This window comes from Ranitomeya imitator, chromosome 9, assembly GCF_032444005.1.
Source record: "Ranitomeya imitator isolate aRanImi1 chromosome 9, aRanImi1.pri, whole genome shotgun sequence".
Lineage (NCBI taxonomy): Eukaryota > Metazoa > Chordata > Amphibia > Anura > Dendrobatidae > Ranitomeya > Ranitomeya imitator.
In genome coordinates this window covers 133,926,068-134,070,246 of record NC_091290.1, presented here as the reverse complement: position 1 = coordinate 134,070,246, position 144,179 = coordinate 133,926,068, and the positions used below count along the sequence as shown (strand labels likewise).

Below are 144,179 nucleotides of genomic sequence, written 5' to 3'. Positions count from 1 at the left end.
TTGCAGTGATGTATTTATTTTATTTTTTGAGTATACTGTTTTAAATGGGGGGGCGGTCCTGTTACTGTGTAGAGTGATACTATGTTGCCTTCTTCATGTGGTGTAATGTAGAAGTTGGGAAAATTAAGTAATGTGTTCTACAAGCGGAACTCGAGATAACTGTTATATTTCCTGCAGAGACGAGTCCTGGCTGGATAAAGTGATGGCGGTCTGTGCTGGATGAAAGATGAAGGACTTCACCTAGAGACGTCACTGGTGAGTCAGTGTTACCTATACACTTACACTATACACTGTATACTATATACAGAGGTCCTGTGTACAATGTCACCAGTGATCACTGTATTATCTATACATTATATACAGAGCTCCTGTGTGTAATGTCACCAGTGATCACTGTATTACCTGTACACAGACACTGCTTACTAATTACAGATCTCCTGTGCATAATGGCACTGATGGTGATAGTATTGTGGGTTTTTTTTGTATTACTGATCAGTATTGTAGTATTCAGTCATTGTTGGTAATATGTGGTCTGGTCATGGTGTAGCGGTATTTGTTCCTTGTATTTTATATTATTCGATCACTGTGGTGGTAATATGTCATCTGGTCATAGTGTTGTGGTATTTCTTCCTTGTATGTAGTATTATAGGTCATTTTAAAAATTGAAAAATAAATAAAAATATACCTAAATTGTATTGCATATTTTAACAAATATTTAGTAGGTTACAGTAGAGTAGGGCCCGGCCAAAAGTGTCTACCTTGTTGTGGTGGCGGCTTAAAAAATCTTTTGGCAAAAACAAAAGCTGCCGGCTATATGTGTGATCTGGTGATGGGAACTGTCAATGTGTGATAGGTGAGAAGTGGAGATTTTCCAAGAGAGAGTGGTGGGACTGTGGACAGTTCGTGGGGTGGAGCCTGGAGGCGGGGCTGGGGTGGAGCCTGGAGGTGGGGCTGGGGTGGAGCCTGGGCGGAGTTTCAAGGGGGCCCCGAAAATTTTGCCAGTATGGGGCCCTGAAATTTCTAGTGGCAGCCCTGCAGACGCCTCTCATCTTTTTAAGTGGTGGAACTTGCACTATTGCTGACTGACTAAATACTTTTTTGCCCCACTGTATATATATATATATATATATATATATATATATATATATGTATATATACTGTATATATATACCGTATACAGTGGGGCAAAAAAGTATTTAGTCAGTCAGCAATAGTGCAAATTCCACCACTTAAAAAGATGAAAGGCGTCTGTAATTTACATCATAGGTAGACCTCAACTATGGGAGACAAACTGAGAAAAAAAAATCCAGAAAATCACATTGTCTGTTTTTTTATCATTTTTTTTGCATATTATGGTGGAAAATAAGTATTTGGTCAGAAACAAACAATCAAGATTTCTGGCTCTCACAGACCTGCAACTTCTTCTTTAAGAGTCTCCTCTTTCCTCCACTCATTACCTGTAGTAATGGCACCTGTTTAAACTTGTTATCAGTATAAAAAGACACCTGTGCACACCCTCAAACAGTCTGACTCCAAACTCCACTATGGTGAAGACCAAAGAGCTGTCAAAGGACACCAGAAACAAAATTGTAGCCCTGCACCAGGCTGGGAAGACTGAATCTGCAATAGACAACCAGCTTGGAGTGAATAAATCAACAGTGGGAGCAATAATTAGAAAATGGAAGACATACAAGACCACTGATAATCTCCCTCGATCTGGGGCTCCACGCAAAATCCCACCCCGTGGGGTCAGAATGATCACAAGAACGGTGAGCAAAAATCCCAGAACCATGCGGGGGGACCTAGTGAATGAACTGCAGAGAGCTGGGACCAATGTAACAAGGCCTACCATAAGTAACACACTACGCCACCATGGACTCAGATCCTGCAGTGCCAGACGTGTCCCACTGCTTAAGCCAGTACATGTCCGGGCCCGTCTGAAGTTTGCTAGAGAGCATTTGGATGATCCAGAGGAGTTTTGGGAGAATGTCCTATGGTCTGATGAAACCAAACTGGAACTGTTTGATAGAAACACAACTTGTCGTGTTTGGAGGAAAAAGAATACTGAGTTGCATCCATCAAACACCATACCTACTGTAAAGCATGGTGGTGGCAACATCATGCTTTGGGGCTGTTTCTCTGCAAAGGGGCCAGGACGACTGATCCGGGTACATGAAAGAATGAATGGGGCCATGTATCGTGAGATTTTGAATGCAAACCTCCTTCCATCAGCAAGGGCATTGAAGATGAAACGTGGCTGGGTCTTTCAACATGACAATGATCCAAAGCACACCGCCAGGGCAACGAAGGAGTGGCTTCGTAAGAATCATTTCAAGGTCCTGGAGTGGCCTAGCCAGTCTCCAGATCTCAACCCTATGGAAAACCTTTGGAGGGAGTTGAAAGTCCGTGTTGCCAAGCGAAAAGCCAAAAACATCACTGCTCTAGAGGAGATCTGCATGGAGGAATGGGCAAACATACCAACAACAGTGTGTGGCAACCTTGTGAAGACTTACAGAAAACGTTTGACCTCTGTCATTGGAAACAAAGGATATATTACAAAGTATTGAGATGAAATTTTGTTTCTGACCAAATACTTATTTTCCACCATAATATGCAAAAAAAATGATAAAAAAACAGACAGTGTGATTTTCTGGATTTTTTTTTCTCAGTTTGTCTCCCATAGTTGAGGTCTACCTATGATGTAAATTACAGACGCCTCTCATCTTTTTAAGTGGTGGAACTTGCACTATTGCTGACTGACTAAATACTTTTTTGCCCCACTGTATATATATATATATATGTATATATACTGTATATATATACCGTATATATATTTTTACGATTATTTGAGCCCATGGATCCATTGTATGTCCGTTTTGCAAGCCTGCGAGAAAATCTCGCAGTACGGATGCCATACGGATTACATACGGAGAATGCCATGCACAAAATACGCTGACACACCCTGCCTACGGAGGAGCTACGGACCACTATTTTAGGGACTTTTCTGCATATTACGGCCGTAAATAACGGACCGTATTTCCCTACGCCGAGTGTGAGGCCGGCCTTATTTACAAAGGAAATATATATATATAAATCCCAAGTGACATGTTTGGTTCGCAGAAAAAAAAAACCCAGAAACCTATCATGTGATTTTATACGTGCTTCTCCCCCATTGCCTAATATTGTGTGAGAATATTTATAAGAAAATAAACCTGATGCATGAATTAGACTTGGCTCATGCAGACGGACGTATTTCAGATCCCATTGGATCCCATTCAGACCAATGTTGATCTATGCTGCCGTGCACACGTCTGATTTTTTTTTTCCTCGGATCTAGCTGTTCCCATTAAAAGAAACACAGCATGCCCGATTTAGATCCGATCAGCCACTCAACTCAGTTAGTCCATGGAACTCATCGGACTGCACTCGGATGACATCTGAGTGAAGACCAATTTCCTATGCGTGACAGAATGGAGAAGATGGAGAAATTTTTTTCTCCTTTTCTTAGAGTATCGGATCGCAATCTGATCAGAGAGTGATTAGGATAATTGTCCCGATTCTCTCGGATGAGAGAATACACGCTAGTGTGACCCCAGCTGTCTTTCATGGATAGAGAATGTCCATATTATAGTCCCTGGGGCTATTCACATGTGACAATCATAGACAGATAAGGGGGCTTGCTCAGTTCAGCAGCTAAGTCAGACCCTTTTTATTGCACCTCACATACAGAGAAGGGGGCTTGCTCAGTTATTAGCTAAGCCAGACCCTTTTTCTATTGCAGTTCATATACAGAGAAGGGGGCTGGCTCAGTTCACTAGCTAAGCCAGACCCTTTTTTTTTTAATTGCAGCTCATATACAGAGATGGGGGCTTGCTAAGTCAGATCCTTTTTATTGCACCTCACATACAGAGAAGGGGGCTTGCTCAGTTATTAGCTAAGCCAGACCCTTTTTCTATTGCAGTTCATATACAGAGAAGGGGGCTGGCTCAGTTCACTAGCTAAGCCAGACCCTTTTTTTTAAATTGCAGCTCATATACAGAGATGGGGGCTTGCTAAGTCAGATCCTTTTTATTGCAGCTCACATACAGAGAAGGGGGCTTGCTCAGTTATTAGCTAAGCCAGACCCTTTTTTATTGCAGCTGATATGCAGAGAAGGGGGCTTGCTCAGTTCATTGGCTAAGCCAGACCCTTTTTTATTGCAGCTGATATACAGAGAAGGGGGCTTGCTCAGTTCATTGGCTAAGCCAGACCCTTTTTTATTGCAGCTGATATACAGAGAAGGGGGCTTGCTCAGTTCATTGGCTAAGCCAGACCCTTTTTTATTGCAGCTGATATAGAGAGAAGGGGGTGGCTCAGTTAACTAGCTCACCTAGATCCTTTTTAATGCAGCAGATAGATACAGAGAAGGGGTCTGGCTCAGTTCATTATCTAAGCCAGACCCTTTTTTATTGCAGCTGATATACAGAAAAGGGGGCTGGCTCATTTCATTAGTTAAGCCAGATGCTTTTTTTTTTAATTGCAGGTGATACGAAGACAGAGAAGGGGGCTGCCTGCCTGGCTCGGTTCATTACCTAAGCCAGTTCCTTCTCCGTCCTAGCTTATACAGAGATAGAGAAGGGGGCTGGCTTTCATGTTCAATTCAATAGCTAAACCAGATGCTTTTTGTATATTGCAGCAGAGACAGAGAAGGGAACTGACAATCTGGATTAGTTAATTCGCTAAGCCAGCACCTTTTTATTACATCCGATGTAGAGATCGGGAAGGGGGCTGGCTTATAGTATCTGAACCAGCCGACATGTAGAGGGGAGTAAACTTCCTGTCACTGTAGTTTACCATCGCAACTGACAACAGAAGCCCCACTTCTGGGATCACATGAGGGGGGAAATGAAATTGGGCAATCTACAAAGTTTTTAAGACTTCAGTACTTTAGCAAGTTTCATTAATTTTGTTAAAAACCGACTAACAAACTTTGTCTATTGATGGAAAACCCCTTTAATCTTATTGTATAAAGTGTAAAGTGATAGAAAGTTTTTGGAAAACCTACTATATTTGTTATTTGCCCTTGTCAGGCCGGGGTCACACTAGAGAGTTTTACGGACGTATGAGAGGCGCAAAAACTACGCTGTGCACACGGACCAATGATTCTCTATGGGGCAGCTCCTATCTGCCGTATATTTCGCAGCCGTATTTTACGGGCGTAGAAAATCGCGTCAGCATATTGCACAAAAAAATCAGCCAATGAAAGTCTTTGGGGGCGAGACACACTCATATCTGTTTGATCATTTATGATATGATCTAAAGGGTGGTTCATTATTTGTTATTTGCCCTTGTCACGGTGACCGCTCCTCCGGCACGACAAGTCAGTCCACCTACTCTATAAAATCACCGGATTCTCCCAATGATCTGCAGTTCTAAAGCGCACGTCAATAAGGCGATATCAACTGAGCAAAGGTGAATCCTTCTCTTCTGGTTCAGACGAGGACAGTAAAAGGACGCCATGTCAGGTGAGGCTCCGCTGTGTCCCCCAGGAGGGTGCACCTTGCTCATTTTGGTCCTTTAATAGCTGATCTGCCCAGTTTTGCCAGTTTCCGAAAGAATTTCTGATTGCCCAGGGGCCTTACATCTCGAGGGATCTGAAGAGATCCTTCAAGTACTACAGATATTTGCGTTCGCTGTCTTGGTGTCTCCGCTTGCATTTATACATTGCAGATCATGTAAAAGGGCAGAGCTGCAGTGTAAAGCATGGAAAAGTGATAGCTACAGCCTGTCACATAAAAATAATAAAACATATGGCAGGTAGAATATTTTATGGGTTCCTCCCATTTGGAAGAAATTAGAATGTCATGATTATAGTCATTGAAGATAAAATATAATTCCTGCACTTCGTTCAAGTGATTTTTTTTGTTCGACCCTCCCAGGGAAAAATGCTTTACTATTGTCAGCCTTCAAGGCGAATGACATTGACATCCAAGGGCAGCAACAATGGTTGCATAATATCCATAGACATCGCGTTTCAGGCGCCGCTTATCACACAAGGCCAATAAGATCGGATGTTTTGGGGTAAAACCAGTCCGAATGGCCAATACTGTCTGCAATTCCTATTGGTATGATTTAATGTGTAAGTCTATGGTTAGTAATTATGCATACTAAATGTATCCAGGATGTTATCGCGGGGTTAAACAGCTATACATTCTGCACTTAGTTATTTTTATTTTTTTTAATAACGTCCACCTTGAGATCATTTTATGTTATGAATAAGAGAATTGCTCAAACTGCAATTCCCTAACATGTTGTTACTATGCAATTGGCAACATATTAGTGATTCCAAACATGTGACCAAATGAGTGGCTTGGAAGGGGAGTCAAAACTTACAAAATGACTTATTTATGTGTTCTGCTATTTACAGGAAAAACCGCACTGATTGTCTTAGCTCACCAGGAACGGACATCTTTTAACTATGCCATGAAAGAAGCAACTAAGGCGGCTCTAGAGAAGAATGGATGGACGGTCCTTGTGTCTGATCTTTATGAGATGAAGTTTCACTCTGTCCTGTCACGAGACGATATCACAGGTAAAACTTATAATCAGTTCTTAAAGGGGGTCTGTCACTTGCTATAAATATGTAATTTTCTTACATTGTCTAAATTATACAGTTCTCCTGAATCCGGCGTTGTTTTCCTTTTCTTCATACGACCCTCCGTTCCTGAGATATGGCCCCTTCTTCCCTGAAGATAAATCAAGTCCTTTTATCAAAGTGGGCGTGGTCACTAATTCTTCCTTGTGGGTGTGTTGTTCAGAACCACGCCCACTTAGCTAACAAGCGTAGATTTATATACAGAGAAGAAGGGGCCATATCTCAGGAACGGAGAGTCGCAGGAACAACAGAAAAACAGCGCCAGATTCAGGAGAACAGCGGCATATACACTAGGTAAAAAAATTACACATTTATGGCAGGTGGTCGCTCCTCTTTAACCCCTCTGTGACCTTAGACGTACTATCCCGTCGAGGTGCCCTGGGCTTATCTGACCCTGGACGGGATAGTACGTCATAGCCGATCGGCCGCGCTCACGGGGGGAGCGCGGCCGATCGCGGCCGGGTGTCAGCTGCTTATCGCAGCTGACATCCGGCACTATGTGCCAGGAGCGGTCACGGACCGCCCCCGGCACATTAACCCCTGGCACACCGCGATCAAAGATGATCGCGATGTGCCAGCGGTGCAGGGAAGCACCGCGCAGGGAGGGGGCTCCCTGCGGGCTTCCCTGAGCCCCCCGCAGCAACGCGATGTGATCGCGTTGCTGCGAGGGTCTCCTCACCTCCCTCCCTGCTCGAGCCCCGGATCCAAGATGGCCGCGGATCCGGGTCCTGCAGGGAGGGAGGTGGCTTCACAGAGCCTGCTTAGAGCAGGCACTGTGAAGGCTGCAGCGCTGCATGTCAGATCAGTGATCTGACAGAGTGCTGTGCAAACTGTCAGATCACTGATCTGTGATGTCCCCCCCTGGGACAAAGTAAAAAAGTAAAAAAAAAAATTTCCAAATGTGTAAAAAAAATTAAAAAAAAATATTCCAAAATAATGAAAAAAAAAAAAAAATATTATTCCCATAAATACATTTCTTCATCTAAATAAAAAAAAAAAACCAATAAAAGTACACATATTTAGTATCGCCGCGTCCGTAACGACCCGACCTATAAAACTGTCCCACTAGTTAACCCCTTCAGTAAACACCGTAAGAAAAAAAAAAAAAAAACGAGGCAAAAAACAACGCTTTATTATCATACCGCCGAACAAAAAGTGGAATAACACGCGATCAAAAGGACAGATATAAATAACCATGGTACCGCTGAAAGCGTCATATTGTCCCGCAAAAAAGAGCCGCCATACAGCATCATCAGCAAAAAAATAAAAAAGTTATAGTCCTGAGAATAAAGCGATGCAAAAATAATTATTTTTTCTGTAAAATAGTTTTTATCGTATAAAAGCACCAAACCATAAAAAAATGATATAAATGAGGTATCGCTGTAATCGTTCTGACCCGAAGAATAAAACTGATTTATCAATTTTACCAAACGCGGAACGGTATAAACGCCTCCCCCAATAGAAATTCATGAATAGCTGGCTTTTGGTCATTCTTCCTCACAAAAATCGGAATAAAAAGCGATAAAAAAATGTCACGTGCCCAAAAATGTTTTCAATAAAAACGTCAACTCGTCCCGCAAAAAACAAGACCTCACATGACTCTGTGGACCAAAATATGGAAAAATTATAGCTCTCAAAATGTGGTATTGCAAAAAATATTTTTTGCAATAAAAAGGGTCTTTCAGTGTGTGACAGCTGCCAATCATAAAAATCCGCTAAAAAACTCGCTATAAAAGTAAATCAAACCCCCCTTCATCACCCCCTTAGTTAGGGAAAAATAAAAAAAAATGTATTTATTTCCATTTTCCCATTAGGGCTAGGGTTAGGGCTAGGGTTAGGGCTAGGGCTAGGGTTAGGGCTAGGGTAAGGGCTAGGGTTAGGGCTAGGGCTAGGGTTAGGGCTAGGGTTAGGGCTAGGGTTAGGGTTAGGGCTAGGGTTAGGGCTAGGGTTAGGGCTAGGGTTAGGGTTAGGGTTAGGGCTAGGGTTAGGGCTAGGGTTAGGGTTAGGGCTAGGGTTAGGGCTAGGGTTAGGGCTAGGGCTAGGATTAGGGTTAGGGTTAGGGCTAGGGTTAGGGCTAGGGTTAGGGTTAGGGTTAGGGTTGGGGCTACAGTTAGGGTTGGGGCTAAAGTTAGGGTTAGGGTTTAGATTACATTTACAGTTGGGAATAGGGTTGGGATTAGGGTTAGGGGTGTGTCAGGGTTAGAGGTGTGGTTAGGGTTACCGTTGGAATTAGGGTTAGGGGTGTGTTTAGATTAGGGTTTCAGTTATAATTGGGGGGTTTCCACTGTTTCGGCACATCAGGGGCTCTCCAAACACGACATGGCGTCCGATCTCAATTCCAGCCAATTCTGCGTTGAAAAAGTAAAACAGTGCTCCTTCCCTTCCGAGCTCTCCTGTGTGCCCAAACAGGGGTTTACCCCAACATATGGGGTATCAGCGTACTCAGGACAAATTGGACAACAACTTTTGTGGACCAATTTCTCCTGTTACCCTTGGGAAAATACAAAACTGGGGGCTAAAAAATAATTTTTGTGGGAAAACAAAAAGATTTTTTATTTTCACGGCTCTGCGTTATAAACTGTAGTGAAACACTTGGGGGTTCAAAGTTCTCACAACACATCTAGATAAGTTCATTGAGGGGTCTAGTTTCCAATATGGGGTCACTTGTGGGGGGTTTCTACTGTTTAGGTACATTAGGGGCTCTGCAAACGTAATGTGACGCCTGCAGACCAATCCATCTAAGTCTGCATTCCAAATGATGCTCCTTCCCTTCCGAGCCCTCCCATGCGCCCAAACGGTGGTTCCCCCCCACATATCGGGTATCAGCGTACTCAGGACAAATTGGACAACAACATTTAGGGTCCAATTTCTCCTGATAACCTTGGAAAAATACAAAACTGGGGGCTAAAATATAATTTTTGTGGAAAAAAAAATATTTTTTATTTGCATGGCTCTGCGTTATAAACTGTAGTGAAATACTTGGGGGTTCAAAGCTCTTACAACACATCAAGATGAGTTCCTTAGGGGGTCTACTTTCCAAAATGGTGTCACTTGTGGGGGGTTTCTACTGTTTAGGTACATTAGGGGCTCTGCAAACGCAATGTGACGCCTGCAGACCATTCCATCTAAGTCTGCATTCCAAATGGCGCTCCTTCCCTTCCGAACCCTCCCATGCGCCCAAACGGTGGTTCCCCCCCACATATGGGGTATCAGCGTACTCAGGACAAATTGGACAACAACTTTTGGGGTCCAATTTCTCCTGTTACCCTAGGGAAAATACAAAACTGGGGGCTAAAAAATAATTTTTGTGGGAAAAAAATTTTGTTTTATTTTTATGGCTCTGCATTATAAACTTCTGTGAAGCCCTTGGTGGGTCAAAGTGCTCACCACACATCCAGATAAGTTCCTTAGGGGGTCTACTTTCCAAAATGGTGTCACTTGTGGGGGGTTTCAATGTTTAGGCACATCAGTGGCTCTCCAAACGCAACATGGCGTCCCATCTCAATTCCTGTCAATTTTGCATTGAAAAGTCAAACGGCGCTCCTTCCCTTCCGAGCTCTCCCATGCGCCCAAACAGGGGTTTACTGCCACATATGGGGTATCAGCGTACTCGGGACAAATTGGACAACAACTTTTGAGATCCAATTTCTTCTCTTACCCTTGGAAAAATAAAAAATTGGGGGCAAAAATATAATTTTTGTGAAAAAATATGATTTTTTATTTTTACGGTTCTGCATTATAAACTTCTGTGAAGCACTTGGTGGGTCAAAGTGCTCACCACACCTCTAGATAAGTTCCTTAGGGGGTCTACTTTCCAAAATGGTGTCACTTGTGGGGGGTTTCAATGTTTAGGCACATCAGTGGCTCTCCAAACGCAACATGGCGTCCCATCTCAATTCCTGTCAATTTTGCATTGAAAAGTCAAATAGCGCTCCTTCCCTTCCGAGCTCTCCCATGCGCCCAAACAGTGGTTTACTGCCACATATGGGGTATCAGCGTACTCAGGACAAATTGGACAACAACTTTTTGGGTCCAATTTCTCCTGTTACCCTTAGTAAAATAAAACAAATTGGAGCTGAAGTAAATTTTTTGTGTAAAAAAGTTAAATGTTCATTTTTATTTAAACATTCCAAAAATTCCTATTAAACACCTGAAGGGTTAATAAACTTCTTGAATGTGGTTTTGAGCACCTTGAGGGGTGCAGTTTTTAGAATGGTGTCACACTTGGGCATTTTCTATCATATAGACCCCTCAAAATGACTTCAAATGAGACGTGGTCCCTAAAAAAAAATGGTGTTGTAAAAATGAGAAATTGCTGGTCAACTTTTAACCCTTATAACTCCCTAACAAAAAAAAAAATTGGTTCCAAAATTATGCTGCTGTAAAGGAGACATGTGGGAAATGTTACTTATTAAGTATTTTGTGTGACATATCTCTGTGATTTAATTGCATAAAAATTCAAAGTTTGAAAATTGCGAAATTTTCAAAATTTTCGCCAAATTTCCGTTTTTTTCACAAATAAACGCAGGTACTATCAAAGAAATTTTACCACTATCATGAAGTACAATATGTCACGAGAAAACAATGTCAGAATCACCAGGATCCGTTGAAGCGTTTCGGAGTTATAACCTCATAAAGGGACAGTGGTCAGAATTGTAAAAATTGGCCTGGTCATTAACGTGCAAACCACCCTTGGGGGTAAAGGGGTTAAAGGGATTATCCAGTATAAGAAAAAGTAATCTGTGTTCCAGAAACATTGCCACTGGTGTACATAGGTAATCTTGGGAATTGAAGCTAATTCCCAGATCCCAAGACTGGGCTTTATAGAAAACTAGAGACTCTCCGGCTGGCATGCTGGGAATTGTAGTTCTACAATAGCTAGAGAGACACAGATTGGCGGCTACTCTTACTAACCATACATTTCTGCAGTAATGTGATATAGGCCATTTATAACAAATCCTGCTACAATACAGGTAGCCCCAATGAGCCGAATAATTTCAAATATGGCGCAGAGATGCTGATAGCGTGGCAGGAGGGACGCCTCGCCAGTGACATAAAGGAAGAGCAGAAGAAGGTGGAGAAAGCTGATCTTGTGATCTTTCAGGTAAGTGTTAAGAAATAATTAGGTAAACCCAAAATTTGAGTACGGAGGCTGCAATCTGTGTTACCATATGTCACCCAGAGGGTCCTAGTACAAACAAAAAATAGCAAACAAAAAAATCTATATTGCACAAATCACCTTTAAATCCATGTGTTATGTCTATCATATGATCTAAAGGGTGGTACATGACATTAGTATTCTTTTTTTGGTATGTTGGAGTCTACTCAGGGGTGTCAAACTGCATTCCTCGAGGGCTGCAAACAGGTCATGTTTTCAGGATTTCCTTGTACTGCACAGGTGATAATTTAATCACCAACTCATTATTTGTATAGGTGATTAAATTATCACCTGTGCAGTACAAGGAAATCCTGAAAACATGACCTGTTTGCAGCCCTCGAGGAATGCAGTTTGACACCCCTGGTCTACATTGTAGCTGTTGCAGAGACAGAAGGAGGCTGGCTTTGCCTTAAATTTAAAGTGTCTTTATATTTTTTCCTCCCCAGTTCCCCTTGTACTGGTTCAGCATGCCCGCCCTAATGAAGGGTTGGGTGGAGCGAGTCCTCTCTATGGGATTTGCCTACAGCTATCAGACAATGTATTCTGGAGGAATATTAAAGGTAAACCAACCTCATTGACTTTTATATCTGAGCCGTGATACACAAGAGTTGCACATATACAAAATACATCTGCTACCGTATATACTGTGAAAGTCTGTGTCCCCTCAAAGGGAATGTGTCAGCACAAAATGACTGTGCAAACCAAGCTCAAAACCTTATTAGGCATAGTCCTAATTTAAAAAAAAAGTACTTTTAGGTCCCAATTTACCATTTGCATTTTTTTTCTAACATAACTTTTCTTTTCTTTTTTTGTTTAGCATTGTTCGTAGTTTTTTTTTTTGTGTGTGTGCCAAGTTCTTCACAACGGCGAAAGTGAGTTGAGGAATCAAAGATGCTCTTTATTTTATCTTTTATGGGGTTTTTTGCAGCTTTTTTTTCTGTTAGGAAACCCATGGCCAAATTGTCGGAAAAAAACCCAGAGACAAAACCAAGTGGTTAACTTAACAAAAAAAAAAAAAATAAAGCGAAATTTAACAAAAAAAAAAGAAAGCGAAAATTAATGTATTAAGCTCAATCATAAGTTACTGTAAAAATGGTTCTAAGACATTGATGAATCCAAATTCATCCAGTCTCGTCTTGGTGTCCAAATTCGTCCCCACATTTGCCAGAAATTGTTCTATAATCATGTATGCTAATTAGCTGTTCCGTGCACCCTGGGCGTGGCCGAGCAGTTCACCTTCCCACCTACTTATGTTCCACTTACCTCCGACCTCCTGTGGCTTCTGTGAGGCCGGAGCAGTCAATCAAAGAAGATTTCCACATTTTGGCCCCAACTCATCATTGTTGTTTCTCCACTTTTCTGGAGTAATTTTTTTTGGGGGGATGGTCTTTATTATTTACGCATGATTCTCTTTACGTTTTGCACCACTTATATAAATCTACTATATAATTTTCTTAGGGTCACTTCCGTCTTTCTGTCTGTCTGTCTGTCACGTATATTCATTGGTCGCAGCCTCTGTCTGTCATGGAAATCCAAGTCGCTGATTGGGCGTGGCAAAACGCCCACGACCATTGCCACGACCAATCAGCGACGGCCATAGTCTGGCAGCGAAATGGCCGCTGCTTTACTGCCCTGCAGTCAGCGCTGAACGCCCACACAGGGTTAATGCCAGCGTTAATGGACCGCGGTGTAACGCACTCCGTTAACGCAGCTATTAACCCTGTGTGACCAACTTTTTACTATTGATGCTGCGTATGCAGCATCAATAGTAAAAAGATCTAATGTTACAAATAATAATAATAATAATAAAAAGGTTATTCTCATCCTCCGACGTCGCACGCTGTACTCGGCAGTGCAAGCGGCAGGTTCCGGGGCCAAGGATGCTATGCGAGAAGGACCTTCCATGACATCACGGTCATGTGACATCATCACAGGTCCTGCGCTCATACCAACCCTTGGACCGGAAGCTGCTGCATGCACCGCACACAGGCGCCAGGACTTCAGGGGGCCTTCGGAAGGTGAGTATATGTTTATTTTTTATTTTAACTCTTTTTTATTAACCACGCATATAGTGCCCACATTGCTATATGCTACGTGGGCTGTGTTACATACTACATCTCTGTGCTATATACTATGTAGCTGGGCAATATACTACCTTGCTGTGCAATATACTACGTGGCTGACCAACATACTACATACCTGTGCAATACACTACGTGGCTATGTAATACACTACGTAGCTCTGCTATATACTACGTACGCTGTGTTATATGCTACGTAGCTCTGCTATATACTATGTACGCTGTGTTATATAGTACGTAGCCTGTGCTGTATACTACCTACATATTCTAGAATACCCTATACGTTAGAATCGGGCCACCATCTAGTGTGTATATATATATATGTTTCCTTGACAACTTTGCTTAGATCTTATGTCTTTTTTTTTTTTTTCATTTGATCCTTTTTCTTTTAGACGAAAATACTACTTTTTTAAAGGATTTGTAACTTTTGGTGCTAAAAAAAAATTGCTAAAAAATGATTACAAAAAATAATTTTGCACGAAATTCATGTACTGCATGAGCATTTTATAAGGAATTTGGTGCAAAATTAAAGTCAGCGAGTTTGACAAGATAGAAAAAAAGAAAAGTGACTTTGATGGATTGGGCCTCATGTTGAATATTGGTTATTCTGGATTATCAGACTCCAGATTTCATGCATTTGCATACTGTGATCTCTTCTTACAGCTGTAATATCAGATTCTGGGGGGGGGGGAACATTAATTTATTTGTGATTTAACTTTACTTATTTGTATTTTTTTTAAGAATAAGAGAGCCCTGTTATCCTTCACCACTGGGGGCACTGGGGAAATGTCGTCACCCCGCGGCATTAATGGAGACATCAATATTTTCCTGTGGCCTTTGCAGGTATGTTATCCGTGATATTTGCCCTTTTCATGTGCGGCGGTCACAAGGACGGTGCAGCCTACAAATACAAGACCCACTATGGGTTACAATAGGAATGGAGAGCAGAAGAATAATCAACTCCAGGAGGGATCACCAACCACTTGTGGTTCCCAGGCACCATTAATGCAGCTCTCCATATGGATGACATGTAGGAAGGAGGAATATTCTAGGATTACTCTTCTTCCTGTGTGAACTGCACCAAGATACATGCAAACAATGAATACATGGAATATAAGCAGCCAATAGTGTAACTAGAGTCCGATGGGACCTGGTGCAAAATTTGGACCTGGGCCCCACCTACATGTTGGTCAGATTAGTCCCTTGTAGCATTCTGGAATCTATAAAAACATGCGTACTGGCCTCCTTTGTAATAATAATTATGTCCCCTTCCTGTAAAAATGCCCTCCTCCACATACTATAACAATGTCCACCATCCTGGGCCCCTTTAGGGTATAATGTCCTCCAACCTTGGCTCCTTTCAGTAATAATGTTCCCCTCCATCCTGAGCCTCTTCCAGTAATAATGTTCCCCTCCATCCTTGGCCCCTTCAGGTAATAATGTTCCCCTCCAACCTGGGCCCCTTCTGGTAATAATGTTCCCCTCCAACCTGGGCCCCTTCCAGTAATAATGTTCCCCTCCATCCTTGACCGTTTCCAGTAATAATGTTCCCCTCCATCCTTGGTTCCTTCAGGTAATAATGTTCCCCTCCATCCTGGGCCCCTTCCAGTAATAATGTTCCCCTCCATCCTGGACCCCTTCCGGTAATAATGTTCCCCTCCATCCTTGGCTCCTTCCGGTAATAATGTCCCCCTCCATCCTGGGCCCCTTCTGGTAATAATGTTCCCCTCCAACCTGGGCCCCTTCTGGTAATAATGTTCCCCTCCATCCTGGGCCCCTTCCGTTAATAATGTTCCCCTCCATCCTGGGCCCCTTCTGGTAATAATGTTCCCCTCCAACCTGGGCCCCTTCCAGTAATAATGTTCCCCTCCATCCTGGGCCCCTTCCGGTAATAATGTTCCCTTCCATCCTGGGCCCCTTCCAGTAATAATGTTTCCCTCCATCCTGGGCTCCTTCCAGTAATAATGTTCCCCTCCATCCTTGGCTCCTTCCAGTAATAATGTTCCCCTCCATCCTGGGCCCCTTCCGGTAATGTTCCCTTCCATCCTGGGCCCCTTCCAGTAATAATGTTTCCCTCCATCCTGGGCCCCTTCCAGTTATAATGTTCCCCTCCATCCTTGGCTCCTTCCAGTAATAATGTCCCCCTCCATCCTGGGCCCCTTCCGGTAATGTTCCCTTCCATCCTGGGCCCCTTCCAGTAATAATGTTTCCCTCCATCCTGGGCCCCTTCCAGTAATAATGTTCCCCTCCATCCTTGGCTCCTTCCAGTAATAATGTTCCCCTCCATCCTTTGCTCCTTCCAGTATTAATGTTCCTTTCCATCCTGGGCCCATTCAAGTAATAATGTCGCTCATTCTTCTGCAGCACATTTGAAAAAGAAATAAACATTTCCCTGCTCCCTCGACGTGTGTTGTCCTCTTCTTTAGCCGGCAGCTGAATTTAGCATGTCGGCACGAGCAGCACATGACGTATGATGTTACTGCCATGTGCTGCACATGATGGTCAGCTGACGACCTTGGGTTGGCCCGCAGAGTGGATTGCAATGAAGGCATCCAAAAAGTGAATGGAGTTGTGACTAAAGCCCCCTATGGTCCTGCATCTGCGACCAGCAAGTTGTAGGCAAACATCAGATTGGGCCCCAGCCTATAGTTGGTCAAAAAAAAAAAAAAACTTGCACTTTTTAGGTGCAGAATGCAAGAATAACTGCTTCAAATAGGCACAAAAATGCACACAAAGAGGCAAAAAAAAAAAAAAAAGTGCATCAAGAACCCAATAATCAATGCACACTACTGTTGGATGTTTTGGTGTAGGACACCTGCAAAAAAATGAAACCCCTCCCACCCCCCATAAAAACAAGTGTTTCTGCAGTGGGCAACATTGATTATGAAGATGTTCCCACTAGCAGAAGTGCAGCATTTTTTTTTATCTGCTGCATTTTATCCACATGTGTCTGCACTAAAATACGTATTTGCCGTGTGCTCAAATCATCAGGGTCATCTTTAGTTTTTTTATGCATTTTTAGTGTAGATTTGTTGGAGGTTTTATTATTATTTTACATTTCTAAGTGCAGAAATGCTTGGATTAAGCAGTTTAAAAAAATGCAATTTCAATTTCATGTGTGTTTTTTTTTTTTTTCGGAAAAAAAGTTCAGTTTTGTTTTTTTTGCATTTGCAGAATGGAATTTTGAATTTCTTAGGATTTAAAGTCCTGGAACCTCAGATCTCATTTGCCGTGGCACACATAACTCAGGAGGCTCGCGTGGAGATACTTAAGAACTGGGAGAAGCGACTGGAGACAATTTGGGATGAAAAGCCCATCAGGTACCTTCCCGTTCAGGACTTTGAGGATTTGGCTGGTGGATTCGTCCTGAAGAAGGAAGTGGAGGAGGCCAGAGCGGCTGAGAAGTATAGCCCAACCGTGGGGCAACACCTGGGCAAACCTCTGCCACCTGACAGCCAGGTGAAGGTTGACTGTGTCAGGTTATGAAAGACTGCTTGTAAAGTGTAATGCTGAGGCTTCTTCATCCATGCCAGGATCTTATCTGGTCACTATGACGTGGTGCAAAGTATCATCCAAGGGTCAATTTGGTAATATACATATATATGACCAAAGTTATTCAATCTGGCTGTTTGGATGACTGTTGTTTCTTTTCACATGGACCAAATGCAAGCATGAAATAAAAATAAAAAATGATATCAGCGTGCACTTGTATCTTCTGGATTTTGGATGAGACTCGATTATTAAAGTCTATGGTGCGCCAAAAATTAAATTGGATTCCATATGGATCAACCGTATATTATCCAATTTTTTTTGTTTACGGATACATAACATTTCTTAAGATCGGGAAACTGCTGATGTATAAAAACAGATAGACAATACAGGTTGGTAATTATCTGTTTTATTTCTGGACTTGAACTTTTCACATGGTGGTTGTGGGGCGGTAGACTGACGCAAGGCCAACGTCCGCATAACAAAACCAACAGTGATTTGACGGATGTCTGAGCAAAGCACATCAAAATCATGTTTGGACCGGGCCCCAGCCCCCACCCCATCCTGATATATATCAGGACTAAGGAAGTGGACCTTCTGGGTCACGGCTTCAGAGCCCCCGAGGACGAGTGAACCATTTGATGCCACCCCCTGTACAGGGAGTGTTAGGGACAGGCCCAAGGAGGGTGAAGCCGCAACTGCTGGAGCCAAAGGGACGACTGAAGTTAGAACACAGAGAACGGCAGACGGAGGGAAGACGGAACTAGTGAAGTGACTAGAATGGCGGAGGCACTGGACAGATGGAGGCAGCAAAGACTAGGTACTGACCGGTAAGATGCTAGCACACGACAGATGGAGACAATGGAGACTCAGGACTGGCAGGGTATGGCAGGAACACAGGACTAGCAAGGTATGGCAGGAACGCAGAGCTGGCAGGAGACGGCTGGACCACAGGATTGGCAGGACACGGTAGGAACACAGGGGATACAAGAAGGCAGGAATACAGGACTGGCAGGAATGGCAGAAATACAGGACAGGCAAGACATGACAGGAACACAGGACTGGAAGGATACGGCAGGAACACAGGACTGGCAGGATACGGCAGGAACACAGGACTGGCAGGAGACGGCAGGAACACAGGACTAGCAGGAGACGGCAGGAACACAGGACTAGCAGGGATGGCAAACAAAGACAGTCAGAGTCACAGCAGAGATTCAGGGATCTGAGCCTAGGAACCTAAGAGGATGCTGACGGTAAGCCAGCGAACGCAATAGATGCAAAGGCGTCTGAGCAGGGTAGGCGCTGGGAAGAAGTACCCGACGGACGCCGCCATATTGGAGGTGGAGCCGCCGGGTCACGACCTCCCAGAAGCCCCAGCGACGAAAGGAGTGCGTCTGCGCATGCGCGGAGCGCAGAATGGACGAGTGCCGGAGACGCTGGAAGACGGAGAGCAGGAGGGAGCATCGGGAGAGCGCCGGCTGGACAGGTGAGTATGAGGAAGCAGCGTAACAGTACCCCCTCTCTTACCCCCCCTCTCTTTAAAACTGGAAAGGAATTTTTTCAAGAGCGTTGATGTTCTCCAGGGGTTCCCAGGATCTCTCTTCGGGACCAAAGCCTTTCCAATCAATTAAGTAGAAAGTCTTACCCTTAACAATTTTCCTAGCAAGAATATCCTTAACTTCAAAAGAAGCATCGGAAGAAATAGGTAAGTGAGAATGCGACGGAGCAGAATGAAAATGATTAAAAATTGCGGGTTTGAGGAGTGAAACATGAAAAGAGTTAGGAATACGTAACGAGGTGGGCAAATTCAACTTGTAAGCTACATCATTAATTTGGCTAGAAATTTCAAAGGGACCCATGTAACGTGGACCTAATTTTTGAGAGGGAATCTTGAGTCTAATGTAGCGAGAGGATAACCAGACCTTGTCACCCGGACGATACGGAGGAACATCTAAACGCTTTTTGTCAGCATACTTTTTCATTCTGTAACTCGCCCTCTGAAGCGCCTCCTTAGCCTCCTTCCAAATTTTGGAGAATTCCACAGACAAGGAATCCGCCGCGGGTACACCTGAGGTGGGGGAAACAGGGAGAGGAATGCTGGGATGTTGCCCAAAAACAATAAAAAAGGAGATTTAGACGAAGATTCACTAGTATGGTTATTATAAGCGAATTCAGCCCAAGGAAGAAGAGACACCCAGTCATCATGATGAGCATTAGTAAAATGGCGAAGATAAGATGTGAGAATTTGATTCAGTCCGTTAGACTGAGGATGGTATGCAGAAGAAAAATTTAACGATACCTTCATAAGTCCACAAAGAGCTCTCCAGAAATAAGAGGTAAACTGAACTCCACGGTCGGACACGATATGCTGAGGGAATCCATGAAGCCGAAATACTTGATGAAGAAAGACCTTTGCTAGCTCAGGAGCTGAAGGTAAACCAGGTAGAGAGATGAAATGAGCCATTTTGGAAAATCTACCACCACCAAAATTACAGTGCAATTAGAAGATTTCGGTAAATCGGTGATGAAATCCATTGCAATATGTATATGACTCCAGGGAACCGAGGGCACAGGAAGTGGATGCAGTGGTCCAGAAGGAAGCTGTCGAGGAACTTTGTTTCTAGCACATGAAGAACAAGAGGCAACGAAATCCAGGACATCTTGGCGAAGCGAAGGCCACCAGTAATGGCGAGAAATCAGGGTGAGGGTTTTCTTGCCCCCAACATGACCAGCGAACTGGGAAGAATGACCCCAACGTAAAACTTTCAATTTGTCACGATTAGATACAAAGGTTTTTCCTGGGGGTGTAGTGATCACTTTCAGAGGAGCCAACGAAACAATCTTAGCAGGATCAAAAATATGCGCTGGTCTCTCCTCTTCATCCTGAGGTTGAAAAGATCTTGACAGAGCGTCAGCTTTAATGTTCTTATTCCAGCGTCGGAAATGTAACTCAAAGTCGAAACATCCAAAAAATAAAGACCATCTGGCTTGTCGAGGGTTTAGCCCCTGGGCGGACTGGACATAAGACAGATTCTTGTGATCTGTAAAAATAACGAAAGGATGTACAGCCCCTTCTAGGAGGTTCCGCCACTCCTCCAGGGCCAATTTTATGGCCAGTAATTCCTTGTCACCTATGGAATAGTTTTGCTCTGGAGGAGAGAAAGCCTTAGAGAAAAACCCACAGATGACTAATCGACCCGAGTTAGACCTCTGGAGTAGGACCGCTCCAGCTGCAATAGAGGATGCATCAACTTTAAGGATATACGGTTTGTTGGAATCAGGTCGATGGAGTACTGGTGCTGAAGCAAACTCTTGCTTAAGAGTTTGGAAAGCAGCTTCGGCCTCTGAAGGCCAGAGATTAGAGTTTGCCCCCTTGCGGATCAGAGCAGAGATTGGTTTGGTCAAAGAAGAGAAATGAGGGATAAACTGTCTATAATAGTTGGTGAAGCCAAGGAATCGCTGAATAGCCTTCTCTCCCGAAGGACGTGGCCAATTTAGAATGGCCGACACTTTCTCAGGATCCATCTTCAGACCATCCTCAGAGACAATATAACCCAGGAAGAGTACCGAGGACTGTTCGAAGACACATTTCTCAATCTTCGCGAAGAGATGATTCTGTCTTAAACGTAGTAAGACTTGATGAACATCACGTCGATGAGTGGATAAATCTGGAGAAAAGACGAGGATGTCATCCAAGTAGACCACTGGTAAAGAGGCAATCTTGAAAAATATCGTTGACGAACTCTTGGAACACCGCAGGAGCATTACAAAGTCCAAAAGGCATTACCAAATACTCGTAGTGACCGTCCCGAGTGTTGAATGCGGTTTTCCACTCGTCCCCGCACAGATACGGATCAAGTTGTAGGCTCCCTGGAGGTCTAGCTTGGTGAAAATTTGTGCACCCCTCAGGCGGTCAAAGAGTTCTGAAATAAGAGGCAATGGGTATTCTTCACAGTGATGTTATTTAACCCTCTGTAGTCAATACAAGGACGAAGGGTACCATTTTTCTTTTTCACAAAAAAGAAACGTGCCCCAGCTGGAGACGGAGATTTTCGAATTAAACCTTTGGTAAGGTTCTCTTGAATATAGTCTGACATAGCTTGAGTTTCTGCCGACGAGAGAGGATAAATTCTTCCTCTAGGAGGAGTGGTACCAGGTACAAGGGACAATCGTAGGGACGATGTGGTGGAAGAGTATCTGCCTCCTGTTTGTCAAAAACATCCGCAAAAGAGGCATAAACAGAGAGCAACCCGGAAGGAATGGGGAAGGGACAGGGAACACCAACAGGATACACCGGCAGCAGACGAGTCTGACAGGAATCTCCCCAGGGAAGAATGTTGCCCCTATGCCAATCTAAGAAGGGTTCGTGGACCCGTAACCACGGAAGACCGAGAAGAATGGGATGAGTGATGTTGGCTAAAACAAAAAATGAAATTCTCTCCCTATGAAGAGCCCCCACTTGAAGCTCAACTACCTGAGTAACTTGAGTGACAGTTTCTTGCAGAGGTCTTCCGTCTATGGAAGCGAGGAAAAGAGGATTCTCTAAAGACCTAACAGGGACAGAAAACTTAATAATCTCCTCCAACCTAATAAAATTTCCCGCTGCTCCGGAGTCCACATAGGCCTCAAGAGAAATACGCTTATCATGAGTGTGCAACAAAATTGGTAGAGTGAGGGGTAGAGAGGTTTCACATGCACCTAGAGAGGCCTCTCCTACCTGACCTAGGTGGAGGAGCTTTCCGGACATTCTGGGCAGGCTCGGAGAAGATGAGAGGAGCTTCCACAGTAAAAACAGAGACCCTGGGCGCGTCTCTCCTTCCAACTTTGTTCGGAGAGTTTAATGCGATCCACTTGCATCGGTTCTGGGGCAGGAACCGAAGCAGAGACTTTGGGCCATGGACTGTCTATGAGAAGGCATAGAAGAACGAGGAAATCTTTTCTCCCGAGCTCGCTCCTGAAAGCGAAGGTCTATGCGAGTAGCCAAGGCAATTAAATCCTCCAAATTAGTTGGATTATCTCGACCTGCCAATTCATCTTTAATACGGCTAGAAAGCCCCCGCCAGAACGCCCCTACTAACGCCTCATTATTCCAACCCAAGTCAGAAGATAAAGTCCGAAACTGGATAGCGTATTGCCCAACCGTTAAAGAGCCCTGCAGTAAATTAAACAAAGCCTCAGTAGTTGAGGCCAAGCGACCCAGTTCATCAAATACCCGACGAAAGGTCTCTAAAAATGGAGTGAGCTGAAGAACCACTGGATCATCCTGCTCCCAAAGAGGATTAACCCATGCTAAAGCATCTCCCTCCAAATGAGAAACAATGAAACCACCTTGGCCCGATCCGTAGGATACTGCATGGGAAGGAGCTCAAAATGAAGACATCACTGATTGAGAAATCCCCGACATTGTTTGGGATCTCCATTAAAGCGAGGGGGTTTGGCCAAACGGGGAGTGGGATGAGGAGCTAGAGCTGGTGAAGGAACGGATGCAGCAGACTGGAGAGATAGAAGATGACTATCAACTGAAGCCATATACCCCAGAATTTGGGACTGAGCGTCGCGCTGCTGTGCCAGTTCTTGTTGCAAACTGGCCAGCTGAGAGGCATTCCCCGAGTCAGAGGACTGGAGAGCAGAGAGACGGGAGTCCATAGACTTCATAAAGGACATCATGCGAGACTGGTTCTCCCGCAGAAAAAGAAGCTCTTTCTTAGCGGCTGCGGCTCCAGCGGGATCCATGGCCTTTGCGTACTATAAGGACTAAGGAAGTGGACCCTCTGGGTCACGACTTCAGAGCCCCCGAGGATGAGTGAACCAGATGATACCACCCCCTGTACAGGGAGAGTTAGGGACAGGCCCAAGGAGGGTGAAGCCGCAACTACCGGAACCAAAGGGACGACGGAAGTTACAACACAGAGAGAACGACAGACGGAGGGAAGACGGAACTAGTGAAGTGACTAGAATGGCGGAAGCACTGGACAGATGGAAGCAGCACAGACTAGGTACTGACCGGTAAGATGCTAGCACATGACAGATGGAGACTCAGGACTGGCAGGGTACGGCAGGAACACAGGACTGGCAAGGTATGGCAGGAACGCAGAGCTGGCAAGAGACAGCTGGACCACAGGATTGGCAGGAACACAGGGAAGACAGGAAGGCAGGAATACAGGACTGGCAGGAACGGCAGGAATACAGGACTGGCAAGACACGGCAGGAACACAGGAACTGGTAGGATACGGCAGGAACACAGGACTGGCAGGACACGGCAGGAACACAGGACTGGCAGGACAAGGCAGGAACACAGGACTGGCAGGACACGGCAGGAACACAGGACTGGCAGGACACGGCAGGAACACAGGACTGGCAGGAGACGGCAGGAACACAGGACTAGCAAACAAAGACAGTCAGAGTCACAGCAGAGATTCAGGGATCTGAGCCTAGGAACCTAAGAGGATGCTGATGGTAAGCCAGCGAACGCAATAGACGCAAAGGCGTCTGAGCAGGGTAGGCGCTGGGAAGAAATACCCGACGGGCGCCGCCATATTGGAGGTGGAGCCGCCGGGTCACGACCTCCCAGAAGCCCCAGCGACGAAAGGAGCGCGTCTGCGCATGCGCGGAGCGCAGAATGGACGAGCGCCGGAGAAGCTGGAAGACGGAGGGAGCATCGGGAGCGCGCCGGCTGGACAGGTGAGTATGAGGAAGCTGCATAACAATATACACTGCTCAAAAAATAAAGGGAACACTAAAATACCACATCCTAGATATCGCTGAATGAAAAATTCCAGTTGCAAATCTTTATTCATTACATAGTGGAATGTGTTGAGAACAATAAAACATAAACAGATCAATGTAAATCAAAATTAATATTGTGGCATGATACTCAAAATCAAATTACAGGCTGATCCAACTTCAGTGGAAATGTCTCAAGACAACAAAATGATGCTCAGTAGTGTGTGTGGCCTCCACGTGCCTGTATGACCTCCCTACAATGCCTGGGCATGCTCCTGATAAGGCGGTGGATGGTCTCCTGAGGGATCTCCTTCCAGACCTGAATTAAATTATCAGTCAACTCCTGGACAGTCTGTGGTGCAATGTAGTGTTGGTGGATGGAACTAGACATGTGTCCCAGATGTGTTCAATCGGATACAGATCTTGGGAACGGGCGGGCCAGCCCTTAGCTTCAATACCTTCATAATGCAGGAACTGCTGACACACTGCAGCCACATGAGGTCTGGCATTGTCATGAATCAAAAGGAACCCAGGGCCAACCGCACCAGCATATGGTCTCACAAGGGGTCTGAGGATCTCACCTTGGTACCTAATGGCAGTCAGGCTACCTCTGGCAAGCACATGGAGGGCTGTGCGGTCTCCAAATAAATGTCTACTTACACCATTACTGACCCACTGCCAAACCGTTCATGCTGGAGGATGTTGCAGGCAGCAGATCGCTCTCCACGACGTCTCCAGACTGTCACATGTGCTCAGTGTGAACCTGCTCTAATCTGTGAAGAGCACTGGATGCCGATGTCGAATCTGCTAATCTTGGTGTTTTCTGGTAAATGACAATCGTCCTCCACGGTGTTGGGGCTGTGAGTACAATACCCAATTGTGGATGTCGGGCCCTTATACCACACTCATGGAGTCTTTTTACAGTTTGAGCAGACACATGGATATTAGTGGCCTGCTGGAGGTTATTTTGCAGGGTTTTGGTAGTGCTCCTCCTGTTCCTTGCACAAAGGAGGAGGTTGGTGGTCCTGCTGCTGAGTTGTTGCCCTCCTACGGCCACTACATATATCTCCTGGTGTACTGTCCAGTCTCCTGATATCTGCTCCATACTCTGGAAAATGTGCTGATAGACACAGCTTCCCTTCTTGCCACAGCTTGTATTGATGTGCCATCTTGGCTAAGCTGCTCTACCTGAGCAACTTCTGTGGGTTGTTGACACTACCTCTTTCTACTGTCCAGAACATCTAGGGGTGAGAGCAATGACAAAATGCAAAAGTGACCAAAACAACAGTCAAAAAGGATTAGAACAGAGAAATGGTCTGTGGTCACCCCCTGCAGAACCACTCCTTTATAGGGGCTGTCTTGCTAATTTGCCTGTTCCATTGCACAACAGCAGGAGAAATTGATTCACAATCATTGTTGCTTCATAACTGGACAAACTGATTTCACAGAAGTGTAATTAACTTGGAGTTACACTGTTTTGTTTAAGTGTTCACTTTATTTTTTTGAGCAGTGAATGTATACACTGTGTGTCCTTCATCTTGGTATATATGTCCCTCATCCTGGGCAAAGCCTGGTATATATATATATATATATATATACCGTATATATATATATATAAAAATATATATATATATATATATATATATATATAGATATACCGTATATCTATATATATATCTATATATATATATATATATATATATATATACGACCCTCATCCTGATATATACTGTATGTACCTCATACTAGGCCCCATCCTGATAATATATAATATAATCTATCCCCATTCTGTTATATGCCCCTTATCCTGGGCCTTGTCCTGGTATATATTCGCCCATTCTGCCACTGTTCTTTAATGTATAGAAAAAAAGATAAAGCATTATGCTCACGTTCCTTCCGCTCCCCCGCCACATGGCGTCTTCATCTTCTGAAGTCGCCAGCTGACTTCAGTGTGCAAGAATCGGGAGCGCATGACGTCACCTCAATCCACTCCCAGTCACGTGCACACCGATGTAAGCTGCAGGCCTCTGACTGGCCGTCACCGTGTATTGCTGTGCACGGACTCCGCGGATCTCTGTGCCGCACTTCAGCTGAATGTACGTCTCCAATAGATAGTAGCCCCCATACTTACCTCTGCACATCCCCACATATTTTCCCCATTTACCTGTATATAACTCTTATGTCATTAATCCCTATATAGGCCTCTACATAGGTAATTATTATTATTTTGTTATAAACTATATGCCTTTGTCTGATAATCCTATATTCCATCTTCTTATATATTTGTAGCTGACTATACATTGGGTAATGGCTCTGCTCATGTAGCACAGATTCTTCATGGGCTATTCTCCGTGTGTCTAATATGCAATAACTCTATATGCTCATGAGATTGCTTTCTATGTATTTGGCTTAGCTGGCAGCACATCATCAAGCGAGTTGTTTCTTACTTGTTTTTCGATGTTCATTCTTAGCATTTATTTGCGTTAGTTCTAGGCTTTTGTTCTGATCACCTTCACACTGTAAACCGTCACTTCCCGGAATCCATGTTGATGCTTTCCCTTTGCTTATGTCATTGGGGAAGACCACATTTGGCCAGGTTCTCGTCAGTCTTTTTTTATATGTTTTAAATTTTCCATGGCTTTTCTGTTTGTGGCTTTTTTTGGTTCGATTTCAATAAACTATTCGTTTAGGTGATCCATAGCTCCCAGCACTCCTGGATATAGTGGGACAGTCCTGCTTTTGAGACTCTGCCACGGCGAGGATCTACTTGTCCCGCTCTGTAGTGAAGTAGCCACCACGACGCCCTCTGTTTACAAGCCACACCCATCTAGCTTCTGGCTATGCCCCTCTGAATACAGGCCACACCCCCATATAGCTTCTGACCACACCTATCTGGCTCCAGGCCACATCCCATCCAGCTTCTGACCACGCCCCCTCTATTTCCCCTTCCTACCTATGAACCTCACATGTGAGCACTCAAGCACCTGCGGATCACCCGCGGACATTGACATGAGGCGCGTCTTTAAAGGGACACTGTCACCTGAATTTGGAGGGAACAATCTTCAGCCATGGAGGCGGGGTTTTTGGGTGTTTGATTCACCCTTTCCTTACCCGCTGGCTGCATGCTGGCTGCAATATTGGATTGAAGTTCATTCTCTGTCCTCCGTAGTACATGCCTGCACAAGGTGCAATTTTGCCTTGCGCAGGCGTGTACTATGGAGGACAGAGAATGAACTTCAATCCAATATTGCAGCCAGCATGCCGCCAACGGGTAAGGAAAGGGTGAATCAAAAACCCCAAAACCCCGCCTCCATGGCTGAAGATTGTTCCCTCCAAATTCAGGTGACAGTGTCCCTTTAAAGACAGCAGCATGTCAATTCTTCTTGCGGAATTGCTAGTCTCCGCAAGAAAAATTAGACCACTATAATCTGTATTGAACGCGGTAAATCTGCACAGTTCAGTAAACACATGCGGCTTTACCTGCGTTCAATACAAGGCAAATAATATTCTGCTACATCCAGATGGTGGGCACATACCCTTACTGCAGCTTCTAGGGAGACTCAGGTACAGTAGGGTGCAGGGAAAAATGTGGAGAGCAACTAAAAGATCTTATCAGCTTTCAGGTAGTTGACAAATCCTGTAAATAATCCGTGTATTTGTGTGTATAAGTATTGTCTTTTTCATAATTTTAGATCAGTTTATTAAAGGGGTTCTCCATTATTGACTTAAATCTGCAGCCAAGGGATGCCGGGACGGGGGATTATACAGTGGGGCAAAAAAGTATTTAGTCAGCCAGCAATAGTGCAAGTTCCACCACTTAAAAAGATGAGAGGCGTCTGTAATTTACATCATAGGTAGACCTCAACTATGGGAGACAAACTGAGAAAAAAAAATCCAGAAAATCACATTGTCTGTTTTTTTAACATTTTATTTGCATATTATGGTGGAAAATAAGTATTTGGTCAGAAACAAAATTTCATCTCAATACTTTGTAATATATCCTTTGTTGGCAATGACAGAGGTCAAACGTTTTCTGTAAGTCTTCACAAGGTTGCCACACACTGTTGTTGGTATGTTGGCCCATTCCTCCATGCAGATCTCCTCTAGAGCAGTGATGTTTTTGGCTTTTCGCTTGGCAACACGGACTTTCAACTCCCTCCAAAGGTTTTCTATAGGGTTGAGATCTGGAGACTGGCTAGGCCACTCCAGGACCTTGAAATGCTTCTTACGAAGCCACTCCTTCGTTGCCCTGGCGGTGTGCTTTGGATCATTGTCATGTTGAAAGACCCAGCCACGTTTCATCTTCAATGCCCTTGCTGATGGAAGGAGGTTTGCACTCAAAATCTCACGATACATGGCCCCATTCATTCTTTCATGTACCCGGATCAGTCGTCCTGGCCCCTTTGCAGAGAAACAGCCCCAAAGCATGATGTTTCCACCACCATGCTTTACAGTAGGTATGGTGTTTGATGGATGCAACTCAGTATTCTTTTTCCTCCAAACACGACAAGTTGTGTTTCTACCAAACAGTTCCAGTTTGGTTTCATCAGATCATAGGACATTCTCCCAAAACTCCTCTGGATCATCCAAATGCTCTCTAGCAAACTTCAGACGGGCCCGGACATGTACTGGCTTAAACAGTGGGACACGTCTGGCACTGCAAGATCTGAGTCCATGGTGGCGTAGTGTGTTAGTTATGGTAGGCCTTGTTACATTGGTCCCAGCTCTCTGCAGTTCATTCACTAGGTCCCCCCGCGTGGTTCTGGGATTTTTGCTCACCGTTCTTGTGATCATTCTGACCCCACGGGGTGGGATTTTGCGTGGAGCCCCAGATCGAGGGAGATTATCAGTGGTCTTGTATGTCTTCCATTTTCTAATTATTGCTCCCACTGTTGATTTCTTCACTCCAAGCTGGTTGGCTATTGCAGATTCAGTCTTCCCAGCCTGGTGCAGGGCTACAATTTTGTTTCTGGTGTCCTTTGACAGCTCTTTGGTCTTCACCATAGTGGAGTTTGGAGTCAGACTGTTTGAGGGTGTGCACAGGTGTCTTTTTATACTGATAACAAGTTTAAACAGGTGCCATTACTACAGGTAATCAGTGGAGGAAAGAGGAGACTCTTAAAGAAGAAGTTACAGGTCTGTGAGAGCCAGAAAACTTGATTGTTTGTTTCTGACCAAATACTTATTTTCCACCATAATATGCAAATAAAATGTTAAAAAAACAGACAATGTGATTTTCTGGATTTTTTTTTCTCAGTTTGTCTCCCATAGTTGAGGTCTACCTATGATGTAAATTACAGACGCCTCTCATCTTTTTAAGTGGTGGAACTTGCACTATTGCTGACTGACTAAATACTTTTTTGCCCCACTGTATATACCGGGAATGGAAGATTATATATACCGGGGATCTGGAATTACTGTATCTATACCAGAGATTATATATACTGAGGATGGGGCATTATATATACGGTGGACAGGGCATTATATGTCCCAGGAATGGGGGATTATATACCGTGAATGGAAGATTATATATATACCGGGAATGGGATATTATATATACTGGGGACCAGGAATTATATATATACCATACCGGGGATTATATATACCGTGAATGGAAGATTATATATACCACAAATGGGGTATTATATATACCGGGGATGGAAGATTATATATACCAGGAATGGGGGATTATATATACCGGGGATGAGGGATTATATATACTGGGGATGAAGGATTATATATACTGGGGATGAGGGATTATATATACTGGGGATGAGGGATTATATATACCAGGAATTGTGGATTATATATACTGGGGATGGGGGATTATATGTGCAGCGCCCCAGAGACCTGGTCGTTGCAGTACGGCCCCAAGGCGAGTAGCGGTACGTCCGATGGCACTAAAGAGTTCTCATGACCAGGTATCACCAGAACACATTACACTTCACACTCCGGCCACTAGGGGGAGAAAAAGGCTTTATTTATTGGGCCACTCCTCACACTGGTAAAACTAGGGGCTGGGGAGGAAGTTAGTCAGAAGCTGACTGGGATGGAACCAGGCAACATCCCGTGGCAGGGGGTGTTGCAGGGAAAAGGCACAGGGGGTCCCTGTCAGGCGTGGGAACCTGGCAGGTGCCTAGCGAACAGAAGATAACGTTACGGAACCGCGCCTGCACACCTTGCGGTGGTATCCTAAGAGAGAGACACGAAGGGAAGAATATTGTGGAACAGTGTAAACGAGATCAGCACAAAGGAGAGCCAGTAAGAGTCGTGCCGAGAGAGGAAGGCAACATCTTACTGAGGCGCGTAGTCGGTGGCCGGATCACCGTAGGAGTAACTGACTTCAGGCCTTACTTCAAATTCCGCTGGACAGTTAATCATAGGTTGGCTGTCTACCTTCTACACCTACGAAGACATAGGGGGCAACATTGGGAGAGGGGCGTCTCTAGGGTCCCGGAAGACCTCCAAGCCTTCCCGTCAAACGGGTGGCGTCCTAGCCATAACATATCTGGGGGACGTTAGAAACTAGCAACATCTGGAAACAAAGAACGAGAGAGAGAGAGAGAGAAAGCTGTAGAGAACGAACGAACGAGAACAGCAGTTGTGAGGACTATTCCGAATGCTCAGCAGGGTAGGACTACAACACACAGGCCCTATTGGTAGGCAACGATTTCCATCTGCGAGGGAAACTCTGGATGTGTCCATCGGACCGGCCGGTCTCTGATAGCTCGGTTGAACGTGCTCTGGACTGAGTGTACTGAAGCCTTCAGTAAAAGGTAAAGAGACTGCAACCTTGTGTCCTCGTTATTGCCTGCACCTCACACCATCTCCATCCACACTACTGGGAAGCCCTGGGGATTTACTTCACCTGTGGGAAGGTATACCATCCGGCTGCTATTCCATCACCCCAGTGGACCCCACAGCAGCGTCGGTCACCCTGACCGAACACCACAGGTGGCGTCACGAACTACTGACAGACTGTACTACCATTTTCATTGGACGCCCCTTAGCAGGGTCACGACCGGGTCCAGCCACCGTGACAACCGCAGAACCGAAGGAGAAGGGACCGGTACCGAGTGACTTGTGGCCCTGTGTCTGGGGGCGCTCCATATATACTGGGGATGAGGGATTATATATACCAGGGATGGGGGATTATATATACTGGGGATGAGGGATTATATATACCAGGAATGGGGGATTATATATACCGGGGATGAGGGATTATATATACCAGGAATGGGGGATTATATATACCAGGGATGAGGGATTAAATATACCAGGAATGGGGGATTATATATACTGGGGATGAGGGATTATATATACCAGGAATGGGGGATTATATATACTGGGGATGAGGGATTATACAGTGGGGCAAAAAAGTATTTAGTCAGTCAGCAATAGTGCAAGTTCCACCACTTAAAAAGATGAGAGGCGTCTGTAATTTACATCATAGGTAGACCTCAACTATGGGAGACGAACTGAGAAAAAAAAATCCAGAAAATCACATTGTCTGTTTTTTTAATATTTTATTTGCATATTATGGTGGAAAATAAGTATTTGGTCAGAAACAAAATTTCATCTCAATACTTTGTAATATATCCTTTGTTGGCAATGACAGAGGTCAAACGTTTTCTGTAAGTCTTCACAAGGTTGCCACACACTGTTGTTGGTATGTTGGCCTATTCTTCCATGCAGATCTCCTCTAGAGCAGTGATGTTTTTGGCTTTTCGCTTGGCAACACGGACTTTCAACTCCCTCCAATGGTTTTCTATAGGGTTGAGATCTGGAGACTGGCTAGGCCACTCCAGGACCTTGAAATGCTTCTTACGAAGCCACTCCTTCGTTGCCCTGGCGGTGTGCTTTGGATCATTGTCATGTTGAAAGACCGAGCCACGTTTCATCTTCAATGCCCTTGCTGATGGAAGGAGGTTTGCACTCAAAATCTCACGATACATGGCCCCATTCATTCTTTCATGTACCCGGATCAGTCGTCCTGGCCCCTTTGCAGAGAAACAGCCCCAAAGCATGATGTTTCCACCACCATGCTTTACAGTAGGTATGGTGTTTGATGGATGCAACTCAGTATTCTTTTTCCTCCAAACACGACAAGTTGTGTTTCTACCAAACAGTTCCAGTTTGGTTTCATCAGACCATAGGACATTCTCCCAAAACTCCTCTGGATCATCCAAATGCTCTCTAGCAAACTTCAGACGGGCCCGGACATGTACTGGCTTAAGCAGTGGGACACGTCTGGCACTGCAGGATCTGAGTCCATGGTGGCGTAGTGTGTTACTTATGGTAGGCCTTGTTTCATTGGTCCCAGCTCTCTGCAGTTCATTCACTAGGTCCCCCCACGTGGTTCTGGGATTTTTGCTCACCGTTCTTGTGATCATTCTGACCCCACGGGGTGGGATTTTGCGTGGAGCCCCAGATCGAGGGAGATTATCAGTGGTCTTGTATGTCTTCCATTTTCTAATTATTGCTCCCACTGTTGATTTCTTCACTCCAAGCTGGTTGGCTATTGCAGATTCAGTCTTCCCAGCCTGGTGCAGGGCTACAATTTTGTTTCTGGTGTCCTTTGACAGCTCTTTGGTCTTCACCATAGTGGAGTTTGGAGTCAGACTGTTTGAGGGTGTGCACAGGTGTCTTTTTATACTGATAACAAGTTTAAACAGGTGCCATTACTACAGGTAATGAGTGGAGGAAAGAGGAGACTCTTAAAGAAGAAGTTACAGGTCTGTGAGAGCCAGAAATCTTGATTGTTTGTTTCTGACCAAATACTTATTTTCCACCATAATATGCAAAAAAAATGATAAAAAAACAGACAATGTGATTTTCTGGATTTTTTTTTCTCAGTTTATCTCCCATAGTTGAGGTCTACCTATGATGTAAATTACAGACGCCTCTCATCTTTTTAAGTGGTGGAACTTGCACTATTGCTGACTGACTAAATACTTTTTTGCCCCACTGTATATACCAGGAATGGGGGATTATATATACTGGGGATGAGGGATTATATATACCAGGAATGGGGGATTATATATACCGGGGATGGGGGATTATATATACCGGGGATGAGGGATTATATATACCAGGAATGGGGGATTATATATACTGGGGATGAAGGATTATATATACCGGGGATGGGGGATTATATATACCGGGGATGAGGGATTATATATACCAGGAATGGGGGATTATATATACTGGGGATGAGGGATTATATATACTGGGGATGAGGGATTATATATACCGGGGATGAGGGATTATATATACCAGGAATGGGGGATTATATATACCAGGAATGGGGGATTATATATACTGGGGATGAAGGATTATATATACCGGGGATGGGGGATTATATATACCGGGGATGAGGGATTATATATACCAGGAATGGGGGATTATATATACTGGGGATGAGGGATTATATATACTGGGGATGAGGGATTATATATACCGGGGATGAGGGATTATATATACCAGGAATGGGGGATTATATATACTGGGGATGAGGGATTATATATACTGGGGATGGGGGATTATATATACCGGGGATGAGGGATTATATATACCAGGAATGGGGGATTATATATACCAGGAATGGGGGATTATATATACCGGTATAAGGGATGATGCATACAAAGATGAGGCCCCAGTATAAGGGCTTGTTTCCACTTGCGAGATAAACGTCCGTGTCTCGCATGTGAAAACCAAGCTCTGGCGCCGGCACTTGGGAGCGGAGCGTGCGTCTCCATGTGTTGCTATGCGGCCGCACACTCCTGGTTTTGGCTTACAAATACTGATGTAAAATACTGACCGAATACTGACAGTGTGTCGGCAGCCTTATGGTGATATATGATGTGATACTGGAAATTTGATACAGTAATGTGAAATATGTGACAAGTTTACAACTGGTGGTGACCACTCAGTACTCCTGCTGCCTGTGGTCTCCATGGTTTGCACAGTTGCCTCCTCCCAGGGCCCGGCCTCCTCTCCCAGATCCTCCTCTCCTGAGACTGTAACAGTATCTGTGTTCTTCTGAGCAAAAACACAAAGCTGTGCAGCAGAGAGGTGGTGTCACTCAACATGGCAGGTAAGCTGCATTGTGCTGGCCTTACAGGGACCCCACTATATAGCCACTGCTGACCTCCAATATCTCCCCAAGGTGAGTGCTGGCCCTTTAAGAGCTGGTGGGAAGGTGAGGATCTGCTCCTTCTGCAGAGATTTCTGGTTTGTGACATTTTCATCCATGGTTTGGTTTTTATTTTCATGCTTTTATTTTTCCCTTATTCCACATGATACTGACCCCTCTGATGGGTCCTTATAGGATTATTCCCTGGGCACGTACTTGGTGACATTTTTTGCATGCCTCCAGGATTATCTAATGGGAAAACTAGGAAGAAAGATGTGAATTGTCTAAATTCAGATCTGTGTGATCAAGGTCTGAGTTTATCGGAGGAGCTCACATGAAAATTGCTGGGAACACTCGTCCTATTCATTTGTTGTAAAACCTCTTGGCTGTTCATATGTTAAGTCTTTTCTTTCTTTTTTTTCGCCACCGTTCAAGGTTTTGAAAGTTTGGGGAAATACAAACAAACAAAAAATAAAAATAATAATAATAAAAATAATGCACATCACTGATGTCCAATCAAAGTTTGCAGAAAAAAAAAACTACAACTCGCTTTGTAATGAAAATAATGAAATCTGCAGCAGGTGAGCCCCATTATAATTTGTAAAGCGCTGCGAAATATGTTGGCGCTATATAAATAAAATTATTATTATTGTAAATAAAATTAGTATTATCTGCACCGACCTGACGTCACCGACGTATTGTTTTCTAACCAAGAGCAACATCGATTAACAAAAAAAAATAAAAAATTCACATGAAGCCTCGATGGAGTCCTGACCCCTCGAGAACCGTGTAATTGCTTCCATAGAGACGTCTTATTTACAAAGGAGATATGAAAAAAATATTCGGTTCGCAGAAAAAAACAACCCAGAAACCTATTGAGATTTTATACGTTCTTCTCCCCCATTGCCTAATATTGTGTGAGAATATTTATAAGAAAATAAACCTGATGCATGAATTATTAGACTTGGCTCATGCAGACGGACGTATTTCAGATCCCATCGGATCCCATTCAGACCAATCTATGCTGCTGTTTCCTCCTCGGATCTAGCTGTTCCCAGTAAAAGAATCGCAGCATGCCCGATTTAGGTCCGATCAGCCATTCAACTCAGTGGAAATCATCGGACTGCACTCGGATGACATCTGAGTGCAGACCAATTTCCTACGCGTGACAGAATGGAGAAGATGGAGACATTTTTTTTTTTCTCCTCTTCCTAGAGTATTGGATCAGGGAGTGATTAGGATAATCGTTCCGATTCTCTTGGATGAGAGAAGTGTGACCCGAGCCGTAAAGCCCCATTCAGACATCTGTACTTCATGTAGGTGTTCTGTGTCTTTCATGGATAGAGAATGTCCCTATTATAGTCCTTGGGGTTATTCACATGTGACAATCATAGACAGCAGACATTGTCAGGGTGGAATCCGTGTGCCGTCCATTTTTTTTTATAATTATTATTATTGCAATGTATAGAGAAGCTTTGCAATTGATGATTTATTTTTTTTTTTAATGCAAGAAAAATCTCTGATAAAAACACTGACGGTAAAACCTGACACCGACCAAACTGATGAAGATAAAAAAAAAATCGCCTCCATATACAGTTCCTTTATATTACTGAAAAAAATAATAATTATATACCGTATGTGCAATGCTGCAGTTTTTGTAGGTGGAGTATTTGACATGATCCAAGTGTAAAAACTGCGTCCGCATTGAAACACCTCCGGCAGGTTTTACCGGATCTCAAGTGAAATCGTGCCCCCCCCGCCCGCGTATATCCTGAGGGTCCTTTCTGCTACCGTAAAAGCTGAAATCCACAGTAACAATCAGCGCCCATAAAATGCAGAAGATTTTATAGTCTTCAAAATCTGGAAGATTCACTGACTGGTATGTTCACACCCCGGCTCCAGGCGCCAGCAAGAGAATGTTTTATTATTATCATTATTTATTATTATAGCGCCATTTATTCCATGGCTCTTTACATGTGAGTCTGGGTTATTCCAGATTCATTAACTGCGGCTTTTATTTTTTTTATTATAATTAATCTTCATGTTTAAAAATCCAAACTTAGTATTCTTCCGGCAACACGAGGGCCTGTTTTCTGCATTGTCGGCAGCATCTATGGTGTAAGTTCCAATGTCAGCTGTTACAGAGGGAGGTGACGGCTGTATAATACCGCTTGCCATCATTGTGCCGTAACCATACAGCACCATAGGTTTACCATCTTTCTGCTGCGACATCATGGTACATCGCGAGGTGAGAAGGGGTTAAATGAGTCGTACAGAATTAGAAATACATGGCTGGTTCCTTCTAAAAACATTGGAACTGATCTGCAATACCAGACACGGCCCACAGAGAGGTGTGGCGCTATTTTTGAATGGAAGCAGCCTGGGATTTCTGAGGGTATAAGCACACATATAGTGCCGCCCACTATGGTCCCATATAGGCAACGTGCCGCCCACTATGGTCCCATATAGGCAACGTGCCGCCCACTATGGTCCCATATAGGCAACGTGCCGCCCACTATGGTCCCATATAGGCAACGTGCTGCCCACTATGGTCCCATATAGGCAACGTGCTGCCCACTATGGTCCCATATAGGCAACGTGCTGCCCACTATGGTCCCATATAGGCAACGTGCTGCCCACTATGGTCCCATATAGGCAACGTGCTGCCCACTATGGTCCCATATAGGCAACGTGCTGCCCACTATGGTCCCATATAGGCAACGTGCTGCCCACTATGGTCCCATATAGGCAACGTGCTGCCCACTATGGTCCCATATAGGCAACGTGCTGCCCACTATGGTCCCATATAGGCAACGTGCTGCCCACTATGGTCCCATATAGGCAACGTGCTGCCCACTATGGTCCCATATAGGCAACGTGCTGCCCACTATGGTCCCATATAGGCAACGTGCTGCCCACTATGGTCCCATACAGGCAACGTGCTGCCCACTATGGTCCCATATAGGCAACGTGTTGCCCACTATGGTCCAGTATAAGCAACGTGCTGCCCACTATGATCCCATATAAGCAACGTGCTGCCCACTATGATCCCATATAAGCAACGTGCCGCCCGTTATGGTCCCATATAAGCAACGTGCCGCCCACTATGGTCCCATATAGGCAACGTGCTGCCCACTATGGTCCCATATAGGCAACGTGCTGCCCACTATGGTCCCATACAGGCAACGTGCTGCCCACTATGGTCCCATATAGGCAACGTGTTGCCCACTATGGTCCAGTATAAGCAACGTGCTGCCCACTATGATCCCATATAAGCAACGTGCTGCCCACTATGATCCCATATAAGCAACGTGCCGCCCACTATGATCCCATATAAGCAACGTGCCGCCCGCTATGGTCCCATATAAGCAACGTGCCGCCCGCTATGGTCCCATTTAAGCAACGTGCCGCCCACTATGGTCCCCAATAACTGAACTGTGGCCCCCACAATTCTTGTCACTGTCATGGCGGCTACCTGCAGCCACCGCTAGCATGAGATCCCTTCATACGGGTCTATGTACAGTAGCTCGTATTGAGATTAATAACATAATCCATATGGCACTGGTCCATGACATTAAATCATTCTTCTACCGGCTCATTGTGCACCCACAGGTACAGTAAATCCATATAAGCAGACTGCAGGGTGATTCATTGTATTCTGTAGTCACACCCCTACAGCGACTTTATCGAAAGACCTAAACGGTTCCAACTCCTTTCCCTTATACTCAGGCCCATGAACACCCTCCTATTCTGCTGAATTCTTGCCAGGTGACCAGGGTTGCCACACACGCCCTGCACTATTATAATGGCACAGAGCCTCTGCTTCTTGGGTGCACTACGCCTCTAGGCCCCAACCAGTGTCACCTCTGATCCTCCCATGTATCCCTACCATGGGGACATTGTGGAAGATCCAATGGCAAAATTATTATGGGCGAGTCACCCAGTCCCACGAGTCCTTAATATTCCGATTATAAAGGTTGTATCCAGACCCAAGCGCCCCAATGGCCAATCCCAGATATGGACAATAGTACTGAAAACAACAACAACAATAATAAATAAATATAAAATAACAAAAGGAAAACGGCGCTAGATTCAGGAGAACAGCGGCATTTACACCAAGTAATACAATTACCGTACATATTTATGGCAAGTGACCGGCCTACCTTTACATTATGTGTATTGCATGTACCAGTTCCAGTGTAATCTGTGGTTCACACCTGAGAGATTAACAAGAAAATGGCCATTGATGTGTCATATAAATATAGGAAATATATAAAAGAGCGGATAACATGTATCTCAGTCTCCACTTACATGTCTATTGTACAGTAATAAATGTCTCCACCCTAGAAATACTTCAAACACCAAGTGCTCTAACGACTTGCTGCTCCCCATGAATAGTCACTGACAGCCATCCTGAAAATAACCCGGGGGAGAGGTCACAGCCTACCACATCTCAACTCTCTGAGCGCAGCAATGCAATTTCCTTAATAATTGCAACAAATGCAGTCACTGTGTACATACATTACATTACTGATCCTGAGTTACATCCTGTATTATACTCCAGAGCTGCGCTCACTATTCTGCTGGTGCAGTCACTGTGTACATACATTACATTACTGATCCTGAGTTACATCCTGTATTATACTCCAGAGCTGCGCTCACTATTCTGCTGGTGCAGTCACTGTGTACATACATTACATTACTGATCCTCAGTTACATCCTGTATTATACTCCAGAGCTGCGCTCACTATTCTGCTGGTGCAGTCACTGTGTACATACATTACATTACTGATCCTGAGTTACATCCTGTATTATACTACAGAGCTGCACTCACTATTCTGCTGGTGCAGTCACTGTGTACATACATTACATTACTGATCCTGAGTTACATCCTGTATTATACCCCAGAGCTGCACTCACTATTCTGCTGGTGCAGTCACTGTGTACATACATTACATTACTGATCCCGAGTTACATCCTGTATTATACCCCAGAGCTGCACTCACTATTCTGCTGGTGCAGTCACTGTGTACATACATTACATTACTGATCCTGAGTTACATCCTGTATTATACTCCAGAGCTGCACTCACTATTCTGCTGGTGCAGTCACTGTGTACATACATTACTGATCCTGAGTTACATCCTGTATTATCCTCCAGAGCTGCACTCACTATTCTGCTGGTGCAGTCACTGTGCACATACATTACATTACTGATTCTGAGTTACCTCCTGTATTATACTACAGAGCTGCACTCACTATTCTGCTGGTGCAGTCACTGTGTACATACATTACATTACTGATCCTGAGTTACATCCTGTATTATACCCCAGAGCTGCACTCACTATTCTGCTGGTGCAGGCACTGTGTACATACATTACATTACTGATTCTGAGTTACCTCCTGTATTATACCCCAGAGCTGCACTCAGTATTCTGCTGGTGCAGGCACTGTGTACATACATTACTGATCCTGAGTTACATCCTGTATTATACTCCAGAGCTGCGCTCACTATTCTGCAGGTGCAGTCACTGTGTACATACATTACTGATCCTGAGTTACATCCTGTATTATACCCCAGAGCTGCGCTCACTATTCTGCTGGTGCAGACACTGTGTACATACATTACTGATCCTGAGTTACATCCTGTATTATACTCCAGAGCTGCGCTCACTATTCTGCAGGTGCAGACACTGTGTACATACATTACTGATCCTGAGTTACATCCTGTATTATACCCCAGAGCTGCACTCACTATTCTGCTGGTGCAGTCACTGTGCACATACAGTACATACATTACATTACTGATCCTGAGTTACCTCCTGTATTATCCTCCAGAGCTGCACTCACTATTCTGCTGGTGCAGTCACTGTGCACATACATTACATTACTGATTCTGAGTTACATCCTGTATTATACCCCAGAGCTGCACTCACTATTCTGCTGGTGCAGTCACTGTGTACATACATTACATTACTGATCCTGAGTTACATCCTGTATTATACCCCAGAGCTGCACTCACTATTCTGCTGGTGCAGGCACTGTGTACATACATTACATTACTGATTCTGAGTTACCTCCTGTATTATACCCCAGAGCTGCACTCAGTATTCTGCTGGTGCAGGCACTGTGTACATACATTACATTACTGATTCTGAGTTACATCCTGTATTATACCCCAGAGCTGCACTCACTATTCTGCTGGTGCAGTCTGTTATGACCTGGTGGTTAGGACAAAAATGGACCTAGTGGTTAAGAGCACACGGAATTACCTGATAGTTACTAATAATATAGGACGAGCTCTGAGACGTGGGAACTCTGCTGACCGCAATCCCTAATCCTATCACACACACTAGAAATAGCCGTGGATTGCTCCTAACACTCCCTATGCAACTCGACACAGCCTAAGAAACTAGCTAGCCCTAGAGATAGAGAATTAAAGCCTACCTTGCCTCAGAGAAATTCCCCAAAGGAAAAGGCAGCCCCCCACACATAATGACTGTGAGTAAAGATGAAAATTACAAACACAGAGATTAAATAGATTTAGCAAAGTGAGGCCCGACTTACTGAACAGACAGAGGATAGGAAAGGTAACTTTGCGGTCAGCACAAAAAACTACAAAAAGACCATGCAGAGGGCGCAAAAAGACCCTCCGCATCGACTCACGGTGCGGAGGCGCTCTCTCTGCGTCCCAGAGCTTCCAGCAAGCAAGACAAAATCAAAACAGCAAGCTGGACAGAAAAATAGAAAACCAGAGAAAAGCAAACAGGAACTTAGCTTCAGCTGGGAAGACAGGTCACAAGAACGATCCAGGAGAGAACAAGACCAATACTGGAACATTGACAGGTGGCATAGAGCAATGATCTAAGTGGAGTTAAATAGAGCAGCCAGCTAACGAATTAACCTCGTCACCTGAGGAAGGAAACTCAGAAGCAGCAGCTCCACTCACAACCACCAGAGGAAGCCCATGGACAGAACCAGCCGAAGTACCATTCATGACCACAGGAGGGAGCTTGACAACAGAATTCACAACAGCAGTCACTGTGCACATACATTACTGATCCTGAGTTACATCCTGTATTATACCCCAGAGCTGCACTCACTATTCTGCTGGTGCAGTCACTGTGTACATACATTACATTACTGATCCTGAGTTACATCCTGTATTATACTCCAGAGCTGCACTCACTATTCTGCTGGTTCAGTCACTGTGTAAATACATTACTGATTCTGAGTTACATCCTGTATTATACCCCAGAGCTGCACTCACTATTCTGCTGGTGCAGTCTGTTATGACCTGGTGGTTAGGACAAAAATGGACCTAGTGGTTAAGAGCACACAGAATGACCTGATAGTTACTAATAATATAGGACGAGCTCTGAGACGTGGGAACTCTGCTGACCGCAATCCCTAATCCTATCACACACACTAGAAATAGCCGTGGATTGCTCCTAACGCTCCCTATGCAACTCGACACAGCCTAAGAAACTAGCTAGCCCTAGAGATAGAGAAATAAAGCCTACCTTGCCTCAGAGAAATTCCCCAAAGGAAAAGGCAGCCCCCCACACATAATGACTGTGAGTAAAGATGAAAATTACAAACACAGAGATTAAATAGATTTAGCAAAGTGAGGCCCGACTTACTGAACAGACAGAGGATAGGAAAGGTAACTTTGCGGTCAGCACAAAAAACTACAAAAAGACCACGCAGAGTGCGCAAAAAGACCCTCCGCATCGACTCACGGTGCGGAGGCGCTCTCTCTGCGTCCCAGAGCTTCCAGCAAGCAAGACAAAATCAAAACAGCAAGCTGGACAGAAAAATAGAAAACCAGAGAAAAGCAAACAGGAACTTAGCTTCAGCTGGGAAGACAGGTCACAAGAACGATCCAGGAGAGAACAAGACCAATACTGGAACATTGACAGGTGGCATAGAGCAATGATCTAAGTAGAGTTAAATAGAGCAGCCAGCTAACGAATTAACCTCGTCACCTGAGGAAGGTAACTCAGAAGCAGCAGCTCCACTCACAACCACCAGAGGAAGCCCATGGACAGAACCAGCCGAAGTACCATTCATGACCACAGGAGGGAGCTTGACAACAGAATTCACAACAGCAGTCACTGTGCACATACATTACATTACTGATCCTGAGTTACATCCTGTATTATACCCCAGAGCTGCACTCACTATTCTGCTGGTGCAGTCACTGTGTACATACATTACATTACTGATTCTGAATTACATCCTGTATTATACCCCAGAGCTGCACTCACTATTCTGCTGGTGCAGTCACTGTGTACATACATTACATTACTGATCCTGAGTTACATCCTGTATTATACTCCAGAGCTGCACTCACTATTCTGCTGGTGCAGTCACTGTGTACATACAGTACATTACTGATCCTGAGTTACATCCTGTATTATACCCCAGAGCTGCACTCACTATTCTGCTGGTGCAGTCACTGTGTACATACATTACATTACTGATCTTGAGTTACCTCCTGTATTATACTCCAGAGCTGCACTCACTATTCTGCTGGTGCAGTCACTGTGTACATACATTACATTACTGATCCTGCGTTACATCCTGTATTATACCACAGAGCTGCACTCACTATTCTGCTGGTGCAGTCACTGTGCACATACATTACATTACTGATCCTGAGTTACCTCCTGTATTATACCCCAGAGCTGCACTCACTATTCTGCTGGTGCAGTCACTGTGTACATACATTACATTACTGATCCTGAGTTACATCCTGTATTATACCCCAGATGCACTCACTATTCTGCTGGTGTAGTCACTGTGTACATACATTACTAATCCTGAGTTACATCCTGTATTATACTCCAGAGCTGCACTCACTATTCTGCTGGTGCAGTCACTGTGTACATACATTACTGATCCTGAGTTACATCCTCTATTATACCCCAGAGCTGCACTCACTATTCTGCTGGTGCAGTCACTGTGTACATACATTACATTACTGATCCTGAGTTACATCCTGTATTATACCCCAGAGCTGCACTCACTATTCTGCTGATGCAGTCACTGTGTACATACATTACTAATCCTGAGTTACATCCTGTATTATACCCCAGAGCTGCACTCACTATTCTGCTGGTGCAGTCACTGTGCACATACAGTACATACATTACATTACTGATCCTGAGTTACCTCCTGTATTATCCTCCAGAGCTGCACTCACTATTCTGCTGGTGCAGTCACTGTGTACATACATTACATTACTGATACTGAGTTACATCCTGTATTATACCCCAGAGCTGCACTCACTATTCTGCTGGTGCAGTCACTGTGTACATACATTACATTACTGATATTGAGTTACACCCTGTATTATTCCCCAGAGCTGCGCTCACTATTCTGCTGGTGCAGTCACTGTGTAGGTACATAGCCATAGTTATGTCACTAACGCATGTAATGTAGGAATGTTAGTTGTATCAGGGCATTGTATATGCCGCGCGGATGGTTATGGATAATATTTTGCGGTTGCATTACATAATGTATATATTTTATTTGCATATTCTACAATCTCTTAGTAAATGTTCTATTCTCGTTCAGGAAAGCGCGCTCTTGTGGTTCTGGGTCATCCGGAGCGGACATCCTTTAATTATGCAATGAAGGAGGCCGCTGTGCAAGCTCTGGAGCGGAAGGGATGGGAGGTCACCGTGTCTGATCTATACGCCATGAAGTTCAACCCCCTAGTGTCCAGAGATGATATTACAGGTACAGACCCCTATAAGTAACAAGTGGGGAAATATTTTGGAGCACATTTATTACGGCTAATGCTCTAGAATTTTATAATATGTGCATTGTGCCATATTTGTTATGTGTTACACACTTTTTTTTGTCTCACTAGACACTTTCTAAAATATTTATCAAGATGCACCAAATCTGTTACATAGCATGTGCAACATTAATAAATTTGGCAAATATTCTGTTTGCATCCTCTAGGTTTATGCGTTTTTTTTTTTTAAATAACTTGGCAGGGTCTTTTGCTCTCCCTACCCTTCCAGTGTAGTACGGGGTCTGTCGCTCTCTCCCTGCCCTCTATTGTAGTGTGGGGTCTGTCGCTCTCTCCCTGCCCTCTATTGTAGTGCAGGGTCTGTCGCTCTCTCCCAGCCCTCTATTGTAGTGCGGGGTCTGTTGCTCTCTCCCTGCCCTCTATTGTAGTGCGGGGTCTGTCTCTCTCTCCCAGCCCTCTATTGTAGTGCGGGGTCTGTCTCTCTCTCCCTGCCCTCTATTGTAGTGCGGGGTCTGTCGCTCTCTCTCTGCCCTCTATTGTAGTGCTGGGTCTGTCGCTCTCTCCCTGCCCTCTATTGTAGTGCGGGGTCTGTCGCTCTCTCCCTGCCCTCTATTGTAGTGCTGGGTCTGTCGCCCTCTCCCTGCCCTCTATTGTAGTGCGGGGTCTGTCGCCCTCTCCCTGCCCTCTATTGTAGTGCGGGGTCTGTCGCTCTCTCCCTGCCCTCTATTGTAGTGCGGGGTCTGTCGCTCTCTCCCTGCCCTCTATTGTAGTGCGGGGTCTGTCGCTCTCTCCCTGCCCTCTATTGTAGTGCGGGGTCTGTCGCTCTCTCCCTGCCCTCTATTGTAGTGCGGGGTCTGTCGCTCTCTCCCTGCCCTCTATTGTAGTGCGGGGTCTGTCGCTCTCTCCCTGCCCTCTATTGTAGTGCGGGGTCTGTCGCTCTCTCCCTGCCCTCTATTGTAGTGTAGGGTCTGTCGCTCTCTCCCTGCCCTCTATTCTAGTGTGGGGTCTGTCACTCTCTCCCTGCCCTCTATATTGTTGTGCAGGGTCTGTCGCTCTCTCCCTGCCCTCTATATTGTTGTGCAGGGTCTGTCGCTCTCTCCCTGCCCTCTATATTGTTGTGCGGGGTCTGTCGCTCTCTCCCTGCCCTCTATTGTAGTGCGGGGTCTGTCGCTCTCTCCCTGCCCTCTATTCTAGTGTGGGGTCTGTCACTCTCTCCCTGCCCTCTATATTGTTGTGCAGGGTCTGTCGCTCTCTCCCTGCCCTCTATATTGTTGTGCAGGGTCTGTCGCTCTCTCCCTGCCCTCTATATTGTTGTGCAGGGTCTGTCGCTCTCTCCCTGCCCTCTATTGTAGTGCGGGGTCTGTCGCTCTCTCCCTGCCCTCTATTCTAGTGTGGGGTCTGTCGCTCTCTCCCTGCCCTCTATTCTAGTGTGGGGTCTGTCGCTCTCTCCCTGCCCTCTATTGTAGTGCGGGGTCTGTCGCTCTCTCCCTGCCCTCTATTCTAGTGTGGGGTCTGTCACTCTCTCCCTGCCCTCTATATTGTTGTGCGGTCTGTCGCTCTCTCCCTGCCCTCTATATTGTTGTGCAGGGTCTGTCGCTCTCTCCCTGCCCTCTATTGTAGTGCTGGGTCTGTCGCTCTCTCCCTGCCCTCTATTGTAGTGCAGGGTCTGTCTCTCTCTCCCTGTCCTCTATTGTAGTGCGGGGTCTGTCGCTCTCTCCCTGCCCTCTATATTGTAGTGCGGGGGTCTGTCTCTCCCTGTCCTCTATTGTAGTGCGGGGTCTGTCGCTCTCTCCCTGCCCTCTATATTGTAGTGCGGGGTCTGTCGCTCTCTCCCTGCCCTCTATATTGTAGTGCGGGGTCTGTCGCTCTCTCCCTGCCCTCTATATTGTAGTGCGGGGTCTGTCGCTCTCTCCCTGCCCTCTATATTGTAGTGCGGGGTCTGTCGCTCTCTCCCTGCCCTCTATATTGTAGTGCGGGGTCTGTCGCTCTCTCCCTGCCCTCTATATTGTAGTGCGGGGTCTGTCGCTCTCTCCCTGCCCTCTATATTGTAGTGCGGGGTCTGTCGCTCTCTCCCTGTCCTCTATATTGTAGTGCGGGGTCTGTCGCTCTCTCCCTGTCCTCTATATTGTAGTGCGGGGGTCTGTCTCTCCCTGTCCTCTATTGTAGTGCGGGGTCTGTCGCTCTCTCCCTGCCCTCTATATTGTAGTGCGGGGTCTGTCGCTCTCTCCCTGTCCTCTATATTGTAGTGCGGGGGTCTGTCTCTCCCTGTCCTCTATTGTAGTGCGGGGTCTGTCGCTCTCTCCCTGCCCTCTATATTGTAGTGCGGGGTCTGTCGCTCTCTCCCTGACCTCTATATTGTTGTGCGGGGTCTGTCATGCTCTCCCTGCCCTCCATGTGTAGCACTGAATCTTTAACACTATCCCTTTTTTATACATATTTTTTTTACTATGAGTCTTGCGCCCTCTTCCCCAAAATCAGGGTAGTAGAAATATATCACAGGATGACTGGGTGAAGCAGGCTGAAAACGGGTGCATTATATTTATAAAAAAAAAAAATACTAGCAAAAAGGAAGAAATGCTTACCTGCCCAGGACCTCCAAACAAATGCATTATCAGGATGCAGTGGACCCATGTGGTTAAGATGGCTGCAACACAGGTGCAGAAATAACGATGAGGCAGCCACTTACAACCTACCAATCCCAATGGAGGGGGTGAATGCTTGGCATATTACTGCACATAAGACTTGTATCCAAATGCATCCCATCCTCTTTTGTGCTATATTTGTCCCCATAAGCGTGGGGACGAGCTTGCGAATTTTGGCCAAAATATTAACTAATATCTCACATTTTTTTATATGTTTTTTGCACTTTTTTCAGGGTACAGTTGGGCCCAGTTGGTCTTGTAACCTGTGTTGTCTGTTCACATGGGGTGCATTTGGATAGTGCTGGGCAGCCCACCTGATCTAATAGAAGGGCGTCACTAATAGGCTGTTAACCTGGATGCTGTGCATCTCCATTGTGTGAACAGCGCCACATACAAGTCTTTTATGTGCAGTAATATACCATCAGCCACCCCCTCCATTGGGATTGGTAGGTTGTGAGCGGTTGCCTCATCTGTATTTCTGCACCTGTGTTGCCGCCATCTTAACTATATGGGTCCACTGCATTTGTTTGGAAGCCTGGGCAGGTAAGCATGTCTGCCTTTTTGCTAGTATTTTTTGAATTTTTGGAGGATCTCTAAATCCTCTTTTTGCGCTATATTTGTTGAGTTGCAGACTTCTATTTGGGTCTTATAGAGGGGGATTTCGGTTCGGTATACTAGATATCATGCAGTGCCTTGGGTACTGTGGGCACTAACCAGATACCTAGCACTATGGATGCCCTAGTCTGTCCCTGTCCCTCGGATTCCTCCTGAAGGTGGAGACGCCAGGTTCACATGCCTTACTATGCTCCTATATCTACACATATCTGTCCCCTCCCCAACTCTATAAGGTGGGAAGCCATAGTGTATAGAATAACACTAAAGAAACAAGGGAAGACAAATAGGGATAAATAAAAAAAACAAACGATCAAACAAAATTCACAAACCAGAGTGAAACGCAGGGGGTTTAAAGGAAGGAGAAACCAAATAGGAGAGAATGAGGATGTGCACTGTTGTGAATTCTGTGGCAGAGCTCCCTCCTGTGGTCACAAGTGGTACTTCGGCTGATTCTCTCTGTGAGCTTCAGTTGGTGGAGGAGAGTGGTACTGCGGCTTCTGAGTTTCCTTCCTCAGGTGATGTGGTGAAGTCGTTAGGTGCTGCTCTATTTAACTCCACCTAGTGCTTTGATCCTGGCCTCCAGTCAATGTTCTAGTATTGGATCTGTTTCCTCCTGGATCGTTCCTGTGGCCTGCTGCTCTGCATAGCTAAGTTCCGCTTTTGTTATTATGTTTGCTGCTTTTTTCTGTCCAGCTTGCTTATTTGTTTTTTTCTTGCTTGCTGGAAGCTCTGGGACGCAGAGGGTGTACCTCCGTGCCGTTAGTTCGGTACGGAGGGTCTTTTTGCCCCCTTTGCGTGGTTGTTTGTAGGGTTTTGTGTTGACCGCAAAGTTACCTTTCCTATCCTCGCTCTGTTTAGAAAGTCGGGCCTCACTTTGCTAAATCTATTTCATCTCTACGTTTGTCTTTTTATCTTAACTCACAGTCATTATATGTGGGGGCTGCCTTTTCCTTTGGGGTATTTCTCTGAGGCAAGGTAGGCTTATTTTCTATCTTCAGGCTAGCTAGTTTCTAAGGCTGTGCCGAGTTGCATAGGGAGCGTTAGGCGCAATCCACGGCTACCTCTAGTGTGGTTGGAGAGGATTAGGGATTGCGGTCAGCAGAGTTCCCACGTCTCAGAGCTCGTTCTATGTTTTTGAGTTATTGTCAGGTCACTGTATGTGCTCTGACTTCTATGTCCAGTGTGGTACTGAATTACCAAATCATAACAGTGCACACAGACAAAACAGCAAGCAACAATCTCCTGAACAAATCTCCAAATGCCAACTCCAACCACAAACTACACCTCCAACTCCTTACCAGGCAGTATGAACTAACACTGGCAAATCCTAAGTGCGAGAAGTTAACATATATAGCAACGGGGAGTGGCCAACACTGAACAGCTACAGCAATCCAGGTAGGAAAGCTCCACGCGCTTCAACTGAACAAATTGACCCTTGCACTGCCAGCAGGGAAAAAATCTGCACTGTTTAATATGATGATGAAGTATTTCTAATGTGCAGGAGTTCGTGAAAACAGACACCGCTGTATTCCCGTGACACCAGACTTGCTCTTTGTTACCGGCTACTGTGGACTACTTCTGTCTATTTATAATGTAGTTATTTGTTTGCTTACACTGCAGCAGCCATTCACCTTTTACTAATGTAATGAGTGGAGAGCTATATATAATATCTACACCTTGTGTAGGAGAAGCCCAGAATCCTGATAACTTCAAGTACGGCTCAGAATCCGCGACTGCCTGGAAGGAGGGACGGCTCAGCAACGACATTGTAACGGAGCAGAAGAAGCTGGAAGCTGCGGACCTTGTGATATTTCAGGTACAAACCTGCATACATAAAACTGTACTTAAAAAAAAACTTTATATAACAAGTTTGTCCATATATCAGTAATGCCCATAAAGAATGGGCTGCGCTTTCTTAATATGATAATGAACACAGAGTTTTTTCCAAAGATTGCGGAGCAAATCAAATGAACTGACTACACTATAGATTTAAAAATTATATTTATGTAATAATTAGAAAAGAGCCCGGCATTGCCTGGGCATAGTAACTAACTGTGGATAGTTAAAACAAATAATGATTTTATTGCACATAAAAACATTTCACATCATATATTCAACACTGCAGATTTACAACACAAATTAACTAAATGATTACCCAAGTATTGATAGTGAGCACCCCACTCAACCCATTTTCCACCTCACTTCTCTCATTTTCCACCTCACACGTGCCCAGCAATTTCCTGTTATGAGCACAGCGGTGTAATCCATGAGGCTCTTCCCTTGGACCTATACATTACTAATCCTATAGTTGTATTGTAAATAAACACACAGCAAGTATAAATTCTTTTATTTGAAAAAACCCAACAACTTGTCCTTTTTTATTTAAAAATAACAAACAGTTACACTGATCTAATGCCCATTCCATCGAAGCCCTCGTCTCCTGTAATAAAACAAAAAAAAAACACAACCATATCCCTGACCTCTCCGTCGTTCTGTCCCCCCGCCGTAATCCATGTTTGAGGATAAAGTTTTCAACTTGCCAAGATGTGACTGTCAAGGCTGAGAACCACTAATGAATGAGCTGCTGCGAGTGAGGACCTCATTAAGGTAACTGCGGGTCACTGAGCCGGGCTGAACTGCGGTGACCTCAGCGTGAGAAAAAGTCAGTGAATTCACCTCAGTACAACTCAGTGAGTTCACTGCAGATCACCATGAAAAATTTATCACGCAGTATGAGCAGGGAAGAACGATGAAAGCGGTCTTCAGCACCCGGCGCCGGGGAACAGTGCGAACAGTACCGCTGATTCCTAGTTGCTGGTATGGGTCACACTGATAACACATATACCGATATATATCATCCGTGTGTAATCAGTGTGCACGTGTGCAAGACAATTTGCAAACCGCGCTGCTTTTAAAAAGCGGACATGTCAGAGTGTTTTGCCCACGAATAAACGGTCCATAGAAACACACTGACGTGCACAGACCCATTCACTTGAATGGGTCTACATGTGCAAATGTCTCTGGTATGTGTGAAAACGGTCACCCCATGTACCAGAGACATGGACGTCTGAAAGCGTTCTAACAGATATTACCTAATATATTGGATTATATTTTCTCATATAGGATTATACTGCCTGATATATGGGGACTTTATTACCTCATGCAACAGATATTGCCTCATATTGGATATTTCATCATATCAGATTATATTGCCTCATATCGCATATTGCCGCATAAATGGGATTTTAACCACCTCATATCGGATTATATTACATCACTTATTGGATTATATCACATATATGGGTATCACTCTATATATTGTATTATATTATTTAACATAGGATTATTTCACCTCAAATCAGATATTACTTTATATATGTTTATATTACCTCATATCGCAATTATATTACCTCATATATTGGATAGTTCCTCACATATCTGATTATACTACCTCATATGGGATATCAAATCATATACTGGATATTACCTCATATATGGGATAATATTACCTCATATATTGGATACTACCTTGTAGATCTGATTATATTGCATCATTTGGGATTATGTTACTTCATATAACAGATATTACGGTACCTAATATATTGGATTATATTATATCATATAAAATTATATTGCCTCATGTATGGAGGTTATATTACTAAGTGCAACAGATATTACCTCCCATTGGATATTACCTCATATATCGCCTCATAAATGGGATTATATTATCTCAGATATCACATCATATCAGATTATATTACCTCTAAGGGCTCATACTCACTTGCGTGAAATACGGCCGAGTCTCGCATGTTAAAACCCGGCTCTGCCACCGGCACTCCAGAGCGGAGCGTGCGGCCGCATAGCAATACATGGAGCTGCACACTCCGCTCCCAAGTGCCGGCGGCAGAGCCGGGTGTTACCATGCGAGACTCGGCCGTATTTCACGCAAGTATGAGCCCTTAAACTGAATATTTCCTAATATATGGGATTATATTACCTCATATATCGGATTTCACATCATATATCAGATTATTACCTCATATTTGGGATTATATTACCTCCTATATCAATCTCGCCTCATATATCAGATTATATTACCTCATATATTGGATCTCACCTGATACATCAGATTATATTACCTCATATATTGGGTATTTCCTCATCATCATGCCTCACAGGAGCAACTCCATTCTAGACACGGTGGAGCTAGATGTTGCCTGTGCCTGCCGCGCACTGATACTCTGAAGGCGGCGGCCATGATTGTAGCTCGCAGCCGGTGAGTTTTGCAAGATGGTTTTCGAGGTGAATAGGTCTCCGCCAGTGTGAGCTAACAACGTGGGCCGTGTGGAGCGAGTGTGGCTATGCGTAGTGGACGGGGCTCGATACCTACACACACACACACATATATATATATATACACATACTTTAAAATTTTCAGTAAAATGAGGGTACTGGAATATAGAGGCTTTACTATAGTCCTTAAATAAACATAGCAGCAGGTATAAAATTACAATATCTCAATACGATTGACACTTGGACCCTATAAAGTGCAAAAATTAAATAGGTATAACGTTACCAACTGTTGAAGTATAAATATATTAATTATTAAATATATCTTTTTAAATCTATAGTGTAGTCACTTCGGTTGTTTTGTTCCAAATCTTGGGAACAAACTCTGTGTTCATCACTTTAAAAAAAAAAAACTGATGCAAATAGGAACAGTGAGGCTTCTGGTTTTATTTTTTGGATTTTTTTTTTACTCTTGTTTTGATGAATGTGTTTATTTTCCATTTGTCAGTTTCCAGTGTTCTGGTTCGGACTCCCCGCCATCGTCAAGGGCTGGTTTGATAGGGTTCTGACACAAGGATTTGCTTATAGTCTGTCATCTATGTACGATAATGGACATTTTAAGGTAAGGTGATCAATAAGTGACATTACAAAAAATGCCAATTACGAGGAAGGCATCTTAAAATTGCTCAGATAAATTCTGTGGAAATCGTGTTTCTCTGTAGGCAATCATATTTAATGATCACCCAGGTTTCCCATTTTCTTTAGGAGGTTTCATCTAGCTTTCCCAGTTTCTTCATGTGTTTCACCTTGCGTCCCCAGTTTCTGCAAGGGTGTCACCCAGCTTTTCCAGTTTCAGTAGCATTCCCACTTTCTGGAAAGGTTATTTATCAGTTTCTCAGGGGGTTTCTTCTAGCTTTCCCTGTTTCTGCTGGAGATATCACCTAGCATTCCCAGTTTCAGCAGGGGATTTCCACTAGCTTTTCTGTTTTTTTTTTGTAGGAGTTTCACTTGCTTTCCCAGTTTCAGCAGGGGGTTTCCACTAGCTTTTCTGTTTTTTTGTAGGAGTTTCACTTGCTTTCCCAGTTTCAGCAGGGGGTTTCCACTAGCTTTTCTGTTTTTTGTAGGAGTTTCACTTGCTTTCCCAGTTTCAGCAGGGGGTTTCCACTAGCTTTTCTGTTTTTTTTTTGTAGGAGTTTCACTTGCTTTCCCAGTTTCAGCAGGGGGTTTCCACTAGCTTTTCTGTTTTTTGTAGGAGTTTCACTTGCTTTCCCAGTTTCAGCAGGGGGTTTCCACTAGCTTTTCTGGTTTTTGTAGGAGTTTCACTTGCTTTCCCAGTTTCAGCAGGGGGTTTCCACTAGCTTTTCTGTTTTTTTGTAGGAGTTTCACTTGCTTTCCCAGTTTCAGCAGGGGGTTTCCACTAGCTTTTCTGGTTTTTGTAGGAGTTTCACTTGCTTTCCCAGTTTCAGCAGGGGGTTTCCACTAGCTTTTCTGGTTTTTGTAGGAGTTTCACTTGCTGTCCTAGTTTCTGCAGGGGTTTCACCTTGCTTTCTCAGCTTTTAAATCATCCTATCAAAACTGGAGAACTTGAAAGAGTTAATTTAAAGTGCAAGCAGTGCATTGTAAAGATATTTTTAAGTAAACATACCACAAATCCAGTACCGATGGACGTTTGGAAAAGGGGGTTTCCATACGTGGTCCAACGGTACTGAATCTGTGGTATGTTTACTTAAAAACATCTTTACAATGCACTGCTTGCACATTAAATTAACTCTTTCTATGATGCACCTTATTGTTACCTAATTATGGCTATGTGGATATACTAAATAGTGCTTGGTATTCCCTTCAACACACACACGAGGAACTTCTGTGGGAATTTTAAAGTGAGAATTGCTCTAAATATTAGTACTAATAGGATACAATTTCCCTTTCATATAATAAATGCTTTGACATTTTCTTTCTTTCCACAGAATAAAAAAGCGGTTCTGTCCTTCACGACTGGGGGGCTGGAATCCATGTACACCCCAATTGGGATCAATGGAGACATCAATATTCTTCTGTGGCCAGTACAGGTAATATGGCTGATGGTTGTGTATGTATATATTAAAGGGTAGTGTGTGTACCAATGTCAACAAAGACCCCCCCCCCCCAAAAAAAAAAAAAAAACGTAACTCAACCACCTATACAGTTATTTGATGTAACCCCGTCTCATGTACAGCACCATGGAATTAATGGTGCTATATAAATAATAATACAGGTATAGAAGGGACTTGGGGCCAGTAAAAGTAATTCCTGTAGCATAGCTCGTAGAAATTTACATAAAACATTTTATTTGGTATGCAAATTAGGGGTTTTTGGGTACACTGAGCCCTTTGGCTATGACGTGCCCACTGACTTTGCATTGTGAGCACTTGATATCTTGATTAACAGGTCATACAGTGTCCATGCGCAGATGCAGAGCCCTTGAATGAGTTCTGCCCCAATCAAGAAGCTTCCTGCACATTTAGACATTAAAACCTTTAAAAAAAAAAAAAAAAAAAAAAAAGGCAGCGCTGCATTACCAGACACAGCCTATGCTACAGGGTGGCGCTGTTTCAGTACAACTCCTTCAGCTTCTTTGTGTTCTTTCCACAGAGAGGGATTTTGCACTTTTGTGGTTTCCAAGTGCTGGAGCCTCAGATCAATTACAGCATTATGCACACTCCTCCCGAAAAACGCTCCCTCATCCTCGATGCATGGCAAGCTCGCCTGGACAACATCTGGGAAGAAAAACCCATTAACTTTGCAGCCAATGAGGATTTCGACCTTTCATTCGCAGGGGGCTTCGTACTGAAAAAAGAAGTGTTAGAGAAGAACACAAAGAGCAAATATGGGCTGACTGTGGGTCAGCACGGGGGTAAGGCCTTCCCCCCTGACAATCAAGTAAAAGCAGGCTGCACCAAGCTCTGAGCGCGGCCCCATCATGTCCAATAAAGCTATGTTCTATTTCCCTGTACTTCGTCTTACTTTTCGTATGATCAATCAGGACTTATAGGATGTTCATAAAACCCTAGCATTCTACTGAAAAGGACATCTGAACAGATCGTTGGCCAAAACGTATCTCCATACAATCAGCATGTTTATAGTCGATACCTCTGCCAAATGTCCTTTTTAGCAGAATGCTAGGCAAATACACACACAAATCCAATAACCGGGCAGCGTAAACAGGCTACCAATTACCCACCGAAAAGCACAAACTCCTCAATTGTCGGGTTTAATGATTTTTAAGCTTGCTTAAAATTCATTGTTCTCAGCAGCATTGGAATGCTATACATACACAAAAATATATAAAACAAGTTACCGATAGTTCTGTGACATGGGAAGCGCCATCGGCTTGACTTAAGCTATTAAATGATCGCTAAATGGAAAAAAATAGATATTTTTTTATATATACCTCCATGCTATTTGCAGCCATTTAACATTGACCATTGTTAAACCCACCACTACTGTACAAGCATGCCTCAAAATAAAAATGTCTCCACCTAGTGGAGGTTTCTGCATACTGCAACATGTTGTAAAATTTTACATAAAAGTTCTTTTCCATCCAGTTATTATAACTAGAAATGAATGACTTTCTGCAACGGTGACAACCAATATATTGGTCAATATACCACTTAAAGGGAATGTCATAAAAACTTGATTTAAACAGGATGTATTTTAAACGTATAAATACATAAAAGTTTGATGGTCTAATATTAATATTAGGCCTAATATTAGGTTCTTATTACCTGTTAATCACAGACTTTAGCAGCTATAGACTGAATGGTCTTTGTACAGAAAGGGGGAGAAGGTGAGCTGTGACATCACCCATTGTGAATGGTGGATCTTGTGTTATCTACTGTATATAGAGGTGTTATCAGTCATTGTACAGGAGGAGGTGAGCTGTGACATCACCTATTGTGAATGGTGGATCCTGTGTCATCTGCTGTATATAGGGGAGTTGTAACAACCCTGCTGGCATCACTGCATGGCCTACCATCCCCCACCTGCATTACACTCAAACTCACTTACTTCTCTGGGCCTTGTGGTGACTTCTCTCTGCTGCCAGCTCCATGCTGTGTGCCTCATGTCTGCTGTTTGCTCTGTGCATGCTCTGTCTGTGTGCATAAGGGGGCAGCGCCGGCAACTCCTGTTTCTTATAGAGACTGTGTGCACCTTGCTAAGGTGTCCCTGGCCAATCGCCATGAGGCTTCCTGTATTTAAGACATTCCCACCCATTGGTGGGGGCCTGTGCAACTTACTCCCTCCCTGTTAGTGCTTAGCTGCTGAGGTACCAGGCCCTGTCTCTGTTGTGACTCGTGTTCCTCCACCCAGGGGCTTGTGTCCATGTCTCTGTGCCTTGTCTCGTTCCTGACTCTGTCTTAGTCTAGTCCAGTTCCTGTGTCCGTTTATATCCCTGCCTTGGTTTGCTTTTTCTGCTGTGCGTACTCTGTGTCTTGCTTTGCTCTGCTTTCTGCGACCTTGCTTTGCATTCTGGGACCTTGCTTTTGGCTCTGCCCTCTCGTCTTTGCTCTGCTCTCTGTAGCTTTGTTCTGCACTTTGCTCTGCACTCTGTGGCCCTGCTCTGCGGCTCCGCTCAGCCCTCGCTCTGCGACTCCACTTGTGGTTCTACCTTGCTCCGCTCCTTGCGGTTCTACTTCTCCAGCTCTTGGCACCACCTCCAGCTCTTGGCTCTGCTTCCTGCGTTTCTGTTCTTGGCTCTAGCTCCTGTGCTTTCGCTCTGCATCCGCTCTGGTGGTCTCTCTCTACCTTTTCTTAAGTCCTCCTGTCTGAACAGGTTCTAAAACGACTGGTCCCTACCGGTTCTTCCAGTGTACCAGCCTTGTCCGGCAGTCCTGCCAGAGAGCCAGCCGTACCTGCCTGCCTACCAGAGAGCCAGCCGTACCCGCCTGCCAGTGTCTCTGTTGTACCCATCTCTCTGCCTGTGTCCCAGCCGTGCCCGCTTGCCTGTCTATGTTCCGTTCCCCGGTGGGATCAGCAGCCACAGTCAGACTCCACCCTGGAGTGGCACCTGGTAGCTTCCTATTGCACAAGTCTGTCCTCACCATCAGAGGCTCCAGCGAACACCTAGGAAGCTACTTAGTTACGTCCCTTCCAGGGAAGTTTAGTCTGTGGTCCAGTGGGGCCACACCCCCGCACCATCCAGTCTCGGCGCATGCGTGACAGGAGTTATTAGTCATTGTACAGGATGAGGAGGTGAGCTGTGACATCACCTATTGTGAATGGTGGATCCTGTGTTATCTACTGTATATAGAGGTATCAGTCATTGTACAGGAGGAGGAGGTGAGCTGTGACATCACCTATTGTGAATGGTGGATCCTGTGTTATCTACTGTATATAGAGGTATCAGTCATTGTACAGGAGGAGGAGGTGGTGAGCTGTGATATTGCATTGTGAATGGTGGATCCTGTGTTATCTACTGTATATAGAGGTATCAGTCATTGTACAGGAGGAGGAGGTGAGCTGTGATATTGCATTGTGAATGGTGGATCCTGTGTTATCTACTGTATATAGAGGTATCAGTCATTGTACAGGAGGAGGAGGTGAGCTGTGACATCACCTATTGTGAATGGTGGATCCTGTGTTATCTACTGCAGGGGTCCCCAACTCCAGTCCTCAAGGCCCACCAACAGGTCATGTTTTCAGGATTTCCTTTGCATTGCACAGGTGATGCAATTATTACCTGGGCAAAACTAAGGAAATCCTGAAAACATGACATGTTGGTGGGCCTTGAGGACTGGAGTTGGGGACCCCTGATCTACTGTATATAGAGGTATCAGTCATTGTACAGGAGGAGGAGGTGGTGAGCTGTGATATTGCATTGTGAATGGTGGTTCTCTATGTATTTGATATCAGTTATTTTAATTATATATTTGATAATGAGACTGCTTAAAATTATAGCCAGTGTGAAAATTGCTCAAGTGTTTTTTTTTTTTGTATTTGGAGGAAAAAAAAAATATTTAACATAAAAACCGAATTTAAAGGGGTTGTCCACCCTTGGTGAATTGTAATGCACACAGTTAAGATTTGTCTCCGCTTGTTGATTCCTGCGGTCATCATATGCCAACAAGACTCGGCCACTTCTCTCAACAAGACATCATGTGAACCATGGTAGAAACCTAGTCTCATGATTGCAAGTAATCATCTCAGACTACTATAACCGCCGTGTGACGCTGGATCCCAACAATGTTTCACACTGTCCGAAATTGTCGAGCTGCAGCGCTTGCCAAACAGGGGTGGACAACCCCTTTAAATCTAATTTGCTGATGATACATTCTGTTATCTTTAAGAAAATATAACTTGCAGTATTCTCGGTGACAATTGCTGTAATCTTCTAGTCCCGCCATCCTTTAATAATGAGGTCGTTAAGTCCCATTTTGGCCTTGAAATGAATGAGGCGAGGCACGCAGACTGAAAACTTTCAATGTTTTTATTGATTTGAGCAGTTTACAGAAATATAATTGCAAAGAGTATACAAATGTCCCGATAGAAGCAAAATATCCTTTGTTTAATATTTAACACGTTATTACAAGATTGCTAAAAACAATAAAAATACCTCTGCCACTCTACAGAACAAACTGCTTGTAGTTGGTAGAAAAAACTGCTGCTCGAGCCCCCCGGAGCCGTGCCCTGCACCGCTCACTACTGGGAGGAGGATGGAGAGGTAGGTCATGCTGGAGCCCCCTATACCACTATCGTAGCCCCCCGACTGCTGCAGCTTCTCGCCTCGTGTCAGCAGCCGCGGATATCGAAGGGGCGGAAGCTTGCGTCACGTTGTACAGACACCATGTCCGGAGTGTGCGACCTGCGGGCTGATGTGTTGTATCTAAACCGTGTAGTTCAGGGGTCTGCTATAGTGGCATGCTGGGAGTTGTGGTTCCACAATAATATAGTTGGAGCTACATGACTAGCTCCGGTATGATCATTGTGTAAGAGACCCCACTGAAAGTCCAGAATATAAAGCAGATGTTAGTGTTCAGTCCGTAGTGTTCGATGCCTTGGTCAGTAATGTCTGTGACCTTAATAGGTAGAAATACAAAATCAATCCCAAATAAAGCAGAAAATCTGATGTGTGGTCTATTTCTGGGCCTGAGTGTGGGGACCTGGTTATCAGACCCCTTTCTGTTGTCAGTCTCAATAACAGGCAGAGGATATGTCGCGTGAACTTTGCAAAGTCTGACAACGCCATTACAACAGGCGAGTGCAGGGCTAGAGGCTGAATTTGAGCTTGGAAATCAATCACTACATTTTTTCCCCTTCAGTTTTAGCGCCACTATTGCCCATAGGCTGTTTTTGGTATTACAGCTGGGCTCTATATCAATAGGGTAAAGCCGTAATACCAGGAATAGCCAGTGGCCAAGAGTGGCGCTGTCTGTACATTACTGAGCTTCCAGTCCAGTACAAGAGTGGTCTTGCTGGTCATTGTGCATATGTAAGGCCAAAGACTGATGCCCACCCTTGTACCATCCTTACCCCTTTTAGATTTACCGTAATTTGCAGGGACTCAATCTAACCTACAGCTCGAAATGTCACTAATTCCTTTCTCTAGGCCCCGATTCATCAGGTCTGGTAATTGGTAGACCAGTCTTAATTTATTTAGAGAGAGCTGGAGGAAAATGCACCAAATTCATCAAGTGTGTGTTCACTAGCCAGCAGCTGGCGGGTATTTCTGCTGTAAATCATGAATTTTTACTCTTGGTAAAAAAAAAAAAAGATAGCAGAATTGGCATAAAATCGTCAATTTGCATAACTTTTCAAATATACAACCGGCAATAAAATTTCTGAATTAATAATAACTTATAGAAAGCTAAATATTATCACAGAATAGGGTCCGCATATTATATATCATGAGTCCCAAATCCCTCCGTCCTCGTATGTGCGTACGAGTCAGGGAGGCAGCTGATATCATGCGCACAACTACAGGCCCTTATTACAATGAAACATGATCTAATAGGAATATATCATACTGTTTATCCAGGTCATTTAAGGTGGCTTCCCTAAAATTTGTCCCGTTGCCATTTAAGGCTGGTTTACAGGACTCAAAAATCTATTTCTAAAAAAATGGACCTCCATTCTTTAATGTTACAGTGGAAATTCAACATGAAGGCAGTCATATTGACTGATGAAATTTACTTATCGAGGACACACTTGCTATTTAATTTTATTAAGACTAAGTAACTTTAAGCCACTTGGGTGAAGGTGGTTAAATTACTGGGGTAAAATTAAGAATACAAACCAGCTTTGTAACTTGTGGGAATTGATAAAAAAAAGGCACCGACCACAGATGGTGCAAGCTACAGATGCATCTACTTTTGCGGGATTTATTTTAAAAACCCAAACCTTTTCTTTGGCCTTGAATATAGCACAATATAACCCTTGGATGAGTGAGGCCTAAGTTTCACAATCTATGCAAGGACTGGCATTTCTGGACCAGCCGTAGCTCAGGTTTTTTTAAGCCCTAAATCAACCTTCTCATATGCTTACAAGATGGCTGCGTTTGGGTCAAAAGACCGGAGACCGATCCTGAAAACGCGGTCCATACTGTGACACTTGCACATGTAAAGTCAGTACCTGCAGCCGTGCTAAGACCGTAGGATAAGGTCATTGTTAGTGTGCAGTTTGTGTTATACCTGTAAGGTCATGAATGAGGTTCAGCACTGTTGGCTCCATGTGTTGGGAGGAGAGGATACATACAGACCTATGCGAAGGAACCATAGACCGTAATAAAGAAAGCACCCCCTTCTCCAGACCTACCTGCCTCCCCATACACCCGTGACCCTACTCCATATAACGCAGCATTTCCAGTTCTTCCCGTCCCCTTCCCGCAGGAGCTACAGAGACGAACAAAATCTGCCACAAATGTGTGCAAAAAGAATATCTTCTGTATAGTATTTATATATAAACCTTTTCTTTTTATTTTATATACTTCTTATATATACTTCTGCTAACGCACTTTGTTCAGTACATGTAGCAAAGACCTAAATACAAAATAGAGCTTTCAATAAACGAAAAAAAAACAAAAACCCCCTAAAACGTTAAAAATTAAAACACACGTTAGATAAAAACCATTCAAAAAAGGTGGAACGATTGAAAACGAAAATGAGATGGCCGTCGTTGGGCCTTGCTGTGAAAAAATAAAAGTTCCCTTCATATCGGTGATAGACCTGCACTACTAAAACTGTTAATCAGGGGACTGGACACTTTTTAAAAAAATTTTTTAAGCATTTCAGCTACTGTATCTCATGATGAATAGCGAAGCCAAAAAAAAAAAAAAAGTGTCCGATCCCTGAATTGATGCCTCCATGGAGGAGAGATTACAGAAGACGCATATAAAGAACACAAAGAAAACTAGCAACTAGAAATGGATCAGATACCAAAATATATCTACATGGCTCAATAAAAATAAGTCGCTGCATCTGCCGCCCACTAGAGGGCAGCAGAAAACAGGTCTAAGTGCAGCATTAATTGCCTAAAAGGTCACAACCAGCACCCCTCCGACCTTTGCGAGAATAGAGACCGTGTCCAGGGGCCGTAGGGGCACCGGGCCCGTTCTCCAAAGTGCCGTCCTCACTTGCTAACACAACTATCACAGCTTCTTGGCAGGGAGATTAAATCGATTCCTTCATGGCCCCCACCCCCCCCAAAAAAAGAAATAAGATAGGAAGAAAAATATATATATATATTATATACATATTTATATATCATACATACACGCCTACATAAAACACACGGACACTAGGGTGAAATAAGAGGTAAACATTACAACCACTGAGAAAGCTCTAACCGCTGAGCGCCCCCCAGCAGGGTTTCGGAGGGGGGGAGGTTACAGCTTTCTGGAGTAGGACATCATATTAGCTATGTAGTCTTGGTCGCTAAATACTGAAGAAAGAGGAGTATGAGGAGGGGAAGCACAACACTAAAAACCGTTTCTACTTGGACCGTGACAAATAAAACAAAAAAACTAAAAATCCAGTTTCGTTAAAAACACATCCACGCTGCTCCGGCTGCATCTGGAAGGGAAAAAGAAAAACGATAAAATGTGATAATAAAGCAGGACATATCAGGGTATTTAAAGGGAGTGTCTGACTTGTAACATACTGGCTAGCGCTAGTAAAATATAAGCAATTAAAATCTGAGCATTGTATGTATCCCAAAATGGTGGACACACACACAAAAAAAAGCCCTTGTACACGTCCACTGATGGAAAAAAATTAAGGCTCCCAGAAAATGGGGGCATTGATAAAATTTACAAAAAAAAAACAACAACAAAAATAACATCGTAAAACTCTAAATAAAAAAGTTCTGTGTACAGAGAGATGACTGGTCGTGGTTACATAAATTTAGGAGGAGGGCTGATCTAGGGTCTACTAAACTTTGGCTCATGATCTGAATTTGTTTAGGGGCTTTGTTGGGTCTGGTCAGTCATCATTATGCCGGAGCTGGATGAGTACGAAAAAAAATGGTTATACTGGTAGCGAATGATGATTAGTCCTGGTTACACAGCGTATACCAGTGACATGTGTGCTTTGTAGATACACTTAGCCCTGCAGAGCTTACGGTTCAGGATGACAGGCGGAGGATCTACGCTCTCCACTTACCGCCTAAAACGAGCTGGACATGTTGTTCCCCTGGTTGTGGAGAGACACCAGTAAGTCGCTGATTTTCTCCATGTTCTGATCTGTTGTCATTGAGGAATTCTCATTCATTTGCTGGGATAGGAGAGTCGTCACCGTCTGCCCGTCTCCTTGGGGCTGGCCTGGTTGAGCCAACGCCATCATCTGGTCAGATAATGGTCCGGCTCCTGGAGACATCAGCTGACCGCAGTCTGTAGGGAGAATACATTGGATTAGTCATTTCTTTACCAATGCTACAATAATGATTGCTCAGAGCAATCATCATGGTGACTGGGCCCTATACTCTCAAGGAATCTGCAATAAAAAGGTCCCTTGAAAAAGATGATATGAAAATGCATTTCCCGGCTTTGCCCAACCCGGAAATATACTTCCTTGCTGCCCAGAGTCAGCATTTGAAGGGCTGGGCGCGAGGGGCGTCATCCAGTGCAGTACAACATCTAATGGAAGAGGTGACGGACCGACGACCGGTGGTTAGGTGTTTGGAGGATGGCTCCTTGGGCGCTTTGGGGAGAGTATACCCAACCCTGTTCCTGATTAGCAAATTATGGAATAGACTAAGGCAGATTCGCGCGGTTACAGGGTTGACTAGATTCACACCGATATGGTCTAACCACAACTTAAAGGATTTTGAGGCTCTGGGAGGACTGATGGAATGGCAGAATAAGGGAATTTGCTTTGTTCACCAGATAATCCAGCAGCAGGCATTGAAGTCCTTTTCCCAATTGCAGGTAGAATTTGGGCTGCGATCCACAGGGGAATTTCAGTATGCGCAGATGAGACATGCCTTTAGAGTTCAGAATAAGAAGGCTGATATCAGGGTTCAAGATGATATAGTGTTGGAGTATGTGTGTGGTGACGGGACTACAAGGGGAGTTATTTCCACTCTGTATAAGGACCTTATGCACACGTTTTTGCTAGATTTCCCTATAAAGGCGAGAGCTAAGTGGGAGAGGGACGTAGGGCCGATGGAGAATGAAACTTGGGAGTCGGTGATGGAGTGGGTTCCGCGACTATCCTTGAGTGAACCATATAGACTCTCGCAGTTATATATTCTGCATAGAGTATATAAATCTCCGGAAGTGCTATACAGAGCGGGATTGCGTGCCAATTCTGAGTGCCCGAGGTGTGCGAGTGAGAATGCAGGAATATATCACATGATGTGGATGTGTCCTAGGCTGGCTGCTTTTTGGGTGGTGGTTTTGAGCCGGGTTGAAGTAGCGTATAAGTGCAGAGTTCTTAGAGACCCGATAGTATGCGTGCTGGGATATGTGGAAGAAATTGGAGTTGACAATACTTGGAAGATTGCAATCGCTAGGCTACTCTACATGGCAAGGAAAGTGATAGCACGAAATTGGATTAATGTGGAACCACCTACGAGAAGGGAATTTCTCCAATATGTTCAACATGGACTAAAATTGGAAAAGGGGGTGTACAAAAAAAGGGGGAAAATAGAAATGTTTAATAAAATGTGGTCTCCTTGGCTTGAATTGGATTGAGGAGTATAGACGTCGAGTTTCTTAAGACCTGGATGAGGATAAATTACACGAGGCAGAGAAGGCCTCAGTGGGGTGAAGATTGGGAATGAGCTGTCTTAGGGGGGAGGGGGGTAGTTGGGGTAATGTTGGGGTTTATTAAATAAGAAAATGTGTATGTGATATATTGCAATGTAAATGGCATTCTGATGTTCTTCTTTATATTGTTAATAAAAATCTATTTAAATAAAAAAAAAAGAAAATGCATTTCCCATGATGGTCCATGCTCTGCAGGGACTGAACCAGCAGGGGATGTGGAAACAAACAAAAAGTAAATTACTCAGCATTATTGGGGTGTAACTTACTGTTTTGGATTCCAAACAGGAACATCCCAGTGGCCTGTGGTGATGACGCTGATGCCCCCTGCATCTGACTCATGGCGCCCCCCTGGATGGACTGAGAGTACATGCTGCTCTGCTGCAGCTCCGCCTGGCCCATACTGTTCTGCAGGGCCGACATGGACGCTGGGGACATATAGAGCGCCACCTGCTGCTCTGGAGAGGTGGGTGAGGCTTGGACGAGCTGGAGCTGCGGGGAGTTATGAAACATGGATGACTGCTGCTGCTCATGCTGGGAGGTTACGGGGCTCTGAGCCTGGAAGTCCATGTTCTGCGCATGAAATAAGGCTTGGTTCTGCTGGTCCTGGGTCGCCATTGGCTCCTGGCTCTGATTGAACAGCATACTTTGCTGCTGCTCTTGTGCAGCCATATTGGCCATAGAGCTTTGTGCACTAAACAGCATGTTCTGAGTCTGCTCGTGAGGTGAAGGACTGCCCTGCATGCCCACCATGGAGTGCGCGGCCTGAAAAATAGACACCTGCTGGTTCTGTGCTTGGAACAGGTTCTGCGGCGGCTGCTGCTGCTCCTGGGCCATCGCTGAACTCTGGATATGGGACAACTGGGCTTGTTGTTGGAAGGCAGCTTGCTGTTCCGGGCTGGTGGCTCCCTGGAGCTGTGGCAAGGAGTTCTGGCTGGAGAAGAATGACAGCGGCTTCTCTTGAGGCACTTGGCTGCTCTGTAGAGAGCTTATAGCGTACATACTCTGGGCAGACTGCTCGGGAGGAGACGCGATTGACTCTTGTGGATGGAAAAGTGAAGCCTGCATCTGGTCTTGAGAGGAAGATGCGTTCTGATGCTGCCCGAGGGAGCCTGAAGGGTGAAAGAGACTTCCTTGGGCGTCTTGAGCCAACGTTTGGTTATCTGCCATGGTATTCTGGGAGTGGAACAGTGGAGACTGCTGAAGAAAATTACCTTGCTGGAGGGCCATCATGTCCCCAGCTTGCTGGAACAGTCCGGTCCCTTGCTGCTGACCACCAGTTGTCTGGACTCCAAGCATGTCCTCACTGGATGAGAAAAGGTTAACTTGGGCTTGTCCGTCTCCGCTGTGCTGCATCTGGACCATGGACTGGAAAACGCTGCTTTGCATCTGTTCTGTCCGGCTCGGAGAATTGTCATTGTCTGTCGCCGTGGAAGACTGGAAGAGATTGGCGCTTGGGCCAGATACTTGTTGCTGCCCAGTGCTCCCATCATTCCCAGTGACTCCCGGTGTGGAGAACATATCACACTGCATCTGCATCTCTTCGCTGGCAGTTAGGCCGCTCATTAGGTGAGAACCTTGCTGGTACACGGGGGACTGGATGCCCCCTGCGCCTGGACTCTGAGTTTGGAATATGTCAGATTGCATTGGCCCTGGAGACTGGTGCATACTTTGCTGCATCTCCATCACCATGGATGCACTGGTTTCCATTGCTTGCTGCTGACTAGTCATGGAGTTCTCGGCTTGCTGAAGAAGACTTTCAGGCCTCCCAGAGAGGACGTTCTCAGGTCTGCTGTGCACAGAGTCAGAGGGAGAAAACATGTTCTGACTGGGGGCATTCTGCATCGAACCAATGAGCTGAAATATCCCAGACTTGATCTGTTCTTCTACCTGCTCCAATGCAGACTGCTCGTTTTCACCCCCACCTTGGCTAGAAAACAAGACGCAAGATAACTGCTGCTGAGCCTCCAGGACTTGCTGGACCAGGACCTCTGTGCTGCCGCTGCTCACCCCGGACTGAAAGTTCCCAGACTGAAGCTGGTGAATGGTGTTCTGCATCTGGGTACTAGATGGGGAAAATAAGCTGCCAGACATCTGCTGCTGCAAAGTCTGAGCCTGCTCCTGTAACGCGGGCTGCTGAGCCTGCTGCGAAGCTTCTGCCATCTGTGTCAGGCTGACCATTGTCCGATCTGACTGCAGGGCGTCTCGGCTCTGGGACTCCATGGCCTGAAACGCTGCCGTCTGCTGCATGATGGCGGTCTCGCTCTGGCTTGGAGGGGACGCTTGGAACGTGCTGGGCTGAGCAATATCTTGGGGCTGGAGGGTGGACAGCGGGTCGGGGCTGAAAACTTGCACCTGAATCGGAGCCTGCTGCTCGTTCTCAGGGGGGAGGTGGGTCACAGGAGATGAGAAAGACCCACTGCCGGGCGAAGTCTCCAGATTCTGCTGGGCCGATACGATAATCTTGGATGACTGCTAGAACAAAAAAAAATATATTTCATTCAATGACATTTGCAAATAATATCCAATATAGCTCAGTGATTAAAATGGACAATGTCAATCAAAATGCCTATCTGTTGGAGATAAAGTAACAGCGAACGGTCTCTTTAGCCATCTGACAGCCATCGTCTTAAGGAGCTGAAAGACTGACAGACAGTATGGACTGATTATAGTATGGCTGCATCGACAGAAGGATTGTTCATACAGCCATCTAATATGTATGGCCACCTCTATACTACAGTGATAAATATTAGCACCACTGGGGGGCACTGCAGGACTAACATTTCTATATGTAATGTCTGCATTGTGCTGCTCCCTCTGTCTATACCCTTCGATGTGGTCATGGCTTTGATCTGTGACTAGTCTGAAGGGGTTGTCCCATACATAACACTTACCACCTACCTATATTATAGATGGCACATGTATGATTGGTGGGGGTCCGTCGTTAATCACCAGAAATGGCGTTCCAAACGCCCCTATGTGCGGCTACTGCTGTATTATGTGTCTACAGGAGGATAATGTAGCAGTGCGCACACATGCTTAATAGTGTGTCAGTTACATAAAAGACATTAGACCCCTCTTCTTGTGATCAACGGGGGTCCCAGCAGTTGCCCTCTGCATTTAATCACCTATCCTGTGGATATTATATATATTGTTTCATAGGATCGCCCCCTTAAAACGACTTCTTGCTGACTTCTTGCCTATATACTGTAGTTAAACTGAAGAGCAGAGAAGTTACTGCCAGGAACATTGGATTTTATTAGGAAGTTTCCAAAAGGCAAGATCACAATACAAAGGAACCCCTACTACGATATGTGACGCAATTGTGGTTTAAATTAAAAGCCAATCCAAAATGGTATTATGTGCGATTTCTTGGTCCACGTCCCAGGATCTGTCTAACAGATTCCGATACCAATGGCTTCCGGCACTTTGTTATAGGTATTGGATATGGCCTTCACTGAAACCTCATTTGTATCACACCGAGATACGGTGCGGAGTTCCTCTGTCTGCAATCCTACTAGGAAGAGTGATTTATTAACTCCAGGCAAACAAACCACCTAGTAAAGAACATTAGGCACGCGCCCGGGCTGCCCTGTTATTTTAGTAAATGGGTAATTCCCATAAAACAATGCGTTGGGGAATCTTTTTACCACTTACTGTAAGTGTACATTAGTATTGGACCGATACTCTGGCGACTTTATAGGATGTTTTCGTTGTTGCTAAACATTTGCCACGGGTTTCACCTGATCCACTGCAAAGGGTGAAATTTGCCGTGAAAGGTGACAATTGGCATAGAGGATCAATTCAGGTTATAGATTTTTTTTTTTTTCACAGTATATGGTTGAGAAGTTGAAAAATCTAAATCAATGGTACATCTACCTGTAAGGCAAAATTTGGGATTTATGCGCCAAGTAAGAGACCTGTCAACCTCGAAAATCGTCAGTGTTCAGCTTCGGTGGCCGTCAAATGTAAATAGTGAGTGCTGAAGGAACCGCTCAGCTCCTACTGAATTTAATAGGACCTGAGACCGGTCACTATTGAGTGTACGGAGCCGAACCATTCCGGCTCCATCCACTATCTACCGCCAGAGCTGATAACAGCTGACGGGTGGGCTGGTGTGGGTCAGACCTCCCCCACCGATCTGATATCGATGATCTATCCATGGGACGGGTCATGTTTGTAACCAGAGCAGAAAATAAGACCCGGTAATAGGATTGTATCATCGGAGCCCTGCACGGATTCACGGCGCTTATCAGGACGCACCTTATACAACGGCGACGATCTCTGGTCTCCGGTCAGCTCCATAGGAGCCACATCTTCATTTTTGATTATGTTGCTTGACTTGTGCGGAGACCCGCGGGCAGGTGAGATCAAATTCACTTGGTCGATGTTACACCCCGGCGGGGTCACAGCTGGGGAGAGAAGAAGGAACACAAGCTGCATGAGACACTTCATCCCAGACACGGAAACATTAACAAAAAGTTCTGAATCCGGCAAGGTTTTTCTTTTCTTCCCACACTTCAGATATAGTCCCCTCTTTCTTGTATGTAAATGTAATCTTTTTATCCAACTGGGCATGGTCCTTAAGACAAGTTCATGACCACGCCCACTTGTCTGAAGGGACTAGATTGATATATAGGGAAATGGAGGCCATATCTCAGGAATGAAATGAAAAAAAACCAAAAAAAAAACCCGCTGGATTCAGGAGAACAACATTGTCACCAGATATGAAAATTTAACCAAAATTTCCAAGAGCATCACCACACCGCGTGAATGTGTTTGGAATGATTAATTTATATATCCGCTATGTGGATCGGCGAGTTATGAGAACAAAACAGATTAGCTGGTTAGTCAACGAGAACTAGCCCTAGATGAGAATGATATATTTATAGGTATCGCTGGAAGGCATGAGAAGAGGTCATTGATAGTGGTGGGGGAGAGGCCATGAGCAAACTGGTCCATCATCGTACCGGCCCAAAATAGTGCAAAACCAATGGCTGCCTTCAAGGGGATTCTCCACTTTGGACAAGCCCTACTTTTTAGAGAAGTCCCTTGACAATTAACCCAGTTGTTAAACATGTCCCCACTAGGACAATCTCTTTGGGAAACCTGTGAGTATGTACTCCGGGTGTCTGCAGCGCCACCACAGGAGAAATGAAGTATTACACAAAGCCCATTGTTTGCATAGTGCAGGACAGGAGCGAGAGACGCTCTTTGTAACCGCTCTTCACCCACAGATGAATGGGGCATTTGCAGAAATTAGGACATCATGTGAATTGCCTCCAGTAAACAGAGTCACCCAGCTTTCCCAGGATCAGAAAATAATTTCTAAAAAACTTCAAAAAGGGGAGAGATAAAGTGTATTCAAGCTCCAAGAAAACATGGTAAAAACGTGAAACGGCGGGTGAGGATGATTTTTGTAGGTCCACCCATACAATTATAATAAGAGAAATAAAACCCTTTGCTGTCGGCACAACATTCGTGCGGCTCCTTTTTGGCTGATTTCTGACTGCCTCGTACGGGCTGGTGAAGAGGATGGACGGCAGCCAGCAGCACACATGGAATATTTGCTCAAAGACCAAAAATAGATCTGTTTAATCTGAATAGATGTGGAGAGACGGTCGTGGCAAAACCTCTTGCGCTCCCATCTGTTCTTTCACTTAGCAGATACATCAGCTCCTTCTGTTCTCCACAATCTATGTGGGAACCTTGGAAGGATAAAGCGTCCAGGAAAGAGTTCTACAATCTGAACGTGACTGATGGCGTCAATGGCCGACCCTGGATCTCCTCCCTGTCTGGGGGGGAAATCGCAGGAAAATGGCTCTGCAGTTATTTGGGCGCATTTAGTGGACTCTTATTCTGATCTGATCTTCATGAAAGAGCTGACATTTACCCTTTAGACAAAAACAGCATCCGGAAAGTGCAGTTTTAACAGTTGTGCTCTTTTAGAAGCTGCTTTGAACTGTTGCTCTAGCAGAATCTGCGCAGAGACACTATTTACAAACATTGTCTCTCTCTCTGTGAACGTCTCTGCTCCCCCATGCTGAGACATTGAGAGTGTTTTTTTTAATAGTGTGGTGATTTAATAGTCTTTGAGTATGGGTTATTGCTAGAGCAGCAGATCAAAATAGCTACTAAAAGAGGCAGTCAAAACAGCATGGTGATTGAGAAAGGAAGAAGCAAATTAAGTTAATTGAGTGTATCGTGAAGATTCATAGCTTTGTAAAGGCTTATCAATAATTAAAAAAGAAGTTTTGTTACTCTTTAAAGCACACGGTATCCATGATGTAAGGGACAAATGTTTTTAGGCAGTGCAGGTGTTCTAGAGATTCTGAGCCTGCATTATTCTAGAGAAGTACTGAAATACCCTAGCATGCTAGTATAACACATTATCCGAGTACGTTTGCTCATCACTAGAGCTAGGAGATGAGATTTCAGTTTTAGGCAAGAAGTACATGGATATGGAACTTTTTCAGCACCAAATTAGCAAAGGATGTCAGCGTCTATTCATTGGTGACAACCCCAAGGGGGTGTACGGTTGCAAACTATGCAACCTATATTACAAAAGAAGAATAAAACGGAGATAAAATAAGGCAGCACTACAAGGATTTTTTTTTTTTTTTTTTACAAGGCTGTATGTTGCTGTGAGCAGTCCCCATAATGTGCTACCACGGCCTCAGCGTCTCCAGACTTGTCTCCCATCAAGCACATCTGGGACGTCACTGATTACGGTGTGGGATTGGCATAATATACAGTAGCCAGAACGCTGTAATATTCACTCCAGGTGCAGCAACAGCTTGGTGTTGCATTCATTTGATCGTAGAACCAGTGGTGCGGTAATTTTTTTCAAAATGTCCCTGAAGACGGTTTTCAACACAACGCCAGAACGCATGTTGTTCACGATACTATGAGTATCTTGAGTGATCTACACATGCCACTACGGCCTGCAGCGTCTGTGGACTTGTCTCCGATTGGGCACGTCATTGATCGGTGACTGCATAGGAGCTGCCAGCAGCGGATCTTGATAATTTGCCCAAGTGCATTCAGAGTGGAGGATATTTCCCAGACAACCATTAATAACCTGATTGATAGCAGTCAATGCTTTAAGTGCGGGCATTTCTGCAAGGTGAGCTCGCACTCCATGCTGAATAAATGGATAGGTTTTGAAAAAGTGGTCACCATTTTTTTTAGTATTTGCAAATCTGCGATTCCCATAAATCCAGTGTTTAAATTCCAATGTAGAGGCACGTATATTCCTTCATGAGGTTTAACTTCGTCATCGGGTTATTTTGAAGATGCTGAACATTTGATGAGTGCAAGAGATGGCGGAGCAAAAATGTTTCTGTCACCAGCTCTTCTCCTGTGCTTGTTTGCAGCAGGCCGTGGTCTACTTGGCCTACAAAAGTCCCCTCCTGCACATTGCAGCTGTTTACTCAGGATATCATCGCGACCACAACAAGCCTCATGAAGGCTGCATGGTTTATTAGAAGACTCACTGAACTAAAACCCTGAAACTGAGTGCAAGCAATTTGTGTTGCCATTTTTTCTTTTCTTTTATGAGGGACTAGTGGGAAACTGGCGACATCGCTGACGACTTTGCAATCTTCAAAAACTCTATTTTGCCGCTGACATTTGCATCAATCTTGAGCACAAGGCCTCGTTATGTGCTGCCTCCATTGGAATGGTCACCATGCATGTTCAGCCTTACACTGAGGACCATAAACCTAGGACTAATGAAACTTGTCTGAATTGAACCCCTTTTTACGCTTTACCTGGGTTTTAGGGGCTGTTTTGCCATGTTCTTGTTCTCCTCCTTATCATTAGTAGTTTACTAGTCTCCTCTTGCCCAGTCATTTCCTTTACTGCCTAACTTTTCATTTTTATAGCATTGTACTATATATAATCTACAGCTTCACGTCACTTGATAAAGTTGTTGTTTTACATCATCTGAGTAATACTTGTCTAGCATTTATACCATCTGCCTTCATTTTAGTTTACGCCGTCTCTTCGAGGTCTCAATTACTATTTGAGGAAATTATGATTCATCTTATTTTCTTGGCCGGCCTCGTACAGGAAAAACAGGAACTGAGTCTCTCTGAGGTTTTCAAAGTGTTTTTTTTTTCTTTTTTTCCCCTTCTCATACAGAAGTTGCTTGGCAGAGACTCCGTGTCTGTCCTGCTATTCTGAGCGGGCCACAAACGCTACGTTGTTTTATGACCGTCTGGCACGGAGAATACCTCTGCAGCTGGACAGCATGGCTAGCATCAACATGTACCCTGTCACCTGGGCTGTACACTTTCTATGGGTTCCCACCAGTGCTTGTGTGCTTAAGAAATTAGTGGAGGAGATCTCCTCTTTATTCAAAGTCACAAGTCAAGTCCATTACGTCCACCATTGACAAATCTGCATTCCATAGCTCCAGCCTGGGAGAACGGGAATGCAAATCAGTCTACCATAACACGGGTCATGCTGGAGCCCGGAGCCGACTGGCCGTAAACAGCTTTACTGCCCGGGTTAATGCACAGCCGTACTGTAAGCGGAGCGCCGTGGTCCCAGATGACCCCGTGGAGAATACCGTTTCTACATCACATGCTGGTTATTTTCCTACAGAGCGGCTGCAATCCTTGGTCTTTGTGCCAGCGATAAACAAATCACGTTACATTTCCATAAAACAAAACAGGATGGAAGCAATAGAAAAACAAAAATCTGCAAAAAAAAAAAAAAAAAAAATGAAGACAGGAATGGAATGATGAATTGCTACTTACGTCACAACTACTGAATGGTAATGTATGGTATATGACCATCTTGCAGGGCAGCTGTCTCTGCGCTGCGGCCCTACATATGCTGGGAGTTGTAGTTTTGCCCAACAGCTGGATATACGGTATGATCAGTTGTAGAAAATGACTAATACTTCTACTTTGGCGCCGCTTCCATGTCGAGTGCTAAATGGCGCTGGTGAGGTTGCGTAAAGAGGTGACTGCAAGGTTGCATGCATGGCCAGCAGGCATATTGCACCAGTACTATAGGGATAGGACACCTGCATAGTCGCCGATACCTGCAGGCCGGCCGTGCATGCTACCTATGTACTCACTGTTTAAAGCTATACGATTTTGCACTGATGGGTGCCCAGCACTCCTGGCGATGAGCTGCATTATGAGTCCCAAACCAAATATCATCGTGCTGTGCATGGCAAACAACGACAGATGCAGTACTCACAGGAGTGCCCCTTCATTCATCAGATCGGCAGCGGCCTGGGACCTGATACCAATTGCCTACCCTAAGGGCAATACAATGTGGTGCTTTCTGGTCACACACGAGAAGTGAGCGAGACTCAGAACTTGCGTTATGTCCGAGGCTCCTTAGATGTAGGATAGCCCTGTATAAAGTCTTTGACGAGCCAATATTTGCAGGGCAGGGTACATTGTTCACTACAACACAAGTGTGAATTCGAAATATGAAAGGTGTAGCAATAAAAAGGTCTCAAGAGCAAGTAAGAGGATTCTTGGTAATTATAACATCCCTTTCTCATAGCCTTCATTGGGGAACACGTGAAACCCTAATATAGCGTCCCGTCGGAGGCAGACACAGGCCTGGAGCTCCACACTTGTCAGCCTATGGCATATTTTTATTGATTTATTCATTTACTAATCGATTGTTATGGAAAAGACCGTGTATTTCCACACATGTAGTATAGAAATAATAATCATTGTCCGTACAAATCAATCCTGATTCCTCCATTTACATGCATCTTTGGCCCACATAGACAAAAATGAGAAGGCAGAAACCAGCGGCTGCCCGACCGTCCTGCCACTGCTCATCTGCCTGGGGATTAAACAGAAGAACTATATTCTGGCATCCAGGTTACCAAGCATAGAAGTATTACTGGGTTTTAATCAAACACAAGTGGAATTGACAGAATCCAGTGAAATTGATTCACTATCTATGGTGTTTCCCAAAATCCTCTGAATACCTCATTAAAGAGCCGCAGTGATTGGGGTTATGATAAGATCCATATACTGAAAAGACCACGTAATATGGAAGCCGCTGGAGAGGGGGTTTATTAAGCTACAGCAATTACTATAAATTATACTATCTAAAGGAATAAAGCGACATTTGACATTAAATAGCTCCATTAAAGGTTTTTTTTTTTTTTTTTTTTTTTTTAGTATTTAGAGTCCTCAGTGGTTGATACCTTTTAACGTTTTTTTTTTTTTTTTGCATTTGTTGGGGCCCAAGCCATGTCAATCAGGAGGTTGTTCCATTAAGAAAACACATTTTTATGCCCCATTTAAGAAAATATGAGGCTATGAGAGAAAATCCTCCTCTCTGTCAGAGTATTAAGATTGTCCCCCATTCTGGAGGACCAGTCCTATCCTGCACCATTCAGACAAACCACTGATATGAATAGGACCAGTGTAATGCCTAATGCCGCCACTGGTGGCACTGTTGTCAAACTGTACACTTTCAACTTCACGAATTACAGCCGATCGCTGTGATCATCTTTTCATTAAGAAAAACCTTCTAACAAGAAGAAGGAGCTGTGCAAATAGGAGAACCCCTTAAATCATAGATAACACTCTAAAGATTTGTCTAGGGGTAAGTAGCACGCCTAGGCCTTTGAATAACAACTGATGAGTTTTCCTTTAATTCCAGAAATACATATAAATAAAATAATGGAAATTTATTGCCTTTTAAAAGAAAGAAAAAAAAGCTAATGTCCAGATAGAATTGAGTGAACTTTTGAATCAATATGAAGCAGATGGATACCTTTCATAGAGTCTTCAAAAGTACAGGACTGTGTTGGACTGGATATCTCTTTCTTTATAACATTAACAGGAATGGCTGCCAATGGAAGACAAGAGTTAATTACAAAGGTTAAAAAAAAAACATAAGGTGAAATCTCAGTATTAGTAAAAAAAAAAAAAATAAAAAAAAATGAAAAACTTTCCTCAACTCTGCATTATAAACTCTCATTTTGATATTCATCGCCCATTAGAGCTGGGATCTGACAGAGGTGTCAGCATTCCTTTCGGTAAAGCATCCATGTGTGCTACAAAATAAATTCAAGCACTGCGCAAAATTTGCCAACGCCATATCTGCCCTCCTCCAAAATAACGGGGAATCAATACAAAAAATGAGAGCAGGATACCAAGAGCAAGTACAATTATAGACTGTACAGGGGACTATAACACGGATTAGTTCTGTTCACTAGCCCAATGACCAAAAGATAGTGCTTTAAAAAAAAAAAAAAAATTATATATATATATATATATATATATATATATATTTATTTTTAGATATAATAAAATATAAATGCCAATCCAGATTTACTCGGTCCATTAAGTGACAACTGTGCGGTATAAGGCTGAGATTATGCCTTAAATTGCAGTCACCTAACCACGGGAAGGTTAAGGCAAGGCAGTGACTACAATGGTATCTTGCAGTAAGTCACAAGTGACCATAGCAATTTAGGTCCTGTGATTTTACTGTGAGTCGTAATGTATCCTGGACCCCCAAACAACATAGACCTGAAAAGAGGGGGGTACTTACATGGCTCTGGAGTGTAGGTGAATGGCTGAACTTCATGAGAGCGACCAGCGTTTGTCACCACAAACATAACAACGGAAACAGGGGAAGAGATCTGCAGGTCGTGGTACGGAGGAACCTTCACTATGAGATGATTCTATAGAAAATGGGGGGGGGGGGATAACAAAACGATATAGATAAAGTTCAGTAATGCAGGAAAGTTATGGTATAGTATGTAGTGAGCTTCAATGCAACTCCTAGTGGTGGTTGTAGGATGTCAAAACTTCATCAATTAAAGGAGTTTTCCACTACAGTGTTACATTTAGGCGGTCAGCATATTGAAAAAAAATATATAAAAAATTATAATAATATGTATATATATTGAATATGTACATATTAAATTCCTCCTCCAAGTTGGCACTGTCGGCACCATCGCCTATAAGCTGCTGCGCAGGTGGCACAGTCTTGGAGGAGGAATTTATTTTTTCTTCTCTAGCAAGATGGCGCAGTAGCAGCTATTGGATCACCGATATCTGCTACTGCGCAGATCAGGATAACCTCAAGCACATTAATTACATACACAGTAAACATACGATTATGCTGCAGCATAGGTACCACGGCCGGCGCCTGCCTGCAGAAGGTTTTTTTCCGAATATGTACAATATAGGCTAAAAGTTTGGACAAATGTTCTCATTTAGGCTGTGTGCACACTTTGCTGTTTTTTCGCGTTTTCCCCCCGATAAAAACGCTATAAAACCGCAAAAAAACAGCATACAATAAGCATCCCATCACTTAGAATGAATTCTGCATGTTTTGTGCACATGATCCGTTTTTGTCCGCGAAAAAACGCATTGCGATAAAAAACCACAGCATGTTCATTAATTTTGCGTTTTTTTTTGCGGATTTCCCACTACAAAATGCATTTGGAAATGTCTGGAAAAAAATGAATCAAAAACGCGGCAAAAACGCATGCAGGTTTTTCTGTATTTTAATGACTATGAAAATTGTACATTCACACCGAAGGCATCAAAACTATGAAATAACACATGTGGAATTATATACTTAACAAAAAAGTGTGAAACAACTGAAATTATGTCTTATATTCTAGGTTCTTCAAAGTAGCCACCTTTTGCTTTGATGACTGCTTTGCACACTCTTGGCATTCTCTTGATGAGCTTCAAGAGGTAGTCACCGGGAATGGTTTTCACTTCACAGGTGTGCCCTGTCAGGTTTAATAAGTGGGATTTCTTGCCTTATAAATGGGGTTGGGACCATCAGTTGTGTTGTGCAGAAGACTGATAGTCCTACTGAATAGACTCTTAGAATTTGTATTATGGCAAGAAAAAAAAGGAGATTTTTTGTGTACTCACCGTAAAATCTCTTTCTCTTAGCCTCTAATTGGGGGACACAGGACCATGGGTGTTATGCTGCTGTCCACTAGGAGGCGACACTATGCATAATCTGAAAAAGATTAAACTGTGGCTCCTCCTCTGCAGTATACACCCTGGGACGGCGTCAGCCTTCTCCAGTTTCAAAAGCAGTAGGAGGAACGTAACATGAATAACATAACCATGCCTATAAGAAGGCAACTATGTACGAGCTAAAGAAAACAATATGAGAACTCGACAGTAACAACGGCCCGGAAGGGCAACAGGGTGGGAGCTGTGTCCCCCAATTAGAGGCTAAGAGAAAGATTTTACTGTGAGTACACAAAAATCTCCTTTACTCTGTCACCTCATTGGGGGACACCGGACCATGGGATGTCCCAAAGCAGTCCCTGGGTGGGAAGCAATGGATGAATATTGTGCAGACAGGCCCCTACACTTGGGGCACCGCTGCCTGCAGAACACATCTACCCAGGCTCGCATCCGCTGAGGACTGGGTATGAACCCTGTAGTGTTTAGTAAACGTGTGTAGGCTAGTCCAAGTGGCCGCCTTACACACTTGTGCCGAATGGCCCAGGAGTCCCCTACCGCCCGTGTAGATTGTGTGCCGTAATATCGGCTGGAAAAGGAGAATTCTTAAGGCAGTAGGCCTCTTGTATGGTGAATTTGATCACCTGGCAAAGGTAGTTTTGGAAGCTGGCCGACACTTGCGGCCGCCTTCCGGAAGAAGGAAAAGAGAATCAGACCTACGGAAGGACGCAGTCCTAGACGCATATATATGCAATGCCCTGACAAGGTCAAGCGTATGCATAGCCTTCTCCACTCTATGAACCATGACCGGACAAAGAGATGGCAGTGAAATTTCCTCATTGAGGTGGAAGTTGGACACAACCTTCAGAAGGAAGGATGGGACCGTACAGAGAACTACCTTGCCCTGGTGAAAAGCCAGAAAGGGTCGTCTGCAGGAGAGTGTTGTCAGTTCAGACACCCTGCGTAGCGAGGTGACTGCCACCAGGAAAACCACCTTCTGGGATAGAAGGCGGAGCGGGACCTCCTTAAGGGGTTCGAAGGGTGGTTCCTGCAATGCTGTCAGGACCAGGTTGAGGTCCCACGTTTCTAGTGGTCATCTGTAGGGGGAACCAATCGGGAAACCCCCTGAAGAAATGTCCTTACTTGCGGCTTGGTAGCAATGCGCCTTTGAAAAAGCACTGAGAGGGCTGACACTTGGCTCTTAAGTGAACCCAGGGACAGCCTGGCCTCCAGACCGGATTGGAGAAAACCAAGTACCTTGGGGAGGGAATAAGGGAGTGGGGTCTGGCCACAAGATTCGCACCAGGTAAAGAAAACTTTCCAGGTACGGTAATAAATCTTGGCAGAGGATGGCTTCTGTGCCCTGATCATGGTTCCAATTACGTCCGGCGAGAGCCCTGCCTGGGTTAGAACCTAGGTCTCAAGGGCCACACTGTCAAATTGAGAGCCCCTGAGTTCTGGTGGTAGAACGGGCCTTGTGATAGAACATCGGGGCGGTTGGGGAGACGCCAGGGGGCGTCTGCTGTAAGTTGTACGATGTCGGAGTACCATGTACGTCTGCGCCAGTCCGGTGCAATTAGGATGGTTGGAACTCCCTCTTGCTTGATCTTTCTCACCACCCTGGATATCCGGGGAGAGGTGGAAAAATGTACAGAAGCTGGAACTGGGCCCAGTCAGGAACCAGAGCGTCTGCTCCGAGCGACCGCGGATCGTGTGTTCTGGCCATGAAGTTGGAGACCTTGGCATTGAAGTGGGATGCCATTAGCTCCACATCCGGGGTCCCCAGCGATGGCAGATCTAGCGAAATATTTTGGGATGGAGAGACCACTCTCCCGAGTCTATTCCTTATCGGCTGAGTAAGTCTGCTTCCCAGTTGTCCACAACCGGAATGTGGACCGCCGAGAGAACCGACCCGGTGCCCTCCTGCCCAGTGGAGAATGTGTGACACTTCTCGCATCGCCTGGGTACTGCGGGTTCCCCCTTGGCGATTCACATATGCCACAGCCGTGGCATCGTCCGACTGTATTCTGATGTGAGAGGCTGCCAGTAAGTGATGGAAGGCCCTCAATGCTAGGATGATGGCACGAATTTCCAGGATGTTGATGGGCATGGTCGCTTCCACTGGGGACCACTTGCCCTGTGGTATAAGTGCACGGCACCCCAACCAGTCAGGCTCACATCGGTGGTCAGAACCTTCCATTGACCTCTGAGAAAGGATTTCCCCTTTGCTAGTGAGGTTGGCTTGAGCCACCAGTGCAGGGGCCTTCTGGTTGACGACGTTAGCCGGAAATCCCTGTCAAGAGAGAAAGGGTTCTTGTCCCAGGACTTGAGGATGGCTAGTTGGAGAGGCCTGAGGTGAAACTGGGCAAATGGGACCACTTCTATTGCCGTCCCCATTCCTGCCGAGGACTCTTATGGCAAACCGGAGAGATCGAAGGGGTTTGCGGAGGAGGGTGCGAACTCCTAGGCGGAGAGCCAGTGCCTTGTCCTTGGGAAGGAGTACTAGACCCCTGGAGGTGTTGAATTGCATTCCCAGGAAGGTCAGAGACTGACTCGGGGTGATGACTTTTGTAGGTTGACTAACCAGCCCATTCGATTCAGAGTGTCGATTGTGATTGAGACGCTGAGCTCGCAGTCCTCAAAGTTGGGAGCCTTGATAAGTAGATCGTCCAGGTATGGAATGATTACTATGCCTCTGTAGTGCAGGACGTCCATGGTGGATGCCATGACCTTAGTAAACAATCTGGGAGCTGTGGCGAGTCCAAACAGGAGAGCCATGAACTGGTAGTGGTCCTGGTCGATTGCGAACCTGAGAAATCTCTGATGGGCAGGTGCAATCGGTATATGCAGGTATGCGTCTTGTATGTCTATGGAAGCGAGATATTCTCCCTTCTCCATGGACGCAATGATGGACCAAAGGGACTCCATGCGGAAGACGGACCCGTACATATTTGTTGAGCTGTTTTAGGTCCAGTATGGGCCGTACGCTGCCTCCTTTCTTGGGAACTACGAATAGATTGGAGTAGAACCATCGGAAGCGCTCGGCCGTGGGGACCGGTACTATGACTCCTGCTTGACAAAGCGAGGAGACTGCTTGTCGGAAGGCACGAGCCTGGTTTTGAGGGGACAGAGGATGAATCGGTCCGGTGGGTTGGAGTTGAACTCCATCTTGTATCTGGAAGACGGGAACGGTTACGATTTTATGCTGGACGTGAAACAGACCAGCCCGAGGAGTTCCGAAAGGATCGGAATCGGGTTTGGTTACGCTTCTTGTAAGTGCGTTTGGGTTTCAGTTGGGGAAGAGAGGTACTCTTACCCCCGGTGGCGTTGGATATCATCGTGTCTAACTGTTCATCAAAAAGTCGCCCAATGAGGTAGGGGAGGTGCGTGAGGGACTTCTTTGAGGCTGCGTCCGCTTTCCATTCCCGCAGCCAGGGGATACGCTGAATTGTGATGGCGTTTGATGCTATCCCCGCTACGCCCCTTGCTGAATCCAGAGCTGCATGAAGCATGTAATCTGCTACGACTGCTATTTGAACCGCTTGGTCCAACAGCTCAGGAGCGGATGCTTGGAGGCCAGCTTGTACATTTTTGGCCCAGGCCTGAATGACTTTGGCAGCCCAAACTGAAGCGAACGCGGGAGCCAGGGATGCCCCTGCAGCCTCGAATATTGAACAAGCCATGCATTCTACCTGCCGGTCTGCTGCATCCCTGAGGGTTGAGCTATCTGGCAGTGAAAGGAAAGTCTGTGCTGCTAGTCTAGAGACCGGGGGGTCCACTTCGGGTGGATCTGTCCATTCCTTGGTATCCTTCTGTGGGAAGGGGTACCTTGCCTCCAGATATCTGCGATTAGCGAATTTTTTCTCAGGCTGTGAGAGCTGTTTTTTAAGGATCGCCTTAAACTCTGCGAGGTTAGAGAAAACCTTAGGCGGCTTCAGAGCTCCTTCAAAGGAAATCTTGTGTTCTGGGGCCTCTGGTGGCGGATCAGAAATGTCCAGCACCCGATGGATGGAAGAGATTATGTCCTCCACTAGCGCTGTATTGCTAGGGGGGAATGGAATCAGGGACCCCTCCGTTTCCATGTCTGAGTCGGAGTCACAGATGCCTTCCGAATCCTCTGTATCACTGAGGCGTCCCCTGCTGGGTGAGCTGGGGCGGAGGCCTTCTCTGGTCGGGGATTTCGGAGATCTGCATTGTCTGCCCCTGGAAGGGGACGGTTTAGATGACCTGGAACTACGGTGTCTCTCCCTAGAAGGGGATGACCGTGTGCTATGGGATGACGCAGATGGACTTGACCTATGGGTCCGCTTGCGTCCTGACCTAGACGGGGATGTGCCAGGGTCGTCCTGTCCCTGAGTCAAGCTCTCTCTTTGCTGGGTAGTGGTCATAGCCGAGGCATGACTCTGCAGAGCCAGAAGCAATGTGGAGGTTAGGTTATCTATAGACTGCGTCATAGATTGCGACATCTGAGTGACCCATTCCGGCGTGGCATTAGGCACCGAAGCATTGGAAGGGGCTTCTTGGGGCTCTGACACAGTAGTCTGGATGCAGTCCTGGCAGTGCGGGTACGTGTTGCCACTGGAGAGAGCGGTCCTCCAGGCTGTGCAGAATGCATAATAGCAGTCCTGCCTAACCGGCATAGTGCACAGAGTGCTTTAGGGCTGGCTATACAGAGGACCCTACAGGGGTGGCTATACAGAGGAACCTATAGGGGGTCGTAAAGGATTATGGATTCACAGCTAAGTAAAAAACCCAGCTGTGATCTTAACCCACCAGTTTGCCCCTAGGTCCAGTGCCGAAGATCCACAGTCCTGTGCCCCCTGGAGACTGGCTGGCCTGGTCCTGCTGACCGGGAGATGCAGGGTTAATCCTTGCTGCAGTAGAAATGGCCGCCGAGAAGAGGCAGGGGGAGAAGGGGCGGAGAGCTGAAAAAGGCGGCAGGGCTGTGTAAAAAATGCACCCTTTCTGTCTCGATCCGCCCCTTCTATGACACTGTAGAGTGTCATATTTGTCATCCGGGCGGTGGAGAGGAGGCGGCGGCTTCAGCTAGGCTGAAGCCGCGGCCTAAATTAGATGCCTGATGCCCAGAAAGGCTCCAGGCCGGCGCGGAAGTCTGGGAGGGGGCTCGGATCTGAACAGGACCCCCCCAGATTTAAAGGCAGGATAGCGGTGGGGCTTTAAGCAGAAGGGGGCCCTGTGAGGGGTCCCCCTGAGGCAGTATAGAGCTGGTGCTGCCGCAGAGACAGGGGCGCAGGGAGCCCTGTGTCTCTATTGTGCCATGCCTGCCTGCACTCCCCCCGGCCCCGACAGGAGCCCGCAGCTGGGCTGGGGTCCCTGGATGCAGGCGCAGTGTGCTTGCCCATGCTGGGAGCTGCAGAGTGCTGCCTGTACAGGCCCTACCTGAGGCGTCTCAACGTAATGCCCCCAGAGGGGGATTAGGGAGGGTGCTGCTGTCACCATCAGGGGGCTTTATCCTCGCCTCGACCCAGAAACCAAAAGAAATTGGGAAAGAAGGGGGGCCCGAGGGACTGGGGAAGGAGCGACATGGGGAATAGCCATCTTGACTTCAACTGGGCACCCCGTAATATGGGGCCAAGGAAGGAGCCATGCCGAGAGTCTCACAGGAGACCCACTTTTCTTCATCTGTAATCCGTCGGGAAAAAAACAGAGAAAAAATCTTAGGTGTGCCTCCTATGCGACACTAAGCAAAAACTGGAGAAGGCTGACGCCGTCCAGGGGTGTATACTGCAGAGGAGGAGCCACGGTTAATCTTTTTCAGATTATGCATAGTGTCGCCTCCTAGTGGACAGCAGCATAATACCCATGGTCCTGTGTCCTCCAATGAGGCGACAGAGTAAAGCAGCCAAGTAAAGAAAAACGAGTGGCCATCATTACTTTAAGAAATGAAGGTCAGTCAGTCCAAAAAATTGGGAAAACTTTGAAAGTGTCCCCAAGTGCAGTGGCAAAAACTATCAAGCGCTACAAAGAAACTGGCTCACATGAGGACCGCCCCAGGAAAGGAAGACCAAGAGTCACCTCTGCTTCTGAGGATAAGTTTATCCGAGTCACCAGCCTCAGAAATCGCAGGTTAACAGCAGCTCAGATTAGAGACCAGGTCAATGCCACAAAGAGCTCTAGCAGCAGACACATCTCTACAACAACTGTTAATAGGAGACTTTGTGCAGCAGGCCTTCATGGTAAAATAGCTGCTAGGAAACCACTGCTAAAAACAGGCAACAAGCAGAAGAGACTTGTTTGGGCTAAAGAACACAAGGAATGGACATTAGACCAGCGGAAATCTGTGCTTTGGTCTGATGAGTCCAAATTTGAGATCTTTGGTTCCAACCACCGTGTCTTTGTGCGACACAGAAAAGGTGAACGGATGGACTCTACATGCCTGGTTCCCACCGTGAAGCATGGAGGAGGAGGTGTGGTGGTGCTTTGCTGGTGAAACTGTTGGGGATTTATTCAAAATTGAAGGCATACTGAACCAGCATGGCTACCACAGCATCTTGCAGCGGCATGCTATTCCATCCGGTTTGCGTTTAGTTGGACCATCATTTATTTTTCAATGGGACAATGACCCCAAACACATCTCCAGGCTGTGTAAGGGCTATTTAACCAAGAAGGAGAGTGATGGGGTGCTACGCCAGATGACCTGGCCTCCACAGTCACCAGACCTGAACCCAATCGAGATGGTTTGGGGTGAGTTGGACCGCAGAGTGAAGGCAAAAGGGCCAACAAGTGCTAAGCATCTCTGGGAACTCCTTCAAGACTGTTGGAAGACCATTCCCAGTGACTACCTCTTGAAGCTCATCAAGAGAATGCCAAGAGTGTGCAAAGCAGTCATCAAAGCAAAAGGCGGCTACTTTGAAGAACCTAAAATATAAGACATAATTTCAGTTATTTCACACTTTTTTGTTAAGTATATAATTCCACATGTGCTAATTCATAGTTTTGATGCCTTCAGTGCAAATGTACAATTTTCATAGTCATGAAAATACAGAAAAATCTTTAAATGAGAAGGTGTGTCCAAACTTTTAGTCTGTACTGTATATATAATATTCATTATGTAAACTAGGGGACAGGTCAGTGAGGGATCAGTGACCCAAAAACAGTCTTTATTATGAATAGCTAATAAGACCCCACATGAAGACCCCCACAGGTTGCCCTGGAGGACAAAGATATCATTAACACAAAACTGAAAATAAAGATACAACAACAACCACAAGACGGATTTCATCAACCCAGGTATCATTATAATCAGTATAACGGCGCCAACCTAATATTGTCTGTAGGTTACTGTGCACAATCCTGCTGACAGGTAGCCTTTAAGAGGTTGCCTAAGTACAGGACAACCCCTTTAACTTTGAAGCTCAGACCTTTATAGTATAACCCTTTTGTGCCGTTATACTATTATGACTGATACCTACCGTTTGGTTGGTTATCAACCCACTTATAATGGGTGCCCCAAATAGCACTTCTTTAATAAAAGGATATCTCAGTAAATGATGGCATATTAACAAGATAGGTAATCGTGCAATGATCACTGAGGTTTGATGTCTAGGACCCCTAAAGATTCTGGGACCCCCAGTTCAGATTTTTTTCTCTGCACTGGGGCATTCCCGGACAGCCGTTGCAGAACAGCTTCATTTAAGTGAATGGGGGCAGCTGCAGTCACCTGCAAAACAGAGTAGCCAGGAACTCTACGAGTCTGGAAAAAACTTGGAAGGGGATGCAGAATGGGCGTCATCTGACCATAAAATATTACTCAAAATGGGATGTCCAGGCAAACTGACCTGATGCGACATTCATCAATAAGTAGTGCAAATGTACAGCACCCAGTGAGCATCGTGTACATGTCCTATTCTGATTAATGATACCCATGGACAACACTTACTGAGCAACAAATGACCGAAACAGTAACTGTGCTTGCCCAATGTCACGATGGGTGAAAGTTATGCCTGGACAAAAGATTCAAGCAAAAGTAAACTGAAATTCTCTCCCTCTTTTCACCATCATGACCTCCAGCGGTTGCAGTATGGACAATTAAGGTACCTTCACACATAACGATATTGTTAACGATATCGTTGCTATTTGTGACGTAGCAACGATATCGTTAATGAAATCGTTCTGTGTGACAGCGACCAACGATCAGGCCCCTGCTGGGAGATCGTTGGTCGCTGAACAAAGTCCAGAACTTTATTTCGTCGCTGGACTCCCTGGAGACATCGCTGGATCGGCGTGTGTGACACCGATCCAGCGATGTCTTCACTGGTAACCAGGGTAAACATCGGGTAACTAAGCGCAGGGCCGCGCTTAGTAACCCGATGTTTACCCTGGTTACCATGCTAAAAGTAAAAAAAAACAAACACTAGATACTTACCTACAGCCGTCTGTCCTCCAGCGCTGCGCTCTGCACTCCTCCTGTACTGGCTGTGAGCCGGAAAGCAGAGCGGTGACGTCACCGCTCTGCTTTCCGGCTCACAGACAATACAGAAGGAGAGCAGAGAAGCAGAGCGCAGCGCTGGAGGACAGACAGCGGTAGGTAAGTATCTAGTGTTTGTTTTTTTTTACTTTTAGCATGGTATCCAGGGTAAACATCGGGTTACTAAGCGCGGCCCTGCGCTTAGTTACCCGATGTTTACCCTGGTTACCGGCATCGTTGGTCGCTGGAGAGCTGTCTGTGTGACAGCTCTCCAGCGACCAAACAGCGACGCTGCAGCGATCCGGATCGTTGTCGGTATCGCTGCAGCGTCGCTTAATGTGAAGGGGCCTTTAGTTTTGATTGCGGTATTGTACCTGGTGAAATAATTCCATGTCGATTTCAGCTTCAGCTTTCCATGAGTTATCATCTGAAATAAAGAGAACAAAAATATGTTCAAAAATCCACCAGGTATAAAATATATAAATTTTGTTGCCCATCCAAAACACGACAACATTTTTTTTTAAATTAGGAGGTTTAAATGGTAAGTCTCATAATGACAGCTAGAGATGAGCAAATAGATTAGCAAGACCCTGGTCCAGCTGCCAAGGTCCAATGGACGCGTGCCCTGCAAACCATTTCCAACCTGTCGGCATCCCCGGCTCCTTTTTCGGTGTAATGTCAATGTTGCACCATGATACACGACATGTTGTTAATCATATGGGGCGCCGGGGGTAGCGGTTGTTAAGATAAGGTTTGTAGGGCACCAATGGAAGTCTGACATGGCCGCTGGCAAAGTGTACTGAGAATCTATTAGCGCATCGCTTTGTGGAGCGCTGCAGGTTGCTGATCCGTGCACTAGATTCCTACATACCGGCAATGTTTTCCTGGAACACAACTTTGGCTCCTTTCAGGAAGTTTTTGCCTATTAAGAACACCTCTTCGTCTCCTTTTACAGAGCAGCTGTGCAGACTTTTCTTGAGAATTTCTGGCACCCCTGCCGGCTGAGCTAAAGAGGAGAGATAGGAAATGTTAATGAAATATAAAAAAGGAAATAATCAGGGGTTTTGGTTAACTAAGCTTTATTAGTGCCAAAGGAAAGTGCTACCCACGAGAAGGTGGCCACTGTAGTGACCAGATATCACAGTGCTGGGACCGACAACCTCAATGGCTGAATGACTCGAGTATTAAACTACATGTGAACAAGTTTTTCCTGCAGGCACCAAACTCCTGCTATACACAAGCTCCTATTTAGTCCAAAATAAGAGAGGAAAAAAGTGGACAAGGCTAACAACCGTCAGTGTAATGAGTCACGTCAGCTAGTCTGGGATTACGGATAGTGTTTGGCAAGGCACAGCTCCAGCTAAGCCACGGACGATCTACGACTATGAACAGTAGTCCAAATCACATAGCATTACATATAATGCTCTTTCCCAAAGCTTCGCTTTGGGAGACCGTGCCAAAGCTGCATTCAAGCAGGCTGATCTGATCAGAAAACATGGGCCGTGTATGCTTTGGCAGCTGCACGAATGAAATAGATTTTGTGTGTATACAGCAGATTAAGAGAAAAATAGGGACAAAGGGCACAAGCCCTAAAAACACATCATTGATCACCCTACCCTGCCCAAAAAAAAAAATGCTTTACCATAAACAACAACGTTTTAATTACAGGGCGATTTCAGATAATTTGATCGATGGCTGTTTAGCTCGCTTATTAAAAGGGTATTCTCATCTCAGTAAATCATGGCATATTGCTAGGATATGCCATCCCTAATTGATGGGGTCTGACAAAGATCCTGGGAATGAAGACCTTTTTGACATCGGTCTTGTAGCTCCCCTTTAACACTGTGCAGATATTGATGGCGCCTAGCAGACCCCACTGATGTGGATCCGGCTGGACCCCAATATGTGACTGATATATCACAACAGCATCTCTTCAATAGTTTCTCTACCTGCCCTATTCATCAGCATAACTACTGATGGCGTCAGCATCCCGGCAGATATGTGTAGAAGAGTGAACAGTGACAAACGCTTACTGCAGAGGATTGGAGACGAGGGGGTCTGTAAGGTTAGAACGGAGCCATCCTTCCGAGGGATGTTCACTCTGAACACAAGCCTCGCTCGTGTGCTCTTCTTCTTGGAGCCGGCGATCCCGATACGGGCTTCGACATCCGCGTTCCTGAGCTTCAGGATCCCAACGCAATCCACCCTGCCGCATGAGCAATGTAAGGAAAGGGTTAACACGGTAAGGCTTTTAATGCAACGCCTTTCAGAAATCATGGCGGGGTATGGTTTCTATGGCAATTATCGCTGAGCTGCAATTAACACCAAAAAACCCTGTCTGGAACACGGGGTGCAGAATACGGAAAGGATGCCAAAAACTGCAGGTTAGTGGAAAACAGCTGCAAAGCCCAATATTATCCTCAGATTGTGTGCTGGAAAGATATTAAATGGCTCAACGCAAAAAGTATATAAAGAAAGATGGTGGTCTGAAAATTATATTAATGCCACCACGCACCTGGTTTTTATTTTCTACATTATTGGTTCTGCCATGATCAGTGACTATCATGGGTAGTCTATAGGGGTGCAAAATTTCACCTCCTTCACTGTTAAATGTGCAGTGTTTGAAAATATTGCTTCTTGCAGCGAGTGGCTGCCTATGCAGAGCGCAGGAGCGGACATAAGTTTGATCATCGGCTGCTGCGCTTCGCATATGTAGTGACACAGATGACAAAGCTTTCAGTATAATGAAGTGAGCGTCGTCCGATGATAAACACATCACTGCTGCATTGCTGTCTTCTGATCCTTGTCTACTATCACCATGTCTGGTTGGTTAGCCAACACCTGCTTATCCGTCTGGATCTTGAAGTCCCACAGGATTTTAGCCCTTTCATTCTCCACCACTTTTTCTGGGGTCTCTCACCTGGACTTAGCCCTTATGCTGCGCAGACGTTCCTGTATACAATTCCCGCTACTTGGTTGTGGCGTTCGGTATACGCTGTTCTTGCATTTTGCTTCCTGCCACTATGTGTTGGACGGTTTCTGAGGTTTCTTTGCGTAGTCTTCACCTTGGGTCTCGTGTGGTCGATTCCTACTTTTAAGGATCTGGTACTTGGTGCTTGCTCTTGTGCTGTTATCATTAGTGCTGTCTCGGAGTCCAGCTTTCTCCAGCCATTGGTAGGATTTCTCCATGTCAGCTTCCTCCATTATCTGTCGATGGCACGTCCCATGCAGCGGCTTGTCTTGCCATGGTGCTTCATGTTCTCGTTCTTCCTCCCAGATCTGTTGTTGGTGCCTTAGGCTTTCTCTCAGCATCTCATGTTTTGGTGTTATTTTCCTGATGTACTCCTGGATACTCATTGTTTCATCTGTGATGGTGGCTTGGATGCTTATCAAGCCTCGACCACTCTCCTTTCTGTTGGTATACAATCTTTGGGTGTTAGACCTAGGGTGGAGACCACTATGCATTGTGAGGAGCTTTCATGTCTTCACATCTGCAGCTTCCATCTCTTCTTTTGGCCAGCACACTATGCCAGCAGGGTAGACTACCCTAGTCTGAAGGACATCCCGACGTCTTCGCTGTACATCCTTGTGAGGTGGATCAGTGAATTGATGTCTCGCTCGTTTTTCGCACACAGCTTGATGTCATTCATGTACAGGAGGTGGCTGGTGGTGCTTCCACTCTTGAACTTGTATACATAGCCAGATTCATAGCCACCACGCTACTGAACCATATGAGCCAGTACAAAAAAAAAAAAATTATTATATATATATATATATATATATATATATATATATATATATATATATATATATATATATATATATATATATATATATATATTATTTTTTTTTGTGTACTGGTTCATATGGTTCTGTATATATATATATATATTTTTTTCTTTACCATACTTGGCATTGATTTAAGTTAAAATATATGAGATAAAATATATCAGATAAATAGATATAGATCTCATATATTTTAACTTAAATCAATGCCAAGTATGGTACAAAAAAAATAAATAAATAAATCTCTCCATTTCTTTTTCCTAGAAAGCATTGCCGATTGTCTGCACAAGGAGAAATTTCCTCTCTAGACATGTCCAACAATATTAATAAAACCCTAATGGACACGTTTACACAAATTTTTATTGAAGTAATGACTTCTAGGAATGATTTATACAGTTCAGCACTGGCTTTGCAAGGTAATAAAAAAAAACAAAAAACTTATGGGGTCATTGTAGGGTTTTCTAGTTATTTTTTTTTTTTTTGCTCTTAGGAGATTTTCAGGAAAGTCTGCATTCTTGGCACGGTCCAGTAGTAATAGAATCTGGAATTTCTGCATTTTAGATAAAGATGTCTGATAAGGCCCAATAATAAGAGAAGCATGCACGCATGGCACTGAGACACAGACCTGTCACGAGGGTTACGGCAAGGCAGATCCTCAGGGTAGGAGCTGCTGGTAGATGATTTACTTACGCCAGAGTCATCACGTTGCTTGGGTCAAGCATGACCTCTATGACTGTGGTGCCCTCTATATCCACCTCCTTGCAGGGAGTTGTGTTCCTTCCAGTCACTCTGCAGGCCTGGTAGAATCCGTGCGGCTTCACTCGGCCGGAATCGTTGCCTACAAACACTTGGAGCACCACAGGCTCATTGTGACCTTCCAGCTGGAAGAGAGGAATGACATTTCATCACTGTTTTGGAACATAAAGTGCCTACGATGCTGGTAAATGTACCCCTTACACATGCTGCAGGACGCACAGTATGTGCCTTATAAACGCAATACCTACGCGCCCTATTGCCTTAAGCCGGGTTCACACCGTGCAGTTAGATAATGCATCAACTATAGCAAAACTAACTGCACACTGGTAAATGGCCAATACTGTATTCTAATCAGACTTTTCCATGTGAAAAAATTAAAGGCCAGTAAGTTATATAACTTACTAATAAAGATCAAATCGATCAAGGGCCCCTATTAACAGATAGCCCCACCATCCCGGGTCTGGCAGCCTCACCTCTAGTCCTGTGCTCAACAGTGGATAGTGTTCCCTGTGTTAGTGCTTAACTAGCGTAGCAGCGATGAAGGTGGCTGATTGACTGATTACTTTAATCGCTAAGCCAGACCCCTTCTTTGGATGATGCAAAGACAGAAAAGGAGAATTGGCTTAGGTCAGCCAGCCCCCTTTCATAACAAACACTAATGACTTCCTATCAGGACCTGACAATGGAGGCACCTGGCCTAATAGAGCTATATTAGTAAGTTAAACTTTTATACAATATTTTTTCCCTAAAAACTCCAACTAAAGGTGGGTTCCCAGAATCAAATATTATTCCCTAGCCAGCTATAGGAAAGAGGATAATTTACTGATCACAAGTGGAACAATCCCCAGGAACCCCAAGAGTAACCCACCCATGCTTCACCCACCTTCACGGTAGGAAACCCCTGTTGTGTCCGGTCTTTCACAGAGCCGCGGCTTCCCTCTGTCAGGTAGCGGGCGCGGTGCTGAGTCTCCGGCTGTACCGCAATCTTCAGCTCTTTTCCTTCACTCTTCGATGGAAACTGCTCACACAGTAATGGACTCTTCTTCCCTCCCTTCGGAGACTCTGTGGCTCTGGGGTGGACATGGCAAATTAAGTCTTATGCTTTGGGATTTCAATCAGTACAAATAATAGATTTACTATGCTGCACTATGACGTACGAGGAAGAAAAGAAGTGGAAGTGTCGCCTATAGCCATCATAATACAGACCTGGATTGGTTTCTACAGCCACATGACTTTCCTTTTAGACTATTTGCAAGTGACTACCTTGGACAGCTACTTCCATTCATTTCAATACAATGTGACCACTAAGGGGTCACCTCAACTAAATTTAAGCTATTTTCAGGACTCTTGGAGATCTCAGTGGTCTGTTGCCAGCGCTTGATATATCATAGAAGATGGTTCTGTGAGATATCCTAATTTGCTATTCTAGTCCTGTATCCAACAACCCAGGTCAAGGCAAAAAATGGCTTGTTGGAGCCCCCTTCAGCACCCAGGGCATATGTCCCTGATGCCCCCTTCTCTACCCTCTGCTTACTACTCCTCTTGGTCTAACACCCAACATATTTTTGTTATCTGACCCCTAAAAGTGTGGATCTCATGGATCACTTTCATGAGGGTCCAAAATTGATGCTCTGGGAGCAAACTAGCAGGGTGCATTGCAGAAGGTCATAACAGTTCTTACCCTCCTTCATGTTAGAAGATCCTCCATAACAAAGCTTTTCAGATATACTTCAAACATCACATTAGTGATCTCCCAGCAACTTCTTAATATAATGCTATCACAATCCCAACCTTTAAAACCAATGTCTGTTCTAAGGCTCCTCTTACTGAAGATTCTACAACAGGTCCTACCCCCACAGGTTCTACCCCAAGTCTTACCCCCCACAGGTTCTACCCAAGGTGCTATCTGCCCCACAGGTTCTAACCAAAGACCTACCCTCCACAAAAGTTTTACCCAAGGTTCCACCCACTACAAGTTCTACCGAAAGTCCTACCCAAGATCCGACCCCCACAGGTTCTACACCAAGTCTTACCCCCCACAGGTATTACCCAAGATCTACCCCCCACAGGTTCTACTTAAGGACCTACCCTCCACAAGTTTTACCCAAAGTCCTACTCAAGATCCTACCCCCCACAGATTTTACCCAATGTTCCACCCGCCACAGGTTTTACCCACGGTACCCCCCCCCCCCACACACAGGTTCTACCCAAAGTCCTACCCAAGATCCTATCCCCCCCACAGGTTTTACCCAACTTTCCACCGGCCACAGGTTTTAACCAAGGTTCCTTCCCCACAGCTTCTACCCCAGAAGTTCAATCTAAGGTTTCAACCCCCACAGGTTTTCCCCCCAAGGTTTTACCTCCACAGCTTCTATCCTCACCAGTTAGCTAAACAAGGAAGACCATGAGGCAAGCCCAAATCAGTAGCCGTGTGTGTAATACATGAATGCTCCATACCTCTAGAATACAGAGGGACAATTACCCTAACTAACAGGATGGCAGTAGTGGTGAGGAAGAACAAGTGACGCAAATGGAAAGGACAACCCTTGAAATCTCTATTAAGTCATTTCCAAAGAAGTAGATTTATACAGGTGGATTTCTGCCTATATAGAGCGCCGATTGACGAGATAAGTTGATCCACACTCTTAAATGCCCTTTCATAGCCAATACAAACTATACGAAGACAGACTGACAGTTAATACAACATGCATGTTGTCAGCAGCACGTCCCATTTTCACAAGGAAATGTTTATAGTCCTGCATAATAATCCAATCAGCGGACAAACCAGTGTTTTGCTTGCATGGCTGCCATGTACAAAGGCCAAAAATAAGGAATGAGCATAATGTACACACGTTTACGTGGCTTTTAAAGGGTCCCAAAATCCGATCCTGCTGTGTTTTATTATAGGATTTAAAACTGTCCATAAAATTATCAAGTTAACTGAAAGCTAACACATTAGATGGTTGAAAAAGATCACTCAGGGCAGTCTACAAAATTGTGGCAATGTTTACCAAGAGCTGCAGGGATAACGGGATTATATATATATATATATATCTTCTGCCATCAAAGACAATGACACCTAAACCCGTAATCTATGCATTCACTATGAACCTGACAACTACTGGGCCCCCCACTGATCATGGGAATGAGGGTCCTGGAGTCCCTGGGGCGGTAAGGAGCATGCATTATTATATGCAATATGCTTTATTCACAGTCTACAAGAATGGTGGTCACCTATATCCAAAGGGGACTGTTCTTGGGATCAGTGGGGGTCCCACTAGCTGGACACCCAGCGATCATACATTTATCACCTATTCTGTTAAATAAATGCAATTAATTGAATAATAATGAACTGGTCATTAATGGAGCTACCTTACCTCCTCATCAATATTCATTTTGTTAAATTAATACATCTAAGTTAATGTTGACATTTCCTATTTTTTAGGGCACGGACATTTTACCGATAACTATGGAAAGAGGCCAAACTTAAAGCTCCCGAGTGCCAAGATTATGCTATAGTAGTCTGTATATGCAGAAGAGTAAACTTTTGTGCCCATCATCGTTACCTATGTAACCCCTTTAGATTTGCCACTGGCTATGTAATGTACCTTTGTAAAAACCAATGATCTTTACGGCACTTGGAAAGCAGAGTGCTACACACGTATGGTGCCTCTTCCGTAGCAAAGCATCCAGTGCGCAGAGTACAACCAGTCAATGAACGCCAAGGCGCATTTACAGAGGGACCAATGCTTTTTAACTATTTTTTTCAAGAAGATTGGTGACCACCACTCAATGGCTGCCTCACGAAATGTCGTCAAGGCCCACGGTGTAAAAAGGGCATGTATAAAGTGTCTAGATGGCCCGTGGCTGCACACTCCGATGTTCCCACCATCCTACAGCCACGGTAATCTACTCTACCGATTTACACACGAACAGTAAAAGTTAAGCTTTTTGGATAGGACAAGAGGGAAAAATGCGTATTAAACACAAATACCAACCCATTTCCAGCCTGGCCGTTGCCTTTGCCGTCCGAGGCGAGTTGGGAGAGAACATAATGAGGAGCTTTGGCGCTGTCTGCATCAAAAACGTCCATGTTGGAATCCCGTCTCTTGGACCCGGGCCTCTGTTTGGTGTTTCGTTTGCGTGACTTACGTGGGACTTCCGTATTATCGTTGTAGGAATGGGAACTCATGTTGCTGAAATTGGATGCGGAGTCTTCCGTCCACATGTTGCAGCTCTGCTCAGAATCCAGTCCACCCCCTTCATCTTGGCAGGACATCTGACTGCTATCCAGCAGGTCTTCCGGGGGTGGAGAAATGTTTAGGACTGTCCATCTCAATGGCACCGACTGCGGCCGGCCCGCATTACTGGCTAACAGCTGTTCACTTACCCCTGGCTTACTTACCCCCGTGGTAGAGGATTGCATAGCTTTGGTATCGGTGAGTGAGGTAGAGTAATTAGAAGGGCTGGAAGTGGTGGTAAAGGAACTGCGTGCACCGCCCATGGTGGAAGAGGAGGAAGATGAGGCATCTGCAGTGTATAATCCAACAGTAAATACACACATTTTCATCGGCACTGGCCAGCAGTCCCAATGGATTTAAGTGTTTTGGCTTTTTTTTTTTTCCTTCAAAAATATATCCAAATTATTTAAAATCCCACAAAAAAAATGTTGAAATTTGGTTTAAAAAAAAAAAATTGCAAGAAAATTGGCTAAAAAATGTCCAATCTGTACTGGCTGTGCCAATAACTTTAAAGACAAAAAAAGGCTAAAAAATATATATAAATATAAATCCAAAAAAAGTTACATAATTTTACTTTCTTAGTTAGAATTTAGAAATTTCCAGACAATTGCAAAAAGAAAAATTATTTGAACCCCCGTATAAAATGTTTTTTGTGGTAAACAACATGTATATTGCCAATTAGTACATGTATTTTTTTTTTATTTTTTTTTTTAAATGGGACTGACTGTAGCCACAAAATATTAAAATAAGTTTCTAACCTATGAAGCAGAGAACTACAGGTCATTTTTAATGCAGACACTCCCTGCTTCAGAGGCAAATCCTGGAATAAAAATATGAGAAAATAAATGAGAAAACAGCTGCTAATTATTCCAGTTCATCAAACTATTAAAAAGAAAAGATAAAAAAAAATAAATAAAATCATAGAAGTAAGAGACAAACTCATGTACTACGCAAAATGGAACTGATGAAGAGTTGGACCCTAAACAGTATATAAAAAGGGGGATAATTAAGGTCATTAATAGACAGGGCGTTGACTGTATGTCACTTTCTTGAAAGACTGGTTCGATTATAAGTCAAAATGAATTATCATTTATGCTGTTGGATTATGAAGGCATCAAGCCATTGTACAATGGCTTTCTATAAATATTAAGCAAGTATATCATGATATAATATGTTAATATACGCTTTCCGTTTACTAAAGGGGTAATTCTATTGGTCAAAGTTCACAGAGACGTTATATATACGGTAATTAGAATAAATGACCCAATTGTTAAATAAAACGTTCGGTCACAAACTAAACTGAGAAAAGAATTGGCTGAATGGAGAAAACGTAACTCATACTATTAAGAGAATGCTCCCCCCTTCAAGGGTTAAAAGCAAATAAATATGACAGATTATATATATATTTATTTATTTATTTATTTTTTTTTTTGGGGGGGGGGGGGCGGGGGGAAAATATATTAGAGACATTTGTCCATAGCTATAATTAATGTGATATGGGGATAAATAACAGATATGGCGACTTGTCTTACAGTTGCCATTTTGGGTAAATTGTAGAAAAATATATACACATGTATATATATATATATATATATATATATATATATATATTTTATCAGTTCCATTTTACATAGTGTTTGTGCACATTGCTATACTTTGCAGCTGAAATTAAAAAAAAAGAAAAAGAAAAAAAAAAAAAAATCAGTGACTTTCCAAAGCATTCACATTGAAAAAAGAAAATAATAGAACTGTATATAGGTGCTGTGGTTGCTCTTGGTCATGCATTAAGAAAATGCTTTAATATTAAGGCTTGTATTATATTAATTTGGTTTGACCAGATTTGAAGCCACATTGCTTAGACCATTATAGGATTTTTTTTTAAGTTATTTGGATTTGTTATTTTACTTCTTTTTTTTTTTTTACTACTTTTATCACCACTTATTGCTTTCTGAAAAATACTAAATGGACAGAAATACTGGGCCCAATATTTTAATCATTCAGGTTTTTCATTCAGTCCCATTACTCCTGGTGTGTAACATTCGGCCCTTTGCCCCCTGTTATAGAATATTCCCCATTGCCCCTTGGTGTATAATCTCCAGCTCCTCGCAACCCCCCCCACCCCGATATATAACATTTGGTTCCCCCGCCATGCCGTCTGCTTCTACCAACGAGATAGAACGGCTGTTCATAAAGAACTCACTGATACGGATGTAACAAGTCTGTTCATGATATTTCTTCCTCATCACCTGCGAGTGATATTATCGAGAAGTGGAAGAAACCGCAGCAACTCAACCACAAAGTGGAGACCCCATAACGTTACCGAGTGGGGTCACAGAGTGCGGAGGATGAGGGCAGAAAAGTCACCAACGCTCTGCTGACTTCATAGCTGCAGACCTCCTCTGGAATAACATCAGCACAAACACTGCTCCCCCGCCAGGAGCTTCATGGCCGAGCAGCTGCACGCAGCCGTACACCACCAAGCACAATGCCGAGTATTGGATGGAGTGGTGTAAAGCCGCCACCACTGGACTCTGAAGCAGTGGAAACATATTTTGTGTAGGGTTTATTGAGTAGCTTAACCGAATAGCCCGGTGTTGTGAGTTCTGCTCTTGGGCTCCCTCCGGTGGTTTTAAGTGGAATGGCTGCTCCTTGGATTTAGCAGTCAGCAGCTGCTTCCACTGATTGTCTTTCTGCTCGGCTATTTATGCCTGGCTCTTCCCTTCAGCTAGTGCCACTTGTCAATGGTTCCTGGTTGGATTCACATCTCTCTTGGATTTCCCTGATATCCTGACCAGTCCTGCAAAGTTAAATCTTTGCTTTGCTCTTTTCTGTCCACATGTTGTGGACTTATTCGTTCTGTGCATTCTATGTTTTGTCCAGCTTGTTAGTATTGATTAATTCAGTTAAGCTGGAAGCTCTGGGAAGCAGATTTACCCTCCACACCTTTAGTCAGGTGTGGAGATTTTTGTAAACTCTTTGTGGATTTTTGTAGTTTTTAATACTGACCGCACAGTATTCTATCCTGTCTTATCTATCTAGCTAGACTGGCCTCCTGTGCTACATCCTGGCTTCATTCTGTGTATGTCTTTTCTCTCTCCACTCACAGTCATTACTTGTGGGAGGCTATCTATCCTTTGTGGATTTTCTCTGAGGCAAGATAGTTTTCCGGTTTCTATCTTTAGGGGTAGTTAGTTCTCAGGCTGTGATGAGGTGCCTAGGGAGTGACAGGAGCATTCCACGGCTACTTCTAGTGTTGTGTTGAGCTTAGGGACTGCGGTCAGTACAGGTACCACCTCCTTCAGAGCTCGTCCCATGTTGCTCCTAAACCACCAGTTCATAACAGCCCGGGCCTCGACCCCATCCAACAATTATGGAATGAGATACAACTTGAGATTATGAGCGAGACCTCTCCCCAACATCAGTGTATTACAAACGTTCTTCTGGGTGAATGGTCAATGATTCCCAAAGAATTCTCCACAAATCTTGTAGAAAACCTCTCCAGAAGAACGGGAACTCCATATTAATGTCTATGGATATAGAATGGGAGGGGGGCTCATACTTTTGTCCATATAGTATCTATTTGAAAAAGCAACTTTATACGTAATAAAATAAAAATAACAAAAAAATTAAATAAATAATGGGTGGGAAAATACATTGATATATGTATCAATTAAAGTAATTTTTTTTTTAACTTTCCACTTAAATTTTGCTTGAAAAAAATATTTTATTCCTTATGTGATGCTACTGTGATTAATTATATTATTAAAGTAACAGATACTAAACCATAATTTTTGTTTTGTTTTGCAAAATGAACTACTGAATGGATGTGACTAAAATACCACAATCCATGATCACAGAAGAAGGCCAGCGTATAGTAAATTAATAATGAAAAATATTAGATTTCATACCCAATGCCTTTCCTTTAGCAAATCCAATACTGGATATACAAATGATAATTTGTGTCATGTAGACTGGTCATTACAAACACCCAGGTGCACATAAAAACATATGCACAAGCAACATGGCCACAAATCCATGGTCAAATTTAATTTTGCCAATTTTATTATTATTTTTTTTTTTAAATATTGTGAATAAAAAATAAATAAAATAAAATGAACATTTTTACCAACATTCATCATCAATCCACTATTTAAAACTGAAAAAAAAAAAAATAAAAGGAAAATAAAATAAAAAAAAACTAAAGAAAGACAAAAAAAAAAAAAAAAAAAGGCTTAGGAAGAAGTCTGAAAACGAGACCGACCTATACCCTGGGTGAGTTTGGATGGGTTTAGTGTCTCTGGCAATATTTGTCTTCACTATTGATAGACAGACATAGTCACACAACCCACCACACGATGCCTGCCTCTGAGTGGAGAAGCTAGAATGCAAGTTAACTGTATTAATAGAGAAAACAGCTAGCATCCCAGCAAATATAAAAGAATAATTAAAAAATGTAAAAAAAAAATAAAGCAATCCAATTATCAAATGGAATTCCAATTTCAGCAATATTTTAGGCCACATTCTCTCGGAAATACTGTCGGGTCTGCATTCGCATATCCCCTCCCCCTTAACCCCCAACCTTCCGAAATTCATACTGCCATACATAGGTTTATGTCTGGAATATATTTACGCTGCCGTTAGCTTAAATTAGTAAGCAGGGTCAAAATTCACTAGCCGGTTGCCTCAGGGGAAGAAGGATCGACTGATTGCGCGCCCCCCGCCCCAAAATGTCTTGGCTGCGGTTGGGGGCGATGGTGATAATGAAATACAAACTGGCAATAATTGCGCTAAGGGGGTTACCGTAGTTTGGTTTTTTTAAGTCTTGGCTACTCTCAGTTCGGCATTGGTATGATGCTTTAAAGTCTGTCTTCAGTGTGAATGTACAATTTTCATAGTCATGAAAATACAGAAAAATCTTTAAATGAGAAGGTGTGTCCAAACTTTTGTTCTGTAATTATATATATATATATATATATATATATATATATATATATATATATATATATATATATATATATATATATATATATATAAATTAATTTTTTTACGGTAATTAATTTTTTTACATTTTTATTTATTTATTTTTACAGTTTTTTCTGTTTATTTATCCATTAAAAGTTTTAGGCTTTTTATACTTTAGCCTCATCTTGCGGCAGGAATTATACTTCCAGGTGTATGGTCGAAGTTTCCAAAATATTCTGGAATGATCTAAACAGCAGGAAGTCTCCTGATATAAAAATATATCCTCTACATATTTATACAAAAAGCGCCTGAATATACCGAAACGCTTCTGTTATTGGAAAACAGAGGAAAAATGTTTGCATTTCACCAACCGTACGGCCAAGGTCAACATTTCCTCTTTTTTTGTTTGCAGGGTGAACTGAGGTCTGGAGCGTACAAGCTGCAATTATTTTTAGATAAAATATAATACCCATTTATTTTTTTCCCATTCTCCCCCCCTCGCTGAGCGGACTCCAATCATACTGTACCAATGCCGGACTGTCAGGTCTGATTTAGTAGGTTAATCAACCCGTGCACATTCTGTGATAACCGCAGCCGATAAGAGTAATCTCTAATTACCGCCCCGACCGCAGCCAATATAAACAAGACACGGTATTTTTAGCTTAGTCCAAAAGTGGGAAAAGCCGTGGAGGCAACAAGCGGTATATTCCATGTAATGAATTAGGGCTATTTGTATGGCAATACACAAGTAACCAAGCAATAAAAGAAAAGGTAGACACGCGGCAATCTGTGGGTTTATTGGGAAAAATGGCAGTGCAGTAGGAAAAAATAAGCTTTTTGGTTAAAAAAGAAAAAGAAAAAAATTGCACTAGAATAAAACAAACACAATAAAACCACAGATTTGGAGCAACTCCGATGGCGGAGACAAGACAATGAGCGGCGCTGTAAAGTATTGCATTTCACAGGAAAAATGAAATGTGGAGTGGGGTGTATGTATGAATCAGGATTATCGTGCCAGCAATAGAAATATAAAGGGATAGAAACCAGATAAAAAGCAATTTAATCAACGAGTCTATAAACATGAATCATTGTTTATAGGGATGCTAAATTAATTTGGAATTTTCAAAATAAATGCAAAAAGGACATAAACAAGTCATTGATAATAAATGGTAATAATAAGAACCAAAGAACAAAAAACAAATATAGGAAATGGGCGATTAGTCTAACAGAGAAGGAGTTAGGATGTAATATAACAAGATTACATAATAAATTTATAAAAGGAGCGCTCCGGCTGCCAACCAATTCCTCCGCAGCAATAAATGCTCCACATGTGCTGGAATCTTGGTGGAGTAATTCTGTCCGGCTCAGAGACACGTTTGCATGCAAATAACGGCATGCACACAAATATTATATATATATATACCGTATATACTCGAGTATAAGCCGAGATTTTCAGCCCAAATTTTTGGGCTGAAAGTGCCCCTCTCGGCTTATACTCGAGTCACGGTGGGTGGCAGGGTCGGCGGGTGAGGGGGAGAGGGCGCTGTGGCATACTTACCTAGTCCCGGCGATCCTGGCGCTCCCCCTGCCGTCCCACAGTCTTCGGGTGCTGCAGCTCTTCCCCTCTTCAGCGGTCACGTGGGACCGCTCATTAGAAAAATGAATATGGACTCCACTCCCATAGGGGTGGAGCCGCATATTCATTTCTCTAATCAGCGGTAACGGTGATCGCTGACAGAGGAAGAGGCAGCGGCACCGAAGACAAGCTGTCCGGGAGAAGGAGTGGGACTCCGGGAGCAGGTATGTATCTCATTCACCTGTCCCAGTTCCACACGCCGGGCGTCGCTCCATCTTCCCGGCGCCTCCATCTTCCCGGCGTCTCTCCGCTCTGACTGTGCAGGTCAGAGGGCGCAATGACGCATATAGTGTGCGCGGCGCCCTCTGCCTGATCAGTCAGTGCGGAGAGACGCCGGGACCGGACGCTGAGGAGCTGCAAGCAAGAGGTGAGTATGGCATTTTTTTTTTTTTTTAATTGCAGCAGCAGCAGCAATGGCAGAGCTTTCGATGGTACATCAATGGGGCAATAATGAACTGTGCAGAGCCCTATATGGCACAGCTATGGGGCAATAATGAACGGTGCAGAGCACTATATGGCACAGCTATGGGGCAATAATGAACGGTGCACAGCACTATATGGCACAGTTATGGGGCAATAATGAACGCACGGTGCAGAGCACTATATGGCACAGCTATGGGGCAATAATGAACGGTGCAGAGCACTATATGGCACAGCTATGGGGCAATAATGAACGGTGCAGAGCACTATATGGCACAGCTATGGGGCAATAATGAACGGTGCAGAGCACTATATGGCACAGCTATGGGGCAATAATGAACGGTGCAGAGCACTATATGGCAAAGCTATGGGGCAATAATGAACGGTGCAGAGCACTATATGGCACAGTTATGGGGCAATAATGAACGGTGCAGAGCACTATATGGCACAGCTATGGGGCAATAATGAACGGTGCAGAGCACTATATGGCACAGCTATGGGGCAATAATGAACGGTGCAGAGCACTATATGGCACAGCTATGGGGCAATAATGAACGGTGCAGAGCACTATATGGCAAAGCTATGGGGCAATAATGAACGGTGCAGAGCACTATATGGCACAGTTATGGGGCAATAATGAACGGTGCAGAGCACTATATGGCACAGCTTTCTATGGAGCATCTATGGGGCAATAATGAACTGTATGGAGCATTATATGTGGCTCCTGCTTCAATATGGATATTCAAAAACACTTAACCTACTGATGTCTCAATTAATTTTACTTTTATTGGTATCTATTTTTATTTTTGACATTAACCGGTAGCTGCTGCATTTTCCACCCTAGGCTTATACTCGAGTCAATAAGTTTTCCCAGTTTTTTGTGGCAAAATTAGGGGGGTCGGCTTATACTCGAGTATATACGGGGTATATATATATATATATTTTGTGAGGCTGTGGCCTCTGATACAGCTAGGGGGCGCTGTGACGGATGAAGTAAAAACCCTGCAGTAAGGGGTTTGGGGTGTCAGGTGTCTGGCCAGGTCAGGCCAGGTGTGCGAGGTGCCAGTCAGTGTCAGTCTGGTGTGTGCTGGTCTGCAGAGTGCATGGAGGCCAGCAGAGCCAGCACCCAGGGCAGCTGAATAACCTGGCACCCGCAGTGTACACAGAGATGAAAGTCGTCCATGGTACTGGTCTCGGATGTGGACAGTCCTGTGCCCGGAGGTGGATGTCCTGTGCCCGAAGGAGTCGGATGTGGACAGTCCTGTGCCCGGAGGTGGATGTCCTGTGCCCGAATGAGTCGGATGTGGACAGTCCTGTGCCCGGAGGTGGATGTCCTGTACCCAAAAGAGGACTAGCATGTGCAACGATTGCAAACAGGTGGATATGGTGCCCGGCTGCTATCCGGAGGATATCCTGAACTGTGTACGACTGTGTGAGTAAAGAGACTGATACAGTGATGCAGGACACCCACGAGAACTAGTCAAAGGAGGCCTGGCGTGTGTAGTGTCTGCAACATATGAGGCTGTGTGTATGGAGACGTATAGAAACTGTGAGATGGCGTGCGGTCGCCCAGGGAAACTGGACATGGGAAGTCTGGCCTGTTCAGGGACCGCAAATCTAAAGCCATGTGATATGTATTGCTTTGAACTGGTGTAAACTGGTCACTGATAATATCCACTGAAGTTATATGCATTTATGTGAATTGGACTTTAATGCTGTGAAGAAACACATTAAAAGAGACTTTTGTGTTTGAATTTGTGGGTCACTGCTTCTTCACTGCGTACGATGCTACTGCACATTTACAATTTATATATATATATGACACATCCTAGGTCTAAATGAAATATTCTCATTGAATACTTTGTTCTGTACAAAGCTGAATGTGCTGGCAACAAAACTCTTCAATGGAAATCACATTTATTAACCAATGGAGGTCTGGATCTGGAATCCCGCTCAAAATCTAAGTGGAAAATTCAATTGCAGGCTGATCCATCTTCAATGGAAATGCCTCAAGACAAGGAAATGATGCTCAGTAGTGTATGTGGCCTCCACGTGCCTGTATGACCTCCCTACAACGCCTGGGCATGCTCCTGATGAGGCAGTGGATGTTCTCCTGAGGGTTCTCCTCCCAAACCTGGACTAAAGCATCCGCCAACTCCTGGACAGTCTGTGGTGGAACGTGACGTTGGTGGATGGAGCGAGACATGATGTCTCAGATGTGCTCAATCAGATTCAGGTCTGAGTAACAGGTGGAACAGTCCATAGCTTCCATGCCTTCATCTTGCAGGAACTGCTCACACTCCAGCAACATGAGGTCTGGCATTGTCCTACATTAGGAGGAACCCAGGGCCAACTGCACCAGCATAGGGTCTCACAAGGGGTCTGAGGATCTCATCTCGGTACCTAATGGCAGTCAGGCTACCTCTGGCGAGCACATGGAGGTCTGTGCGGCCCTCCAAAGAAATGCCACCACACACCATTACTGACCCACAGCCAAACCGGTCATGCTGAAGGATGTTGAGGGAACAGCAGATCGCTCTCCACGGCGACTCCAGACTCTGTCACGTCTGTCACATGTGCTCAGTGCAAACCTGCTTTCATCTGTGAAGAGCACAGGGCACCAGTGGCAAATTTGCCAATCCTGGTGTTCTGTGGCAAATACCAAGCGTCCTGCACGTGTTTGGCTGTGAGCACAACCCTCATCTGTGGACGTCGGGCGTTCAGACCATCCTCATGGAGTCGGTTTCTAACCGTTTGTGCAGACACATGCACATTTGTGGCATGCTGGAGGTCATTTTGCAGGGCTCTGGTAGTGCTCCTCCTGTTCCTCCTTGCACAAAGGCTGAGGTAGCGGTCCTGCTGCTGGGTTGTTGCCATCCTACGGCCCCCTCCACATCTCCTGGTGTACTGGCCTGTCTCTTGGTAGCGCATCCAGCCTCTGGACACTACGCTGACAACCACAGAAAACCTTTCTGCCACAGCTCGCATTGATGTGCCATCCTGGATGAGCTGCACTACCTGAGCCACTTGTGTGGGTTGTAGAGTCTGTCTCATGCTACCACGAGTGTGAAAGCACAACCAACATTCAAAAGTGACCAAAACATCAGCCAGAAAGCATTGGTACTGAGATGTGGTCTGTGGTCCCCACCTGCAGAACCACTCGTTTATTGAGGGTGTCTTGATAATTGCCAATAATTTCCATCTGTTTATTCCATTTGCACAGCAGCATGTGAAATTGATTGTCAATCAGTGTTGCTTCCTAAGTAGACAGTTTGATTTCACAGAAGTTTGATTTACTTGGAGTTATATTCTGTTGTTTAAGTGTACTTAAACACTTCTTACAGCGTTGAGCAGTCACATGGTACCGCTCATTACAGTAATGAATAGGACGTGACTCAACTCCTATAGGGGTGGAGCCGCATATTCATTACTGTAATGAGCGGTATTGGTGACCGCTCAACGCTGGAACAAGCTGTCAGCGCCCGGAGAAGACCATCAGGAAGCTGCCAGGGACCACACCGGGAGCAGGCGAGTATAATGGGGAGGGTAAGCAGCATTGCACGATATTCACCTCTCCTCGTTCCACCGCTGGGATCCATCTACCGCGTTCTCTGCTGTGACGCTCAGGTCAGAGGGCGCGATGACGTGGTTAGTGCGCGCCCCCTGCCTGAACGTCAGTGCAGAGAACGCGGAAGACACAGCGGCGCCTGGCGGTTGAATGAGGACAGGTGACTATAGCAAGTGACGGGGGCCTGAGCGACGAGAGGGGAGTATGTCATTTTATTTATTGCAGCAACAGCATATGGGGTAAATATCTCTATGGAGCATCTTATGGGGCCATAATCAGCATTTGTGCAGCATTATATGGGGTAAATATCTCTATGGAGCATCTTATGGGGCCATAATCAGCATTTGTGCAGCATTATATGGGGTAAATATCTCTATGGAGCATCTTATGGGGCCATAATCAGCATTTGTGCAGCATTATATGGTGTAAATATCTCTATGGAGCATCTTAAGGGGCCCTTATTAACCTTTATGCAGCATTATATGGGGCATATTTTAATATGGAGCATCTTATGGGCCCATCATAAACTTTATGGAGCATTATATAGGGCTCCTGATTCAATATGGATATTCAAAAAAAAAAATAACCTACTGATGTCTCAATTAATTTTACTTTTATTGGTATCTATTTTTATTTTTGATATTTACCGGTAGCTGCTGCATTTCCCACCCTACACTGTGTGCAGAATTATTAGGCAAGTGGTATTTTAGAGGATTATTTTTATTATTGATCAACAACTATGTTCTCAATTAACCCAAAAGACTCAAATATCAAAGCTTAATATTTTTGGAAGTTGGAGTGGTGTTTTTTGTTTTAGATTTGGCTAAATAAAAAATAGAGACCCAAAATAGTTTTCACTAGACAATGATACCTACTCTTAATCTAGATAAAAGAGTTAGTAATTTTTTTAATTTTTAATTTAATTAGTGATCAGTCGTTGCAAATGTATGAATCTTAGGGATGTACTCCATTGCCTTATCTTGCTTCCATTTATTAAAAAACTTTATGTTGAAAGGGCTGTTTTAACTACCTTGTTCATGTACCTAGAGTAGCTGTTTTGAACTGCAGGTCTGGCAAATATCTGTACTCTCCCAGCTAGGACACGGAGAGATTTTGTAAGTACACTGTGTGCATAATTATTAGGCAAGTTGCATTTTAGAGGATTAGTTTTATTAAATATATTCCCATCTCACTTGTTTATTTTCACCAGGCAAACCGATATAACTGCACAAATTTTAGAAATAAACATTTCTGACATGCAAAAACACCCCCCCCAAAAATGAGTGACCAATATAGCCACCTTTCTTTATGATGACACTCGCCAGCCGCCGTCCATAGATTCTGTCAGTTGCTTGATCTGTTTATGATGAACATTGCATGCAGCAGCCACCACAGCCTCCAGACACTGCTCCGAGAGGTGGACTGTTTTCCCTCCCTGTAGATCTCACATTTTATGAGGGACCACAGGTTCTCTACGGGGTTCAGATCAGGTGAACAAGGGGGCCATGTAATTTTTTTTTCTTCTTTGAGACCTTTACTGGCCAGCCACACTGTGGAGTAGTTGGAGGCATCTGACGGAGCATTGTCCTGATGAAAATCGTGTTTTTCTTGAACGATACCGACTTCTTCCTGTACCACTGCTTGAAGACGTTGTCTTCCAGAAACTGGCAGTAGGTCTGGGAGTTCAGCTTCACTCCATCCTCAACCCGAAAAGGTCCCAAAAGTTCATCTTTAATGATCCCAGCCCGTACCAGTCCCCCACCTCCACCTTGCTGGCGTCTGAGTCGGAGTGGAGCTCTCTGCCCTTTACTGATCCAGCCTCTGGCCCATCCATCTGGCCCATCAAGAGTCACTCTCATTTCATCAGTCCATAAAACCTTTGAAAAGTCAGTCTTAAGATATTTCTTGGCCCAGTCTTGATGTTTTATGTTATGTTTCTTGTATAAAGATGGTCGTTTTTCAGCCTTCCTTACCTTGGCCATGACCCTGAGTATCGCACACCTTGTGCTTTTTGTTACTCTAGTAACGTTGCAGCTCTGAAATATGGCAAAACTGGTGGCAAATGGCATCTTGGCAGCTTCACGCTTGATTTTCCTCAATTCATGGGCAGTTATTTTGTGCCTTTTTTGCCCAACACCCTTCTTGCGACCCTGTTGGCTATTTGCCATGAAACGCTTGATTGTTCGGTGATCACGCTTCAAAAGTTTGGCAATTTCAAGACTGCTGCATCCCTCTGCAAGACATCTCACAATTTTGGACTTTTCAGAGCGCGTCAAATCTCTCTTCTGACACATTTTGCATAAGGAAAGGAAGTTGCCTAATAATTAAGCACACCTTATATAGGGTTTTGATGTCATTAGACAACACCCCTCCTCATTACAGAGATGCACATCACCTGATTAACTTAATTGGTACTTGGCTCTCAAGCCTGAACAGCTTGGAGTAGGACAACATGTATAAAAAGTATCATGTGATCAAAATACAACTTACCTAATAATTCTGCACACAGTGTATATATTTTAAAAAAAGGAATTTGAGAGTATATCCATTTTATTCTTTTTCAATAACTCAATTTTGCCTTTTTGGACATCATGACATAAACCACACTCCACTTTACAAGCGCTGCTCATTTAGACCAGGGATAGAATTAAAGGAAAAAAGAAAAATACAAGAAGGCAAAAAAAAAAAAAAAGTATAAGTAAACAACAATCGATCTACTGAACTAGAGAGATGAAATGATATGCGTACCAGCAGCGACTACGGCCGGCGGAGGCGATCCTGCCTCTCCACCGCTCGTCTGACTCATTGGTGCGACAGAGGTTTCACGAGATGTGGGTAACTGCAGCTCCTTAGGGAGAAGGTCATAAACCGATTCTAAAAAAGAGAAAAAGAGAACAAGGAAAAATGAATTAGGATACAAAAAAAAAAAATGCAAAATGAAAAAGCTCAATGTAACAGTAAGACGTAGGTAAACGTTGATAAAATGTAGCCCATGTTTTGAGAAAGATATAGGAGACTGGCACCGATAGCTCAAGATCAGAGATGCTTTCTTAATTCAAGTATATCAGTAAAATATAATATTTTTCTCCCCCATTTTTATTAAAACAACTTTTTTGTTTCCTCTACCTAGACAACCTCTTTGACATGCTTAGCTCATCTGAATGAGCAAGTTATTCTTATGGAGTGAAGCATTAAAGTGACTCCTGTCATCTGTGGTCCTCAAGTAGAAAAAAAAATACGTAAAAAAAAAAAAAAAAATCAGGTAAAAATCCCACATTCTTGTTCTTGTTGGAAGAGACATTGGGGCATAGATCTTATGCCCCCTTACATAATAGATTAATGTCGCCGACATTGAAGGGTTCGGACGATGGCCTAGTGTCTACGGAACGCAGGGCGACTAATGATTCAAGAGATTCGTCGTCCAAACAGGTCCGATTTTGGAGAACACAGTCCCTCATGGAGATGGAGCCAGAGGGTTAATAATAATTACATAAACCGAAATTGAGACATATCAACCAGTAGGAGATAAAAGTCAATTAGAAGTGCAGGGAGTGTCAGTGCTCAGAGCAATTAACTGCAGCTTGTGTAAGTAAATTAGTCATTTTACATAACGATATGGTAGCCCAGATGGAGTACCTGCTGGCCACATTACAGAAGTAGCAGACAACCCATATTACATATATACAGTACCACGGTGATTACTTAGCGCAGCCTCGACCTCTTCGTTTTTCCTACACAGTGACCCCCGTTGCGTTGGGACCTGTAGTGCAGCCCTATTGAAGTAGATGTGGCCAGATCAAGTACCATACACGGATGGTGGTCGTGATAAATCAGAGTCTTGGCCTTTGGGTTACTGAGGGTCTAACCTGAATCCTAGTGATCTCATCGATGTATATGATGGGTATACCCCTTTAACTATAATAAAGGTAATTTTCGCTAGTATTGAGATGCAGCAGGACATTCCCGTCTCCAATGCTGCAGACCAGCCATGTAAAAGACTGGCAGATCGGCCCTATGGAGGTGCAATAATTGAAGCCATGGTGGGCATCACCCGACTGTCCAAGGGCTAAATGGGTCGACCACTCGTAACACACAAGTGATTCTGATATAAATCCAAAAAAAGTAATATGGCTAGTATACTTGTTGCTAACAGTTGTATCTTCTAAGGCAAGGAAAAGGATATGGCGCCACTAATATCCCAATTCCCTGAGCAATAAACATATCGTCGTTCCGTTAAGATCTTCAGTGTCTACATAATTTCCAAAATATCCAGAAAAAAATTAAGATAATATGTGCGGGGGAGGTCTGAAGGGCTGAGAGGTGATCCCAAGCCTGGAAACCAAGTCCCCCTGGGCTTGTGATTGTGCTAGTGTCTGCAGTGGCCAACTTTTTGAGAAGGAAGTGGTGCCTGCCCCTTGCCAGCAAGGCTTGCCCTATTTAACCCCCGGCCTGCTCCTATCAGATGCCAAATTAAAACCAGGTTCTTGTTTACTGTATGCCATGTTTTCCTTCCGTCCCCTCCACTTAAGACATCTATACAAGGGATCTTTTTTTTTTGCTGGCCCGATGCCACGCCGGTCTTCTGAGGTCAGCGGCATAAAATGTGACCTAATGTACGAGATTGTATTCAGGAACCTTGAGAATTTTACTGAGAGTTGGCCCCTCGCAAGGGCTCGGATTAATATTAAATCCTACCCAGATCTGGTTGTCATGTCACAGAGGACGCTGGTATATAAAGTCCACGTCCAGCTACATAGGAGTGTGGCAGGAGCACCTATACTCATCTATAGGGCATTTTCCCTTACAGACATGCACATGTACATGTATGGATGGCTGGATCCAAGCCCATCCATATGAATGTACAGCATCCAATGTAAAGGCTATGGCTTTCATCTGCAAAATTCAGCGTTTTGCTGATTGAGTGTCCACATTTAGGAGGTACTGGATGCCAAGAAATGCCCCCTATCTCATCCTTATGTGGCATTGGTGTGATCTAACGAGTGGAGGGCTCTTGCATTTCTTGCACCCGTATGTGCCAACGTTTCTACTATAGTGTGCAGCGTATTATGCGCATACCGTGACTTTCTGGGGTTTTATGTTACAAGCTGAATTTTATGACTTTATAAGCTACGTCTTCATCCTCCCATAAAAAAAAATCGTATATCCCCAATAAACACTGACCAAATTCCATCCCAAGCCTTGTAAAAATAAAGCCAAATTCAGTGAACATTCCCAGCTCACCTCAAGAGCTTACAATCCATGACAAAGCAAGGAGTGGAATATTTTTACCTATAAATCTCCAGAAAGGAAACGCAAGGTCGGTCTGAAAAAAAAAAAAAGTATGTGAACTAATCACAAGGCAACAAAACAGTCCTATAAACTCTCCATGACCCTTAATAAAAGAAGAAAAAAAAAAAAAAAATATAAGAGGGAAAAACCAAAGAAAATAGTGCAGAGCCACGTGACGCTCCACAGTCCTTGACGCTTTCATGGTGAGAAAGCAAAGTGTTGGAAACGGATGAGGTTATATAAGCCGCTCTCGGCAACGTCATGGCCGAGTCAGCAGTGTTATGGAGGGTTAGTTTGGCAGAGGACGGTGTGCTTTTTGGCGGGATAGTCCCACTCTGTACAGGGCTACAATAATATGGTAAGAAGACGGTAAGAAAAAAAAAAAAAAAAAAAAAGAGATGCCAAATGGCCCAAGGCGAAACCCTCCCCACTTCCCTTAGGGTACCGTCACACAGTGCAATTTTGATCGCTACGACGGCACGATTCGTGACGTTCGAGCGATATAGTTACGATATCGCAGTGTCTGACACGCTCCTGCGATCAGGGACCCCGCTGAGAATCGTACGTCGTAGCAGATCGTTTGAAACTTTCTTTCGTCGTCTAGTGTCCCGCTGTGGCGGCATGATCGCATGGTGTAACAAAGGTGTGCACGATATTGTATACGATGTGCGCATAGTAACCAACGGCTTCTATATCGCACATACGTCATGAAATTATCGCTCCAGCGTCGTACATTGCAAAGTGTGACAGCAGTCTACGACGCTGGAGCGATATTGTTACGATGCTGGAGCGTCACGGATCGTACCGTCGTAGCGATCAAAATGCCACTGTGTGACGGTACCCTTACTTGACCCAGAACCCCACAGCGTTCATAAGACCAGTAAAGGGACTACAACCAACACAAAGAGCACTTATCACCTATCAGCAGGCTAAATACACGATTACTGGTGGTCAACTACAACAATAGCGATCAGATAAAATGTCCCTTGTGTAAATGGAGCAATCGTGAGCATGTGCGACCACTGCAACATTGGTCGCCCATGCCCAGTACTACTCCTTAAAACTCAGGATTAGTTGATGCATCACTGTGGGTTCAGCTGTTGAAACAATTATTCCAAGGTGAGAATTTTATTTATTTACATTTTTAGAGAACAACGCCTTTAAGCCAAGCAATATTTCTAAATAGTCTAAGGAAAAATCAATTTATCCTCATGTATCGCCTTGTGTTCATTAATATGTATCACTACATGAGGGATACTGCTCTATCCGCACTCTGACCACACTCCTCATAGGCCATGCCAGCAGCCGCCCTCCTGCCAGGTCTTCTGTGCCGCACAATAGACTTGCTGCTTACGAGATATCTGAGGGGAGACGACTTATGAAGGGCTGATAAAAGCTCGAATTATTCAGTGCATGTTCTAGATAGGATAAGGTGTCAGAAGGAAGTCACACATGAAAATGAGAGATGAACTAAAGATAAACCTTGCATTAAGAAAAGGTGTCAATATATAGCCTAAGGGTACCGTCACACAGTGGCATTTTGATCGCTACGACGGCACGATCCGTGACGCTCCAGCATCGTAACAATATCGCTCCAGCGTCGTAGACTGCTGTCACACTTTGCAATGTACGACGCTGGAGCGATAATTTCATGACGTATGTGCGATGTAGAAGCCGTTGGTTACTATGCGCACATCGTATACAATATCGTGCACACCTTTGTTACACCATGCGATCATGCCGCCACAGCGGGACACTAGACGACGAAAGAAAGTTTCAAACGATCTGCTACGACGTACGATTCTCAGCGGGGTCCCTGATCGCAGGAGCGTGTCAGACACAGCGAGATTGTAAGTATAATCGCTGAAACGTCACGAATCGTGCCGTCGTAGCGATCAAAATTGCACTGTGTGACGGTACCCTTACTCCAGAGCTGCCTTCACAAATGTGCTGGCTTGAAAACAGTTAATACGCCTGTAGTCAGACAGACACACTGTTATCAGCTTGGAGGAACCATTAAAGTGATATATGACCTTCTTATACTGTAAATCTAATACAGGATGTGACTCAGGATCAGTAATGTAATGTATGCACACAGTGACTGCACCAGCAGAATAGTGAGTGCAGCTCTGGAGTATAATACAGGAGGTAATTCAGGATTAGTAATGTAATGTATGCACACAGTGACTGCACCAGCAGAATAGTGAGTGCAGCTCTGGAGTATAATACAGGATGTAACTCAGGATCAGTAATGTAATGTATGTACACAGTGACTGCACCAGCAGAATAGTGAGTGCAGCTCTGGAGTATAATGCAGGATGTAACTCAGGATCAGTAATGTAATGTATGCACACAGTGACTGCACCAGCAGAATAGTGAGTGCAGCTTTGGGGTATAATACAGGATATAACTAAGGATCAGTAATGTAATGTATGCACACAGTGACTGCACCAGCAGAATAGTGAGTGCAGCTCTGGAGTATAATGCAGGATGTAACTCAGGATCAGTAATGTAATGTATGTACACAGTGACTGCACCAGCAGAATAGTGAGTGCAGCTCTACAGTATAATACAGGATGTAACTCAGGGTCAGTAATGTAATGTATGTACACAGTGACTGCACCAGCAGAATAGTGAGTGCAGCTCTGGAGTATAACACAGGATGTAACTCAGGATCAGTAATGTAATGTATGTACACAGTGACTGCACCAGCAGAATAGTGAGTGCAGCTCTGGAGTATAATACAGGATGTAACTCAGGGTCAGTAATGCAATGTATGTACACAGTGACTGCACCAGCAGAATAGTGAGTGCAGCTCTGGAGTATAATACAGGATGTTATAACCAAAAGAAGGGAAAGGACGGCACTAGAGCAAATATGAAATCCGACAGGCAGGACTGATGGCGGACAAATGAAAATCAGGCTTCACGAGTGCTTGTGGGCTGTGGTGCTCTGCATACTAAAGTAGAACTAAAAGTCCATAATAGCCGAAATAGAGAAAATATGCGGCACTCACCCCAATGTAGCAGTGGGAATCGTGAAATTTATTGGAGAAAATGAAATAAATACATCCGTCAGGACATCAGGTACACAGGAGGGTGCGGTATTGGAGTGTGGACGACGGCCGTTTCGCACACAATGGTGCTTCGACGGGTGACTGCACCAGCAGAATAGTGAGTGCAGCTCTAGAGTATAATACAGGATGTAACTCAGGATCAGTAATGTAATGTATGTACACAGTGAATGCACCAGCAGAATAGTGAGTGCAGCTCTAGAGTATAATACAGGATCAGTACAGGATCAGTAATCATTACACAGCTGACTCTGTAGCTTTTTCTAAACGCCTACTATCAGCATGCCCAAACTGTTGGTAGTTGTAGGTTTGCAATAGGAGCCTAGGAAAACCTTAGAAATGTGCTCCTGTGACACGCATTTACTACATATCAGAAGATTGTTCTTAACTGGAATTACCCTTTAAATCAATTGAAGAATAAGAATTGTCTTTGATATCACTATGTTGCATTAACCCCTTGTAGAATGGCTGCACAGCCACCCAAGGGTTAAAGTACAGTATGAGGAGCCAAGCCACTTTCCAAAGCCAACCAAGTATTTAAGGAATGCAGGGGATGATGGTAGGCCAACAAAACGCTAAAGATTAACAATGCAGCATGCCCGCCCTTACAGTTCCTTCACATACATACGCTGACAATCTGAGGGCAGCATTAACGACATACATGTTAAACAGTAACCTGGGCAAGAAGGGAGCACCGATATGATGGGAATGGAGGCATTCGATGTCAGCGGCTTGTCTTGTGATGAATTATGGTATTTTTAAATGTGGGGAATTGTGCCGGGATACAGACATACGTGCACGCACGAGCTGCAGGCGGCATCAGGTTCCCTGGGCATATTCATGAGTGATGGCACAGATGCCAGCCTTGTCCACAATGTAATCCACACCGGCATCATCAGTAGGAAAATCGCAGCCCTTATGTCTGTCACCATGTGTATAAAACTATTTCCAAAACATGCAAAGTCTCGGTTACACAACAAAGCAGCACGGTAAAGGAGGGCCCCGGGTTCCTTAACCCCCTCTATGCCCCCCTTGAGTTCTTGTCTAAAAATATCCTTAATTTTGCACAGGGGATTTGCTCGGTTTACAGATTTCCCTATCCGTTCTCAACATAGGAAGCCAAGAAAGCACGACCTCCACTGCTGTAATCGGCTGTACGGGTTTATGTCAATGAATTGCCGATTCTTACTAGAAGGCCTAAACAATGGCCAACCTGTGGGATCAGTTTTAAAGCGGTTCTCTGCTTTGTGCAGTCCTTGACAGCTAGCAGATCGTGACATGACCTACTCGGATATTCAGCCATCAGTGGTGCTCTGTGCTCATTTTACCCACAGCACCACCAGAGGGAAACATTAGGAATCACACATGATCCATTTACATCAATAGGACAGTTCAGGTCCTCCAGGGAGAGACACTCTTTGTAGCAGCTCCTTACTATGGCAAGCGATGAGGGTCCTGAGCAGACATTCAGGTGTCAATAGATGAAAGCGCTATCTGAAAATGGCCACCAAGGCCATGGCTCCTGTTAAAAGTTGAGTTGGGTGTGCTGGCTGTCGGCCCTCCACCAATCTGACTGATCCTAACTTTTACCCGGACAAGCCTTTAAAATGTTGTCTCCATACACAGACTATATAATTGGTTATGGAGGGGTGTCCTGAATCCCCATGAAGGAAAAAATATCGAAGGAAATTAGGATAGGGCTGCTCGATGTTAGCATGCCCAATCCTTTTGTTTTCATAGGAAACACAGTTGTATGGCTTAGTATACATGTGTGTTATGATCTGGTGGCCTAGGAGCAGCATGAGACATACTCTGGAGAAGGTGGTACCTGTACTGACCGCAAACCCTGAACTTAGCAGCGCAACTAGAAGTAGCCGTGGGGGGTACCCAACACTCCCTAGACCCCTCGACACAGCCTAAGAACTAACTTCCCCTAAAGACAGAAACGGGAAAACTATCTTGCCTCAGAGAAAATCCCCAAAGGATAGACAGCCCCCCACAAATATTGACTGTGAGAGGAGAGGGAAAGGACATACGCAGACATGAAATCAGGATTTAGCATAGGAGGCCATTCTAGCTAAAAAGAAAGAATAGGACAGAGTACTATGCGGTCAGTATCAAAACACTAGAAAATATCCACCACAGAAAATACAAAACACCACATCTGACTAAAGACATGGAGGGTATATCTGCATCTCCAGAGACACAGCTAGGCTGCAAAAAATCCTTCACAGACAAAGCTGGACAAGACAAAAACATGAAAATGCACAGAACTATAAGATCCACAGCAGGTGGACAGCAAAGTCAAAGCCAGAACTTATCTTTGTTGAAATGAACAGCAAAACAGAAGAGACGAGGAATGGATGTGAATCCTCCAAAAACAATGGACAACTGGCACTGACTAAAGGATAAAGCAGGACTAAATAGCCCAGCCCAAATTGCAAAAAATGGATACACCTGATAAATGCTGCGATCCAAAGACAGCACCACTACCACTCATAACCACCGGAGGGAGCCCAAGAGCAGAATTCACAACACATGTGTATGCTTAGGTCCGGAGGAATAGCTGTTAGATAGGAGGTATAGGGGCAGCTAAAGACAATCCCTTACTACATGCCCTATAAGAGAATAGGGTCATTATAAAGGAAGAATCATTTCCAATGATGAAGTACATGGTTAATTCCCAGGCCAAAGTTGAAATATTCCTTTTAATCATATTAAACAAGGCATGGCTACAATACTGTAGAAACTTTTTAGCTCATGAGACACTTGACCTGTAAAATCATAAACAGGACCAAATATAATTAGGGGTGCTGGAAGAATTTTTTTGAGAACATCGACTGCCTAAAGTTGGTCCAGCCTTGCGCTCAATCAGATCAGTCCATCAGGTTCTGGGACTGGCTTCCATCATACAAGAGTCTATGGGGATTTGCCATTCCCGGCCTTGAACGAGAAGGAATTAAGACTACACAGTCATAACCGAGTAAACACGACGCATCACATAAATCCGGCTTACTCAAACAGACAATTTTCTCACAAAAGAACAGTATTTTCAGGGCTGAAACCTAAGTAAACTTGTGTATGTGGCACATGGCCAGTAGCGAGCTCTGCTCAAAATGTGAATGGCCGCTTTCATCTTCGTGAAAAACATCCCTCCGCTGCATAGATCACAGATCTCACCCAGAACTAGTCCTCAGGGATTTAAAGGTCCCTTACTGGCATCTCAGCAGTTAATAAGACGATACACCCAGGCCATGTGGAGCTCCAATACGTGCTCATCTACGACAATGGTCTGCTTGAGAGGTCACAAGTCACCACGGCGAAACCACGTCACCGGCGAAACTACTTCAAGATCTCAGGGATCGATTCACCCAGCCCTGGAAGGAGCAGCGGACCTGGCAAGAGAGGACAATTATTTTAACCCTTACATAGACAAGCTGTCACATCAGTCCTACTCCAGGGATTGGAGTATGGGGTTGCATAACGTACAGTAGTCTTTATTCCAGGTACAGTAACAAAGGACACTGCACCCGTGGTTTAACCATTGATAAAACAGTGGCTGTACAGCTCATCAGCACCATTGTGTCACAGAGGAAGGACTCATTCTCCACACTGGTGACAGCTCAGGATTTCATCAGGTACAATCTCAAAGGCACAAATAAAATCTTACACCTTGAACGGACAAATTTATTTTAAAAGTTTGGCCAGTTAGAAACACTGAGTCTGGCAAAATAGGCCAACTCTTTATGATCTGAGGATTATTTTGAGAGGTCAATCAGAAGCTACAACTTCTCGTCTGACACAAAGTGACAAAAAACTATAATTACAGAATCCCAGACGGACTTATCATAGGAAAAATGTGTTCCTATTTCCTGACACAAGAGAGCGCTTTTCAGAACTATAAATAGTGTGATAAAAATAAGGGGTCTTTTATTTTTAAATTGACCCTAATGCTACATGTGCACAGATGCTGGATTAATTCATCTGGAATGGAAACGTAATGATCAAGGAACTACAGTGTCAGCTAGTACTGCAAAGCACAATGCTTAAAAAGTAACTGTTTACATAAAATTTAGGATTAACTTTCAACTTTTGACACATTGGTGTCCTGCTGCTTCCTAACATTGAGCAGTGCATTAAACAGGTTTATAAAATGCATTGCTGTAATCTGCAATCACTATTCTTGCATCCTGTATTATACTCCAGAGCTGCACTCACTATTCTGCTGGTGCAGTCACTGTGTACATACATTACATTACTGACCCCGAGTTACATCCTGTATATTATTATATATTATGCAGTCACTGTGTACATACATTACATTAATGATCCTGAGTTACATCCTGTATTATACCCTAGAGCTGCACTCACTATTCTGCTGGTGCAGTCACTGTGTACATACATTACATTACTGATCCTGAGTTACATCCTGTATTATACCCCAGAGCTGCAATCACTATTCTGCTGGTGCAGTCACTGTGTACATACATTACTGACCCAGAGTTACATCCTGTATATTATTATATATTATGCAGTCACTGTGTACATACATTACATTACTGACCCCGAGTTACATCCTATATTATACTCCAGAGCTGCACTCTCTAATATGCCGATACATTCCTTGACTTGCACCCCTAAGGTGCACTCACACTTTTGTAATCTTCAGAAATGATATATTGCAGTATTCCCTGCTAGTTCAGTCTCTGGAGTGTTTGCGCTAACGAGATGCATTATAGGAAGTATATGATAAACTATTTTCCTTGGATTATTGTAGCTCTTTTACCCTATGTGTTGATTATTTCCAATAACAAAGAGCAGAACTATGAATACAGCTCTTGACCATAATAAAAGTTGTAACTCAGGACCAAGAGGCAAAGTACTGGCATATTATATCTCACCATCATTGCTTTGCCGTTGCTCTGGATTTTTATTCTTTTATACAGTTAGGTCCATATATATTTGGACAGAGACAACATTTTTCTAATTTTGGTTATAGACATTACCACAATGAATTTTAAACAAAACAATTCAGATGCAGTTGAAGTTCAGACTTTCAGCTTTCATTTGAGGGTATCCACATTAAAATTGGATGAAGGGTTTAGGAGTTTCAGCTCCTTAACATGTGCCACCCTGTTTTAAAAGGGACCAAAAGTAATTGGACAGATTCAAGAATTTAAAAAAAAATATTCATTTTTAGTACTTGGTTGAATACCCTTTGTTGGCAATGACTGCCTGAAGTCTTGAACTCATGGACATCACCAGACGCTGTGTTTCCTCCTTTTTGATGCTCTGCCAGGCCTTCACTGCGGTGGTTTGCAGTTGCTGTTTGTTTGTGGGCCTTTCTGTCTGAAGTTTAGTCTTTAACAAGTGCTCAATTGGGTTGAGATCAGGTGACTGACTTGGCCATTCAAGAATATTCCACTTCTTTGCTTTAATAAACTCCTGGGTTGCTTTGGCTTTATGTTTTGGGCCATGGTCCATCTGTAGTATGAAACGACTACCAATCAGTTTGGCTGCATTTGGCTGGATCTGAGCACACAGTATGTCTCTGAATACCACAGAATAAATTCGGCTGCTTCTGTCCTGTCACATCATCAATAAACACTAGTGACCCAGTGACACTGGCAGCCATGCATGCCCAAGCCATCACACTGCCTCCGCCGTCTTTTACAGATGATGTGGTATGCTTTGGATCATGAGCTGTACCACACCTTCGCCATGCTTTTCTCTTTCCATCATTCTGGTAGAGGTTGATCTTGGTTTCATCTGTCCAAAGAATGTTCTTCCAGAACTGTGCTGGCTTTTTTAGATGCTTTTTAGCAAAGTCCAGTCTAGCCTTTTTATTCTTGATGCTTATGAGTGGCTTGCACCGTGCAGTGAACCCTCTGTAGTTACTTTCATGCAGTCTTCTCTTTATGATAGATTTGGATATTGATACGCCGACCTCCTGGTGAGTGTTGGTCACTTGGTTGGCTGTTGTGAAGGGGTTTCTCTTCACCATGGAGATTATTCTGCGATCATCCACCACTGTTGTCTTCCGTGGGCGCCCAGGTCTTTTTGCATTGATGAGTTCACCAGTGCTTCCTTTCTTTCTCAGGATGTACCAAACTGTAGATTTTGCCACTCCTAATATTGTAGCAATTTCTCGGAAGGTTTTTTTCTGTTTTCGCAGCGTAAGGGTGGCTTGTTTCACCTGCATGGAGAGCTCCGTTGACCGCATGTTTACTTCACAGCAAAACCTTCCAAATGCAGCACCACACCTCAAATCAACTCCAGACCTTTTATCTGCTTAATTGAGAATGACGTAAAGAAGGGATTGCCCACACCTGTTCATGAAATAGCCTTGGAGTCAATTGTCCAATTACTTTTGGTCCCTTTAAAAACAGGGTGGCACATGTTAAGGAACTGAAACTCCAAAACCCTTCATCCAATTTTAATGTGGATACCCTCAAATGAAAGCTGAAAGTCTGAACTTCAACTGAATCTGAATTGTTTTGTTTAAAATTCATTGTGATAATGTCTATAACCAAAATTAGAAAAATGTTGTCTCTGTCCAAATATATATGGACCTAACTGTATGTGTTGTCCCTACTGGTAATGAACGGGGTTAAAGTGCACCAGGTCTGGTCCTCCGGATCCCTCATTTACCGCCCTCTCCGGAGCCTTGTGGGCCTCGGCGCTCGGTAATAACCTCGACGCTGGAGACTGCATTTTTCTAGGCTGCTAAGATACTTTGGAGTATAAACCTACGTCAGCCCGGCTTATAGCGGAGCCTGTGATCTGCGAGGAAAGCCTGGGGCTGGATTAATGCCATGCAAAGACTAATGCAATTCAACTGAGCCCTGCGACACGAAAATTGTCAGAGGAACTTCACTTTTTTTTTTTTCCTGCCCCCCAATTCCCCTGCTGTCTTGACATGACGAACGGACACAATGCATCTGTACATAAAAATAACTCAGGCCATAGTTTTGGCATCTACGTGAATGGACCTGCCAAGGGTTTCAGAAAGCTGGCACCATTTCTGCAACCAAATTTTGTCACTTCCAAGGGAAACCACTCGATACAGTCCTTTCCGTGACCTCACATATCAGAGTCACGTTACTATGCGAGATCAAAACCGATCTGAACTCTTTACAAAGTGTCACGGAAAAGCAGAAGATGCTGGATGCAAGTCCTGGGAAGGAGGGTATGTGGGCCAGGCGGGTGATCTGCATTGTTAGGCTCACGATTTCCTCCTGAGCCCTCCGGAGCTGTAACTCCTCCTCGCGCAAAATCAAGGGCGACTGTGCAGAGTGAATGACCTTGACGAGGCAGGCCAGGTCCCATGGTAACAGATAGGCATGCGTGCGCTACGTACCCCGGCCACCTGAAACACCTGTTTATCTGATGGGGCAGAAGGAAAACCATTATAGAGAAGAAACGTCTCACTGGACATATCAGGAAATTCAACGTGTTTATACAAATTGAGCAAAATTATCAGATGATTGATATGAATCACCACGAGACTGGTAATCAACGAAGTATAGGTTTCCCTTTAAATGTTGGAAAATTGCACCACTGGCAGTTCTCTACTATTCCTCTATCCAGCAAAGGATAAACAAAGATGTAACAAAGATGTAAACAACTGACCCAGATCTATAGGGTGCGGTGGCGGTGCTGCGCTTCCGTGCAAAGTGTCTCCCACAATGAGCCGATGGGGGCACGATTAGGACACAAAATTGAGTGTCAATTAAACATCGATATGGGCAGAAGTTCAGCACCTTTGGATATAATATGATGGCATTTTGCTAAGATATGCACTTTGCAATCAATGAAAATACAACAGCGATGCTGAGAATTAAATGGCTGCAGCACTGGATTAAAGTTCCCTTTGTACATCACATCAGATGGTAGCTCAGTCGGTCCTCATACAGAGCTAGCCTTTCATTCTTAGGACCACTAGGGGTCCCTCTAGTTAGGTGTCACTTGTTAAAAATGGGAACACCCGTTTGGCCAACAGCTTACATTTTCTAGACGTGGCAGCGCGTGTCTGAGCAGAGGGCGCCATTCTCTTGCACGGGGTCCAGCTGCAGTTATCTGCAACGATATGCAGACGTGGAAAGTGCCTTAAATTAAGTGCTTTAAATATAGACACATCTGTTACTGGTGAACACATTTTTTGGATTATTTTCCACTCATGTCAATAATTGCCGTCCCACTAAGAAAAGCAAATAGGTTCCGCAAATGACCAGAAAGATGCCTCGGAGATGCCGCTGCTTCCTAGAGATGTGGTTGGCGTCATACGCTTAGTCCCAGGCACATTCCTGGGTTATATTATGAAATACTGACTGGCTGGCTTCCATTATTTGTAAGTGACTGGTGCCAGTCTGCTAACATGCAAGTACCTGTCCCATTTATTATTTCATCATCTGGTCTATGACATGAGCACTTGCTTAATGAGCGTCATATTAGAAAGCATGGGAAGCATTATCAATGGATATATCTGCCCTGACCTCATATAAACAAGAAAGACCCAGAGTACATCTCCATCCTCCTCTTTTGTCTTATAGGCAATGCTCCATCGGAAAAATATCCAAATCAGCTCTCACCTAGAAGTGCCACCTTTAGCTACCACCAATAGGTGGCACCATCAAGATAGCATTCTTCCCTTTTATTAGGTAGGCACAGACTTGGTGCCTCTGATGGCAATTTGTGGGTTAGAAGGAGCATCTCAGATCTGACAGGTGACTCTTAAAATCAGTTTGGTGGCCAATTTGACTTTCTTGGCCAAACAATAAAAATTTCATTTGATAGAAATTATTGCAAATTTTTAGGCACGTTGGCCACAGGGTTTCTGGGATGTCCAGATCTGTTTTGGACATGGTCATAGGAGCCATAGCGGCCATTCCTGGTGGTCACCCAGCAGTAGATTAGGGTTTTTTTGCATGGGCCAATGCATAGTGTGTGGGGAGGATCAGTCTGCATATCGAATGTACGGCAGCAAACATCCTTTCCTACAGATTCTAATTAGATCTCATTTTTGCATTACAAAACTTTGGTGATTTCATCAGCATATAAGATGACATGGACGAGACTACCCGGCCCAAGATCACGTCTATCATCAGGGCATCTACTAGGGATATTCCAGGAAGGCCCAGCATACGGCCCCCACATGGATTGTCACCCAGCTTTTCTACTTATGACAAAAGCAGCATTGAAAGAAACCGAACCTATTCTAAAACACGAGTTTATAGATGTTTATATTCACGAGTTTATAGCCCCTCATTAGGGAATTTCCCGGGCATCTCTTCATTTATAGGACCCATTTCCATTTGTGACACACAATGTCCACTGACTTTTGAATTCACGTACAGAAACGATCAAAGGTTAGAGATGACATCTGTTCGCTGGCGGTCCCAGCAGCAGGAGCCCCTGTGATATTAGTTTGGGGACCCTTCTTATACAAAGGGATTGTTCTATCCGTCATGATGCTGCTCTCTCTTCTGAGACCCATTACAGGCTCTATAGAAAGCCTACTGTCTCAGAAAAGAGCGCCCTACTCCAAGATCCTACCCCAATATGTAGTAGGTTTAATAATAATATTAACAAACGCCTCCAATTAGAAATCTAATAGTTTTTCTGATTTGCTATGTCTTTTTCCTCATGTGCAGGACTTTAGGTATCCATGGTTACAACCACTGATACAATTAGTTAGCTAGTTGATAGTGGTCGTAACTACGGATACCTAAGGTCCTGCAATGCCTGCACATGACGAAAGAGACCGTGAATCAGAAAAACTATACTACATTTCTAACTAGAGGCATTTGATATTATTATTATTATTATTATTATTATCATCATCATTATTATACCTACTACATAATGCGATGGGATCTGGGGAGATGGGAAGACCCCTTTAAAAAAAAAAAAAAACCGCTCCTGGTCCTTTGTTATACTGAACACTACAGATATCAACACGTGGACTCTCTCCGATCTTAAAAGTGCAATTAGTGCTGAACAAAACATGTGACAGTGTCCAGATTGAGGGGCAACTTGTATCTACTGTTCTCTGTTATCAGCCATTTTAATCTAGGTAGATGCAGATTGTTGCGTTGTTCAATAGGAACGCTAGAAATATCCTCTTTATCTGACCTTGCCCCTAAGCAGATATAGCTGTATACCCACCATGTGACTGTCAGCGGCAGCTTTGTCTATAAGCTCCTGACCTTAGGGTCAGCGCTCGTTTAACAGGCAGGAATGGATCAATTAATCTCCTCATTCGACTACATTAGATGCATATACAGTAGTGATCAAACCTGCTCATTTTCCAGCAAGGATAAAAAGGAGCTTTATAGTTATACATAGGAAGGCATGACGAGCAGGACGCCTATATGAGCATCTGTGCTCACATCCCGTCCTGTGCAGGGCACTAGCAGCAAATTAGAGGATTTTTCCATAGCTCAGTGCCTCTCCGGCTGCTGGGCAACTACAACTCCCATCAACGTAGCAATGTACAAATGGAATTATGGATATATGGATATCTGCTCCGATATCTTACAGCTTAAATCCAGCACATACTGCTTTCTCACTAACAGTTATAAAGAAGTCTACCTAGAATATTTTATTGCTTGTCCTCGGGGACGAGTCAGATGTCTTATAGGTGACAGGTTAGGAAAAAAAAAAAAAAATGAAGAATTTTATTTACACTTAACAAGTTAATGTCGTACTACCCAGAAACTAGCCGAGCAAGTCTCCTGTCATGTGAAAGCAGGCCGTGTCTAGGGGGTGAAAACTTATGCAATGACCTCGGCTTATATCCACATGCAAGACTACAACTACCAGCATAACATGACAGCCGCCGCCGGGCATGCTGGGAGTTATATTTGTGCATCGGGTTGCAGACTACTGATATAGATATAATGAATAATAATAATATTAATAAATAATCATACACTTATCCCAATAGATTTGGAAATATGAGTCTATTGGGAACATAGAGAGTAAGCTCTTGAGAACAGAGACCGATTATGACGTAGGCAATAGGCCTCAAGTATGCTGCAGACAGAGAAATATAAAAAGGTCATGATGGGAATCAAAATAATCTTCCGCCTCTGGTCTTCCAGCTCTAAATTCCCTTGGGAGTTGTAGTACCAGCATGATAGGAAACTCATAAAACTTTGTTTTGCTGCAGAAAATAAACTTGTCTAGTGACGTCACCATAAAACAACAAGTGATTTATAACTCTGCGTTGTGACATTCCTCTGTTACTCCTCCTGGAAATGTCGGAATAAAATGACTTGCGGTGGTGCGCCCCTTCATAGCGAGACACAGGCAGCCCCCATTAGACACGGTCACCGTGCGCAGACACGTGTCCCCTCCCCCCCCAACAAGTAACACCCAGCTGTTCACACCTCCAGCTTTTATTTCCATTTTTAATGATCCGTTTAGGGAGCATAAAAATCGAAATAAGAGCTCGGCCGCGGCACCCATTCCTTACAAAGACGTCCCTCCTTCTGTCCACTGTCTGTTTTGGAACAAAAAAAAAAAAGCGGCTAGAACTTTTTAATGTCAAAAAAAAAAAAAAGGGCCATGCATTATTAAAATGTATAAAAAAATAAAAAAATATACATATTAAAATCTATAGCAAACGGATCATAAGGGATGACACCGTTGTTTCTTAGCGCTGCAAGTGTCCATAAAAAAAAAAAAGTTTTAATTCAGGACAGAACGAAAATGGAAATTAGACAATTTAATTTTTTTTTTTATGACATTTTCGGGTCCATTTGACATTTTTTTTTTTTTTTAAAATACCGGATGAAAAACTGGAGGAATAGCAGAGGGACAGCACGGACGGACACAACCCTCTAAGGACAATGTGAGGACAGGTGAACGGTCCTCGCGTCACTCACCGGGACCGATATCTAGAATAAAACTCTGGTGCTGAGACTTGTGGTTCTGCAGGAGAAGACGTGGGGCTGGGCGCCATTGGGGGCACAACGTATATATCGCAACATGTCGCCATTGAGCCTTGTGACGTGAATGGGCCTCCGGTCAGGGAATATCCAGCCCAGGGTGTTATATGGGGGGCAGGGACTGGATATAAGGCTGCAGTGTACCACAATGACCAGCAGCAGCCGAAATCCCACACCTAAGCAAGTTACCATGGCAACCAGCCCAAAAGAAAGGGCCTCCGATATCCCAGAATCCTCCGCGGCAACCAAAGTCAGGCGCAACAGCCGGAGGTCCCCTCTCCCCACCTCAGCCTCCCCCGGGCCCCGCTCACCTCTAGAGTACAGGGATTTCGGCGACTCAAGGTCAAGGTCGGCGCTGAGCAGCGAGATAAAGTCGGAGGGCATGGCCGCCCGGGCCAGCAGGAGCTGCGCGGATAAACTCGTTAAGTCCCGGGGTCCGCTCCGGTCTGCTCGCACACTGACAGGAACCGACGGCACGCCCCCCCTACTGACAGTCCACTGCGCAAGCGCGGGGCGGGGCCTTTGTGCCGAGAGACCGTTCCGAGGAGCTGGGCGGAGTTTTAAGTGTTACTAAGGGGACGGAGTAGAAGAGCCAACACGGTTAGTGACGGTAACTAAGGGCGGAGCTGATGCGTGACATGCGCTCACCGATGATGACGCGTTTCCGGCCCCTCCTCCTAGGAGTGACGTAGTCAGCAGAAGGTTTTGTCAGCATGTGCGGCTCACAGAAAGGTGATTGGCTGTGAGTCTATCGCTTATTAGCCAATGAGACGACGGGATGCAACAAGTGCCAGTCAGAGCGACGAGAAGCACGTGATCGTTACGTCACTGCATAGAATAGCATTACCTTACACAGTAGTATTGTCCCTGCCTGCCCTGACGTCATCACCACCTGTCTGTGTCATATCCATCATCTAGTGCCATCATATCAGTCCTTCATCTGTCTCATCTCCTGTCACTATCATTATCTATCTGTCTAATATTAAAAGGAGGCAGCACAGCAGCTTGTAAAGGTGAAAAATGCTATTTAATGGTCTATAATGGCGACAATTCGGCTCCAACTGTTCTCGAGATTTTATCAAGGAAAGATAGTTGAACAAATTATTAAGCAGCATGTATGTAAGTACTTAGATAAGAATATAGTAATTAACCAGAGCCAGCGTGGGTTTGTAGCAAACATGTCATGCCAGAATAATGTAATTTCCTTTTGTGATGGACTCACCGACTGGGTGGATTGGAGAAATGCGGTAGATATACTATATCTCGACTTCAGCAAAGCGTTTGATAAAGTATCCAATACTCTACTTATTGAAGAAACTAGATGGTAGTCCGATTCTAACGCATCGGGTATTTTAGAATATGCATGTTCACGTAGTATATTGCCCAGCCACGTAGTATATTGCCCAGCCACGTAGTATATTGCCCAGTCACGTAGTATATTGCCCAGCCACGTAATATATTGCCCAGCCACGTTGTATATTGCCTAACCACGTAGTATATTGCCCAGTGACGTAGTATATTGCCCAGTCACGTATATTGCCCAGCGACGTAGTATATTGCCTAGCCACGTAGTATATTGCCGTCACGTAGTATATTGGCCAGTCACGTAGTATATTGCACAGTGACGTAGTATATTGCCCAGCCACGTAGTATATTGCACAGCGACGTAGTATATTGCCCAGCCACGTAGTATATTGCCCAGTGTCGTAGTATATTGCCCAGTCACATACTATATTGCACAGCGACGTAGTATATTGCACAGCGACGTAGTATATTGCCCAGCCACGTAGTATATTGCCCAGTGTCGTAGTATATTGCCCAGTCACATACTATATTGCACAGCGACGTAGTATATTGCACAGCAACGTAGTATATTGCACAGCGACGTAGTATACAGCACAGAGCCTCGTAGTACGGTATATTGCACAGTGACGTAGTATATTGGCCAGTCACGTAGTATATTGCACAGTGACGTAGTATATTGGCCAGTCACGTAGTATATTGCACAGCTATGTAGTATATTGCCCAGCCACGTATGTCACAGGTTAAAAAATAAACATACTCACCTTTGGATCCGAGGGTCCCTTATAGCGCGCGGCTGCCGCCATCTTCCGTTCTCAGGATGCATTGTGAAATTACCCAGATGACTTAGCGGTCTCGCAAGGCCGCTAAGTCTTCTAGGTAATTTCGCAATGCATCGCCGGGAACGGAAGATGGCGGCCGGCTCTGCAGACAACGGAGAGTTTGAATAGCAGGTTTTTTGTTTTTTTATTATTTTGAATATTACATTTTTTACTATTGATGCCGCATAGGCAGCATCAATAGTAAAAAGTTGGGGACACACAGGGTTAATAGCGGCGGTAACCGCCGGCATTAACCCTGTGTTAGCGGTGGCTGAAGGGGAGTATGCGGGCGCCGGGCATTGACTGCGGGGAGTAAGGAGGGGCCATTTTGTTCCGGACTGTGCCTGTCGCTGATTGGTCGTAGCTGTTTTGCCGCGACCAATCAGCGACTTGGATTTCCTCGACAGTCAGAGGCCGCGACCAATGAATATCCGTGACAGAAAGAAGGAAAGACAGAAAGACGGAAGTGACCCTTAGACAATTATATAGTTGATGTCCAAGTATGGGATTGACAAGGCTTACAATTAGGTGGGTTCGTAGCTGGCTCAGTGATCGTACTCAGTGGTGGTAAATGGTTGCACATCCAATTGGAAGAGTGTTTCAAGTGGGGAACTACAAGGCTCTGTCCTGGCCCCAGTGGTGGTCAACATTTTTATAAATGATCTAGATAAGGGAAAGGAAGGTATCCTAATCAAATTTGCAGATGATGCAAAGCTAGGAGGGATAGCTAACACTAGAGACAACAGAGAAAGGATTCAGAGGGAACTAGATAAGCTTGAACAATGGCCAGCGACTAAAGGCCCCGTCACACATAGCGACGCTTGAGCGATTCCGACAACGATACGACCTGTCAGGGATCGCTCAAGCGTCGCTATGTGGTCGCTGGTGAGATGTCACACAGTGCGATCTCCCCAACGACGCAGCAGCGATGCGGCGAACTGTAGCGACCTGTAGAACGATGCTATTTCATGATGATTCAATGGGACGTCCTGTCAACGAGGTCGTTGGTAAGGTGTCAAACACAGCGATGTGTGCTACCCAGCGGGACCTCAACGATCAAAAAATGGCCCAGGCCATTCCGACACGACCAGCGATCTCACAGCAGGGGCCTGGTCGCTGCTACATGTCACACATAACGAGATCGCTACTGAGATCGCTGTTGCGTCACAAAACTTGTGACTCAGCAGCGATCTCGCTAGCGATCTCGCTGTGTGTGACGGGGGCTTTAGAATGGTATTTAACATCTACATCTGGGCAAGAAAAATGAAATTTACATCTATAGAATGGGAGGAATAGAACTAAGTAATAGCACGTGTGGAAAAGACTTGGGTATACTAATAGATCACAGACTGCACAGGAGTCAACAGTGTGATGCAGCAGCAAAAAAGGCAAACACCCTTCTAAGCTGTATTAAGAGAAGCATAGTCTAGATCACGTGAAGTAATTATCCCCTTCAACTCCTCCTTGGTCAGGCCTCATCTGGAATACTGTGTCCAGTTCTGGACACCACATTATAAAAAGACATTAGAATAACAGGAGCAAGTTCAGGATGGGGAGCTTTTCTATCTATCTATAATAACTTAAGAAAATTTGGCAGCACTACCCAAAAAAAAAAAAAACAGGTGCAATAAAACCTGTAAAAAGTGATGTCCAAACCTCCAAAATAGAAAATCAGAAAAAAAAACAGGCAGCCCTCCAAAAATCAAAGTGAAACACCGTGGATTTACTGATCCATTAACTGCTAATGGATCAGTAAAGCCACAGTGTTTCACTTTGATTTTTGGAGGGCTGCCTGTTTTTTATCTATCCAGGGGCAATCATAGTTAGAAGAGCGCCCCTGTGCAGGACCGGTATGTGGGCTCCTTACAGTCCAATAGTGAATACACCCATTTATGTCCTGCTGTGGAGGTGGTAGTGGCCCCCTTACCTCTTGGGCCCCTCTGTGGATGCGCAGTATGAAGCAATGGAATCTCCACCCCTATGTCTGTCTTGCATCTTTCTTTATCATCATTTTCCATCCATCTGTCAATCTATACCATATTTATCTTTTAATATCCAACTTTCATTATCCATCTGTTTTCTAGCTCATATTTATCTAACATCTGTTTACTCAGCCATATTGCATTTCATGATATATACAATACAGATCAAAAGTTTGGACACACCTCATTTAAAGATTTTTCTGTATTTTCATGACTATGAAAATTGTACATTCACACTGAAGGCATCAAAACTATGAATTAACACATGTGGAATTATATACTTAACAAAAAAGTGTGAAACAACTGAAATTATGTCTTATATTCTAATATTATAAATATATATATATTATATAATATATATTCTATAGCCACCTTTTGCTTTGATGACTGCTTTGCACACTCTTGGCATTCTCTTGATTAGCTTCAAGAGGTAGTTTCCGGGAATGGTTTTCACGTCACAGGTGTGCCCTGTCAGGTTTAATAAGTGGGATTTCTTGCCTCATAAATGGGGTTGGGACCATCAGTTGTGTTGAGCAGAAGTCTGGTGGATACACAGCTGATAGTCCTACTGAATAGACTGTTAGAATTTGTATTATGGCAAGAAAAAAGCAGCTAAGTAAAGAAAAACGAGTGGCCATCATTACTTAAGAAATGAAGGTCAGTCAGTCTGAAAAATTGGGAAAACGTTGAAAGTGTCCCCAAGTGCAGTGGCAAAAACCATCAAGTGCTACAAAGAAAGTGGCTCACATGAGGACCGCCCCAGGAAAGGAAGACCAAGAGTCACCTCTGCTTCTGAGGATAAGTTTATTCGAGTCACCAGCCTCAGAAATCGCAGGTTAACAGCAGCTCAGATTAGAGACCAGGTCAATGCCACACAGAGTTCTAGCAGCAGACACATCTCTACAACAACTGTTAAGAGGAGACTTTGTGCAGCAGGCCTTCATGGTAAAATAGCTGCTAGGAAACCACTGCTAAGGACAGGCAACAAGCAGAAGAGACTTGTTTGGGCTAAAGAACACAAGTAATGAAAATCAGACCAAAGCACAGATTTCCACTGGTCTAATGAGTCTACATGCCTGGTTCCCACCGTGAAGCATGGAGGAGGAGGTGTGATGGTGTGGGGGTGCTTTGCTGGTCACACTGTTGGGCATTTATTCAAAATTGAAGGCATACTGAACCAGCATGGCTACCACAGCATCTTGCAGCGCAATGCTATTCCATCTGGTTTGCGTTTAGTTGGGCCATCATATTTTTCAACAGGACAATGACCCCAAACATACCTCCAGGCTGTGTAAGGGCTATTTGACCAAGAAGGATAGTGATGGGGTGCTACGCCAGATGACCTGGCCTCCACAGTCACCAGACCTGAACCCAATCGAGATGGTTTGGGGTGAGCTGGACCGAAGAGTGAAGGCAAAAGGACCAACAAGTGCTAAGCATCTCTGGGAACTCCTTCAAGGTTGTTGGAAGACCATTCCCGGTGACTACCTCTTGAAGCTCATCAAGAGAATGCCAAGAGTGTGCAAAGTAGTCATCAAAGCAAAAGGTGGCTTTGAAGAACCTAGAATATAAGACATAATTTCAGTAGTTTCACACTTTTTTGTTAAGTATATAATTCCACATGTGTTAATTCATAGTTTTGATGCCTTCAGTGTGAATGTACAGAAAAATCTCATACTTGTGCACACAAGTTAATCACACGGTGACATGAGGACGGGACCTGACTGTGCAGAATACTGCCATGCCATGAATTCCCTGTTCTCCGTCATGTTTGACTGAGGCAGGGTGTACTCACTTGTTTGCACATTAGATCACCACTTTGAAGTTCCAGTCACCTCTCTGATTAGCCCCTTTGTTACAGTATTGTCAGCATGTATCCTATAGGTTAGTGATGCCTGGACTTTGGTAGGACTGGTCAGTGCTTACATTTTAACCCCTTTCTGCCAGCTGACGGAATAGTACGTCAACTGGCAGATCCCCTGCTTTGAGGTGGGCTCCGGCGGTGAGCCCACCTCAAAGCCGCGACATGTCAGCTGTTTTGTACAGCTGACATGTGCACGCAATGAGCGCGAGTGGAATCGCGATCTGCCCGCGCCCATTAACTAGTTAAATGCCGCCGTCAAGCGCTGACAGCGGCATTTAACTAGCGCTCCCGGCCGCGCGGCCGGAGTTACTCGCACTGCTGACCCCCGTCACATGATCGGGGGTCAGCAGTGCATCGCCATAACAACCAGAGGTCTCCTTGAGACCTCTATGGTTGTTGATGGCCGATTGCTTTGAGCGCCACCCTGTGGTCGGCGTTCAAAGCAACCCTGCATTTCTGCTACATAGAGGTGATCTGTACTTCACCTCTATGTAGCAGAGGCTATTGAAGCATGCCAAAATTTAAAAAAAAAAATGATTAAAAATATAAAAAAAATAAAAAATATATAAAATATATAAAAGTTCAAATCACCCCCCTTTCAAAATAAAACAATAAAAAAAAATCAAACATACACATATTTGGTATCGCCGCGTTCAGAATTGCCCGATCTATCAATAAAAACAAAGGATTAACCTGACCGCTAAATGACGTAGCGAGAAAAAAAAAATCAAAACGCCAAAATTACATTTTTTGGTCGCTGCGACATTGCATTAAAATGCAATAACGGGCGATCAAAAGAACTTATCTACACCAAAATGGTATCATTAAAAACGCCAGCTCAGCATGCAATAAATAAGCCCTCACCTGACCCCAGATCACGAAAATTGGAGACGCTACGGGTATCGGAAAATCGCGCAAATGTTTTTTTTTAGCAAAATTTGGAATTTTTTTTCACCACTTAGATAAAAAATAACCTAGACATGTTTGGTGTCTATGAACTCGTAATGACCTGGAGAATCATAATGGCAGTTTTAGCATTTAGTGAACCTAGCAAAAAAGCCAAACAAAAAACTAGTGTGAGATTGCACTTTTTTTGCAATTTCATCACACTTGGAATTTTTTTCCCGTTTTCTGTTACATGGCATGGTAAAACCAATGGTATCGTTAAAAGTACATCTCGTCCCGCAAAAAATAAGCCCTCACATGGCCATATTGACGGAAAAACAAAAAAGTTATGGCTCTGGGAAGGAGGGGAGCAAAAAACTTAAATGAAAAAGCGGAAAAAACTCCACGGGTGAAGGGGTTAAAGGTCACTTTTTGGAGGAATATTGCCTCCTCGTGCATTTTATAGGTGTAGCAACCAATCCATTATAGTAAATAGCGCTAATTGTCTATACTTACCAGACATGTCACTTATTATATTGCTCTATTAACATCACAACCTGTAATTACACATGCTAAAATAGTCAGATCAGAAAGCTGGCAAGTATCGCTGCCCGCCCCGATGATAGGGTGCCATACCCATTCTTCATGGCTGCCACATCTGGCCAAAATCACAAACATGGGGGGCTAATGGGTTCACGGTATTAAAGGTAACAGCCATGCAGACCATGCAATGGTCACCAGATGCAGTGTGAGACTCCAGAATGAAAGTTATGGCTTTTAGCAGACAAGTGAGTACAGGGGTTGTTCTTTCAGAATCTGTTGATGACCTTTCCTCAGGATAATAATAATAATCTTTATTTTTATATAGCGCTAACATATTCCGCAGCGCTTTACAGTTTGCACACATTATCATCGCTGTCCCAGATGGGGCTTGGTAATCAATATCAGATTGGGGGGGGTTCCAATATCTGGCACCCCCAGGCTCTGCTTTTATAATCACCAGTGTGGTGTAAATTCATGACCACAACTTTATTGAGTTCAGTGGTGCATGTATGTGACCAATGTACCATTCACTTCTATGGGTCTATGGGAGCAGTAATACACGTGTTACCACTAGAGTTGCACGGCCCAGGCCATTGGCCACAATAGTGATCACCCCTTATCTGACGGCATCCATGGCGCCTCTTGATCTAGTGATCACTGCACCATTCAATGCTCATGCTCCATGCACTTCTATGGGAGCCCATGTGTGATTCACACCTATAAGTCTATGGGAGCAGTCATCTGCATCCGTGACCACACCATAGCCAGTTAATAAAGCGGTACAGACACATGCGAACTAGGATTCTATTCACACGGGACAAAAGACCTCCATTTTAGTGATTGATGTAGATCCCATCGGTCGGACCCCCAGTCATAGCTTGCCGGACCCAGTGCATGACTCCAGGTCACTGTACATGCTGACAGTTTCTAACATCGTGATGTTTCATGTACAAACATTGTGTCCTGCTACCCTACTGTGGGGGTCCGTCGCACACAGGTTGTCATTGAAAAGCAAGGACAAGTGTAGTAAAGTGTATTATGGTGAAAATATAAAGATCCAAGGATTTGTAGGCGCCCCTGGGCAAACTTTACTTAAAGAAAATAACTTTAAAAAAAAGGTACAGGTAAAACAAGAATGTTGTACACCTGCAGGAAATTCTACAGACCAGTACGACAAATACTAACCCCATACTGTGTCCAAATAATACCACGTATGTCTCCCAAAGAGTGGAACCGTATAGTGCTGAAACAATGTCACCGTACAGTGCCCAAATGTGGCATCATTCAGTGCGCAGGTTATAGAATTAGGCACTTTTCCAAAATATACTGTATACTTTGCCAAAAATAATGAAAGCACGCATTGGCAAAAACAATACCGCCATATACTGCCAGATCATAGAACAGGGCCATTTCCTAATAATACTCCACAAAGTGCGAAAAATATTAAGGCCACGCAGAAAGTGATCTAGCGTGGCATCAAGCAGTGCCCCAATAACAGAGCTGAACTTCTGCGCAGGACATGAGTGACAACGCCATCGTAGCCGTTCTCAGGGTGTATGTACCAAGTGATCGTAGCCCGTGAATAGGATTGTTGGGGAGCCCACCCTGAAAAGGTATAATCCAGCATGCATCAGGAAGACAAGCGAGCTTGATGAAGACACAGGTTATATGGATTGACTTGTGCTTTCAGCTCCGGCATGCATAATTCAGCTGCTTCTTGCAAGAAATGCAAAATTAATGAATGCTCGTGTGATCTGGACACTAGTCGGTAAGTGATCCGACATGAGTGTCCTTCTGACTTTCTTCTCGCTGCACAGAAGCTCTCAGTCAGGTTTACAAGGTGCAATAATGGTCATAAAAGTGATTATTTTGGCGCTACATCCCCATTGCTGTTGGCCAAACGTCTTGGATAGCCTAAAAGTAGGGAAAAATGTAACCAGTGCGCCACTTCCATCATTCCAAGAATCGTTAGATGTCAGATCCCCGACTTTATGTATCTGGTAAAAAATCTCACATTTTTCATGTGATATTAACTTGCTACCTGGAAACCGTCAGCATGCAGGATGCGTCAGAGCCCACGGGGCAAGTCCATGCTTAGAAAAAAAGAACAAATGGAAGGGAACGTCTGGTTTAGGAAACCGATTTTCAAATACCCCGTTAAGAAATTTTGTTATATAAGGGGGGAGTGGGGTCCCGTAGTCATGACCATCGTCTATTAATCAACCAGACAATTGACTACCAAGACTTCACTTGCTCTAGTGAATCTGGAAAATCCGAGCATTATGGAAAAAGCTCATTCATTTTTTTTAAAAAATGTGTAATGCTGATTTTATCCTGCGGGGGCGCTGCAGGTAAATTTAACACTTGTGAATGAATCTCCCTCCAGATCACAGCTTATCGGAGCAGTAAGAAATGACATTCAGATGGTTGTACGCAATCAAGAGGTCAATAACTAATGTTGGGTGTATAAGGGCACTGCCAACCGTAAATATAACCCGGCTGCGCCCAGTTTACCCATCAACAACAAACAGATGAGATAATATAAAATGTCGTTGTATAAAAGCAGCACAAGTCACGTAAAGTCATTGATGCCAAGTGATAACCGTCTATCAGATTCTGACAGTGGGTTTACCTCCCGACATTTCATCATAGGGTTGAGTTTCGGCTTATATCTTGTCAGCAGACTTAAAGGGGTTGTCCACCTTTTTTTTACTTAAATGCTTATATTTGAGGTTAAAAATAATTTTTTTTTGCAATTTGGTTTCATTAAAAATGTTGCAATTTTTGCCTTTTATAGCTTCTGGGTTCCATTGCTCACTGCAGAATGAGTTAAATGAGAATCCCTCAGTGAGCTTATTCGCTTTATCATCTGTCTATTTCGGAGCTCCTCTCAGCTGATTTATGACCACAAACCAGATCAAAGTGGAAAGTGAAGGGAAACAAAAATTAAATGCCAAAGGGTGCAACATTTTTAATTGAATCCGATAGCAAAAATGTTTTACGTGGATAACCCCTTTAATCACGAGCCATAGTCCTGTACAGATGTCATCTACTGGTCTGAACATTTCATAGGCAGGCTTCTGTCAGGGGTACAGGGCATTCTGCAGGTGCAGTCTCCAGCAGTGGGTCAGGCTCCTTCTCATATTATGGGGTGTCGTATACTTCGCTATTAGCAGATAATTAATTGCAGCTCTTCCAGGAATAACAACCTGCTGGTCCAGTTTCCTGGTACTGTACATCCTGAAATCAGAGTATATGATTGCCCTTGTGATTACAGTTTGTTCTGTATTTGACCTTGGGTCAGTGACTAACAAACCTCTTCTAGTGGGGAGACTCCTGAAAAATACTAATGATCCATATATGTTATCCTGAGATACCTCCTGTATCATACTCCAGAGCTGCACTCACTATTCTGCTGGTGCAGTCACTGTGTACATACACTACATTACTGATCCTGCGTTACATGCTGTATTATACTCCAGAGCTGAACTCACTATTCTGCTGGTGCAGTCACTGTGTACATACATTACATTACTGATCCTGAGTTACATCCTGTATTATACCCCAGAGCTGCACTCACTATTCTGCTGGTGCAGTCACTGTGTACATACATTACATTACTGATCCTGAGTTACATCCTGTATTATACTCCAGAGCTGCACTCACTATTTTGCTGGTGCAGTCACTGTGTACATACATTACATTACTGATCCTGAGTCACCTCCTGTATTATACCCCAGAGCTGCACTCACTATTCTGCTGGTGCAGTCAGTGTACATACATTACATTACTGATCCTGAGTCACCTCCTGTATTATACCCCAGAGCTGCACTCACTATTCTGCTGGTGCAGTCACTGTCTACATACATTACATTACTGATCCTGAGTTACATCCTGTATTATACTCCAGAGCTGCACTCACTATTCTGCTGGTGCAGTCACTGAGTACATACATTATATTACTGATCCTGAGTTACATCCTGTATTATACCCCAGAGCTGCACTCACTATTCTGCTGGTGCAGTCACTGTCTACATACATTACATTACTGATCCTGAGTTACATCCTGTATTATACTCCAGAGCTGCACTCACTATTCTGCTGGTGCAGTCACTGAGTACATACATTATATTACTGATCCTGAGTTACATCCTGTATTATACTCCAGAGCTGCACTCACTATTCTGCTGGTGCAGTCACTGTGTACATACATTACATTACTGATCCTGAGTGACATCCTGTATTATACCCCAGAGCTGCACTCACTATTCTGCTGGTGCAGTCACTGTGTACATACATTACATTACTGATCCTGAGTTACATCCTGTATTATACCCCAGAGCTGCACTCACTATTCTGCTGGTGCAGTCACTGTGTATATACATTACATTACTGATCCTGAGTGACATCCTGTATTATACCCCAGAGCTGCACTCACTATTCTGCTGGTGCAGTCACTGTGTACATACATTACATTACTGATCCGGAGTTACATCCTGTATTATACTCCAGAGCTGCACTCACTATTCTGCTGGTGCAGTCACTGTGTATATACATTACATTACTGATCCTGAGTGACATCCTGTATTATACCCCAGAGCTGCACTCACTATTCTGCTGGTGCAGTCACTGTGTACATACATTACATTACTGATCCTGAGTTACATCCTGTATTATACTCCAGAGCTGCACTCACTATTCTGCTGGTGCAGTCACTGTGTACATACATTACATTACTGATCCTGAGTTACATCCTGTATTATACTCCAGAGCTGCACTCACTATTCTGCTGGTGCAGTCACTGTGTATATACATTACATTACTGATCCTGAGTTACCTCCTGTATTATACTCCAGAGCTGCACTCACTATTCTGCTGGTGCAGTCACTGTGTACATACATTACATTACTGATCCTGAGTTACATCCTATATTATACCCCAGAGCTGCACTCACTATTCTGCTGGTGCAGTCACTGTGTACATACATTACATTACTGATCCTGAGTTACCTCCTGTATTATACCCCAGAGCTGCACTCACTATTCTGCTGGTGCAGTCACTGTGTACATACATTACATTACTGATCCTGAGTTACATCCTGAATTATTTAAATGATTATTTAAAGGGATTTTTTTTCAAGGAGTTTTTCTTTTTCAAGAGTTTTTAAAACTTTTTTTTTTCTGAAACCTTTTGATCAGCCAGTGTCTAGTTTGGATCCACTTCAAATATGTGACATTCACTTTCTTTTCTTTTTCCACCGGGTGTTTTTTTTTTTTAAAGTAGAGCTGAAAAAAATGCTCAAATATGAGAAGCAAAAGTGGTTTTACAATAGAAATTTATAGGAAGATATTTTTAAGTATTTTTGTTTTTAATCGGACCCGCTAGTCAAAAAAAACTGTGTGCACATAGCCTTAGAAGCAATAATTAATAAATGAGATTAGCACATTTTTTGCATCCATTAATTAGTTGATACTTTTTATGTTATTCTTCAAGTTTCTGCCCAAACGTTACATTTCCTTAACTTTTTCTTACCTCTCCTTCTTGCTCCGGGAACAAAACCACCGTATCGCCATCGAGTTGCCAGCCGCGGAGCAGTAAAGAGGTCTTCAGAAAGGGAGCGCATAACGCTGCTGGGTCTCGGACCGCCTGCCGCTTGTCAGCCCCTCTAGGTGAGAGCAACGCTTATAGGAATCAATAAGAGTCTTTATGTTTTCCTTGAAATCCAAGAACAGCAGCCCCTTCAGCTTCTCACGGAGAGTCCTGATCGGTTCGGCTATTTTGGCATGGGCACAGTAGCACTGTGTTAGACCCGCGCTGCCCCCTCTATATGGACAGGGTCATTTCTTTGTGTCCCCCCAGGTTACACAGGAGCGCACTGCAGCTTATCAGTCCAGAGCTATGATCATTAAAAAGAATACCTCCTTGCTTCTCTGCCTAAACCTGTCTGGCAGCTCTCAGGCTGTGTCTTTCCAAGTTAACAGGTTGATCCTTCCACCTTTTGTCTTTGCTAAAAAAAATTAACCCCTTGCACATCGTTTTTAGCGAGCCCTGGATGGCCGATAGCTGGTACCACATCGTCGGCAGAGCTTCTGGTCCATCATGGTCTGGGCTGATATTGAGATGTGAAAACTACTTAGATAAATAAACATTTTTAGTGTTGCAGTAAATGAATAAGATGTAGACAGATAATGGGATTGACCCAACTAATTTTGGGTCAGTCACCAGTGCTCCAGTCCGGTGGTCGACTTCGACTTGTGGCACTGGATGATTGGGGATCGATGATAACTTGCAGATCACTGGATGTCCCACCGATCCAGAGATCTCGATCTTGAAGCACCACGTTTGACTGGAGCGATGAACGCACCAGTAATTGTCTATAGGACTCCCGGAGATAGCTGAGTGCTGTACTTTGCTACTGCATTTCCAGTTGCCCCGTAGACAATGAATGGAGTGGGGGTGCGCACAGTCATCGCTTCCTTCAAATGGGGTATTTCAGAGCCCCGTTCTCAAGATCAGTGAAAGTCCTACCTATCAGCAAGGGCAAGTTATAATTTGCCATGTTGGGACAAGAGAGTTTGTCACTCCCAAAACTCGGTATCGAGGACTTATCACTTATAAAAATCATACAATACCTATAGTACAGATTTCACTAATTTTGCTTTATTACATCCCTAACCTCACCACAATCTTCATCCCACACCTCTTCAACCTCTCACTCACAACTGGTGTCTTCCCCTCGAACATGCCAAGAGCACACCTATCCTCAAAAAGCCCTCCCTCGACCCATCCTCTGTGTCCAGCTATCGCCTGATATCTCTTCTCCCTTATGCTTCAAAACTACTGGAACAGCACGTCCATCTTGAACTGTCCTCCCACTTCTCTTCCTGCTCCCTCTTTGACCGGTTACAATCTGGCTTCTGACCCCATCACTCAACTGAAACTGCCCTAACTAAAGTCACCAATGACCTAACTGCCAAGGGCAAGCGACACTACTCTGTCCTCCTCCTCCTACACTTGTCTTCTGCCTTTGACACTGTGGACCACTCCCTCCTGCTACAGATTCTCATCTCTTGGCATCACAGACTTGGCCCTATCCTGGATCTCGTCATATTTAACAGACCGAACATTCAGTGTCTCCCTCCCCCACACCACCTCCTCATCTCACCCCTTGTCCATGGGTGTTCCTCAAGGCTCAGTTCTACGACCCCTACTCTTCTCCATCTACACCTTCGGCCTGGGACAGCTGATAGAATCCCATGGTTTGCGGTATCATCTCTACGCCGATGACACACAGATCTACCTATCCGGACCTGACCTCCCCTCCTTACTCACCAAAATCTCACACTGTCTGTCTGCTATCTCAGGCCTTCTTTTCTGCTCGCTTTCTAAAACTGAACATGGACAAAACAGAATTCATCATCTTTCCCCCATCTCACTCCACCAGACCTATCCATCAAGGTCAACGGCTGCTCACTTTCCCCAGTCCTGCATGCTCGGTGCCTCGGGGTGATCCTCGACTCTGCCCTGTCTTTCAAGCCACATATCGAAGCCCTTGCCTCCTCCTGCCATCTGAAACTCAAAAATATTTCCCAGATCCACGTATACCTCAACAACGAAACCACAAAAACACTAGTGCATGCCCTTATCATCTCCTGCCTCCTACAACCTCCTACTCTCTCGCCTCCCCTCTAGCACCGCTCTACTGCCCAACTAATCCACCTGTCTCCCCCCTATTCCCCAGCATCTCCCCTATGCCAAGCCCTTCACTGGCTCCCCATTGTCCAGAGGCTCCAGTTCAAAACCCTTACTATGACATACAAAGCCATCCACAACCTGTCTCCTCCATACATCTGTGACATGGTTGCCCAGTACTTACCTACATGCAACCTCCGATCCTCACAAGATCTCCTCTATTCCCCTCTTATCTCTTCTTCCCATAACCGCATCCAAGACTTCTCTCGTGCTTCCCCCATACTCTGGAACTCTATCTCAACACATTAGACTCTCGCCTACCATAGAAACCTTCAAAAGAACCTGAAGACCCACCTTTTCCAACAAGCCTATAGTGATCCTCAATCTACTGAACCGCCGTACAACCAGCTCTACCCTCTCCTACTGTATCCTCACCCATCCCCTGCAGACTGTGAGCCCTCGCGGGCAGGGTCCTCCCTCTTTCTGTACCTGGTAGTGCCTTGTGATTTGCTCATGTTTAGTGTATTTTTGTATTTGTCTATATTTGCCCCCTTTTCACATGTAAAACGCCATGGAATAAACGGCGCTATAAAAATGTATAATAATATGTAAATAAGGGGTCCTCAGGGCACCATTGGTGTGGCCAAGGGTTCAGTGTTCCATTTTACATAGTAACATAGTTAGTAAGGCCGAAAAAAGACATTTGTCCATCCAGTTCAGCCTATATTCCATCATAATAAATCCCCAGATCTACGTCCTTCTACAGAACCTAATAATTGTATGATACAATATTGTTCTGCTCCAGGAAGACATCCAGGCCTCTCTTGAACCCCTCGACTGAGTTCGCCATCACCACCTCCTCAGGCAAGCAATTCCAGATTCTCACTGCCCTAACAGTAAAGAATCCTCTTCTATGTTGGTGGAAAAACCTTCTCTCCTCCAGACGCAAAAAATGCCCCCTTGTGCCCGTCACCTTCCTTGGTATAAACAGATCCTCAGCGAGATATTTGTATTGTCCCCTTATATACTTATACATGGTTATTAGATCGCCCCTCAGTCGTCTTTTTTCTAGACTAAATAATCCTAATTTCGCTAATCTATCTGGGTATTGTAGTTCTCCCATCCCCTTTATTAATTTTGATGCCCTCCTTTGTACTCTCTCTAGTTCCATTATATCCTTCCTGAGCACCGGTGCCCAAAACTGGACACAGTACTCCATGTGCGGTCTAACTAGGGATTTGTACAGAGGCAGTATAATGCTCTCATCATGTGTATCCAGACCTCTTTTAATGCACCCCATGATCCTGTTTGCCTTGGCAGCTGCTGCCTGGCACTGGCTGCTCCAGGTAAGTTTATCATTAACTAGGATCCCCAAGTCCTTCTCCCTGTCAGATTTACCCAGTGGTTTCCCATTCAGTGTGTAATGGTGATATTGATTCCTTCTTCCCATGTGTATAACCTTACATTTATCATTGTTAAACCTCACCTGCCACCTTTCAGCCCAAGTTTCCAACTTATCCAGATCCATCTGTAGCAGAATACTATCTTCTCTTGTATTAACTGCTTTACATAGTTTTGTATCATCTGCAAATATCGATATTTTACTGTGTAAACCTTCTACCAGATCATTAATGAATATGCTGAAGAGAACAGGTCCCAATACCGACCCCTGCGGTACCCCACTGGTCACAGCGACCCAGTTAGAGACTATACCATTTATAACCACCCTCTGCTTTCTATCACTAAGCCAGTTACTAACCCATTTACACACATTTTCCCCCAGACCAAGCATTCTCATTTTGTGTACCAACCTCTTGTGCGGCACGGTATCAAACGCTTTGGAAAAATCGAGATATACCATGTCCAATGACTCACCGTGGTCCAGCCTATAGCTTACCTCTTCATAATAACTGATTTTTATGCTCCCTCATTTACAATGCTTCGCAACTCCCTTTTGTTGAATGACGGCACCCGCTTCAGATCTTGCACGCACTGACACTGCAGGAGCAGAGAGCACGTACAGTGTCAGTGCAGGCGTTATCGGATCCACCTTTCCTATTTACACATGTGATCACACAGTAGCAGACGTCCTTTGCTGACAGGAGAGGGAGATGACACTGCCAGGGCAGAGAGCACTATGTCCGGAGGATTGTAATTGATGGAGTGAACCAGTGCACTGAGCTCTTGGCCACACCAAGGGTGCACCGAGGACCCTTATTTCCATGTATCATAAAACTTTTTGTTTTAGTGTGAAACAAAATTATTGAACTCTGTACTATGAGTATTTAGTAGAGGGATAAGTGTAAGTGGTTTACTTTGAGTTTTGGGGGTTACAGATTCTCTTTAGTTTGCAAGGAGAGAAGTTCCCATACATGTAGGTGAGTATACAGCACCACAGGTACAATCATCTCTTCCATGACTTACACAAAGCCACGGGCTGAGGAACAATTATTCTGACTCCACGTAGTCCGCCTGACGTCTAATGACGTTCGCACCGCTTTCATACATGTGGATTTTTGCGAGTCTGTAGCACGGGCTCCTGAAAAGTGATGTTATCTTCATCCAAGTCATCATCATGAATAAAGGCTCTATTATTCGGTACGCAGCGTAGATCTTGCAGTGCCAGGTTTTTTTTTTTCTTTAGAGAATGGCTTAAACAATCAAGGTTATTGATGAAAATAAGTTTGTGAACCCTTCGGTTTGGCAGTTACTGTTGTTGGCAATATCCTGATCCGTTCCAGTAGCCCAGGTCCAAATATCAGGTTACATGGACCTTTCTGGTATGGAATTCAATTATTGCAATCCATCCAGATCATTGTCTTCTGCCGCAGTTTGGGAGGACGTGATGGTCAGAGAGGCCCGGCGCCTGCGCATTGCAGTACATTGCTCTGCCCTCAACAGGGCAAAGTATGCCTGCGCCGGAGCGTGAAGATAAGAAGAGGACGTCATCCTATTAAGATAGGAGGCCCCGAACCGGACCGCGACACCCATCGGATCGGACCGCCCGCCCAGGTGAGTATAATCTATCCTCTTTTTCTCATCTTTCAGGATACATCGGGGGCATATCTACAGCATTACAGAATGCTGTAGATAAGCCCCTGATGCTGGTGGGCTTAGCTTATCTTCGATTTTGGGGGTGACAGGTTCCCTTTAAATGGAGAGGAGATGCTAGTTGAAAGGCCAACGATTCGATTCTTCTCTTCGTTGGCATCATTTGTTGGGGGAGTATTAGGATGGCCCCGTACTCATTAGCAGGTCCCATCAAAATCGGCAAGTTCAGGCGACTTTCATAGCTCACCTCAAGTGAATACATAGGATTGGGCATGTTAAAATTCAACAAGCCCAAGCCTTCCTTTTCCTGATATGATGTTGGAGAGGAGTTAGCCTATTTATAAAACAGTAATCTGATTCTGCTTAAATTTTTATGTTTGGCAGACTTTTCTCATGTGTATTGTTGCATTTAGGATAGGCTATTAATGTGTGACTGGTTGGGTCAAGCCTCCTGGATAGGTTGCAATATTATGGGATACAAGCAAATTGAATTAGCAAAGCTAACAATATATCGTTTCTGTAGCGTTCTGTCCTTAGGGCACGTTCTTCGGCCTCCCACCACATTCCTGCTGAATTCCAACTTTCGCCCATGACTGGTGGCACAAAGGAGCATCAGCGACCGGATCAGGGATTTGTTTGTTTTTTCTGCTGCCCAATATATGTAGCGTCTTATTAATAATTACAGCTAAGATGATCATGTGTCTACTTGATCGAAAGGGCCAATTCCGTCAGTGTTGCAGTTGTTAAATGTCCTAAAAATCATTGAGCAATGGAGAACTGGCATATGGTGAATTGTGAGGAAAAGCAAGCAGGACCCTCTTCTCATGTAAGGGGTTATCTGAAATTTGTCTTCTGTGACCTATTCTGATTGTGTCACTAAAGCATCAGTCAGACTCCATATCCCGACGGTTATAGATCTGTACAACACCAGCGGTAGGCATCAAGGAAGAACACAAACTGCAAACATTATATGGATATCTTAGAACGGATGAGTCTGTGTACTTAGAAAACTTCTAATTACTTTTTTTTAGAAAGTTTAATCTCGATCTATACTCCCTGATCCTGATTTAGAGCTCCTCACTGTTTCTCCTCCCTGCTGAAATCTCACACTGCTCAGTCCAGGCTGCAGCTGTCAGTTAGGTTGGGAGGGTGTAGACTAAACTGCTATCAGTCAGTTTGGATAAGCGGAGAGTGAATACATTCGATATACTAGTA

The 144,179-nt window shown here is 44.3% G+C and overlaps 3 protein-coding genes across 11 annotated transcripts; 2 read left to right on the top strand and 1 right to left on the bottom strand.

Annotated features, from left to right (window-relative positions):
- Positions 1-5,309: 5,309 nt before the first annotated feature.
- LOC138649016 (NAD(P)H dehydrogenase [quinone] 1-like) lies at positions 5,310-17,565 on the top strand. Its single transcript, XM_069739094.1, has 6 exons — positions 5,310-5,504; positions 6,407-6,571; positions 11,608-11,738; positions 12,239-12,352; positions 14,614-14,715; positions 17,047-17,565. Exons 1-6 carry the CDS (start codon positions 5,498-5,500, stop codon positions 17,356-17,358), a joined length of 831 nt encoding a protein of 276 aa, XP_069595195.1. The 5' UTR covers positions 5,310-5,497; the 3' UTR covers positions 17,359-17,565.
- Positions 17,566-34,063: 16,498 nt separating this feature from the next.
- Positions 34,064-54,524, top strand: LOC138649013 (NAD(P)H dehydrogenase [quinone] 1-like). Its single transcript, XM_069739091.1, has 6 exons — positions 34,064-34,180; positions 43,802-43,966; positions 48,928-49,058; positions 52,041-52,154; positions 53,500-53,601; positions 54,164-54,524. Exons 1-6 carry the CDS (start codon positions 34,174-34,176, stop codon positions 54,476-54,478), a joined length of 834 nt encoding a protein of 277 aa, XP_069595192.1. The 5' UTR covers positions 34,064-34,173; the 3' UTR covers positions 54,479-54,524.
- Positions 54,525-57,980: 3,456 nt separating this feature from the next.
- NFAT5 (nuclear factor of activated T cells 5) lies at positions 57,981-138,152 on the bottom strand. Of its 9 annotated transcripts, none has more exons than XM_069739087.1 (15): positions 116,087-116,204; positions 107,257-107,382; positions 94,681-94,742; positions 93,680-94,211; positions 90,565-90,751; positions 89,616-89,806; positions 87,173-87,345; positions 86,011-86,145; positions 85,514-85,566; positions 75,321-75,453; positions 74,538-74,612; positions 68,034-68,182; positions 64,040-66,245; positions 62,167-62,393; positions 57,981-61,578 (listed from the first exon to the last, which is right to left on the bottom strand). In XM_069739087.1, exons 4-14 carry the CDS (start codon positions 94,183-94,185, stop codon positions 62,170-62,172), a joined length of 4,032 nt encoding a protein of 1,343 aa, XP_069595188.1. In that variant the 5' UTR covers positions 94,186-94,211; positions 94,681-94,742; positions 107,257-107,382; positions 116,087-116,204; the 3' UTR covers positions 57,981-61,578; positions 62,167-62,169. The 9 variants fall into 9 exon arrangements, with proteins under 9 accessions (XP_069595188.1, XP_069595189.1, XP_069595191.1 ...); XM_069739088.1 differs by having other exon boundaries at positions 94,087-94,211; XM_069739090.1 differs by having other exon boundaries at positions 64,040-66,242; positions 94,087-94,211.
- Positions 138,153-144,179: the final 6,027 nt, after the last annotated feature.

Coding starts and splice junctions, on each gene's coding strand:
- LOC138649016 (XM_069739094.1), top strand. Junction 6,572..11,607: donor GTCACGAGACGATATCACAG/GTAAAACTTATA, acceptor GCTACAATACAG/GTAGCCCCAATGAGCCGAAT. Junction 11,739..12,238: donor CTGATCTTGTGATCTTTCAG/GTAAGTGTTAAG, acceptor TTTCCTCCCCAG/TTCCCCTTGTACTGGTTCAG.
- NFAT5 (XM_069739081.1), bottom strand. CDS start 137,844: ATGCGCTCCCTTTCTGAAGACCTCTTTACTGCTCCGCGGCTGGCAACT. Junction 75,454..85,513: donor ACATGGAATTATTTCACCAG/GTACAATACCGC, acceptor CATTTTCTATAG/AATCATCTCATAGTGAAGGT. Junction 66,246..68,033: donor GATCGTCGCCGTTGTATAAG/GTGCGTCCTGAT, acceptor TTTTTGTTCTAG/CAGTCATCCAAGATTATCGT.
- LOC138649013 (XM_069739091.1), top strand. Junction 49,059..52,040: donor CGGACCTTGTGATATTTCAG/GTACAAACCTGC, acceptor TCCATTTGTCAG/TTTCCAGTGTTCTGGTTCGG. Junction 53,602..54,163: donor TTCTTCTGTGGCCAGTACAG/GTAATATGGCTG, acceptor TTCTTTCCACAG/AGAGGGATTTTGCACTTTTG.